This window comes from Sciurus carolinensis, chromosome 16, assembly GCF_902686445.1.
Source record: "Sciurus carolinensis chromosome 16, mSciCar1.2, whole genome shotgun sequence".
NCBI classification, from domain to species: domain Eukaryota; kingdom Metazoa; phylum Chordata; class Mammalia; order Rodentia; family Sciuridae; genus Sciurus; species Sciurus carolinensis.
The window spans coordinates 17,257,560-17,377,046 of NC_062228.1; the positions used below are offsets into that span (position 1 = coordinate 17,257,560).

At 45.1% G+C, this 119,487-nt stretch overlaps 4 protein-coding genes and 3 pseudogenes across 6 annotated transcripts; 6 read left to right on the forward strand and 1 right to left on the reverse strand.

Moving 5' to 3' along the window:
• Nucleotides 1-8,024: 8,024 nt before the first annotated feature.
• On the forward strand, nucleotides 8,025-11,734 carry LOC124966550 (probable ATP-dependent RNA helicase DDX28; annotated as a pseudogene).
• A 4,242-nt stretch (nucleotides 11,735-15,976) lies between these two features.
• LOC124966561 (DPEP2 neighbor protein-like) lies at nucleotides 15,977-17,758 on the forward strand. The gene is made up of 2 exons (XM_047527918.1): nucleotides 15,977-16,043; nucleotides 17,427-17,758. The coding sequence occupies exons 1-2, from the start codon at nucleotides 15,977-15,979 to the stop codon at nucleotides 17,756-17,758; spliced, it is 399 nt and encodes a 132-aa protein (XP_047383874.1).
• Nucleotides 17,759-28,666: 10,908 nt separating this feature from the next.
• On the forward strand, nucleotides 28,667-30,356 carry LOC124967054 (DPEP2 neighbor protein-like). The gene is made up of 2 exons (XM_047529004.1): nucleotides 28,667-28,733; nucleotides 30,121-30,356. The coding sequence occupies exons 1-2, from the start codon at nucleotides 28,667-28,669 to the stop codon at nucleotides 30,354-30,356; spliced, it is 303 nt and encodes a 100-aa protein (XP_047384960.1).
• Nucleotides 30,357-32,063: 1,707 nt separating this feature from the next.
• On the forward strand, nucleotides 32,064-42,866 carry LOC124967055 (DPEP2 neighbor protein-like; annotated as a pseudogene).
• A 6,013-nt stretch (nucleotides 42,867-48,879) lies between these two features.
• On the reverse strand, nucleotides 48,880-89,468 carry LOC124966559 (zinc finger protein 835-like). Of its 3 annotated transcripts, none has more exons than XR_007105366.1 (2): nucleotides 89,344-89,462; nucleotides 48,880-49,010 (listed from the first exon to the last, which is right to left on the reverse strand). XR_007105366.1 is itself a non-coding variant. In XM_047527917.1 (2 exons), the coding sequence occupies exon 2, from the start codon at nucleotides 63,846-63,848 to the stop codon at nucleotides 63,429-63,431; it is 420 nt and encodes a 139-aa protein (XP_047383873.1). In that variant the 5' UTR covers nucleotides 63,849-64,207; nucleotides 89,344-89,468; the 3' UTR covers nucleotides 63,015-63,428. The 3 variants fall into 3 exon arrangements, 1 of the variants encoding a protein (XP_047383873.1); XM_047527917.1 differs by lacking the exon at nucleotides 48,880-49,010 and adding an exon at nucleotides 63,015-64,207 and having other exon boundaries at nucleotides 89,344-89,468; XR_007105367.1 differs by lacking the exon at nucleotides 48,880-49,010 and adding an exon at nucleotides 64,600-64,727 and having other exon boundaries at nucleotides 89,344-89,466.
• LOC124966555 (probable ATP-dependent RNA helicase DDX28) lies at nucleotides 53,315-55,191 on the forward strand (annotated as a pseudogene).
• Nucleotides 89,469-93,841: 4,373 nt separating the features above from the next.
• On the forward strand, nucleotides 93,842-95,691 carry LOC124966814 (probable ATP-dependent RNA helicase DDX28). The gene is given in 5 exon segments (XM_047528536.1): nucleotides 93,842-94,025; nucleotides 94,028-94,170; nucleotides 94,173-94,474; nucleotides 94,476-95,362; nucleotides 95,365-95,691. Coding segments are annotated over 5 exon segments (1,602 nt in total). The 5' UTR covers nucleotides 93,842-93,859; the 3' UTR covers nucleotides 95,469-95,691.
• Nucleotides 95,692-119,487: the final 23,796 nt, after the last annotated feature.

Sequence of the window (119,487 nt, forward strand, 5' to 3'; positions counted from 1 at the left end):
TGCTACAGAGATACAGCCACATCAATGTTCATTGCTGCTCAATTTACCATAGCCAGATTGTGGAACCAACCGAGATGCCCTTCAGTTGATGAATGGATAAAGAAACTGTGGCATATATATACAATGGAATATCCTCAGTCATAAAGAATGATAAAATTATGGCATTTGCAGGCAAATGGATGAAATTGGAGAATATCATGCTAAGTGAGATAAGCCAATCTCAAAAAACCAAAGGAAGAATGATCTCACGGATAAGTGGATGATGATACATAAAGGGACATGGGAGGGGTTAGTTTTAGGGTTAGAGTGAGGGTTAGGGAGTGGGGCAAGAATGGGGGAAGGAAGGACTGTATAGAGGGAAAAGAAGGATAGGAGGGGTGGGGGGAAGGGAAAAATAACAGAATGAATCAACCAACATCACCCTATGTAAATTTATGATTACAAAAATGGTATGCCTTTACTCTATGTACAAACAGAGAAGCAACAAGTATCCCATTTGTTTATACTAAAAAAAAAAAAAGAGATCACAGACGTTTGTGCTTCTGACGTGCTGATGATGGTCCATCTCACCACCCAGGTAATGGTTTGTTCACTTTATCATTCTTTCTTACACTGCATGTTTGGGTTTTATGCAGTTTCTCTGAGTGATTACAAGCATTTTACAATTTTTTGAAATATTGGAAAAAACGTACATACACTGAACTTTGTGTTTCAATACTGGTCAAAATTGTCCTGGAACATGGCACTTTGAGGTGCAAGTGACCATTTCTTAATTACTAAGAGTGTGTCAGGAAACTGGAGTGGACGAGTACTCTTTCAATCTTCACTATTATTTGCAGTTGCCTATTTTCAAATGCCTCTATTCACTAAAATTGAATTATACACCTAATCAATACATGTGGTGTTTCCACTCATTCATGGACAGTCACTAAGTGACAACAAACTGCAGTCACCTGACATACACATCTCCAGCAGATCAAACAAGGTGCTATGCGTCTCCTTATTTTTAGCTCTGATAAGAAATTTGTCCTTTTAACAGTATATGCAGTCCTTCTTTTTTGTACGTTTGTCAATGATCTCACTGTAGAAAAAGGCGCCAAGCATGGTGCTGAAGTCCTCTTGAATGAAAGGTTTTTTTTTCTTTTTCTTTCTTTTTTTTGTTTTTGAAAGTTGGTTATCAGGTATTGAACTCAGGGCACTGGACCTCTCAGCAACATCCCCAGAGGAATTTGTGTTTCATTTAGAGACAGGGTCTCACTGAGTTGCTTAGTTCCTCACTTTTGCTGAGGCTGGCTTTGAACTTGCGATCCCTCTGCCTGTTAAATGCTCTTAAGCACAAGAAGGCTGTCATGAACATTACTGACAAAACACGTGTGTTCCATAAGCCTTCTTAGGCATGACAGTATAATGCTATTGGTTCCTGAGTTCAAGGATAATGAATCAATGGTATATTAGCTGGAGCTGCCAGTAGAGCTTCATGGTACAGCACAGGCTGAGAATGCACAAGGCACTGAGTTTGATCCCTAGCGCCTAAATAAATAAACAGCAGAGCTTTGAACAGATACACACATAAAATCAGTGTAGGTGCTAATCCAGAGATAAAAATGTGACCAGAGGCTAGCAAAACCCTAATCCTGTATTTCCCCTACCAAAACCCTAATCCTGTATTTCTTGTATTTCACTCGGTTCAGGATTCACATCAGATTTTCCTTTCCTCAACAAATTCATAGAACTTAACTTCTACAAATAACAAAAATCAACTATATCTCAGGTATCCTTCTTAATGCAGCTCAAAACTTGCTACTAACATCATTAACTTTCAAAGATGACTACTATGAGAAGAAGATACGGACTGCAATGGTAGCTTAGTGGGAGAGCACTTGCCTGGCATGTATGAGGCCCTGTCTTCAATATTCAGCCCCACATATACAAAATGAAACAAGATATATTAACAGCTAAATATATATTTTACAAAAAGAGTAAATGTTCCCCTTTCTTTAGAAACAGCAGATTTTTTCAATTTTTGCTTTTTGTTTGTTTGTTTGGGGTCCTTTACCAAAACACCCCATCCTGTTTGTTTCATATAATCATTTTTTAGTGGGAAATGGACACAATGCCTTTAATTTCCTTATTCATTTATTTATTTATTTATTTATTTTGCAGTGCTGGAGATCGAACCCAGGCCTTTGGGCTTGCAAGACAAGCACGCTACCGACTGAGCTATCTCCCCAGCCCGCTTATTTATTTTAATGTGGTGCTCTCCATCAGAAACCAAGTAACTCGCACCTGCTAGGAAAGTATTCTACTACTGATGTAAAACCCCAGTTGTCCCCCTTTCTTTTTGTGACAAGGTCTCCCTAAGGTGCTGAGACTGATCCCAAACGTGAGATCCAGAGGTGTGGAGTAAAGTGGGGAGCCCAGGACCTCTCACCACCATCACCACCTCCCAGCTCCACTGTGTCATTCCTCATGTCACACAAACATTTCTGAGGCTGAAGGGAGCAGCAGTGGCGGCACAACTGGTGCAGATCCTCAAGCAGCGAGACAAAGAAGATAAGCCTGCGCCCTCAGGAACTGTCCTGGTGTTCTGTAACAGTCCCAGCACTGTCAGCTGGCTGGGACATGTTCTGGATGGCCACAAAATCAAATCCTAAGGCTTCAGGGACAAATGCCAGCCTCAGTGAGGGCAGCTATCGTCCAGTGCTTCCACAAGGGATCCCAAGACATACTGCTCTGCACAGACATAGCCTCTCAGAGCCTACACAGCACCCATGTGGAGCTGGTTGTCCATTATGATTTTCCCCTCCCCCTGCAAGATTACATCCACAGAGCAGGGGGTGAGCCGGCCTGGGAGCCAGGTGCCAGGTGCACTTGTCAGCTTTGTGACCCATTCCTTGGATGTGAGCCCGGTACAGGAGATTAAACTTGCAGCTTGCAGAAGGAGAAGCCTTCCAGGACTGGCATCCTCTGGGAAAGAGCCTTTGCCTCAGCAATTGATTTCAGCTCACTCAAATGTAATTCTAGATTAGGGATCTTTCCTGGTGTCCTGAATGGGTGAACACACTTGTCACCTAGGCTGCGCTTAATACCTCTCAGGGCCTGGTGAGCTGCTAGTGGCTTCAAAGATGAGCTACTGGCCAGTATTGCAGTAGTGGAGCATTGGACCAAAGTAGCATAGTCTTTCACATATATTGTGGAGAATAAAACTGATTTGTATTTTCTGACATGACATCTGGCAATAAATAATGTTTTCACGGCCAGCTTTAATAAAAATTACCATTAGGCCAGACTTCATTATATTTCACGATTCACACTCCAAATTCCCTCATGTAGTTGAGTTTATTTTTTTTCTTTGCCGTGTATGGAGAGCAAGCTCTCTACCACTGAGCTACATCCCCAGCTCTATTCTTTCTCCTCACTCCCTTCCTCACTTCCTTCCTTCCTTCCTTCCATTCTCTCTCTTTCTGTTTTTCTACCTCCCTACCTTCCTTCCCTCCCTCCTTTCTTCCTTCATTCCTTCCCTCTTTTTCTTTCTTTATTTCTTTCTATCTTCCTCTTCCTTCCTTCCATGCATCCTTCCTTCCTTTCTCTTACTTTCTGTTTCTTTACTTTCTTTCTTTCTCTCACTCTTTCTATTGCCTTTCTCTCTCTTTCCCACTCGCTCCCTCCCTTCCTTCCTTCCCTCCTTTTCTTTCTTTCTTTCCATATGTCTCCAAGTAAAAAGGATTAAACCCAGGGGAACTCAACCTCTGATCTACATCCCAGCTCTCTCCCTCTTTAAATTACTTAAGGCAGTACTGGGAATGGAACCCACAGGAGATTTAACACTGACCTACATCCTCACCCCGTTTTATTTTATCCAGAATCTCGCTAAGTAGCTGAGACTGGTCTCACATTGTGGTCCTACTGCCTAAGACTCCTACAAAGCTGGGATTGCAGGCCTACACACCCACACAGAGATGGTTTGCCTTTTGTAAAGAAAGGACACTGAAATGATGATGTGCTCATTTTGTAATGTCATCTTGTCATAAACACATCTCAAATTAGGTTAAAATTGGACTGTCATTCCTCCTTTGTAAAGAAGTCACTGGAGAATTCCTTTGGCCTTGGAGCACCTTTAACAGCCTTGCCACTGTGCACCACCTTGAAATGTGACGTTTGTCCTATCACTTATAAATCTGGAGCCCCAACATGAACAAGAAACCCCACTGTTGAGCAGAACACCTCTGTCTTACCTGTGTAATCCTGGGTAGGCCCGTAGGCCTCGTTTTCAGACCTCACTTGTAAAAAGGTGAAAGTGCAATTCTTTTCTTGTTTTCTTGGGGGTTCCCAGGTCAAAACCAATGACTCACATCTACAACCCATCAAAGTATTCATCTCTGGGGCAGAAGAACGTCAACATGAGCCCACCTTTGCAGTTCTTCCTGACTGGAGTGCTTTTATGAATCTCCAATTTTTTGGTTCTTTGATTTCCTACACTGCGGATTGAACTCAGGGTACTAAACAAACTGGGGCACATCCCCAGGAATTTTTTAATTTTAAAAAGAGGGAGACTCTCACTAACTTGCTTAGGGTCTCACTAACTTGATGAGGCCGGCTTTATCTAGAAAAATCTCCTGCATAGGGCTCCTGAGTCAACAGATCAAAACATACCAAGGCCATATAATAACCTATATTCAGACCCAAGACTAAGGACAGTTTCCTGACCCCCAAATTCACTCACATCACTGCCCCTCCAACAGTTTAATGCAACCTAGCTGTCTCTGTGTTGATTCATGACGCTCAGGTCAGTCTCAGAATTTGGGTTTCTCTTGCTCCCCTGGGGTCATGGGCTGTCCCAACCCCCAGCTGAGCTCCACTGACAGTGGCTATATGTCAAGTATATGGGTCTACAGGCCAGAAGGGAAGGCCCAGGCAGAATTATCTACTTTTACCATGCTTTCCATAAAACACCAAGGGTCTGACGCCTACCCCTCAAGTCACCCATTCTTTTCCTGATCTCAGTGGGTAGTGACGACATCACAAGCAACAGTTTCCATGGCAGGGTAGCTAGGAAACTTCCCTACCAGTTCTCTACAAGACACCAGCGAGTCTGGCTGCTCCAGAGAGAATGTCTGACCGGATCATTTATATCCAGTCTAACTTGTCTTCCATGTCATGGGAGACCAGTGCAGCAGGTAGGCCTAGGCCAGGCATCTGTAATGGAGCCCTTGGTAAATACACAACCTCACTGGACGGCCACAGGTTCCATTTGGGCTGGCACATCACTCCTCAGGACTTCCCCGGCCATGAGTGAGACCAAAGATCTGCTGCTCCCTCAAGGTCCCACAGTGCTTGTGCTCACTGCTCAGGGCAAGTCTTCACAAAGGTCCTGATCTCTGTCATTCCAGCCTTCCCCTTCAGACTCCCCAGTTGCTTCCACAGAGCCCAGTACACTGCTACTCATCTACGGTCCCAGCTACTTGAGGCTGAGGTGGGAGGATCACCTGAGCCCAGGAGATGGGTTCAAGGATCTGGGTGGGGAACAGAGTGAAACCTCAGCCAAAAGGTGAGATTCCCTTCACCAAATCAGAAAGGAGGCTCAGGGCATTCCTGTGTTGCTAAGGCTGGTCTTGAACTTGTGATCCTCCTACATCCACCCAAAGCTGATGGGATTACAGTTGTTCACCATCACACCCAGAAGAAAATACTTCTAAAATGAATACATGAATGAATGACTGAGATTCAAGGCCATACCAAGCTCTTGCTCCTAGGATTTCACTAATTTTTAAAATAAGTGAAACTTTCATATTTCTGAAGCACTCATTAGATGCTACTCAATGTCTGCTGTGTACTCCAGGAAAAGAGAGGAACTTTAGGCATTGTCTGAGGATGTGACAAGAAATTAGGGACAATGGGCAGGCAAAGACTTAGACAAAATCCAACCCCTATGAGATTTTGAGGTAATTATAAAGGCTCCAGCATAATGAGAAGGCACATGCATACCTAATCAGCTAACACTACTCTGAATAGTTGAACACAATTTAAATAAACAAACACACATAGGTACCGCTCTTTTCTGATATTCCTTCAATTAACTCATCTGGTTTGGTGCAAAGCAATTCTTTGTTTTATATCTGAGGAACAATGGTACATGGAAATGGATGAAACTCGTCAGGCCAGATCCAAGGAGCGATTCAGATAAGAAACAGTGAGCTCTGAGTTTTTAGAATCATAATAGTAGTATAGAAGCTGAGCAGGGAGTCACACACCTATAATTCCAGCTATTTGGGATGCTGAGATAGAAGGATTGCAAGTTCAAGGCAAGTCTGGGCAAAGATGTAAAACCCTGTCAGACCATGAAATTTAAAAAGGGTGGAGGATGTTTATTGGTAGTACTAGAGTGCTTGCCTATCATGTGTGAGGTTCTTAGTTCAAGGTTTCCAGACCAAAACATAAGATCTCTTAATGTACAATACTGACAAATTACTCTTCTTTTGATGTTTTTTGTTTTGTTTTGTTTTGTTTTTACTGAACCCAAGGCATCCTCGTATGCAAGAGCTCTCCCAACTGAGATATCTTCCTAGTCCCACGTACAATTTTCTCCAGAATATTTTGTGTAAGGAATCCCGCCTCCCAACCACTTGTCAATCTGCGATTCTCCCGTTGGAGGAATTTCCGGCTTATGTTGCCGTAATCTTCCTGCCTCCCACATTAACTTCTAATATGTCATTGGTCCATCAGTCAGTCTGTAATAATTCTCCTCCGCCATCGGTTCCTCCCAGCCCTCAAAATTCCAATTTGAGGAGAAACCATGCGCCATGTTTCTTTTCCTTCTTCCCTTCCCAGAGGACGTGAATCGCTGCATAAAATAAAGTTCCTCTTGAGACCTGTTTCTGTGGAGCGTTTTTCTGGGAGTTATCCATGAACCACAACTGCCCCTAACATTTTGAATCCATACTTGATTGAATCTTCAGAAATGCATCCTGAGGTTAGGAAGAGCCACCTGTATTGGTGGCACTAAATCACATTTTCCAGTTGTTAAGAACCTACAATGTAATCAATCCACAAACCTTATCTCCCACCCCAGAACTTCAGACTACTAAAAATCTGACACCCAGTTTCAGAAATTTTCAGGAAGTATGACTAGTGTCGTTTTTTTTTTTTTACAACTTCAATATCTAAATCTCAGCCAAATATTCTTCCTGACCAGGCCTATGTACCATAAGCCACAAATATGATGACTTCCGAAGTGTAACTGCATCTTTACCACTACACTCTGAGAATTTAAGGTATCTGAGAGTGAAGGTGAGTCGGAAGGTGAGAGTGACTTCAGGATGAGAACTTGGGAAGGGCGACAAGGAATCACAGAGTGCAATTTGGCTTTAATATATTCTGTTTTTTCTTTTTTTTTTTTTTTTTTTTTTTCCAAGGTGGAGATGTCACCCCTTGAAACGGGGACTGAAGACCTAACTTCCCATTTCAGAGAATTAATAAGCGTAAGGACACCATTTTGTACAGCGATTCTGAGTCAGAGTGGGGCGGGAATTGAGCCTAGATTTACAACTCCACACCCTTGTCTCAGCCCCCTGGCGGACCATTCATTCAACGCTGGCAAAACACTTATTACCAATATTTCCCCAGGCTCCACAAGTCTGAAAAGGACGCCGCATCCCTCACCCTCACAGTTTACAAGGGGAGCCTGGCACTGAACAAGCCCTCAAGAGAGGCAATGAGGACTACAAACCAGAACCTCAAGGAATGGGCACAATCCAGGAGACACCAGCATATCTGGTCCATAGGACGAGGGCCCCACTCCCGCCTGGTCCCCGCTCCTGCCTACAGCGCTCTCCCCACCCCAAGGTTGGTCTCGTTCTGGATGTCTCCATTCCTGTTCACACCTGCACACCTAGCGGTCACTGAATTGCAGACACCTGGCCAATTCCTGATGACCGCCAGCTCCGCATGCCGAACTGAACTGCGCCAGCCACCGTACGCCAGGGAGCGGCGCATACGTGACGTCACTGAAGTGCGCCTCTCCAGCCGCAAGGGCAACATGTCTCTGGCACGGACGAAGTTGCTGTTGTTGCTAACCGATCGGTGGCTGCAGGCGCCCCGCGGAATCTTGTCGGGCCGCGGTCCCGAGGAACCACTTCCAGTGGTCCGAATTCCGCGGGCTTTACATCGGCGGCAGGCACAGCCACAGAGCGGGCGTCAAGTGCTAAGCGGCCAGTGTTAGTGAAACCGGGAACACTGCTCGTCTCCGCCTGGCGAACCGAGTTGAATCAGCCAGCGCGTCTCACGCTGGGACATTGGGAGTGCTCAACGCTCGCCTCGCGTGGCTGGAGACATCCCCGCGTGCATGGGGACTATTTCTCCGTCGCGCGCGCACAACTGGACGTGCCACCGCTGCGACACCTCTCGTCCCAGGGCAGCTTCGCGGACCTGGGTCCGAAGCCCCGGGTGCTGCGGGCACTGCACAATGCTGCTCCCGAAGTCTTTTGACCCACCACTGTGCAGTCACGCACCATACGCCCGCTGCTTCGAGGCAACCACCTTTTTGCGCCGCGGAAACTGGCATTGGCAAGACTCTAAACTATCTACTTCCACTGCTGCAACGGATCCTTCATCGTCTGGTTCTGGACATCCACCGTGTACCTGCTCCCAAGGGTCTGGTCCTTGGGCCTTCCTCAGAATTAGCGGATCAGGTACAGGCTGTGGCCCAATTGCTGGGCAGCTCCTTGGACCTTCAGGTGCAGGAGCTAGGGGGAGGCCATGGCATGTGTAAAATTAGGCTGAAACTGTCCAAACACCCTTCAGCACATGTTCTAGTTGCCATTCCGGGGGCTTTCTGGAAGGCCCTGAAGAGTCAACTGATGACCCTGGAGCAACTCTCTTTCATGGTGTTGGATGAGGCGGACATGCTGCTGGAGGAAAGCTTCCTAGACCTGGTGGACTACATCTTGGAAAAGAGCCAAAGCCCAAGACCCAACTCACTTAGAAGACCCCTTTAATCCCAAGGCTCAGTTAGTGCTGGTGGGAGCCACATTTCCTGAAGGGGTGAGCCAGTTGCTGAATAAAGTGGGGACCCCAGGATCTCTCACCACCATCACCACCTCCCAGCTCCACTGCATCATGCCTCATGTCACACAAACATTTCTGAGGCTGAAGGGAGCAGAGAAGGTGGCAGAGTTGCTGCAGATCCTCAAGCAGCGTGACAAAGAAGAGAAGCCTGCAGCCTCAGGAACTGTCCTGGTGTTCTGTAACACCTCCAGTACTGTTAACTGGCTGGGATATATTCTGGATGACCCCAAAATCAAATCCTAAGGCTTCAGGGACAAATGCCAGCCTCAATGAGGGCAGGCATCTTCCAGTGCTTCCAGAAGGGATCCCAAGACATACTGCTCTGCACAGACATAGCCTCTTGGGGCCTACACAGCACCCATGTGGAGCTGGTTGTCAATTATGATTTTCCCCTCACCCTGCAAGATTACATCCACAGAGCAGGGAGGGTGGGCTGGCTTGGTAGTCAGGTGCCAGGTGCACTTGTCAGCTTTGTGACCCACCCCTGGGATGTGAGCCTAGTGCAGAATATTGAACTGGCAGCTTGTAGAAGGAGAAGCCTTCCAGGACTGGAAATCTCTGGGAGACAGCCATTGCCTCGAATCTTGATTCTGGCTCAGTCAAATGTGATTCTGGATTAGGGATCTTTCCTGGTGTCCTGGGAGTGTGAACACACTTGTCGCCTAGGCTGCCCTTAATACCTCTCAGGGCCTGGTGAGCTGCTAGTGGCTTTGAAAGATGGCCTACTGGCCAGTATTGGAATAATGGAGCATTGGACCAAAGTAGCATACTCTTTCACATAAAATGTGAAAAATAAAATAGATTTTGGTTTTAGTCATATTGTCATTTCTAGCAATAAATAAAGTTTTCATGGTCTGCCATAACAATAATCATCATTGCGGCAGACCTCATTGTGTTCTGATAATGCATACTCCCAACTGCCAGTAGTAGGACAAAGATCCTGTTGAGTTTCTTTTCTTTTTCTGCAGTAATGTGAATGGCAAGCTGTCTACCACTATGCTAAGACCCAGGCCACTCTATCAAAAAATGAGAGCCGCAGGCTGAGAGCGTAGCTCTTGGAAAGCATGTGCTTTAGCGTGCATGAGGCTAATGGGGCTCCATTCCCAGAACCAAAATGAACATCTGATGAGTGCTTCCATGTGTAAGTGGTGTACATGTGTGTGAGAAGAGGGGCCAGAATGAGAAGATGACACTGGCCCATCTACAGTCCACCCTTCCAGCTATCCATTTATTCAACAACCTTTTATTGAGCACCTCTTACATCCCAAGTACTGTGCTAGGTGTTTAGAAGATATTATTGAGGGAGATGAGCCCAGCTCCTCTTATCAAGCACCACCAACAAAGGGTGAGACAAGGAAATGGTACAATGAAAGGGGGCTGGGTTGTAGCTCGGTGATAGAGTGCTTGCCTAGTGTGTGCAAGTTCCTGTGTTTCACCCCCAGCAATAAACAAAAATTTTTAAAAATTCAAGTAATCATAATAGGCATAAAAAAAATAAAAAGAGGCCTGGTTTGTGGCTCAGTGGTACAGCACTTGTCTAGCATGTGTGGGACACTGAGTTTGATTTTCACCGGGGCATATAAATACAATAAATGCCCATCAACATCTAAATAATATTTTTTGAAGTTCCATTGTCTAAGAAAAGGAAAATAACACTACGGAGTGCTGAATACTACATGAAAACAGATAATCAGAGAAGGATTCTTTAAAGAGAGAGCATTTCTTCAGAGATGCAAGTGAGAGAGTCAGGGAAGGAGCTGAAGAGGGAGCATTCCTGGACCAAAGAGCACAAGTAAAGACCCTGAGGTAGAAATGAGACTGACCGACTGCAGGAGCAGGAGAAAGGCTTAGTGTGGCCAGGAAGGAAAGCTTGAGAAGCAGGAAAGTTGTGGTTGGAGAACTGGGTGTGAGTGGGACCCCAGAGGGCCATGTCAGCAATAGTGAGGAGTGTGGATCTTGTTTTAGGTGTGAGGGGAAATTAGAGGACAGATTTGCACAGGGTGGTGAAGAAATCTGATGAAGATATTAGAAAGATCACTCTGCCTGCTGTGAGCCTTGGCAGTAAGGTGCTGGCAGTTACCAGTGGAATGTCTATCTCAGCAGTTAAGGGGACAGTTGTTCCTGGAGAATCGGGTGGGGGCAGTCCACAGAGAAGGAATAGCACAAGGTTAGGCCTGTGTCCCAAACCTGCCCACAGAGCAGCCCATAATTTGGAGGCCAGCATGAGCAACACTATCTCTAAATAAATAAAGTCTTCCAACAGACACCAGTTTATAGGAAAAACAAGGGGTAGAGGAACGTGTTCAATGACACCATAGGATGCAATCAGGAAAGTGAGAAACTGAAAAAAACTCAGGGGCTAGGAGTGTGGCTCAGTCACAGTGCTAGACTAGCATTGGGAGGCACTGGGTTCAATTCTCAGCACCACATATAAACAAATAACGGTCCAAATACAACTGAAAATAATTTTTTGAAAATTATGCCAAGGACATGATTTTTTCCAAAAAGAATTATGAGAAAGATAAAAGAGGAAAGAGGAACCTAGAGATTGAACCATAACATACCTATTAAAATTCTAATTCAAATAAATCTATTATTTAAATATGGGACAAGAGGGAATATTTGAACTTCATGATTTATGAAAATAAACGTATTGTTCCTTTCTTTAGAGTCATAAATGTATGATAGTTGGGTTTTTTGTTGTTGTTGCTGGGTTTTCTTTTTCTTTTTCTTTCTTTTTTTTTTTTTTTTTGTGCAGTTTTCGGTATTCAACCCAGGACCTGCGCATGCTAGACTCGCACTCCACCTCTTCTACTACTGAGTTACACTCCAAGCCTTTCTCTCTACTTTTATAATACATGTTTGCCATTTTCTCTTAAAAAAAAAAAAAAAAAAAAAAAAGGGCTTCTCAAGTACAGCTGGTTGTTCAGTCCCACTTGAATCGGTGAGGGCTCAGATGGTCCCTACACAGGGTAAGCCAGCTTGTGGCAGCCATGGAAGGGAAGGAGGCAGGATTCCTATGGGGGTGGTCTGTGCTAGCCGACTACGTACTATTACAAAAGCACCTCTGACAACCTCACACCTGAGGTGGCCACACTGAGCCAAAGAGATGGCAAGTCTGAACTTGAGGATAAATGTCAGATCATACATGCTGTGCAGATGTTTCCTTGGTCAGAATGGCTCCCAGGACTGGTGCCCCTGCAACCCATGTTTGCTTATGCCAGCACATGTGACTGCACACTTCTCCCGTCAGCTATCGAATGCCCCAGCATATGAACAGCACCAGTGCTGACCAGCAGAGGATGTCTGAACAAACAGATGGATGCAAGGAAACAGGATTTCCTGCTGAAAGGAGCAGAAGTGGAGGGACTTAAGGGAACCCACCTTTCCTGGCCAGGAGGGCATCACTTGTTTCTCTGCCTGCCCACAGCTCACCTTTCCCACCTAGACAATGAGGCTGCTAAAACACTACCTTACTGTTCGTAGCGGTGCATGCCTGTAGTCCCAGCCACATGGAAGGCTGAGGCAGATGAACTGCAAGTTTGAGGTCACCCTAAACAACTTAGCAAAGCCTGTCTTCAAATAAAAAAATAAAAAGGGTTGGGCATGGTGGGGCCAAACTTGTAGTGGCCCAAACCTGTAGGACCAGAAGACTGGCAAGTTGAGGCAAGGACTATTCAAGGCCAGTCTCAGCAATATTGAAGTGCTAAGCAACACAGTGAGTCCCTGTCTCTAACTGATGTATCCTTCTTAATGCAGCTCAACAATAGATACTCCCATCATTAACGTTCGAAGATGACTATTATAAGAAGAAGATACGGACTTCAATGGTAGCTCAGTAGGGGATCCCTAGCCTGGCATGTATGAGGCCCTGGATTCAATACTAAGCACCACATATACAAAATAAAACAAGACACATTAACAGATAAGAATATATTTTACAAAAAGAGTAAATATTCCCTTTCCTTTAGAAACAAGAGATTTTTCAATTTATACTTTTATTTCTTGTGTTTTGAGGTCCTTCACCAAAACCCCCCATTCTTTTTTGTTTAATATAATCATTTTTTTAGTGTTAAATGGACACAATACCTTTATTTTGCTTTTTTAATTGGATTTTATTTTATTTATTTATTTATTTATTTATTTGTTTGTTTGTTTATGTTTTGCTTTTTTAGTTCAATGTGGTGCTCAGGATCAAACCAAGTAACTCACACCGGGTAGGAAAGTGTTCTACTACTGATCTACAACCCCAGTTTTCCCCATTCTTTTTGAGACAAGATCTCCCCCTAAAGTGCTGAGACTGGTACCCAACATGAGATTCAGAAACTGTGGAGTAAAGTGGGGAGCCCAGGATCTCTCAACACCATCACCACTTCTCACCTCCACTGTGTCATGTGTCATGTCACACAAACATTTATGAGGTTGAAGGGAGAAGTGGTGGCAGTAGAATTGGTGCAGATCCTCAAGCAGCATGACAAAGAAGATAAGTCTGCGCCCTCAGGAACTGTCCGGGTGTTCTGTAACAGTCCAGCACTGTCAGCTGGCTGGGACATGTTCTAGATGACCACAAAATCAAACCCCAAGGCTTCAGGGACAAATGCCAGCCTCAGTGAGGGCAGCTATCGTCCAATGCTTCCACAAGCGATCCCAAGACATACTGCTCTGCACAGACATAGCCTCTGGTTTGAAGTGATTTTACCCTCACCCTGCAAAACTACATCCACAGAGCAGACAGGTGGGCCGGCTTGGGAGCCAGGTGACAGGGGCGCTTCTCGGCTTGTGACCCATCCCTGGGATGTGAGCCTGGTGCAGAAGATTGAACTGGCAGCTTGCAGAAGGAAAAGCCTTCCAGGACTGGCATCCTGTGGGACACAGTCTTTGCCTCAGCAAGCTTGATTTCGGCTCACTCAAATGTGATTCTGGATAAGGGATCTTTCCTGGTGTCCTGCATGGGTGAACAAACTTGTCACCTAGGCTGTTCTTAATGCCTCTCAGGGCCTGGTGAGCTGCTTGTGGCTTGAAAGAGCTACTGGCCAGTATTGTAATAATGGAGCATTGGACCAAAGTAGCATAGTCTTTCACATATACCGTTGAGAATAAAACATTTTTATTTTCTGCCATTTCATTTCTAGCAATAAATAATGTTTTAATGGGTTGCCTTAACAAGTATTACCATTGGACCAGACTTCATTTTATTTGATGATTCATACCCCAAATTGCCACATGTAGGACAAAGAGTCATTTGAGTTTATTTTCTTTTGTTGCAGTGTATGGACGGCTAGCTCTATACCCCTTAACTACATCCCCAGTCCTATTGTTCGCCTTCTCTTTCTTTCTTTCTTTCTTCCCCCTCAGACCATTCTTTCTCCTTCATTTTTACTTTCTTTCTTCCTTCCTTCCTTTCATTCTTTCCTTTCTCTCTCCTTCCCTCCTTTTCTCCCTCCCTCCATCCTTTCCTTCCTTCCTTCCCTTCTTTTATTTCCTTCTTTCCAATTTTCTTTCAGTAATAAGGATTAAACCCAGGGGCACTCCACCTCTGAGCTACATCCCACCTCTCTCCCTCTTTAAATTACTTACTTGTCGTACTGGGAATGGAACCCACAGGAGCAATACCATTGACCTATATCCTCACCGCGTTTTATTTTTATCTAGGGTCTCGCTAAGTTGCTGAAACTGGCCTCACATTGTGGCCCTCCTGCCTAAGACTTCTGCAAAGCTGGGAAGGCAGGCCTACATACCCACACAGAGCCTCTTAGCCTTTTGTGAAGAAAGGGGACTGAAAAGATAATGTGCTCATTTTGTAATGTCATATTGTCATGAACACAACTCAAACTTTAGGTTAAAATGGACCTGTCATTCCTACTTTGTACAGCCACTGGAGAATTCCTTTGGCCTTGGAGCACCTTTAACAGCCTTGCCACTGTCCACCACCTTGAAATGTGACAAGTTTGTCCTACAGTTATAAATCTGGAGCCCCAACATGAACAAGAAACCCCACTGTTGAGCAGAACACCTCTGTCCTACCTGTGCAACCCTGGGTAGGCCCGTAAGTCTCCTTTTCAGAGCTCACTTGTAAAATGAGGGTGCTATTCTTTTCTTGTTTTCTTGGTGGTTCCCAGGATGAAACCCAATGCCTCACATCTCTAACCCATCAAAGTATTACTCTCTGGGGCAGGAGGAGGTCAAGATGAGCGTATCTTTGCATTTGTGCCCAATAGAAATATTTTTCCTAATGACCAAATTTTTGTTCTTTTCTTTTGTACACTAGGGATTGAAATCAGGGATACTAAAACAACTGAAGCACAACCTCGGTGTTTTTGGCTTTTTAAAGAGGCAGGCTCTCACAGACTTGCTTAGGGTCTCACTAAGTTGATGAGGCTGGCTTTAAACTAGAAAAATGTCCCGTATATGGCTCCTGAGTCAAGAGATCACACCACACCAAGCCCGAATACTAACCTATGTTCAGGCTCACGATTAAGGAGAGTTCCCTGACCCCCAATTCACTTACATCACTGCCCCTCCAACAGATTAATGCTTAGGCTCAGGGTCATGCAAACTAGCTATGTGTGTGTTGATTCATGACGCTCAGGTCAGTCTCAGAATTTGGTTTTCTCTTGGTCCACTGGGGTCATGGGCTGTCCCAGCCACCAGCTGTGCTCCACAGACAGTGGTTATATGTCTAGGATATGGGTGGGGAGGCCAGAAGGAAAGGCCCAGGCAGAGTTCTCTACTTTCACCATGCTTTCCATAAAACACCAAGGGTCTGATGCCTAACCCTCAGGTCACCCATTCCTTCCGTGACCTCAGTGGGTTGTGATGACATCACAAGCAACAGTTTCTATGACAGGGTAGCTAGGAAACTTCCCTACCAGTTCTCTACAACACACCAGTGAGTCTGGCTGCTCAAAAGAGAATGTCTGACTGGATATATTATATCCAGTCTAACTTGTCTTCCGTGTCATGGGGGAGCAGTGCGGCAGGTAGGCCTAGGCCAGGCATCTGAAATGGAGCCCTGGTAAATACACAACCTCACTGGACGGCCACACGTTCCTTCTGGGCTGGCCCAACACTCCTCAGGACTTCCCCGGCCATGAGTGAGACCAAAGGTCTGCTGCTCCCTCAAGGACCCACAGTGCTTGTGCTCACTGCTCAGGACAAGTCTTCACAAAGGTCCTGATCTCTGTCAATCCAGCCCTCCCCTTCAGACTCCCCAGATGCTTCCTTCAGAGCCCAGTACACTGCTACTCATCTATGGTCCCAGCTACTTGGGGCTGAGGTGGGAGGATCACCTGACCCCGGAGTTGGGCTCAAGGATCTGGGTGGGGAACAGAGTGAAACCTCAGCCAAAAGGTGAGACTCCCATCACCAAATCAGAAAGGAGGCTTTCTCCACATTCTTCCTTCATAAGACGCTTACAAAAGCGTGCTGTGCTTTCATTATCAAATGATGGAGCACTTTGAGGAAGAGCTCTTGGCCTCTCATCAACCTCACCTTCAGACACAGACACCTTTTCCACACTGTCAGGGATACACACACTCGGGCCCCTCCCACAGGTCCCAGTCTGATCTGCTGAGGGACAGGGTGGTGCCATGCAGCTGGGAAGAACAGAAGAGCCAGAGGGACAGAGCAAGCAGTAGTCAGACTGGAGGTCTGAGGAAATGATGTCTCGGGAAGTGGAGGGTAGAAGGCTATTGGGCCTGACCTTGGCACCCAGAATCTGGACCTGGACCTCTGGATACCTCTGTCCCAGAATATGGCCTGCAGAAAGTGGTAGGGCTGGACACACTGGTGTGCAACCACAGTGCCAGCTACTGAGGAGGCTGAGGCAGGAGGATGGCTTCACTCAAGAGTTCCAGGTCAGTCTGAGGAAACATAGCAAAACACCATCTCAAAACAAGAAAGGCCTTAGAAAACTCCATAAAAACCATACTAGAATTTGGTGCGGTTCAAACAGGCTCTATCAATGGATCCCAACAGAAGCCACCAACATCACAAGGGTTTTAAACAATTTATATTAGACCCTGTATTCCAAAATTGAAAATTATTCCTTTACAGTCTCAGAAATGACAGGTCTTAAAATTTGTATTCGTTGTAGAATGGTAGATGAGGCAGTGCTGTTAGTGACCATTTTGTGGTCTGACTGTGCACTACCTGATTCCATTGGCTCCAGGAACTCACGTACTTTACAGAAAGCATCTCTTGAAGAGACAGATAACATCCAGGGAGGTGACAGGCAAAGGCTGTATTTGTATGCTAAGCAGATAAGAGGGCTTCAGTCAGAACAGGAAGAAACTGGAGAGGGAGGTGCTGGTGGCAAAGCGCATAAGGCGGAAGTGACTGATGGGTTCTGGGTTTCCTTCCAGCAGCGGTGCCTCCCGCGTCTCCTACACCTGCATACTACCATGTCCTCTACCAAGGATGTGCAGAAACCCAGGTGGGCTGGCATGGGGAGACATACTGCCTGGTTGGTGGCTACCGGCTCTATGGGGACGCTCCGTTGGCCACTCCAGCCAAAGACAAAATAGAGAGGCCAGCAGAGAAGCCAGCAGAGAAGCCCAATCAGAGAGCTAGAGGGGCTCCCAAGAAACGCCGAGCACCATCAGAGGCAGAAAAAACCTTGGGTTGCCGTGGCCCCAAAATTCGACGCTTGGTCCACACTGAAAAGAGACAAAGGCCACGGAAGCTTGCTGGCTGAGCCTCTCTGAGGAAAGAACAAACTTCTGATGCATCCTCACTTTTTCATAGTTATATTTACTGTATTTAGTTGGGAGAAATAAAAATGTTTAGTGTTGCTGTGTATTGACTGTGATGTCATTCAAACTTACAAAAATTTGAGGGATGCGCTGGAGGATGTTTCACGGGATATTCGACAGTGTTGCACCCAGGGCCTTGCTTATGCATGCTGTGAGGAACTGCTAGACCTTATAATAGTGTCTGCAGAGCTTGGTAGAGACTGGGTCTCTATTAAAGTCATCCTCTATACTCCTCTTCAGTCTTTGTAAAGGTAATCTTTCTGTTGAAAGAAAATTATCAACAATTTCCCCATCCTTTTCTTTTTCTCTCCGCAGTACCGGAAACTGATTCCAGGGTTGCTCTACCTTGGAGCTAGGTGCCCAGTCCTTTCTGTTTTTTTATTTGGAGACAGGGTCTGGAACGTTACAGAGGCTGACCTCAAACTTCAGATCCTCCTGCCTCAGCCTCCCAAGGATCTGGAATTATTGGTGTTTGCCATCACACCTTGGTTCTCCTTACAATTTTACCACAATTATTTTTATGTTTTTAGTTCTCAATGAACCTTCATTTCATTTTTTTTTATTTCTACGTCATGCTGAGAATCAAACTCAGTGCCCTATACACACCTACAGGCAAGTGCCCCACCACTGAGCCACAACTCCAGCCTACTTCTCATTTTCTACATTTCTTGTGTTCTACACACTGCAATGAATTACTTTAATAATTAGTATATCAGAAAAACATACCAGTGGAGAGAATCCTTAAAATCCTGAAAGAAAGTGAAAAAGCAAATCAAAAAAATGCAGTATACACACCGTACTAATGAATGCTCATGACATGTGCTCAGAAGGTTTACAGTTGTTACAGTTTAATCTCATGTTCAGTGATGACAGATTAAATCTGAACATTAAATCACACAGACTGCCAGCACCTCCAGAATGGGAGGCAGGGACATCACAAGTACAAATCCAGCCTCAGCAACTTGGTCAGACTCGATCTCAAAATAAAACTAAAAAGGTTGGGGATATGACTCAGTGGATAAACCTCCTTGGATTCAATTCCTGCTACCAAATAACAACAACAACAAAAACACTCTCCACACACTGGCCATGCTGGGCCTCACTTTGAGAACTGGTAGGAGGAGGAGGCACTAGCTCTGCATTAGACACACGAACCTTCCAGGCCTCAGGGAAGCACAGGCACTCACCCAGCTCCATCTGCCCTTCACCTCACACACACACACGCCAGCCCTTCCTCAGCAATCTCAGGACCTCAAATTCAGCTCACTGCCCCTTCGCCAGTAGTCTCACACAATGGAATTTCCTTCTTTCCTTCCTCATTTTTTTCTTTTATGCCAGAGATTATACGGTCAAACTATAAGAAGAAGAAAACTTAAAAGACTAAAGATTCCCCCTGCTTAAGGAATGGGAGACCTTTCAATCTACATTCTTTTTTCTCGCCTTTCTACTGCAGTCCTTTCCATAACGCTCAGTACTGTTTCAGAGAAGGTCCACATGAGTTGCTGAGATTGGACTAAACCTTGAGACCGTCCTGCCGTAGCTTCCACAATGGCTGGAATTACACGTGTGTACCACTGGGCACAGCTCAGTCTATACTTTTTAACTGCCTTCAATTTTTGCACCATGAGGACAGAGAACATAGTTAGCTGGCATGTGCCAGTACGGCATACTGCTTGGTATCTGCTCTGAATGGCTAGTGCCAGTCCCTAATTATATTAACAGGACCCCAGGACTGTAAATTTCCTACCTATAGAAAACCAAATAAATTTACAGTTTCCTTCCCAGAAGAGACCATAGCCCCTACTTTCTTTTTGTCTTTCCAAATATAATCTATAAGTAAAACATAAACATACATAAATATTCACTCCCCAGTTTCCTGAAATAAACAGTAGTATATTATAAGAAATTCTGCTCATTGCTGTTTTTCACTACATCATGGAGATCATTCCAAATCATTTCCACAATGCTCCTTACATAACTCAGGAACACACTGACATAATCAGAGAAAACACAGTCATAAGTTTTCAACTCCTCACAGACAGTTTCAAATTGCTGAAATTTCTTGAAGCTGCAGTCTATGAGGCCTTCTGGTTTCCAAGGTGGCAGGCAGGTATGATGCAGCCTCCTGACCTCAAGCATTGCTGTCAACCCGGGTGACTCCTCAGAGCAAAGTGACTGACTCCAGACAGTGAGCCAGGGGGACATCTCTGATGTCTGCACTGCCTATCTTCTGCTCACCCTGCCACAACGCTCCCAAGGACAGCACAGTAATTGTCCCTATGATGCCTTACACTCAGCAACCTCACATCCCTTCATCATCGGATCCAAACCTCTTCTTTCCTCAGCTCCTGATCACAGCTCAAAACCAAGAATCCTGCTTCCTGGCCACCAGTCTTTCCGCCCCAATTCCAAACACTCTTCCCAACATCCCACAACCAATCATTTCAGAGCCTAGACGTAGCTTCCCCATCTCTACCCTACTGCCAGTCTAATCTACCAGACACTTGGCTTCTGTGTTGAAGAGAGAGGTGAACCATACTTAAAGTCCAAATCCAGCTCAAATGATTCCAACCAAAGTTTGACATCTTTCACTCCTTGGATTCCTCTTCCTCTCCCACTTCCCAATCCTCAGGTCAAAATGAGCTATTCGAAGCTGTCTCCACCTCCTGGTGGCCTCAATACTACTCTCATCATCGAGTCCTATATGTCTTCCTCAAGGACCACATTTCCTCTGAAGAAACAAGTTGAAGGGCAGCCTTTCCATTCTGTTCTCAGGCTTACCATGACCCTCTGCTCTGACTTCATTTGAGATGACATTTATACTGCATCATCTATTATTCTAAATGTATGCCTCACTTTTTTCTTTTCGTAATGTTTCATTTATTCATAAAAAAGTTTTTATGTACAAAACAAGATGATATTTGTTTCCCAGAATTAAAAGGACTCTTTAAATAGTAAAACTCAGAACAAGGATTAAATGGTGCTGTTTTTCACATAAGCACTTAAGTGAACAAATTCTTCACAAGGAAGCTATCAGACATACACTGAGATGCTCAGGACCACAGCTATGCCCACCAGACTCCCCCTGTGGGCACAGATCTGCAATAGGACAGAGAGCAGCTTGATGAACCTTTACGTTCCTCATTTAGTTATATGTGGTGCTGAGAAATGAACCCAGCACCTCATGCATGCTAGGTACACAATCCACCACTGAGTCACAACTCAGCCTATATGTTTCCACTTTATTCATGAAAAGAAAAACACCTGTTCATAGTATTTTTCTTTGCTTTTTTTTTCATCAGTGCTTAGCAACACTGCGGTTGAATCCAGGGCCTTGTACATTGCCGGAAAGTGCTATACCACTGAGCTATTTCCACAGGCTTTCATTATTTTATTTGGAGACAGGGTTCTCCTACGGTGCCTAGGATGGCTTCATATTTGCAATTCTCCTGCATCAGTCTCCGAGATAACTGGGATTACAGGCATGGGCCACCAGGCCTGGTCCTGTTCCAGTTTTGCCCATTGATCCACTAACATCCTTTCCAGCATTTTCTCCATCCACAACAGGATCTAGCCCAGACTAGACACTGTACCTCACCCTCACATCTCCTGACCTTCCATTTTTAATCTCCATACTATATTTGTGAGGAACATAAAGAAATCCTTCACCTTGGTGGAATAGTCTTTTCTATAGCCCATGATGACATCAATACCAGCTACATCGTTTTCTCTGGGAAATCATGAAAGAAAAGAGGTAATAAACATAAAACTTGATGAAGAAGCGTCAAAAGCATGAACAGGTCTGTGCTAAAGAACCTCTGGCTGTGTCTCTCACTCTATGGAACACACCACCCTCAATGACAGACATCATCTGAGCAGAGTTCCAGACAAAACACAAATGTGTGTACACATCTGAAAAGAGCTAGGAATTGAGGACTTTCCCATACTGCAGTTGTGTCAGAGAACTCAAATACCCAGTAACAGTCATGCTAAATCAATTCCAAAGTATCATGTCTCACTGAAGAAATGAAAACCATTGTCAATGCAGAGAAGTGACATCAGAAGAAGAGCCCTTTGCCAGAACAACTCTTCTGGCACAAGTTACATGATGACCTTCATTTGCTGAGCTGTGCGGATGACTTACTCCAAAACTCTCAAATGCAGAAGGACCCTGACCTCATTCTCTGGTTTGTATAGTTAACAGTCTGTGATCAACTACAATTATTGTCTGAGTCCCTTCTTGCTATCACTGTCATCAAAACAAAAGCTAACACGAACGAAGCACTCCCAATGTGTGACATGCTCCAAATAACATGCCTGATTTCCTTTACCCTTCCCTGTAACAGAGGTGGGTAGTACTAATGGTATAGTTTCACAGAGTAAGGAACCAACTTATCAGCAAGGCTAAGTAACTTCCCAAGCTCACACAGTTAACCAGTAGGAAACCCAGAATTGCAATCCAGCTGTATCTAAACTCTAAAACTCACTCTTTGATCATGGTACTCTTCTGCCTTTCTTAACTCAGGAAGCAAGAGGAATTACCAATTAAAGCTTCAGGACTCACAGTCAGGAAAATCCCCAGAAAGGGAATCCCAGGAATAAACATTCGATATGGGCCCTCACACGAGGGTCTCTGGGAACTGGGAACAGGGGGTACATGTGACTCCCGGGACAGACTTGAGATGTCATTAGAGAAAAGGAAATCAGGCTCAGCTCAAAACAGAAAGTAATCGGCTACAAGGCACAAGGGTGGATCACCTCCATGGTCATCAGTGACACTAAGACCTCTTCTCTCACAGGAAAAACAAAGGGAGCTCAGGAGGGAGAAACTTACACAAGCCTGGCCACAGCCAGGGCTCCCTCTGCATCTGAGGTCCCCTGGGAACACGAAAGCCTTCATCAACCAATCAGTGCCCTGATAAAGGCAGATGTGCACACACATACATGCCCATCTCCCCACCAACATGTCCCACAAACACAAACACATACACATTCATGCCCATAGGTAGTGTGAACCATTTGTCTCCCAGTAAGCCAGCCCAATGGATGAGCTCACTGGGAAAGGAAAAAAATGGACTTGGAAGACCTAAACAATGTCCTTAATGCTATTCTTACGTTCAATCATACAAAATCATGAACAAAAGAATCTTCTAGAAAACATGCAGATACCTACAACTTAGGATTCCATAATTATATGTCTACATATTGCCATCATTATTAAAATCCTATACATTGGGAGGTGGAAGGAGGGCTAGAATGGAGGAAGGAGGGACTGCATAGAGGGAAAAGAGGGGTGGGAGGGGTGGGGGGAAGGAAGATATAACAGAACGAATCAAACACTATTACCCTATGTAAATATATGATTACATAAATGGTATGCCTTTACTTCATGTACAAACAGAGAAACAACAGGTATCCCATTTGTTTAGGATAAAAATAAATTTAAAAAACATAAAAAAATATAAAATACAAAAATTAAAAAAAATAACCTGAACATCTTTTGGGAGCTATTTCTAAGAGAGCACCAAGGAATGTCCAGAGCAAGAGAACAGGTCAATGGAGTCTTTGGAACCCTAACGTAAAAGCATAACCACCCACAAGCAGGAGAACACACTTGCAATCCCAGCAGCTTGGGAGGCCAACACAGGAAGACTGCAAGTTTGAAGCCAGCCTCAGCCATTTAGAGGAGCTCTAAGCAACTCCGTCAGATCCTGTCTCAAAAGAAAGAATACAAAGGGCTGAATATGGCTCAGGGGTTCAGTGTCCTTGATTTCAATCCCTTCTAACAAAAAGCAGAAACAAACAGAGAGTTTAACTACTCTGGAGGAAATCTAATTCGTCCGAGAGGAAATAAATACAGACTACACAAAAAGAAACACCAAAACCTGAATATAATCAATGCTAGGGATTCAAAAATTAATATACAAGTCATGTTGCCAAGCAAAAGATTCCTGTAATTAAGTAAATTAAATCTGAGACTGGAGGCATGGAACTGACTGTGGCAGCCTGATGTCCACACACTGACTCCCATAGTGTAAGCACTCACGAACGACACTTCCAAAAATGCTCAAGTCAAGTCTTCACGAAGCCACTGCTGAGTGAGGAAACTCAGGCATTTGATGCTGGCCGGCACAGGACCTAACTTATGACAACCCAACACACAGGAAGCCTCAGGAAGACACTTGACATTGGGGTCTCCTGTCATCTGGAAGACCACTCTGCTCTGTTCTCTTTCACAGGTGCGCAAGACTACTCGGTCATCAGGGGCCACGAAATCCACTGTTCTGAGCACCTCTACAAGAAAACACAAACACATGGGGTACAAGTTCAGCATAGCCTAAGCCCTGCAGGTGAACACAGCAAAGCATAACCTGGAATGGAAAAAAAGGATCACAGACGTTTGTGCTTCTGACGTGCTGATGATGGTCCATCTCACCACCCAGGTAATGGTTTGTTCACTTTATCATTCTTTCTTAAACTGCATGTTTGGGTTGTATGCACTGTCTGAGTGATTACAAACATTTTACAATTTTTTGAAATATTGGAAAAAACGTACATACACTGAACTTTGTGTTTCAATACTGGTTAAAATTGTCCTGCAAGATGGCACTTTGAGGTGCAAGTGACCATTTCTTAATTACAAAGAGTGTGTCAGGAAATTGGAGTGGACGAGTACCCTTTCAGTCAATCTTCACTACTATTTGCAGTTGCCTATTTTCAAATGCATCTATTCACTAAAATTGAATTATACACCTAATCAATACATGTGGTGTTTCCACTCATTCATGGACAGTCACTAAGTGACAACAAACTGCAGTCACCTGACATACACATCTCCAGAAGATCAAACAAGGTGCCACTCTTGACTCCTTATTTTTAGCTCTGATATGAAATTTGTCCTTTTGACAGTATATGCAGCCCTTCAATTTTTGTACTTTTCTTAATGATGTCACTGTAGAAAATGGCTTCAATCATGGTGCTGAAATCCTCTTGAGTGACCGGTATTATTTTATATTTCATTCTTTCTTGTTTTTCTTTTTTTTTATTTTTTTTATTTTCTTGTTTGGGTACTAAGGCACTGGACCTGTCAGGCACATCCGCAGGGGAATTTGTATTTCATGTAGAGACAGGGTCTCACTGAGATGCTTAGCTGTTCACTTTCGCTGAGGTTGGCATTGAACTTGCGATCCCTCTGCCTCTTTTATGCTCTTAAGCACAAGAAGGCTGTTATGAACCGTACTGTGTGTTCCATAAGCCAGGGTCAGGTATGACAATGTAGTGCTATTGGTTCCTGAGTTCAAGGTTAATGAATCAATGGTGTATTGGCTGGAGCTGCCAGTAGAGCTTTGTGGTACAGCACAGGCTTAGAATGCACAAAGCACTGAGTTTGATCCCTAGCACCTAAATAAATAAACAGCAGAGCTTTGAACACATACACACATAAAATCAGTTTAGGTGCCACTCAGGAGATAAAAATGTGACCAGAGGCTAGCAAAACCCTAATCCTGTATTTCCCCTAGGATCACTCAGTTCACTATTCACAAACCAATTTTCCTTTGCTCAGCAACTTCATAGAACATAACTTCTAGGAATAAGAAAAATCAACTATATTTCATGTATCCTTCTTAATGCAGCTCGACACTTGCTACTAACATCATTAACTTTCAAAGATGACTACTATAAGAAGAAGATGCGGACTGCTATTGTGACTCAGTGGGAGAGTACTTGCCTGGTATGTATGAGGCCCTGTTTTCAATACTCAGCACCACATATACAAAATAAAACAAGATATATTAACAGCTAAAAATATAATTTACACAAAGAGTAAATGTTCCCCTTTCTTTAGAAACAAGAGAATTTTTCAATTTTCGCTTTTTCTTTGTTTGGGGTCCTTTACCAAAACACCCTATCCTGTTTTGTTTAATATAATCATTTTTTCAAGGTAAATGGACACAATACCTTTATTTTGCTTATTTATTTTAATGTGGTGCTTTCCATCAAAATCCAAGTAACTCACACCTGCTAGGAAAGTACTCTACTTCTGATCTACAACCCCAGTTGTCCCCTTTTCTTTTTGAGACAAGGTCACCTTAAGGTGCTGAGACTGATCCCAAACGTGAGATCCAGAAGGTGTGGAGTAAAGTGGGGAGCCCAGGACCTCTCACCACCATCACCACCTCCCAGCTCCATTGTGTCATGCCTCATGTCACACAAACATTTCTGAGGCTGAAGGGAGCAGCAGTGGTGGCAAACTGTGCAGATCCTCAAGCAGCGTGACAAAGAAGAGAAGCCTGCGCCCTCAGGAACTGTCCTGGTGTTCTGTAACAGCCCAGCACTGTCAACTGTCTGGGATATGTTCTGGATGGCCACAAAATCAAATCCTAAGGCTTCAGGGACAAATGCCAGCCTCAGTGAGGGCAGGCATCTTCCAGTGCTTCCACAAGGGATCCCAAGACATACTGCTCTGCACAGACATAGCCTCTCGGGGCCTACACAGCACCCATGTGGAGCTGTTTGTCAATTATGATTTTCCCCTCACCCTGCAAGATACATCCACAGAGCAGAGAGGGTGGGCCGGCTTGGGAGTCAGGTCCCAGGTGCACTTGTCAGATTTGTGACCCATTCCTTGGATGTGAGCCCGGTACAGGAGATTAAACTTGCAGCTTGCAGAAGGAGAAGCCTTCCAGGACTCGCATCCTCTGGGAAAGAGCCTTTGCCTCAGCAATTGATTTCAGCACATTCAAATGTAATTCTAGATTAGGGATCTTTCCTGGTGTCCTGAAGGGGTGAACACACTTGTCACCTAGGCTGCCCTTAATACCTCTCAGGGCCTGGTGAGCTGCTAGTGGCTTCAAAGATGAGCTACTGGCCAGTATTGGAATAGTAGAGCATTGGACCAAAGTAGCATAGTCTTTCACATATATTGTGGAGAATAAAACTGGTTTTATTTTCTGACATGACATTTATGGCATAAATAATGTTTTCATAAACTACCTTAACAAGAATTACCGTTAGGCCAGACTTCATTATATTTGACGATTCACACTCCAAATTGACTCATGTAGGACAGAGACTTAGTTGAGTTTATTTTTTTTCTTTGCCGTGTATGGAGGGCAAGCTCTCTACCTCTGAGCTACATCCCCGGCTCTATTCTTTCACCTCCCTCCCTCACTCACTTCCTATGCTCCTTCCTTCCCTTTCTTCTTTCTGTTTTTCCCCCTCCCTCCATTCCTTCCTATCCTCCCTCCTTCCTTCAATCCTTCCCTCTCTTTCATTCTTTCTTTCTTTCTTCCTCTTCCTTCCTTCCATTCTTCCTTCCTTTCTTTCGTTTTCTTTCTTTTCTTTCTTTCTCTCTCTCTTTCCTTCTATTGCCTTTCTCTCTCACTCTGACTTGCTCCCTTCCTTCCCCCCATTCCTTTCTTTGTTTCCATATTTCTCCCAGTGAAAAGGATTAAACCCAGAAAAACTCAACCTCTGGGCTACATCCCAGCTCTCTCCCTCTTTAAATTACTTAATGCGGTACTAGGAATGGAACCCACAGGAGATTTAACACTGACCTACATCCTCACACCGTTTTATTTTTCTACGGTCTCGCTAAATAGCTGACACTGGCCTCACATTGTGGTCCTCCTGCCTAAGACTCCTACAAAGCTGAGATTGCAGGCCTACATACCCACACAGAGTTGGTTAGCCTTTTGTGAGAAAGGAAACTGAAATGATAATGTTCTCATTTTGTAATATCATATTGTCATAAACACATCTCAAATTAGGTTAAAATGGGCCTGTCATTCCTACTTTGTAAAGTCAATAGACAATTCCCTAGGTCTTGGAGCACCTTGAACAGCCTTGCCACTGTCCACCACCTTGAAATGAGACAAGTTTGTCCTATCGGTTATAAATCTGGAGCCCCAACATGAACAACAAGAAACCCCACTGTTGAGCAGAACACCTCTGTCCTACATGTGCAACACTGTAGGCCCGTAACCTCCTTTTCAGACCTTACTTGTAAAAAGGTGAGAGTGCAATTCTTTAATTGTTTTCTTTGTGGTTCCCAGGATCAAACCCAATGCCTCACATCTCCGAACCATCAAAGTATTAATCTCTGGGGCAGAAGGAGATCAACATGAGCCCATCTTTGCAGTTCTTCCCAATTTGAGTGCTTTAGAATCTCCAATTTTTTGGTTCTTTGATTTCATACACAGGGGATTGAACTCAGGGTATTAAACCAACTGGGGAACATCCCCAGAACTTTTTTAATTTTAAAAAGAGGCAGCCTCTCACTGACTTTCTGAGGGTCTCACTAAGTTGATGACGTTGGCTTTAAACTAGAAAAATCTCCTGCATAGGGCTCCTGAGCCAACAGATCACAAAACACCAAGCCCAAATATTAACCTATGTTCAGGTCCACAACTAAGAAGAGTTCCTTGACCCCTTAATCCACTCACATCACTGCCCCTCCAACAGTTTAATGCTTAGGATGAGGGACATGCAACCTACCTGGCTCTGTGTTGATTCATGACGCTCAAGTCAGTCTCAGAATTTGGTTTTCTCTTGCTCCCCTGGGGTCATGGGCTGTCCCAACCCCCAGCTGTGCTCCACTGACAGTTGTTATATGTCTAGCATATGGGTGGGGAGGCTAGAAGGGTAGGCCCAGGCAAAATTCTCTACTTTCACCATGCTTTCCATAAATGCCAGGGGTATGATGCCTAACCCTTCAAGTCACCCATTCGTTCCGTGACCTCAGTGGGTCGTGATGACATCACAAGCAACAGTTTCCATGGCAGTGTAGCTAGGAAACTTCCCTACCAGTTCTCTACAAGACACCAGTAAGTCTGGCTGCTACTGACAGAATGTCTGACCCGATATTTTATATTCAGTCTAACTTGTCTTCCGAGCCCTGGGAGAGCACTGCGGCAGGTAGGCCTAGGCCAGGCATCTGAAATGGAGCCCTTGGTAAATACACAACCTCACTGGACGGCCACAGGTTCCTTTTGGGCTGGCCCAACACTCCTCAGGACTTCCCCGGCCATGAGTGAGACCAAAGGTCTGCTGCTCCCTCAAGGACCCACAGTGCTTGTGCTCACTGCTCAGGACAAGTGTTCACAAGGGTCCTGATCTCTGTCAATCCAGCCCTCCCCTTCAGACTCCCCAGATGCTTCCTTCAGAGCCCAGTACACTGCTACTCATCTACGGTCCCAGCTACTTGGGGCTGAGGTGGGAGGATCACCTAAGCACAGGAGATGGGCTCAAGGATCTGGGTGGGGAACAGAGTGAAACCTCAGAAAAAAGGTGAGACTCCCATCACCAAATCAGAAAGGAGGCTTTCTCCACATCCTTCCTTCATAAGACGCTTACAAAAGCGTGCTGTGCTTTCATTATCAAATGATGGAGCACTTTGAGGTGAGATCTTGGCCTCTCATCAACCTCACCTTCAGACACAGACACCTTTACCACACTGTCAGGGATACACACACTCGGGCCCCTCCCACAGGTCCCAGTCTGATCTGCTGAGGGAAAGGGTGGTGCCATGCAGCTGGGAAGAACAGAAGAGCCAGGGGGACAGAGCAAGTGGTAGTCAGACTAGAGGTCTGAGGAAATGATGTCTCAGGAAGTGGAGGGGAGAAGGCTATTGGGCCTGACCTTGGCACTCAGAATCTGGACCTGGACCTCTGGATCTCTCTGCCCCAGAATACGGCCTGCAGAAAGTGGTAGGTATGGACACACTGGTGTGCAACCATAGTGCCAGCTACTGAGGAGGCTGAGGCAGGAGGATGGCTTCACTCAAGAGTTCCAGGACAGTCTGAGGAAACATAGCAAAACACCATCTCAAAACAAGAAAGGCCTTAGAAAAATCCATAAAAACCAGGCTAGAATTCAGTGTGGTTCAAACAGGCTCTATCAATGGGTCCCAACAGAAGCTGCCAACGTCACAGGGGTTCTAAAACAATTTATATTAGACCCTGTATTCCAAACCTTGAAATTTATTTCCATTATTCTCAGAAATACAGACCTACAGAAATTTGCCTCAGTTGTAGAAGGGGAGATTAAGGAAGTGCTGTTTGTGATCATTTTGAGGTCTGACTGTTCTCTTGTTGCTTCCATTGGTTCCAAGAACTCAAGTACTTTACAGAAAGCACTCTTGAGGAGACAGAAAACATCCAGGGAGGTGACAGGCAAAGGCTGTGTTTGGGATGCCAAGCAGATAAGAGGGATTCAGTCAGAACAGGAAGAAACAGGAGAGGGAGGTGCTGGCAGAAAAGTGTATAAGGCGGAAGTGACTGATGGGTTCTGGGTTTCCTTGCAGCAGCGGTGCCTCCCACGTCTCCTCCTACACCTGCATACTACCATGTTCTGTACCAAGGATGTGGAGAAACCCAGGTGGGCTGGCATGGGGAGACATACTGCCTGGTTGGTGGCTACCGGCTCTATGGGGACGCTCCCTTGGCCACTTCAGCCAAGGACAAAATAGACAAGTCAGCAGAGAAACCAGCAGAGAAGCCAGCTGAAAAGTCAACAGAGAAGCCCAATCAGAGAGCCTGAGGGGCTCCCAAGAAACGCCTGGCACCATCAGAGGTGGAAAATTCCTTGGGTTGCCCTGGCCCCAAAATTTGAGGCTTCAACCACACTGGAAAGAGACAAAGGCCACGGAAGCTTGCTGGCTCACCCTCTCTGTGGAGAGAAAAATCTTCTGATGCATCTTCTCTTTTTCACACTTCAAATTTCTATATTTATGAGAAATAAAAATGTTTATTATTGCTGTATATTGACTGTGATGTCATTCAAACACACAAAAATTTGAGGAACACACTAGAGGAAGTTTCAAACAGTGTTCAATGTGTCGTACCCAGAGCCTGGGTTAAGCATGCCGTGAGGAACTGCTAGACCTTATAGTAGTGTCTGCAGAGCTTGGCAGAGACTGGGTCTCTATTAAAAGCCATGCTTTATTTTCCTCCTCCTTCTTTCTAAAGGTAATCTTTGTGTTCAAAGGAAATTATCAACAATTTCCCTACCCTTTCTTCTTCTCTCCACAGTACTGGAAAACGATTCCAGGGTTGCTCTACCATGAAGCTATGTACCCAGTCCTTTCTGGTTTTTTATTTGGGACAGCATCTTCAAAGTTGCTGAGGCTGACCTCAAACTTGTGATTTTCCTGCCTCAGCCTCCCATAAATCTGGGATTATTGGTGTTTGCCATCACACCTTTGTTCTCCTTACAATTTTTACCACAAATTTTTTTTATACTTTTAGTTCTCAATGAACCTTTTCTTCATTTATTGTATAGGATCCTGATAATCGAACCCAATGCCCCATACACACTAACAGGCAAGTGGCCCACCACTGAGCCACAACCCTAGACCCCTTCTCAATTTTCTACATGTCTTGTGTTCTACACAAGGCAATGAATTACTTTCATAATCAGTATACCAGGGGAGTGTAGCAGAGGAGAGAATCCTTGAAAGCCTGAAAGAAAGTGAAAAAGCAATTCCAAGAAATACAGTATGCACACTGTACTAATGAATGCTCACCACATGGGCTCAGAAGGATGACAGTTGTTACAGTTTAATCTCATGTTCAGTGGTGACAGATTAAATCACACAGAGTGCAGCCCACCGGGAAGTGGAGCCAGGGACATCACAAGTACAAATCCAGCCTCAGCTACTTGGTCAGACTCGATCTCAAAATAAAATTAAAAAGGTTGGGGATATGACTCAGTGGATAAACCTCCTTGGATTCAATCCCTGCTACCAAATAACAACAACAACAAAAACACTCTCCACACACTGGCCATGCTGGGCCTCACTTTGAGAACTGGTAGGAGGAGGAGGCACTAGCTCTGCATTAGACACACGAACCTTCCAGGCCTCGGGGAAGCACAGGCACTCACCCAGCTCCATCTGCCCTTCACCTCACACACACACGCGCCAGCCCTTCCTCAGCAATCTCAGGACCTCAAATTCAGGCTCACTGCCCCTTCCCCAGCAGTCTGACACAATGGAATTTCCTTCTTTCCTTCCTCATTTTTTTCTTTTATGCCAGAGATTATACGGTCAAACTATAAGAAGTTGAAAACTTAAAAGACTAAAGATTCCCCCTGCTTAAGTAATGGGAGACCTTTCAATCTACATTCTTTTTTTCTCTCCTTGCTACTGCAGTCCTTTCCATAACGCTCAGTCCTTTTTCAGAGAGGGTCCACATGAGTTGCTGAGATTGGACTAAACCTTGAGACCGTCCTGCCGAAGCTTCCACAATGGCTGGAATTACAGGTGTGTACACTGGGCACAGCTCAGTCTGTACTTTTATCTGCCTTCAATTTTTGAACCATGAGAATAGAGCACATAGTTGGCTGGCATGTGCCAGTACGGCATACCGGTTGGTATCTCTTCTAAATGGCTAGTGCCAGTCACTATTTTAACGCTACCCCAGGACTGTAAATTTCCTACTTAGAGAAAAACAAATAAAATCCATGCTTCCTTCCCCAGAGGAGGCCAATGCCCCTACTTTCTTCTTTGTCTTCCCAAATATATTCTGTAGATAAAAAGTCAACATATATAAATATTCATTCCCCATTTTCCTGAAGTAAACAGTAGTACACTGGAAGAAATTCTGCTCATTGTTCTTTTTCACTACATCAGGTACATCATTCCAAATGATTTCATCTCTGCTCCTTACATAACTGAGGAACACACTGACATAATCAGAGAAAGCACAGCCGTAAGTTTTCAACTCCTCATAGACAGTTTCAAATTTCTGAAATTCTTGGAAGCTACCGTCCACGAGGTCCTCTGGTTTTTTAAGCAGGCAGGCAGGTATGATGCAGCCTCCTGACCTCAAGTATTGCTGTCAACCCAGGTGACTCCTCAGAGCAAAGTGGCTGACTCTGGTAGTGAGCCAGGGGGACATCTACGATGTCTACACTGCCGACCTTCTGCTCACCCTGCCACAGGCTCCCAAGGGCAGCACAGTAGGAGTCCCTCTGATGCCTTACACTCAGCAACCTCAATTTCCTTCATCATCGGAGTCAAACCTCTTCTTTCATCAGCTCCTGATCACAGCAAAAAACCAAGAATCCTGCTTCCTGGCCACCAGTCTTTCCTCCCCAACCCCATCCACTCTTCCCAACATCCCACATCCAATCATTTCAGAGCCAAGACCTAGCTTCCCCACCTCTACCCTACTGCCAATCTAATCCACTAGACACTTGGCTTCTCTGATCAAAAGAAAAGCCAACCATACCTAAAGTATACGTCCAGCTCATCTGCTGCCAACCAATGTTTGCCATCTTTTGCTCCTTGGCTTCCTCTTTCTCACCTCCCCAGTCTTTCGGTCAAAATGAGCTATTCACAGTTGTCTCCATCTCTTGGTGGCGTCCATACTCCTCTCATCGTGGAGTCCTCCATGTCTTCCTCCAGGACCACATTTCCTCTGAAGAAACAAGTTGAAGGGTGGCCTTTCCACTCTGTTCTCAGGCTTACCATAGCCCTTGGCTCTGATCTCTTCTGAGATGACATTTAGGCTGCATCCTCTACTATTGTAAATGTATGCCTCACTTTTCCTTTTTTGGGGGGATGCTTGATTTATTCATAAAAAAAGTTCTTATGTACAAAACAAGATCCTCTTTGTTTCCAAGAATTAAAAGGACTCTTTAAAATATTTAAAAAGTCAGAACAAGGATTACATGGAGCTGTTTTTCTCATAAGCAATTAAGTGAACAAATTCTCCACAAGAAAGCTATCAAACACACATTGAGATGCTCAGGACCATAGCTTTGCCCACCAGACTCCCGCCGTGGGCAGGGATCTGCACTCGTGTAGAGAAGCAGGTTGATAGACCTGTACTTTCCTCATTTAGTAATATGTGGTGCTGAGAAATGAACCCAGTACCTCAAGCATGCTAGGCACACACTCCACCACTGAGCCACAACCCAGCCCATATGTTTGGATTTTATTCATGAAAAGACAAAGACCTGTTCATGGTATTTTTCTTTGCTTTTTTTTCCCTATGCTTAGCAACACTTGTACATTGCCTTGTACAGGTCCTTGTACATTGCCAGGAAAGTGCTATACCAGTGAGCTAATTCCACAGGCCTTTCATATTTTATTTGGAGACAGGGTTCTCCTAAGGTGCCTAGGATGGCTTCATATTTGCAATCCTCCTTCACCAGTCTCCAGGATAACAGGGATTACAGGTATGGGCCACCAGGCCTAGCCCTGTTCCAGTTTTGCCCATTGACCCACTAACATCCTTTCTAGCATTTTCCCCATCCACAACAGGATCCAGTCAAGAAGGAGACACTGTACCTCGTTGTCACATCTGATTACCTTCCTTTAATCTCCATACTATACTTGTGAGGAACATAAAGAAATCCTTTACCTTGGTGGAATTCTTTTGTACAGCCCATGTTGACATCAATGCCAGCTATATCGCTTTCTCCGGGAAATCATAAAGAAAAAGGTAACAAACATTCAACTTGAGGAAGAAGATAGAGTCAAAATCATGAACAGGTCTGGGCTCATGAACCTCATGCTGTGTCTCTCACTCTATGAAACACACCACCCTCAATGACAGACCTCATCTGAGCAGAGTTCCAGACAAAAGACATAATGTGTATACACATCTGAAAAGAGCTAGGGATTGAGAACTTTGCCATACTGCAGTTGTGTCAGATTACTCGAATACCCAGTAACAATCATGCTAAATCAATTCCAGGGCAGGATTTCCCACTGGGGTAATGAAAACCATTTATCAATGCAGAGAAGTGACATAAGCACAAAAGCCCTTTTCCAGAACAACTCTTCTGGCAGAAGTTACACGACTACCTTCGTAAGTTGAGCTGCATGGTTGACTTACTCCAAAAACTCTCAAATGCAGAAGAGACAATGACCTCATTCTCTGCTTTCTACAGTTAACAGTCTATGATCAAGAGCAATTACTGCCCGAGTCCCTTCTTGCTATCACTGTCATCAACAACAAAAGCTAACATGTACCAAGCGTTCCCAATGTGTGACATGCTCCAAATAACATGCCTGATTTCCTTTGCCCTGCCCTGTGACAGAGGTGGATAGTACCAATGGTATCATTTCACACAGTGAGGAACTAACTTATCAGCAAGGCTAAATAACATCCCAACGTCACACACTTAGCCAGTAGGAAATCCAAATTCCTACGCAGGTGTATCTTAACTCTAAAACCCACTCTTTGATCATGGTACTCTGCTGACTTTCTTAACTCAGGAAGCAAGAGGACTTACCAACACTGAGAATTAAAGCCTCAGGACTTACAGTCCAGAGAATCCCCACAAAGGGAATTCCAGGAATAAACATTCAAATTGAGCCCTCAGAGGAGGGTCTCTAGCAGCTGGCAACAGGGAGTACCCATGAGTTCCAGGATAGCCTTCAGATGTCATAGAGAGGAAAGAAAATAACTCTCAGCTCAAAAGAGAAAGTAATGGGCCAAAAGGCAAAAGGGTGGGTCACCTCCAAGGTCATTAGTGATACTAAGACCTCTTCTCTCACAGGAAAGACAAAAGGAGCTGGAGAGGGAGAATCTTAGCCAAGCCTGGCCACAGCCAGGACTCCCTCTGCATCTGAGGTCCCTGGGAACACAAAAGGCTTCATCATCCAATCAATGCTCTGATGAAGGCAGATGTGCACACACATACATGCCCATCTCCCCGCCATGTGCCCCGCACACACAAACACATACACATTCATGCTCACAAGCAGTGTGGACCATTTGTCTCCCAATAAGCCAGCCCAATGGATGAGCTCACTGAGAAAGGAAAAAAAATGGAATTGGAAGACCTAAACAATGTCTTTAATGCTATTATTACGTTCAATCATACAAAATCATGAACGAAAGAATCTTCTAGAAAACATGCAGATACCCACAAAATAAGATTCTATCATTATATGTCGATCCATTCTCATCAACGTATTCAAGAACTGAACATCTTTTGGGAGTTATTTCTAAGAAAGCACCAAGGAATGTCCAGAGCAAGAGAACAGATCAATGGAGTCTTTGCAACTCTAAAGTAAAAGCTTAACTGCCCATGTGCAGTACCACCCACTGGCAATCCCAGCAGCTCAGGAGGCCAACACAGGAAGATCCCAAGTTTGAAGTCACGCTCAGCAATTTAGAGGAGCTCTAAGCAACTCCGTAAGACCCTGTCTCAAAAGAAAAAATACAAAGGGCTGGGGATGTGGCTTAGGAATTCAGTGCCTTTGATTTCAATCCTTGGAACCAAAAAGCAGACACAAACAAACAGAGAGTTTAACCACTCTGGAGGAAATCTAATTCGTCTGAGAGGAAATAAATACAGACTACACAAAATGAAACACCACAACCTGAATAATCAATGCTAGGGATTTGAAAAATTAATATACAAGTCATGTTGCCAAGCAAAAGATTCCTGTAATTAAGTAAATTAAATCTGAGACTGGAGGCATGGAACAGACTGTGACAGCCTGATGTCCACACACTGACTCCCATAGTGTAAGCACTCACGAACGACCCTTCCAAAAATGCTCAAGTCAATTCTTCTGGAAACCACTGCTGAGCGAGGAAGCTCAGGCATTCGATGCTGGCAGGCACAGGACCTAACTTATGACATCCCGACACACAGGAAGCCTCAGGAGGACACACATTGGGGTCTCCTGTCATCTGGAAGACCACTCTGCTCTGTTCTCTTTCACAGGTGCGCAAGACTACTCGGTCATCAGGGACCACAAAACCCACTGTTCTGAGCACCTCTACAAGAAAACACAAACACATGGGGTACAAGTTCAGCATAGCCTAAGCCCTGCAGGTAAACACAGCAAAGCATAACCTTAAACGGAAAAAAGGGATCACAGACGTTTGCGCTTCTGACGTGCTGATGATGGTCCATCTCACTACACAGGTAACAATTTATTCACTTTATCATTCTTTCTTAAACTGCATGTTTGGGTTGTATGCACTTTCTCTGAGTGATTACAAGAATTTTACAATTTTTTGAAATACTGGAAAAAACGTACATACACTGAACTTTGTGTTTCAATACTGGTCAAAATTGTCCTGCAAGATGGCACTTTGAGGTGCAAGTGACCATTTCTTAATTACAAAGAGTGTGTCAGGAAATTGGAGTGGACGATTACTCTTTCAGTCAATCTTCACTATTATTGGCCATTGCCTATTTTCAAATGCATCTATTCACTAAAATTGAATTATACACCTAATCAATACATGTGGTGTTTCCACTCATTCATGGACAGTCACTAAGTGACAACAAACTGCAGTCACCTGACATACACATCTCCAGAAGATCAAACAAGGTGCCACTCTTGTCTCCTTATTTTAGCTCTGATACTAAATTTATCCTTTTGATAGTATATTTAGCCCTTCAATTTTTGTACTTTTCTTAACGATGTCACTGTAGAAAATGGCTTCAATCATGGTGCTGAAGTCCTCTTGAGTGACCGGTATTATTTTGTATTTCATTCTTTCTTGTTTTTCTTTTTTTTTTTTTTTTTCATGGTTGGGTACCAAGGCACTGGACCGGTGAGGCACATCCCCAGGGGAATTTGTATTTCATGTAGAGACAGGGTCTCACTGAGATGCTTAGCTGTTCACTTTCGCTGAGGTTGGCATTGAACTTGCGATCCCTCTGCCTCTTTTATGCTCTTAAGCACAAGAAGGCTGTCATGAACCTTACTGACAAAACATGTGTGTTCCATAAGCCAGGGTTAGGCATGACAATATAGTGCTATTGGTTCCTGAGTTGAAGGTTAATGAATCAACGGTATATTGGCTGGAGCTGCCAGTAGAGCTTCATGGTACAGCACAGACTGAGAATGCACAAGGCACTGAGTTTGATCCCTAGCGCCTAAATAAATAAACAGCAGAGCTTTGAACACATACACACATAAAATCAGTTTAGGTGCTAATCAGGAGATTAAAAAATGACTAGAAGCTAGCAAAACCCTAATCCTGTATTTCCCCTAGGGTCACTCAGTTCACTATTCACAAACCAATTTTCCTTTGCTCAGCAACTTCATAGAACATAACTTCTACGAAAAACAAAAATCAACTATATCTCATGTATCCTTCTTAATGAAGCTCGACCCTTCCTACTACCATCATTAACTTTCAAAGATGACTACTATAAGAAGAAGATACGTACTGCAATTGTGGCTCAGTGGGAGAGCACTTGCCTGGCATGTATGAGGCCCTGGATTCAATACTTAGCACCACATCTACAAAATAAAATGAGGCACATTAACAGCTAAAAATATATTTTACAAAAAGAGTAAATGTTCCCCAACCTTTAGAAACAAAAGATTATTCAATTTGTACTTTTTGTTTGTTTGTTTTGTCGTACTTTACCAAAATCCCTCAAACTTTTTGTTTAATATTAGCATTTTTTTAGGGTAAATGGACACAATACCTCTGTTTTGCTTTTTTATTTTAATGTGGTGCTCTCCATCAAACCAAGTAACTCACACCTGCTAGGAAAGTACTCTACTACTGATGTAAAACCCCAGTTTTCCCCCTTTCGTTTTGTGACAAGGTCTCCCTAAGGTGCTGAGACTGATCCCAAACATGAGATCTGGAAGGTGTAGAATAAAGTGGGGAGCCCAGGATCTCTCCCCTCCATCACCACTCACAGCTCCACTCCATCATGCCTCATGTCACACAAACATTTCTGAGGCTGAAGGAAGCAGAGAATGTGGCACAGATACTGCAGATCCTGAAGCAGTGTGACAAAGAAGAGAAGCCTGCACCCTCAGGAACTGTCCGGGTGTTCTAACAGCTCCAGCACTGTCAACTGGCTCGGATATATTCTGGATGACCCCAAATTCAAACACCTAAGTCTTCAAGGGACAAATGCCAGCCTCAGTCAGGGCAGATATCTTCCAATGCTTCACAAAGGATCCCAAGACATACTGCTCTGCACAGACATAGCCTCTCAGAGCCTACACAGCACCCATGTGGAGCTGCTTGTCAATTATGATTTTCCCCTCACCCTGCAAAATTACATCCACAGAGCAGGGAGGGTGGGTAGGCTAGGGAGCCAGGGGTCAGGTGCACTTGTCAGCTTTGTGACCCACCCCTGGGATGTGAGCCTGATACTGGAGATTGAACTGGCAGCTTGCAGAAGGAGAAGCCTTCCAGGACTGGCATCCTCTGGGAGACGGCCGTTGCCTCAGCAAGCTTGATTTCTGCTCACTCAAATGTGATTCTGGATTAGGGATCTATCCTGGTGTCCTGCATGGGTGAACACACTTGTCACCTAGGCTGTCCAAATGCCTCTCAGGGCCTGGTGAGCTGCTAGTGGCTTGAAAGGTGAGCTACTAGCCAGTATTGGAGTAGTGGAGCATTGGACCAAAGTAGCATAGTCTTTCACATATAATGTGCAGAATAAAACAGAATTGCATTTTCTGCCATTTCATTTCTAGCAATAAATAATGTTTTCATAGACTGACTTAACAAGAATTACCATTGGGCCAGACTTCATTTTATCTGATGACTCACAATCCAGATTGCCACATGGAGGACAGAGACTCAGTTGAGTTTATTTTCTTTCTTTGCAGTGAATGGATGGCAAGCTCTCTGCCACTGAGTCACATCCCCAGCCCTATTCTTTGACTTTTCCTTCTTTCTTTCTTTCTTTCTTTCTTTCTTTCTTTCTTTCTTTCCTTCCTTCCTTTCTTCCTTCGTTCCTTCTTTCTTTGCTTCTTTCTTTCTTACTTCCTGTCTTTCTCTCTCTCTTTCTCTCCCTCTCCTTCTTTCTTTCCTTTCTCTGTCTCTCCGTTTTTTCCTTCCTTCCCTCCTTTTCTTTCTTTCTTTCCAATTTTCTTTCAGTAAAAATCCCAGGGGCACTCAACCTCTGAGCTAAATCCCAGCTCTCTCTCTCTTTAAATCACTTACTTGTGGTACTGGGAATGCAAACCACAGGAGCAATACTACTGACCTACATCCTCAGCCTGTTTTATTTTTATCTAGGGTCTCACTAAGGTGCTGAGACTGGCCTCACATTGTTGTCCTCCTGCCTAAGTCTCCAGCAAAGCTGGGATTGTGGGCCTACATACCCACACAGAACCCCTTAGCCTCTTGTGAAGAAAGGGGACTGAAATGATAATGTGCTCATTTTGTAATGTCATAGTGTCATAAACACATCTCAAATTTTAGGTTAAAATGGGCCTGTATGCCTATTTTGTAAAGTCACTGGAGAATTCCTTTGGCCTTGGAGCACCTTTAACAGCCTTGCCACTGTCCACCACCTTGAAATGTGACAGTTTGTCCTATCAGTTATAAATCTGGAGCCCCAACATGAACAAGAAACCCCACTGTTGAGTAGAACACCTCTGTACTACCTGGGTTACCCTGGCTAGGCCCCTTAGCCTCCATTTCAGACCTCACTTGTGAAAACGTGAGGGTGTAATTCTTTTCTTGTTTTATCTCTGTTGCCCAGGATCAAACCCAATGCCTCACATCTCCATTCCATCAAAGTATTAATCTCTGGAGCAGAAGGAGGTCAACATGAGCCCATCTTTGCATTTCATCCCAACTGGAATGCTTTCAAACATCTCCAACTTTTTGGTTCTTTTCTTTCATACACTGGGGATTGAACTGAGGGGTACTAAACCAACTAGGGCACATCCCCAGGACTTGATTTTAAAAAAAAGAGGCAGGCTCTCACTGACTTGCTTAGGGTCTCACTAAGTTGAAGAGGCTGGCTTTAAACTAAAAAAATCTCCCTCATAGAGCTCCTGAGTCAAGAGATCACAACATGCCAAGCTCGAATATTAACCTATGTTCAGGCCCACAACTAAGAAGAGTTCCCTGACCCCCTAATCCACTCACATCACTGTCCCTCCAACAGTTTAATGCTCAGGGACAGGGCAATGCAACCTAGCTGTCTCTGTGTTGATTCATGACTCTCAGGTCAGTCTCAGAATTTGGGTTTCTATTAATCCCCTGGGGTCATGGGCTGTCCCTACCCCCAGCTGGACTCCACAGACAGTGGATATTTGTCGAGGATATGAGTGGAGAGGCCAGAAGGGAAGGTTCAGGCAGAATTTTCTAGTTTCAACCATATTTTCCATAAAACACCAAGGGTCTGACACCACTCCTCAAGAAACCCATTCCTTCCGTGACCTCAGTGGGTCGTGATGACATCACAAGCCGCAGTTTCCACATGAGGGTAGCTAGGAAACTTCCCTACCAGTTCTCTACAAGACACCAGCAAGTCTGGCTGCTACAGACAGAATATCTGACCGGATCATTTATATTCAGTCTAACTTGTCTTCCATCCCTTGGGAGAGAAGTGCGGCAGGTAGGCCTAGGCCAGGCATCTGTAATGGAGCCCTTGGTAAATACACAACCTCACTGGACTGCCACACGTTCCTTCTGGGCTGGCCCATCACACCTCAGGACTTCCCCGGTCATGAGTGAGACCAAAGGTCTGCTGCTCCTCAAGGACCCACAGTGCTTGTGCTCACTGCTCAGGGCAAGTGTTCACAAAGGTCCTGATCTCTGTCAACCCAGCCCTCCCCTTCAGACTCCCCAGATGCTTCCTTCAGAGCCCAGTACACTGCTACTCATCTACAGTCCCAGCTACTTGGGGCTGAGGTGGGAGGATCACCTGAGCACAGGAAATGGGCTCAAGGATCTGGGTGGGGAACAGAGTGAAACCTCAGCCAAAAGGTGAGACTCCCATCACCAAATCAGAAAGGAGGCTTTCTCCACATCCTTCCTTCATAAGACGCTTACAAAAGCGTGCTGCGCTTTCCTTATCAAATGATGGAGCACTTTGAGGAAGAGCTCGTGGCCTCTCATCAACCTCACCTTCAGACACAGACACCTTTACCACACTGTCAGGGATACACACACTCGGGCCCCTCCCACAGGTCCCAGTCTGATCTGCTGAGGGAAAGGGTGGTGCCATGCAGCTGGGAAGAACAGAAGAGCCGGGGGACAGAGTAAGTGGTAGTCAGACTGGAGGTCTGAGGAAATGATGTCTCAGGAAGTGGAGGGGAGAAGGATATTGGGCCTGAGATTGGCACCCAGAATCCGGATCTGGATCTCTGGATTCCTCTGTCCCAGAATATGGACTACAGACACCCTATGGTAGGGCTGGACACACTGGTGTGCAACATAGTGCCAGCTACTGAGGAGGCTGAGGCAGGAGGATGGCTTCAGCTCAAGAGTTCCAGGACAATCTGAGGAAACATAGCAAAACACCATCTAAAAAAAGAAAGGCCTTAGAAAAATCCATAAAAACCAGGCTAGAATTCAGTGTGGTTCAAACAGGCTCTATCAATGGGTCCCAACAGAAGCTGCCAACGTCACAGGGGTTCTAAAACAACTTGTATTAGACCCTGTATTCCAAAATTGAAAATTATTTCAATTAAACCTCAGAAATGAAAGATCTACACAAATTTGTCTCAGTTGTAGAAGGGGAGATTGAGGGAGTGCTGTTTATGAACATTTTGAGAACTGACTATTCTCTTGCTGCTTCCATTGGCTCCAGGAACTCACGTACTTTAAAGAAAGCATCTCTTTAGGAGACAGAAAACATCCACGGAGGTGACAGGCAAAGGCTGTGTTTGGATGCCAAGCAGATAAGAGGGATTCAGTCAGAACAGGAAGGAACAGGAGAGGGTGGGGCTGGTGGCAAAGTGCATAAGGCAGAAGTGACTGATGGGTTCTGGGTTTCCTTCCAGCAGCGCTGCCTCCCGCATCTCCTCCTACACCTGTATACTACCATGCCCTCTACCAAGGATGTGCAGAAACCCAGAGGGGTTGGCATGGGGAGACATACAGTCTGGTTGGTGGCTACCGGCTCTATGGGGACGCTTCCTTCACCACTCCAGACAAAAAGAAAATAGAGAGGCCAGTAGAAAAGCCAGAAGAAAAGCAAGCAGAGAAGCCCATTCAGAGATCTCGTTGACCTCCCAAGAAACGCCGAGCACCATCAGAGGCAGAAAAGACCTTGGGTTGCTGTGGCCCCAAAATTCGAGGCTTGATCCACACTGGAAAGAGACAAAGGCCACGGAAGCTTGCTGGCTGAGCCTCTCTGGGGAAAGAACAACTTCTGATGCACCTTCTGTTTTCCACAGTTATATTTACTGTATTTAGTTGAGAGAAATAAAAATGTTTATTGTTGCCGTGTATTGACTGTGATGTCATTCAAACATACAAAAATTTGAGGGACACATGAGGAGGTTTCACAGGATGTCCGATGGTGTCGCACCCAGGGCCGTGGTTATGCATGCCGTGAGGAACTGCTAGACATTATAGTAGTGACTGCAGAGCTCGGCAGAGACTGGGTCTCTATTAAAATCCATGCTTTATACTCCTCCTACTTCTTTGTAAAGGTAATCTTTCTGTTGAAAGTAAATAATCAAAAATTTCCCCATTCTTTTCTTTTTCTCTCCGCAGTACTGGAAACTGATTCCACGGTTGTTCTACATTTCAGCTACGTGCCCACTCCTTTCTGCTTTTTTATTTGGAGACAGGGTCTGGAAAGTTGCTGAGGTTGACCCCAAACTTGTTATCCTCATGCCTCAGCCTCCCAAGGACCTGGGATTATTGGTGTTTGCCATCACAAATTTGTTCTCCTTACAATTTTACCACAAATTTTTTAAATATTTTTAGTCTCAATGAACCTCCTTTTCATTTATTGTATGGGATCCTGAGAATCGAACCCAGTGCCCCATACAAACCTACAGGCAAGTGCCCCACCACTGAGTCACAACCCCAGACCTCTTCTCAATTTTCTACCCTTCTTGTGTTCTACGCAATGTAATGAATTACTTTAATAATCAGTATATCAGGGGATCTGTTAAAAACACATTACCTTCTCTCCTGATCCCACTTATTAAAAGGTTTAACTCTAACATCTGTCTCCTCAGGTGGGACATTGGAGTCCCTCTGTTAATATAAAAAGGAATAGAAATGAGACCTCTGGGGCACTCCTAAAATATTTAAAGGGTAAACCTAGGGAAGAAGGACTGCTGCTCTTTCAACTCTTCTGACAAGATTCATCTTCCAGGTGTTTAGGGCTCAGTGGGCTAAGGAAGAGCCTGCAGCCTGCTCTGCCCCAGGTCCTGTACCAGGTACGTGGCTAATTTCGTTACCTAATCCTACAGCTGGCTCTCTATCTGGGTTCATGAGAACTCACCCACAAAGAACAGGCAAGCAGGAGTTAGCCTTCTTGCAGAGCAACTCTTGCAACCACCAGGAGGCACCAGCACCACATTATGCCAAGCCCAGGTCTCAAGGCCCCAGTTTCCAGCCAAATATCCAAGCAAGAACATAAATGCCTATTTTCTTCTGTCCCTCGAAGGTAAGACTGCATGGAAGGACTAGGTCATTTTTTGTTGTTGTTGATTTTTGATACCAAAAATTAAACGCAAGGGCCCTTTAACACTGAGCCACTTCCCCACCTCTTTATTATATTTTATTTAGAGACAGGGTCTCCATGAATTGCTTAGGAGTCTTGCTAATTTTTTGAGGCCCACCTTCAACCTCAATCCTCCTGTCTCAGCCTCCCAAGCCACACCGATTACAGGCATGCGCCACGGTGCCTGGCAAGAGTAGGTCTTCTGTAGCAGAAACCCCTGTTGGTCTACAGGCTATCCCAACTCTCTCACAGAGAAGTAATCAAAAAATACTGAAGTGTTTAAATTACATTTCCTCTTCTCCAAACTTGAGTAGAACCCTGGAATAAACACCTAGGCACATTCATTAGGAGAACCAAGTTTCCTCAATTAGAAAGGCCACATATTGAAGTTATCACATAAATCCTAAGTGCTTAACTTCTAAAGGGCTTGAAAACAAACCTAAGAATTCCTAAGGAATTAGCTGATGGAGGATCTGGATCCTCATGACACAGTTCTGTTTCAAGAGGCAGCTCTACGATTACTGCCCAGCTTCCCTTCCATGGCCACCACTAGCACAAACTGATGGTCTACGGCTGTCAATGAAGCATGGCTGCCTACAGGCCCTGTGCTCTGACAGACATGGCTCCCTTCCATCCTCGTATTATACTGTACCTCTCTCCCAGAGAAAACAAGTCCCCTTTCTGGGAGCTCAAAAAAACTAAAAGACAAGGGGGATGAATATATTAACGCAGGCTCCACTGCCTTTTCCTCGTTTTATCAACCCTAGAACTTTGCCATGGGACATGCTTAGGCCTCTGTCATCCTGAACTCAGAAACCTTCCTTTCTGCCTCCCACTTGAAACCTCCAGAGAACATGTACTCCATTCCTCCTACCCTCCCTCCCACCTCACTTTGCCAGCACCCTAGAAAGCTCAGCCCCTGCCCTGCTGCAGGTACCAGCATCCCAATCCCCACCAGGCTTCTCAGGTTTCCTTCCCATAAGGCTGCAAGTTAGCACTGCATAGCAAGCATAGCTGCCAGGCAAAGGTCCAGTTTTTAGTGACTATGGAACAAGACCACAGCTTCTCACTTTCCTCAAGTCCCTACTCCCAAACCCTTCTCGCCACCCTCATTTCCAACAAAAGACTGGCTTCCTACAAGTCTCTCAGCACATAACCCCTCAGCTTCCCTCACGACCATCACTCCCCCCTCTCCTCCTGGGCCCATCTCACACAAGGGCAGGTCCCACCTCCTTATCAAGAAATCTGTGCCCCAAAATCAGACATCAAGACCATGGGATAGAAGACACGTTGACACACCCTCATGTACACAGTAACCTCTGAGGAGGCAAAGGCACCATACACATACGCTGCAGAAAAGATAGCCTCTTCAACAAACGGTGTTGGCATAATGGGAAATCCATATGTAGCAGAATGAAATTGAATCCTTATCTCTCACGGTGCACAAAACCATCTCAAAATGGATCAAGGACCTAGGAATTAGACCAGAGACCCTGTACTACTAGAACAAAAACTAGGCCAACCCCCATCATGATCACTTAGGAACCAACTTCCTAAACAAGACTCCTAAAGTGCAGGAAGTACATGCAAGAATCAAGAAACTGTATGCTATCAAACTAAAAAGCTTCTTCACTGCAAAGGAAATGATGAAGAACGTGAACAGAGAGCCTTTGCAATGGGAGAAAATCTTTACCCCCTGCACCACAGATAGACATTAACCCCAGGTTATACAAAGAGCTCAAAAACCTTGAAACCAAAAAAACAAATAACACAATCAGTAAATGGGCAAAGGATCTGAAAAGGCACTTGAGAAAAGAAGAAATACAAAAGATCAAAAATTATATGAAAAAATGTTCAACATGTCTAGCAAAATCGAGAAATGTAAATTAAAACTACACTTCCAGTTCTATGTCACTCCAGTCAGAATGGCAACTTGAATACAGGTAACAATGAATGTTGCCCAGGATGTGGGGAGAAAGGTACTCACATATATTGTTTGTGGGACTACAAATTAATGCAAACACTATGGAAAGTAGTATGGAGATTGCTTACAACACTTAGAATCTAACCACCATTTGACCTAGTTATCCCATTCCTCGGTCTATACCAAAAGGACTTAAAATCAGCATACTACGGTGCTGAAGCTACATCACTATTTACAGCAGCTCAATTCACAATAGTTTAGCTATAGAAGTAACCTAGGTGCCCTTCAAGAAATCAATGGATAAAGAAAATGTGGTATATGTACACAATGGAATATTACTCAGCCATAAAGAAGAATGAAATTATGGCATTTGCTAGGTAATGGACAGAACTGGAGATGATCATCCTAAGTAAAATAAGATAAGCCCAACACCTAAAGCCAAATGTTCTTTCTGATATGTGGATGTTAACCCACAACAATATTGGGTGGGGCAGGGAAGATACAAAACCAGTGGATTCGACAAAGGAAATCAAATGAAAGGCAGGGGGAGGCAATGGGAAGGACAGTAGAATGAATCAGACATACCTTTTCTAGGCTCGTATTTTAAATACAGATCTGGGTAACTCCTCATCATGTACAACCACAAGAATGGGATCCTTGCCAGGTGTGGTGGCACATGCCTGTAAGCCCTGCAGGTTGGGAGGCTGAGGCCAGAGAACCGTGAGTTCAAAGCCAGTCTCAGCAACTGTAGGCACTAAGCAACTCAGTGAGACCCTGTCTCTAAATAAAATATAAAATAGGGCTGGAGATGGAGATCAGTGGTCCAGTGACCCTGAATCCAATCACCAGTATCCACAACTTGCCTCCTAAAAGAAGAATAGGATCCTAATTAGAATAAGTTATACTCCATGGATGTATGTTATGCCAAAATATATTCTACTGTCCTGTATAAAGAAAAAGAACAAAATTTAAAAAAAAAAAAGTACCTTGGCCCTAGGCTGAGGCTACAGTTCAGTCACAGGGCAACTATCCAGTATATGCAAGGTCCTGGATTCTATCCTCAGCACTGCCACAAAGTATATATACAAACCCCTAACCCTCCAAAAGAAAAGAAAACAACAAACCGACTCCACTGCACTGCTGGCCTGGCCCATCGCCCCTACAGCCCCTCACTTCTACCTCCTTCTCCCTCTATTCCTCAAACACGCAAGTCTTTTCTAAATAACTCCCTTCACCCTACTTCCTTTAACTCAAGCCACCTGCCTGTACTTGTTCCCCAATTAACCTCTTAAATCCCTGAAGTGGTGGCCGGCAGTCCTTCTTCTCCCTCCTTGTTTGCTGTTCATCCTTAAGCCTTAACTCCGCAGCTGTCCCCACTCACCTTATTCTCACAAATACCACCAACAGCCTTCTTACAATTGATCTCTCTGCCGTCTCACGTAGTTCACACACATGACTGTGGCATCCCTGACAGTAGACTCTTTAATTTGCATATTTTCTCACATTTTTCTTCTCACATTGACACCTATCCTCCAACAATCACACCTAGAAATTAGGGTGTTTTCCCCAAGTACACTCACAGGCCCTCCCTTCTCTCTACACGGTAGGTTCCTCTCCAATTACACACTTTATCTTAGGGTAACTGGGCTTCGCATGCAGTTGTGGAAGGTGAGAGACCCTAGACCTAGGAGGTACCTTCACCCAGCTTCCCCAATGGCCACATCTTAACTGTAACACAATATCACTATCAGGATATTGACACTGACACAGGTAAGACACAGAAGGATCCCGTCAATAAAGACTCCTCCTATTGCCTTTTACAGTCACAGTTATCCCATCCCTATCCCCACCCCCAATGGTTTTCTAAAATATTTTCTTAGTTGTTGATGGACCTTCATTGTTATTAGTTTACATGTGGTGCTGAGAATTGAACCCAGTGCCTCACACATGCCAGGCAAGTGCTCTGCCACTGAGCCACAACCCCACCCCCAATGGGTTTTAAATGAAAGAATGGGAGATGAGAAATAGCTCAGCAGTGGAGCCCTAGTGTGCACAGAGCTCTGGGTTCCATCTACAGTACAGGAAAAAAAAATGGTGGTAAGATCAGAATAACTGAATGGCATCTGAAACTTTTCACACTCAGTAGGACAACATATCAGGACTAAGGGAAGCTCTCCAGGTTGACTCTGAAACATGCTCAATGAGAAGCACTGCCTGCTCACATTCCCTCATCATCCAACATCAGCTACTCCTTTAATTCTGTTTTTCTCACAGATCTTTCTGAACCTGGGTCTGAACCCCAGTATTCTCCAGAGGGCTCAGCAAGTGTATCTACTGCCCCACCAGCTAACACCACCAGAAAATCCGATGGCAACCAAAACCCAACCTCGTCCAGGTTCCTCAGCCTGCTTCTGGTCCTTCCTCTCCTCTTCCTAACCTCTGAGTCCATTCACTGATGAACTGAACATATGCTCCTGTGGGGCTCCTGTGGGAGCCAGGGCAGTGCCCAACTTGATGCTCATCTACCCATCTCAGTAACCCAGACACCCCTGCGCTCCCCGGGCTGCTGGCCTCCACTAGGGCCCACAGAGCTCAATGGTGTTGCCGGTTCATCCCCTGCCACCTTCAGTAAACACCTGTGCGGGGAGTTTCCATTCTGCCTCCCCCACTCCTGAACACTCCCGCATCCAAATGAGGAGGCTCCACTGTGGGAAAGCCCTCCCAGGAAACCAGGAGCATTTACCTCACAGTAAACGATGTCAGCTCCATAATCCAGGGCCAGCAGCCGCATTGGGAGAGTGCCCACCCGAACCATAGGGGCTAAGATGAGTTTGTTGTGGAAGCACAGAGAGACGCTATTCACGATCATTCCTCCTCTGCTGCACCTGAAGAAAGGAAAAGAAGGTCACAAATTCAACTGGAAACAGTCCCTTCTGTTATCCAGGGAAACGTTTCTTTCTTCCTTCCAATCCAGAGTCATTTGCTGTCCTTTTGTCTGATCATGCAAAGTATGCATACTCAGTCATGCCTCTAACCACTAGTCATTAAGGACGTAATCTGTGCCAGCCACTGTCCTAGTCTCTTGGGATACATTAGACCACAAAACAACAAAAAATGTCTGCTCAGCACAATTTTCTCACTGCTGGAAGAAAGCAGGCAAAAGTCATCACACATAAGAACAAAACAAAAGTCACCATACAAAAGAACACAGTATATTGGAAAACTGGTAGGGCCTGGAAGAGAAAAAAGCAAAAATCTTATTTTTACTTCTTTAGTTTGTTTCTATATCTTTTTGGAGACAGGGTCTCATTATGTTGCCCAGGCTGGTCTCCAAATCCTACCTGAAGTAGGCCTCCCAAGCAGCAGGGACTGCAAGTACTTGCCACCACTCTTGGCTGGGTTGTGGTTTTATTTCTTTTTATTTATTTTTAGTTTCTGTACTGAGGTTTGCACCCAGAGATACCTAACACCTTTTAATTTTTCATTTTGAGACAGGGTCTCACTCCTTAAGTTGTTTGGGGCATCATTAAGTTGCTGATGCTGGCTTTGAACTATCGGACCTCCTGCCTACACTCAAAACCAGCTGGGACTGGGTTGCAATTTTAATAGAGAAATCGACACAAGCATGGTGGGGAATGTTGGGGATTGAAACCTGTGCCTCACACATGCAAAGTATGTACTCTACCACTGAGTGACCACCCCCAGCCCCAGTAGACAAGAAGAAAAGAAAGATTCAAGTTAGCTAAGATGGACGCTAAGGGAACAATGCATAGCAGAGGCAAATGTCTATGCTTCTCTAAGGCAAGACCTTATCTGATATGTTCGAGGTATGGCAAGGAAGATGACATGACTGGGCCACAGAAAAGACAAGGGATAGTAAGGGAAGTAAGATGCACGATGTAACCACAGTAAGAAGATAAGAGCGAGTAGGTGAGCCAGTGAAGGGCTCTAAGAGGAGGAGAGGCATCAGCTGACATGTTCTTGCCAATAATGCTGACTGCTCTGATAACAGCAAACTGTGGGGGACAAGAGTGATCACAGGGAGTCCAGTTAGAAGGCAATTCAGTAGTCAGTGTGAGAGATGATGGAAGTTCGGACCAGGGAGCTGCAGAGAAGGTGGTGAGAAGGGCTCACATTCTAGGAATTCTCTGAAGAGCCAACAAGAACAACAAGAAAACCAAAATCCTACATCTAAGTGGTAACTACTGTTGATACTTCATTCTAACAATCATGGCCTCCTTAAAAAGTCACAAAGCTTGCCTAGTGTGCTCTGCTCACTTACTGATATGGTTCCACTTGCTTTCTAATCCTTGGGCCCTTCAGACCAGCTTCCACCTCTGCCACTCTCCCTCACCATGCTAAAAAAACACACCAATGACCTGAAAGTTACTCAATCTACTAGATACTTACCTGACTACATCTTTTTTAATCATAGCAAGTGACACAGTGGAGTCCTCCCTCTTCCTTGAATTTCTTCCCCTTTTTGGCTTCCCTGACCTAGCACTCCTGGTTTCCCTCAGCCTCTCTGTCCACCGCTGAGAAGTCAACTTCACTTATGAGGGTTTCTACTTAGTCTTGGGTCCTCTTCCCTTCTTATTCCCATGTAAACTTATTGATTCACATGGCTTACAGTATCAGCTAACTACTGGTGATCTGCAAAAGTACCTCATCTCTACCTGAACTAGGAGAGTGTCTCAGGGGCACAACACTTGCCTAGAATTTACCAGGCACAATAACTCGGGTTGGTGCCTCAGCACCGAAAGTGGGTAGGTAGGTAGGTAGGTAGATAAATAAAACAAGTTTTCTCCAAAATAATAATGCAATCATTACTTTATTAGGCAAGAAGATAAACAAGAACAGGAATGTTGTTGACAACTCACTCTTCTAACAGTGCCTGACACATGCACAGCACTCAGAAAATCATTTTTTTTCTTATTTATTTATCTATTTATTTATTTATTTTGGTACTGGGAACTGAACCTTGAACCCAGGGGCACTTAACCACTGACACACATCCCCAGTCCTTTTTATATTTTATTTGAGACAGGGTCTTTCTGAGTTGCTCAGGGCCTTCCTGTGTTGCTAAGGCTGGTCTTGAACTTGTGATCCTCCTACATGCACCCAAAGCTGATGGGATTACAGATGTGCACCATGACACCCAGGAGAAAATATTTCTAAAATGAATACACAAATAAATGACTGAGATCCAAGGACACACCAAGCTCCTGCTCCTAGGAGTTCACTATTTTTTAAAATAAGTGAAACTTTCATATATCTGAAGCACTAATTAGATGCTACTCAATGTCTGCTGTGTACTCCAGAAAAAGAGAGGGACTTTAGGCATTGTCTGAGGATGTGACAAGAAATTAGGGACAATGGGCAGGCAAAGACTTAGACAAAATCCAACCCCTATGAGATTTTGAGGTAATTATAAAGACTCCAGCATAATGAGAAAGCACATGCATACCTAATCAGCTAACCCTACCCTGAATAGTTGAACACAATTTAAATACACATACAAACATACATAAGTACCACTCTTTTCTGATATTCCTTCAATTATCTCATCTGGTTTGGTGCAAACCAATTCTTTGTTTTATATCTGAGAAACAATGGTAAATGGAAATGGATGAAACTCCTCAGGTCAGACATCCAAGGAGCGATTCAGATAAGAAACAGTGAGCTCTGAGTTTTTAGAATCATAATAGTAGTATAGAAGCTGAGCAGGGAGTCACACACCTATAATTCCAGCTATTTGGGAGGCTGAGATAGAAGGATTGCAAGTTCAAGGCAAGTCTGGGAAACATAGTAAGACCCTGTCAGACCATGAAATTTAAAAAGGGTAGAGGATGTAGATTGGTAGTACTAGAGTGCTTGCCTATCATGTGTGAGGTTCTTGGTTCAAGGTTTCCAGACCAAAACAAAAGGTCTCTTAATGTGCAATACTGACAGATTATCTCTTCTTTTGGTGTTTTTTTGTTTTGTTTTGTTTTTTACTGAACCCAGTACCTGGTATGCAAGAGCTCTCCCAACTGACATATCTCCCTAGTCCCAGATACATTTTTCTCCAGAATATTTTGAATCCATACTTGATTGAATCTTCAGAAATGCATCCTGAGGTTGGAAGAGCCACCTGTATTGGTGGCACTAAATCACATTTTCCAGCTATTCAGAACCTCCCATGTAATCAATCCACAAACATTTACCTTATCTCCCACCCCAGAACTTCAGACTACAAAAATCTGACACCCATTTTCAGAACTTTTCAGGAAGTATGACCAGTGTAGTTCTTTTTTTTACAACTTCAATATCTAAATCTCAGCCAAATATTCTTCCTGACCAGGCCTATGTACCATAAGCCACAAATATGATGACTTCCGAAGTGTAACTGCATCTTTACCACTACACTCTGAGAATTTAAGGTATCTGAGAGTGAAGGTGAGTCGGATCCAAGAGTGAAATCAGGATGAGAATTTGGGAAGGGCGACAAAGAATCACAGAGTGCAATTTGGCTGTAACGATATACTTTGTTTTTTTTGTTTTGTTTTGTTTCGTTTTTTGTTTTTTTAAGGTGGAGATGTCACCGCTTGAAACGGGGACTGAAGACCTTACTTACCATTTCAGAGAATTAATAAGCATAAGGACACCATATTGTACGGCTATTAGGAGTCAGAGTGGAGCGAAAATTGAGCCTAGATTCACAACTCCACACCCTTGTCTCAGCCCCCAGGCGGACCATTCATTCAACGCTCGCAAAACACTTATTACTAGTATTTCCGCAGGCTCCACATGTCTGAAAAGGACGCCGCATCCCTCACCTTCACAGTTTACAAGGGGTTCCTGGCACTGAACAAGCCCTCAAAAGGGGCAATGAGGACTATAAACCAGAACCTCAAGGAATGGGCACACACTCTCCAGGAGACACCAGCACAACTGGTCCATAGGACCAGGGCCCCACTGCCGCCTGGTCCCCGCTTCTGCCTACAGCGCTCTCCCCACCCCAAGGTTGGTCTCGTTCTGGATGTCTCCATTCCTGTTCACACCTGCACACCTAGCGGTCACTGAATTGCAGGGACCTTGCCCACTTTCTGACGACCGCCAGCTCCGCAGGCTGAACTGATCTGCGCCAGCCACCGTATGCCAGGGAGCGGCGCATACGTGACGTCACTGAAGTGCGCCTCTCCAGCCGCAAGGGCAACATGGCTCTGGCACGGCCGACGTTGCTGTTGTTGCTTACCGATCGCTTGCTGCAGGCGCCCCGCCGGATCCTGTTGGTCCGCGGTCCCGAGGAACCCCTGCCAGTGGTCCGAATTCCGCGGGCTTTACAGCGGCGGCAGGCACAGCCACGGAGCGGGCGTCAAGTGCTAAGCGGCCAGTGTTAGTGAGACCGGGACCACTGCTCGTCTCCGCCCATCGGCCAGAGTTGAACCGCCAGCGCGCCTCACGCTGGGACTTTGGGAGTGCTCAACGCTCGCCTCGCGTGGCTGGAGATATCGGCGTGCGAATGGGGACTATTTCTCCATCGAGCACGCACCACTGGACGTGCCAGCGCTGCGACACCTCTCGTCCCAGGACAGCTTCGCGAACCTGGGTCTGGAGCCCCGGGTGCTGCGCGCACTGCACGATGCTGCTCCTAAAGTCGTTCGACCCAAAACCGTGCAGTCACGCACTACACCCGCGCTGCTTCGCGGCCACCACCTCCTTTGCGCCGCGGAAACTGGCAGTGGCAAGACTCTAAGCTATCTACTTCCATTGCTGCAACGGATCCTTGATCGTCTGGCTCTTGACATCCATCGTGTACCTGCTCCCAGGGGTCTGGTCTTTGTGCCTTCCCGAGAATTAGCGGAACAGGTACAGGCTGTGGCCCAATCGCTGGGCAGCTCCTTGGGCCTGCAGGTGCAGGAGCTATGGGGAGGCCATGGCATGTGTAAAATTAGGCTAAAACTGACCAAACAACCTTCAGCACATGTTCTAGTTGCCACTCCGGGGGCTCTGTGGAAGGCCCTGAAGAGTCAACTGATGAGCCTGGAGCAACTCTCTTTCGTGGTGTTGGATGCGGCAGACACGCTGCTGGAAGAAAGCTTCCTAGACCTGGTGGACTACATCTTGTAAAAGAGCCAAATGGCCCAAGTTCCAGCTGACTTAGAGGACCCCTTTAATCCCGAGGCTGAGTTAGTGCTGGTTGGAGCCACATTTCCTGAAGGTGTGAGCCACTAGTCCAGGATCTCTCACCACCATCACATTTCACAGCGCCACTGCATCATGCCTCATGTCACACAAACATTTCTGAGGCTGAAGGGAGCAGAGAAGGTGGCAGCGTTGCTGCAGATCCTCAAGCAGCGTGACAAAGAAGAGAAGCCTGCAGCCTCAGGAACTGTCCTGGTATTCTGTAACAGCTCCAGCACTGTTAACTGGCTGGGATATATTTTGGATGACCACAAAATCAAACACCTAAGGCTTCAGGGACAAATGCCAGCTTCGATGAGGGCAGGCATCTTCCAGTGCTTCCAGAAGGGATCCCAAGACATACTGCTCTGCACAGACATAGCCTCTCGGGGCCTACACAGCACCCATGTGGAGCTGCTTGTCAATTATGATTTTCCCCTCACCCTGCAAGATTACATCCACAGAGCAGGGAGGGTGGGCCGATTGGGAGTCAGGTGCCAGGTGCGGTTGTCAGCTTTGTGACCCACCCCAGGGTGTGAGCCTGGTGCAGAAGATTGAACTGGCAGCTCGTAGAAGGAGAAGACTTCCAGGATTTGCACCCTCCTTGACAGAGCCTTTGCCTCAGGAATCTTGATTCTGGCTCACTCAAATGTGATTCTGGATTAGGGATCTTTCCTGGTTTCCTGCGTGGGTGAACACACTTGTCACCTAGGCTGCCCTTAATACCTCTCAGGGCCTACTGAGCTGCTAGTGATTTAAAAGATGAGGTACTGGCCAGTATTGGAGTAATGGAGCATTGGACCAAAGCAGCATACTCTTTCACATAAAATGTGAAAAATAAAATAGATTTTGGTTTTAGTCATGTTGTCATTTCTAGCAATAAATAAAGCTTTCATGGGCTCCCATCACAATAATCATCATTGTGGCAGACCTCATTGTGTTCTGATAATGCATACTCCAAACTGCCAGGAGTAGGACAAAGATCCCGTTGAGTTTCTTTTCTTTTTCTGCAGTAACGTGAATGGCAAGCTTTCTACCACTATGCTACATCCCAGACCTATTGTTTCTTGTTGTTTTGTTTTATTCTGTTTTGCTTTGTTTTACAGTTCCAAAGTTTGAACCCAGGGGCACTCTACATTGGGCTACATCCCTACCCTCTTTTTTTTTTTTTTTTTTTTTTTTTTTATTGCCAGCACCACAAAAAAAATTTTAATCTTTATTGTAATATTTTTTCTTTTTTTTTTTTAATTTTATTTATTTATTTATTTTTATTATTGTACACAAATGGGATACATGTTGTTTCTCTGTTTGTACATGGTGTAAAGGCATACCATTTGTGTAATCATAAATTTACATAGGGTAATGTTTGATTCATTCTGTTATTTTTTTCCCTTCCCCCCACCCCTCCCACTCCTCTTTTCCCTCTATACAGTCCTTCCTTCCTCCATTCTTGCCCCCCTCCCTAAACCTAACTCTAGCCCTAACACTAACTCTCCTACCCTCTTTTTTTTATAACTTATTTCTGGTACTGTGGATTGAACCCAGGGGTGTATCACCACTGAGCTGCATCCTCAGCCTTTTTATTTTTATTTTGAAACAGGGTCTTGCTGGGACAATGACACTGGCCTCAAACTTGTGGTATTCCTTCCTACACATCCTGAAAGGTTGGGATTACAGGCCTGCATGACTACACATGCTTGGTTTGCCTTTTTTGATGAAATGGTAATGAAAGGATAATATAATTTTGTATTATGTTAGTAGTTCATAAACATGTTTAAATTTTATGCTAAAATATGCCTATCATTTTTACTTTGTAAAGTCACTGGAGACAAGCATTCTTCTTTAGAGAACCTCTCACAGCCGGAAGGCTGTCCATCACCTAGAAATGTGAAAACTTCATCCTCTCAGCTATACATCTGGACCTCCAACAATCTGAAACCCTACTGTTGACAGAACACCTCTGAATATCTTCGGTAGGTCCTTTAGTCTCCTTTTGAGACCTCAGTTGTAAAAACTGAAGGTGCAAAGAATTTTTTTTCTTGTGTGTGTATGTATGTGTGTTTTGACCAGAATCAAACCGAGAACTTCATGTATATTAGGCAAAAGCTTCTCGTTGAGCCACATCTCCATCTCATCAAAGGATTTATCTTTGGGGCAGAAAGAGATCAAGAATGGCCTGTCTTTGCTTTTATTCTGTGCACAAGTTCAAATCTAAACTTCAGACCCACTTGCAAGAAGCATTCCTGACCTAATACATTCAGATCTTTTCCTCTCTAATAGTTACATGCTTAGGGTCAGGGCCATGCAAACTAGCTGTCTCTGTGTTTAATCATGACTGTGTGATCAGATTCAGAATTTCAGTTTCTCACAATCTTGGTCCCCTGTGGTCATGGACTGTCCCAACCCTCAGCTGTGCTCCAGAGTCGTTATTTGTCTAGGATATGGGTGGAGAGGCCAGAAGGGAAGGCCCAGGTAGAGTTCTCTACTTTCACCCTGCTTTCCATAAAACATTAAGGGTCTGATGCCTATCCCTCAAATCACCCATTCCTTCCATGACCTCAGTGGGTCATGATGACATCACAAGCCACTGATCCACATGAGGGTAGCTAGGAAACTTGCATACCGGTCCTCTACAAGTCACAAGCGAGTCTGGCTGCTCGAGTGAGAATGTCTGACTGGACATTTTATATCCAGTCTAACTTGTCTTCTGTGTCCTGGGGGAGCAGCACGGCATATAGGCCTAGGCCAGGCCTCTGTAATGCAGCCCTTGGTAAATACACAACCTCACTGGACTGCCACACGTTCCTTTTGTGCTGGCCCATCACACCTCAGGACTTCCCCGGCATTAATGAATCCAAACATCTGCTGCTCCCTCAGGGACCCACAGTGCTTGTGCTCACTGCTCAGGGCAAGTGTTCACAAAGGTCCTGATCTCTGTCAATCCAGCCCTCCCCTTCAGACTCCCCAGATGCTTCCTTCAGAGCCCAGTACACTGCTACTCATCTAAGGTCCCAGCTACTTGGGGACTGAGGTGGGAGGATCACCTGAGTCCAGGAGTTGGGCTCAAGGATCTGGGTGGGGAACAGAGTGAAACCTCAGCCAAAAGGTGAGACTCCCATCACCAAATCAGAAAGGAGGCTTTCTCCACATCCTTCCTTCATAAGACGCTTACAAAAGCGTGCTGCGCTTTCCTTCTCAAATGATGGAGCACTTTGAGGAGGAGCTCTTGGCCTCTCATCAACCTCACCTTCAGACACAGACACCTTTACCACACTGTCAGGGATACACACATGGACCCCCCTCACACATATCCCAGCCTGATCCACTGATGAAAAGGTGTCATGCCGTTGAGAAGAATACAAAGGCCAGGTGGAGAGACGAAATGTTAAGTGAGTCTTGAGGTATGAGGAAATGGTATCTCAGGAAGAGAATGTGAAAAGGCTATTGGGCTTCAAATTGGTACCCAGAATCTGGATCTGGATCTCTGGATCCCTCTGCCCCATAATATGGCCTGCGTAAAGTGGTAGGGTTGGACAGTGTGGATGCAACCATAGTACCAGCTACTGAGGAGGCGTAGGCAGGAGGATTGCTTCAGCTCAAGAGTTCCAGGACAGTCTGGCGCAACATACCAAACACCATTTCAAAGAAAAAAAAAAAAAAAGGCATTAGAAAACCTGTATAAACACAGGGCTAGAATTCAGTGTGGTTGACACATGCTGTATCAGTGGATCCAAACAGGATCTGCTAAGGTCAGAGGGGCTTTATACCAATTCATATTAGACCATTTATTTCAAATCATGAAAATTATTTCCATTAATGCCTCAGAAATAACAGACCTTAAGAAATTTGTCTCGTGGTAGAAGGGAGAGACTGAGGGAGTGATCTTTGTGATCATTTTGGGGTTTGATTGTTCTCTCTGGATGGGGAACAAATCCTGTTCTCCTGCTGCTTCCATGGGCTCCACAGAATTCAAGTACTTTTACAGAAAGCATGCCTTGAGGAGACAGCAAAGCATTTTTAGAGGTGACAGGCAAAGGCTGTGTTTCAGATGCCAAGATGATAACAGGGCTTCAGTCAGAACAGCAAGCAACAGGAGAGGGAAGTGCTGGTGGCAGATTGTATAAAGCAGAAGTTACTGTTCGGTTCTGGTTTTCCTTCGGCAGCACTACCTCTCACGTCTCCTCCTACACCTGCATACTACCATGTCCTCTACCAAGGATGTGAAGAAACCCAGGTGGGCTGGCATGGGAGACATACTGCCTGGTTGGTGGTTAACAGTACCATAGGGGGACGCTCCCTTGGCCACTCCAGCCAAGGCCAAAACAGACAAGCCAGCAGAGAAGCCAAAGGAGACAGTCAGAAGGGCTTCCAAGAAACACCATGCTCCATCAGAGGTGGAAAAGGTCTTGGGTTGCCTAGCCCCAAAATTCGTGTCTTAAACCAGAATGACAAGAGACCAATGACACAGAAGCTTGCTGGCTGAGCCTCTCTGTGCAGAGGACAAACATTCAACTATCTGGGACAACTAATGCATCTTTTTTTTCCATTTAAAATTCCTATATTTATTATACAGATATAAAATTTGTATTGTTGCTGTTGTGTTAACTATAAAGTCATTCAAACATAACAGAAATTTGAGGGAATCACTGAAGGTGGTTTCAAATGGCTTTCAGTGCTGTCACAGCTGGGACCTTGCTTTAGCTTGCCATGAGCAAATACTGCAGCTTTTACTGGTGTCTTCAGAGCTTGGTGGAGACTGGATCCGAATTTAAAAGCCATCCTTTATACTCCTCCTTCTCACTGGCTTCACTCTGATTTCTTTGTAAAAGTCGTCTTCCCATTCGAAGGGGCTTTTCTTCATCCATTCACTCATGGTTGCCAGTTGGTGCTTAACATTTAAGCCTCACAAAGGAGGGAAATAGCAGTTGAAATGCCTCCCAGCCCTCCCAGAACCCTGCAGGAAGCAGAGCACGCTGGAGCTAGGCAAGCCTCATACTGGAACCTAAATTCCCTCTGTCACAATACAGTTGCTCAAATCTATCTTCCCTTATGCATACTAAGTATATCAATCTAGGATTCTGTATGTAATAAATGAATTTTTTAAACTAGTCTTCACTAAATGTGTTCAGCTAATCCATCTTCTGAAGTGATCCCCACTGCCCTACTGGAGACAGAACCTGAGTAAATCTGCAAGAGCCTTTCTCAGCCAGGAGGCCCCTCCTAATCAATAGGACACAGGCAAGGAAGCTCAGAAAACTAGAGTCTGAAAAGAGAGACTCATTGGAACATGCCATGGCTGAAGCTGGCCTTCAAGAAGACCTGGCATTCCCCTGTTCAATCCTCTGCAGTCCCACCTTGCACAGAAAAGAACTGCGCTCTGTAGCACGTGAAGAGGCAAGTGAAAAGAGAGGGAAAGTGACCTAGCAGGGACCTGATCCACCCATAAGATCCACCCTGAGTCACTGACAGAAACATCAGCACAATCCAGGAGGGGAAGGCTTCCTGAAACTCAAAGCAGTGTTTATCCAGTGAGCCTCCTGCCTGTGGTCTCTGCAGGCACAGTAGCTACCTGCAGCAGGAATGGTGTGGGGAAAGGCAGCAATGCCTCCCTGAGCCCCACATGCTCCTTTACTCCCAGCCCCTTAGGGCCCCAAGACACCCCACACTCCTCAACAAATTCCTCTGTAACAGTGTTTGACTTGAATTTCAGCTTGTCCAAGGTCAACCTTCAAGCCCCCCATTTCCCTTCAAGTGCATTCCTAAATGGAGGAGCTGGTCTTCTAAGTCCTTCTGCCTTCAAAAGGGACTCTCGGGTACAGTTTCTAACTGATAACTTCTTCAGTGATGCCTAGCTGAACTAGGTCAAGACCCAGGTCACTTCATCAACAAATGAGAGCTGCAGGCTGAGGGTGTAGCTCTTGGGAAGCATGTGCTTTAGTGTGCATGAGGCTAATGGGGCTCCATTCCCAGAACCAAAATGAACATCTGATGAGTTCTTCCATGTGTAAGTGGAGTACGTGTGTGTGAGAAAAGAGGGGCCAGAATGAGAAGATGACACTGGTCCATCTACGGTCCACCCATCCAGCTATCCATTTATTCAACAATCTTTTATTGAGCACCTCTTACATCCTAAGTACTGTGCTAGGTGTTTAAAAGATATTATTGAGGGAGATGAACCCAGCTCCTCTTATCAAGCACCACCAACAATGGGTGAGACAAGGATATGGTACAATGTCAGGGGCCTGGGTTGTAGCTCAGTGATAGAGTACTTGCCTAGTGTGTGCAAGTTCCTGTGTTTCACCCCCAGCAATAAACAAAAATTTTAAAAATTCAAGTAATCATAGTTGGCATTAAAAAAAAATAAAAGAGGCCTGGTTTGTGGCTCAGTGGTGCAGCGCTTTCCTAGCATGTGTGGGACACTGGGTTTGATTTTCAGCAGGGCATATAAATACAATAAATGCCCATCAACATCTAAATAATATTTTTTGAAGTTCCATTGTCTAAGAAAGGAAAATAACAGCATGGAGTGATGAAAAATACATGAAAACATAATAAGAGGAAGCTTCTTTAAGGAGAGAGCATTTCTGCAGAGATGCAAGTGAGAGAGTCAGGGGAGGAGCTAAAGAGAGAGCTTTCCTGGACCAAAGAGCACAGGTAAAGACCCTGAGGTAGAACAGAGACTGACCGACTGCAGGAGCAGGAGAAAGGCTAGTGTGGCCAGGAAGGAAAGCTTGAGAAGCAGGAAAGTTGTGGTTGGAGAAGTGGGTGTGAGTGGGACCCCAGTAGGCCACATCAGCAATAGTGAGGAGTGTGGCTCTTGTTTTAGGTGTGAGGGGAAATTAGAGGATAGATTTGCACAGGGTGGTGAAGAAATCTGATGAAGATACTAGAAAAATCACTCTGCCTGATGTGAGCTTTGGCAGTAAGGTGCTGGCGGTTACCAGCAGAATGTCTATCTCAGCAGTTAAGGGGACAGTTGTTCCTGGAGAAGCGGGGTGGGGGCAGTCCACAGAGAAGGAATAGCACAAGGTTAGGCCTGTGTCCCAGGCCTGTCCACAGAGCAGCCCATAATTTGGAGGCCAGCCTGAGCAACATAACAAGACCCTATCTCTAAATAAATAAAATCTTCTAACAGATACCAGTTTATAGGAAAAACAAGGGGTAGAGGAACATGTTCAATGACACCATGGGATACAATCAGGAAAGTGAGAAACTGAAAAAAAAATTCAGGGGCTAGGAGTGTGGCTCAATCACACAGTGCTAGACTAGCATTGTGAGGCACTGGGTTCGATTCTCAGCACCACATGTAAACAAATAATGGTACAAATACAACTAAAAATATTTTTTGAAAAATATGCTAAGGACATGATTTTTTTCAAAAAATAAATTATGAGAAAGATAAAAGAGGAAAGAGGAACCTAGAGATTGAACCATAACATACCTATTAAAAATTCTAATTGAAATAAATCTATTATTTAAATATTGGACAAGCGGGGATATTTGAACTTGATGATTTATGAAAATAAACGTATTGTTCCTTTTTTTAGAGTCATAAATGTATGGTAGTTGGGTTTTTTGTTGTCATTGTTGTTGAGTTTTCTTTTTTTTTCCCCCTACGGTTTTCAGTATTCAACCCAAGACCTCTGCATGCTAGATACACACTCCACCTCTTCTACTACTGAGCTACACTCCAAGTCCTTCTCTCTACTTTCATATTATATGTCTGCCATTTTTTCTCTTTTTTTTTAAGCTTCCCGAAATTAAAAACACTGCTTTCAAAATAATGTTTCCAATAATAACCTTCACAATTTCAATTAAATATGTTATACACAAAGATGTCATTTGGCTTGAATCAAGAGAAAAACAGTGAAAGAGAAGTGTTTCAAAGTCTCCAAGTTTTTCACAATCTAATATGCAATGTCAGTGCAAGTTTACAATTAAGTTTTACTATGGTATAAAAAAACTAAGGTACAAACTACAAACAACTGAGGTAAATCCTTATAAATAAACACTCTCAGGTAACTCAGTTAGGTTAAAAAAAAACTGGACACATCAAAGGTCTCTTCTGTTCACTCCCTTCTGAGCTGTAGGCGGTGACCCTTGGAATGAACTTGATTCTCAGTAGGGGACATCTCACTAAGCAAGGTCTGACGGTCAGGAGTGGCAGGGCCCCTGGGCAGCATTTCTTAAGCTTCGGTCGGTATGGTGCCTTCATGGAGCAAGCCCAATGCTGCTGCTGGCTGTGAGCACTTAGCTGAGCTGTTGTCTCCATCAGCACTCACAGGGCGCTCTCCCCAGTTCTTTCCATCTCCCTCCTTTGTATCCTTAGCTAAAGGCTGAAGGACAACCTTTGTTCCTCCATCATCCTTACCCTGGAGGATGAATTCATTGTAAATCCCCATCTCTAATTTCTACCCCTGCAACTTACCACTGATCTCTGTAAGACTCTATCCCCTTAGCATGATGAGATGCCCCTTCCCCGCCCCCACCCTGGTACACCCTAGTTCTCTCTCGAGCTGGTAGTTTACATACACATTAGACATAGACATCCCCTTTCCCCAGGGGAAGTCACACGCCCTCCATTAGGACATCTTAAACCACATAAACCCCCTTTAGCAGTCTGGTGAGCTATGTCCACATAAATGATGACTTTTTTTTTTTTTTTTTTAATGATGACCTTTTTAACAGTCACTTTCTCTGTGGTCCTCACGGCATGTCCAGGAAACGCCATGAGTCCACCCTGACATGCATTCACCCAGTGTGAACCCTCTTCTGTTGGCCAAGTGCTGGGTGCTGACTGAGGGCCGCTGTGTGTTCCTTCCTTCCCCCTCCAGCATGTGTTTTCTGCTGCTGAGAAAGGGAGGAGCTCTGGCTGAAGGCCCTCCCGCAGGCCTGGCACTCATAGGGTTTCTCTCCAGTGTGTGTCCTCTGATGACGGATGAGCACCAAGCGATCACTGAAGGCTTTGGCGCAGTGAGTGCACTTATAGGGCTTCTCCCCGGTGTGACTCCCCTGGTGCTGGATCAGGGCGGAACAGTAGCCAAAGGCCTTGCCACACTGGCCACACTCGTAGGGCCTCTCGCCAGGTGAGTCCTCTGGTGCTGGATCAGGCCCGAGCGGTCACCGAACGCCTTGCCTCACTCATTGCACTTGTAGGGCTTCTCCCCAGTGTGGATGACCTGGTGCTGGGTCAGGAAGGTGCTCTGGCTGAAGGCCTTGCTGTGCTGGTGCTGGGTGAGGTAGGAGCTCTGGTTGAAGGCCTTGCCGCACTGGCCGCACTCGTAGGGCCTCTCGCCGGTGTGGACGATGTGATGGCGGAAGAGGGTTGAGCGCTGGCTGAAGGCCTTGCCGCACTCATGGCAGCTGTAGGGCTTCTCCCTGGTGTGGACTCTCTGGTGCAGGGTGAGGTGGATGCTCTGGCTGAAGGCCTTGCCGCACTCCTGACACTTGTAGGGCTTTTCTCCCATGTGGATCCTCTGATGCAGGACAAAAGCCGAGTAGTAACTGAAGGCTTTGTCACACTCATCGCACTTCCAAGGTTTCTTCCCTGCACACATCCTCTCATGTCTAAGTATATCTGAATTTCATTTCAAGTTCTTTTTAAATGAATCAAAGTTATGAAGTCTCTCTTCTTGTTGTTGGACCAGCAATGACCGCCGACTCAGATTCTTTCTAAATTCATCACACTGGTAGCTTCTCTCTTCAGAAAGTTTCTTCTAAGTGACGACTTCTTGAATCAAACGTTTCTCATGGTTTTCCTGCTGACTCTCTAAAGAGTCTTCATGCCCACTGGAACCTTCCTTTGGAAATCTTTCTATCAACACCCCAGGCGCTGATTCCCCTTCAGCAAAGTCCTTCTCTGGAGTTAGCTCCTTGCTTTCTGGAATGGTCTCCCAGTCATGCTATGCTGCCTCTGCTGCATAACAGAAAGGCAAGGTATCAATTTAGAGTCACCGGCCTAAGACTGGAAAAACGCAGTACCATCTGGGACTGGCTGCTTTGGAGGCTTCTCTCTACAGCTCCTCCCTACGCTCCAGCTGAGAGATAACAGCAGGCTTGGAAATCAGAAGTCCCAGCAGGACCAGACTGCGATGCTTCTCAGGTCTATCTCCTGGAGCAGCAGTCAGTTGCCCCCACTGGGTGAGAGCCTCAGCCACATCCCTGATCCTCAACGATTCCTGTGACCCAGGAGTCAGCAGCATGTCAGTCACACCATTTTCTTTTGGCTCTGCAGCACTGGGAAGGTTTGGGACCTCAGAAAAGGACCCTCGGTCTCCGGGATCCATGGCAACTGCTTCCCGGGCCCGCCCCGGCCCCGCCGTCTTTCTTCCGGGCACACAGACTCTGAGGGACTAGCTCTTAGCCCTCCTCCAAGCTCGGGTCGGGCCTCTCGCTCGACCCGGAGGAAGCGGGGATCCGGGAACGTGGCATTTTCTCTTAAAAAAAAAAAAAAAAAAAAAAAAAAAAAACAAGGGTTTCTCAAGTACAGCTGGATGTTCAGTCCCACTTGGAATCGGTGAGGGTTCAGATGGTCCCTTCACAGGGTAAGCCAGCTTGTGGCAGTCATGGAAAGGAAGGAGGCAGGACTTCTGGGTGGGGGATGTGCCAGTCAACTACGTACTATTACAAAAGCACCTCTGACAACCTCACACCTGAGGTGGCCACACTGAGCCAAAGAGATGGCAAGTCTGAACTTGAGGATAAATGTCAGATCATACACACTGTGCAGATGTTTCCTTGGTCAGAATGTCCCCCAGGACTGGTGCCCCTGCAACCTATGTTTGCTTATGCCAGCACATGTGACTGCACACTTCTCCCGTCAGCTATCGAATGCCCCAGCATATGAACAGCACCAGTGCTGACCAGCAGAGGATGTCTGAACAAACAGATGGATGTGAGGAAACTGAGGCTTTCCTGCTGAAAGGAGCAGAAGTGGAGGGACTTAAGGGAACCCACCTTTCCTGGCCAGGAGGGCATCACTTGTTTCTCTGCCTGCCCACAGCTCACCTTTCCCACCTAGACAATGAGGCTGCTAAAACTCTACCTTACTGTTCGTGGCGGTGCATGCCTGTAGTCCCAGCCACATGGAAGGCTGAGGCAGATGAACAGCAAGTTTGAGGTCACCCAAACAACTTAGCAAGTCCTGTCTTCAAATAAAAAAATAAAAGGGGTTGGGGATGGTGGGGCACAGTGGCCCAAACCTGTAGGACCAGAAGACTGGCAAGTTGAGGCAAGGATTATTCAAGGTTCAAAGCCAGCCTCAGCAATATTGAAGTGCTAAGCAACACAGTGAGTCCCTGTCTCTATCTGATGTATTCCTTCTTAATGCAGCTTGACACTAGCTACTCCCATCATTAACGTTCAAAGATGACTATTACTAGAAGATACAGACTTCAATGGTAGCTCAGTGGGGGATCACTAGCCTGGCATATATGAGGCCCTGTTTTCAATACTCAGCATCACATATACAAAATAAAACAAGACACATTAACAGATAAGAATATATTTTACAAAAAGAGTAAATATTCCCGTTCCTTTAGAAACAAGAGATTTTTCAATTTATACTTTTATTTTTTATGTTTTGGGGTCCTTTACCAAAACCCCCCATTCTTTTTTGTTTAATATAATCATTTTTTTACTGTTAAATGGACACAATACCTTTATTTTGCTTTTTTAATTGTATTTTATTTTTATTTCATTTATTTATTTATTTATTTATTTTTGTTTTTTTATTTCAATGTGTTTCTCAGGATCAAACCAAGTAACTCACACTGGCTAGGAAAGTATTCTACTACTGATCTACAACCCCAGTTTTCCCCCATTCTTCCTGAGACAAGGTCTCCCTAAAGTGCTGAGACTGGTACCCAACATGAGATTCAGAAATTGTGGAGTAAAGTGGGGAGCCCAGGATCTCTCACCACCATCACCACTTCTCACCTCCACTGTGTCATGGGTCATGTCACACAAACATTTATGAGGTTGAAGGGAGACGCGGTGGCAGTAGAATTGGTGAAGATCCTCAAGCAGCGTGATAAAGAAGAGAAGCCTGCACCCTCAGGAATTGTCCTGGTGTTCTGTAACAGTCCCAGCACTGTCAACTGGCTGGGATATATTCTGGATGACCACAAAATCAAACCCTAAGGCTTCAGGGACAAATGCCAGCCTCAGTGAGGGCAGCTATCATCCAATGCTCCCACAAGGGATCCCAAGATATACTACTCTGCAAAGACATAGCCTCTGGATGTGAAGTATGATTTTACCCTCACCCTGCAAGATTACATCCACAGAGCAGGGAGGTGGGCCGGCTTGGGAGCCAGGTGCCAGGTGCACTTGTCAGCTTTGTAACCCATCCCTGGGATGTGAGCCTGGTGCAGAAGATTGAACTGGCAGCTTGCAGAAGGAAAAGCCTTCCAGGACTGGCATCCTCTGGGAGACAGTCTTTGCTTCAGCAAGCTTGATTTCTGCTCACTCAAATGTGATTCTGGATTAGGGATCTTTCCTGGTGTCCTGCATGGGTGAACAAACTTGTCACCTAGGCTGTCCTTAATGCCTCTCAGGGCCTGGTGAGCTGCTTGTGGCTTGAAAGTTGAGCTACTGGCCAGTATTGGAATAATGGAGCATTGGACCAAAGTAGCATAGTCTTTCACATATAATGTGCAGAATAAAACAGAATTTTATTTTCTGCCATTTCATTTCTAGCAATAAATAATGTTTTCATAAACTGACTTAACAAGAATTACCATTGGGCCAGACTTCATTTTATTTGATGATTCACACCCCAAAATGCCTCCTGTAGGACAAAGACTCAGTTGAGTTTATTTTCTTTTGTTGCAGTGTGTGGACGGCTAGCTCTATACCCTTTATCTACATCCCCAGCCCTATTGTTTGCCTTCTCTTTCTCTTTCTTTCTTTCTTTCTCTTCAGACCATTCTTTCTTCCTTCATTCTTTCCTTTCTTCCTTCCTTCCTTCCTTTCCCTCTCTCTTTCTCATTCTTTCCTGTCTCTCTCCCTCCCTCCCTCTCTCCCTCCCTCCATCCTTTCCTTCCTTCCTTCCCTTCTTTTATTTCCTTCTTCCCAATTTTCTTTCAGTAATAAGGATTAAACCCAGGGGCTCTCCACCTCTGACCTACATTCCACCTCTCTCCCTCTTTAAATTACTTACTTGTGGTACTGGGAATGGAACCCACAGGAGCATTCCCATTGACCTACATCCTCACCCCGTTTTATTTTTATCTAGGGTCTCGCTAAGTTGCTGAGACTGGCCTCACATTGTGGTCCTCCTGCCTAAGACTTCTGCAAAGCTGGGAAGGCAGGCCTACATACCCACACAGAGCCTCTTAGCCTTTTGTGAAGAAAGGGGACTGAAATGATAATGTGCTCATTTTGTAATGCCATATTGACATAAACACATCTCAAATTTTAGGTTAAAATGGACCTGTCATTCCTACTTTGTACAGCCACTGGAGAATTCCTTTGGCCTTGGAGCACCTTTAACAGCCTTGCTACTGTCCACCACGTTGAAATGAGACAAGTTTGTCCTATCAGTTATAAATCTGGAGCCCCAACATGAACAAGAAACTCCATTGTTGAGCAGAACACCTCTGTCCTACCTGTGCAACCCTGGGTACGCCCGTAAGCCTCCTTTTCAGACCCCACTTGTGAAAACATGAGGGTGCTATTCTTTTCTTGTTTTCTTGGTGGTTCCCAGGATGAAACCCAATGCCTCACATCTCTAACCCATCAAAGTATTACTCTCTGGGGCAGGAGGGGTTCAAGATGAGCCTATCTTTCTATTTGTGCTAAATTGAAATATTTTTCCCAATGCCCAAATTTTTGTTCTTTTCTTTTGTACACTAGGGATTGAAATCAGAGGTACTAAAACAACTGAAGCACATCCTCGGTGCTTTTTTGTATTTTTAAAGAGGCAGGATCTCACTGACTTGCTTAGGGTCTCACTAAGTTGATGAGGCTGGCTTTAAACAAGAAAAATATCCCGCATATGACTCCTGAGTCAAGAGATCACACCACGCCAAGCCCAAATATTAACCTATGTTCAGGCCCACGACTAAGGAGAGTTCCCTGACCCCCAATCTACTCACATCACTGCCCCTCCAACAGTTTAAGGCTTAGGGTCAGGGTCATGCAAACTAGCTGTCTGTGTGTTGATTCATGACTCTCAAGTCAGTCTCATAATTTGGGTTTCTCTTGGTCCACTGAGGTCATAGGCTGTCCCAACCCATAGCTGTGCTCCACTGACAGTGGTTATATGTCTAGCATATGGGTGGCGAGGCCAGAAGGGAAGGCCCAGGCAGAGTTCTCTACTTTCACCCTGCTTTCCATAAAACACCAAGGGTCTGACGCCTAACCCTCAGGTCACCCATTCCTTCCATGACCTCAGTGGGTTGTGATGACATCACAAGCAACAGTTTCTATGACAGGGTAGCTAGGAAACTTCCCTACCAGTTCTCTACAAGACACCAGCGAGTCTGGCTGCTCAAGAGAGAATGTCTGACCGGATATTTTATACCCAGTCTACTTGTCTTCCGTGTCCTGGGGGAGCAGTGCGGCAGTTAGACCTAGGCCAGGCATCTGTAATGGAGCCCTTAGTAAATACACAACCTCACTGGACGGCCACACGTTCCTTTTGGGCTGGCCCATCACTCCTCAGGACTTCCCTGGCCATCAGTGAGACCAAAGGTCTGCTGCTCCCTCAAGGACCCACAGTGCTTGTGCTCACTGCTCAGGGCAAGTGTTCACAAAGGTCCTGATCTCTGTCAATCCAGCCCTCCCCTTCAGACTCCCCAGATGCTTCCTTCAGAGCCCAGTACACTGCTACTCATCTACGGTCCCAGCTACTTGGGGGCTAACGTGGGAGGATCACCTGAGCACAGGAGATGGGCTCAATGATCTGGGTGGGGAACAGAGTGAAACCTCAGCCAAAAGGTGACACCTCCATCACCAAATCAGAAAGGAGGCTTTCTCCACATCCTTCCTTCATAAGACGTATGCTGTGCTTTCATTATCAAATGATGGAGCCCTTTGAGGAAGAGCTCGTGGCCTCTCATCAACCTCACCTTCAGACACAGACACCTTTTCCACACTGTCAGGGATATACACACACTCGGGCCCCTCCACACGGCCCATTCTGATCTGCTGAGGGAAAGGGTGGTGCCATACAGCTGGGAAGAACAGAAGAGCCAGGGGGACAGAGCAAGCAGTAGTCAGACTGGAGGTCTGAGGAAATGATGTCTCGGGACGTGGAGGGGAGAAGGCTATTGGGCCTGACCTTGGCACCCAGAATCTGGATCCCTCTGCCCCAGAATATGGCCTGCAGAAAGTGGTAGGGCTGGACACACTGGTGTGCAACCATAGTGCCAGCTACTGAGGAGGCTGAGGCAGGAGGATGGCTTCACTCAAGACTTCCAGGCCAGTCTGAGGAAACATAGCAAAACACCATCTCAAAACAAGAAAGGCCTTAGAAAAATCCATAAAAACCAGGTTAGAATTCAGTGCAGTTCAAACAGCCTCTATCAATGGATACCAACAGAAGCTGCCAACATCACAGGGGTTTTAAAACAGTGTATATTAGACCCTGTTTTACAAACCTTGACAATTATTTCCATTAAAGCTGCAGAAATGACAGGTCTTAAGAAATTTGTCTCCGTTGTAGAATGGTAGATTGAGGGAGTGCTGTTTGTGATCATTTTGAAGTCTGACTGTTCTCTTGCTACTTCCATTGGCTCCAAGAACTCACGTACTTTACAGAAAGCATCTCTTGAGGAGACAGAAAACATCCAGGAAGGTGACAGGCAAAGGCTGTGTTTGGGATCCCAAGCAAATAAGAGGGCTTCACTCAGAACAGGAAGGAACAGGAGAGGGAGATGCTGGTTGCAAAGTGCATAAGGCGGAAGTGACTGATGGGTTCTGGGTTTCCTTCCAGCAGCGCTGCCTCCCGAGTCTCCTCCTACACCTGCTTGCTACCATGTCCTCTACCAAGGATGTGGAGAAACCAAGGTGGGCTGGCATGGGGGACATACTGCCTGGTTGGTGGCTATCGGCTCTATGGGGACGCTCCCTTGGCCACTCCAGCCAAGGACAAAATAGAGAGGCCAGCAGAGAAGCCAGCAGAGAAGCCCAATCAGAGAGCTAGAGGGGCTCCCAAGAAACGCCGAGCACCATCAGAGGCAGAAAAGACCTTGGGTTGCCGTGGCCCCAAAATTCGAGGCTTGATCCACACTGGAAAGAGACAAAGGCCACGGAAGCTTGCTGGCTGAGCCTCTCTGAGGAAAGAACAAACTTCTGATGCATCCTCACTTTTTCACAGTTATATTTACTGTATTTAGCTGAGAGAAATAAAAATGTTGTTGTTGCTGTGTATTGACTGTGATGTCATTCAAACGTACAAAAATTTGAGAGACGCACTGGAGGATGTTTCACAGGATGTCCGATGGTGTCACACCCAGGACCTTGGTTAAGGATGCCATGAGGAACTGCTAGACCTTATAGTAGTGTCTGCAGAGCTTGATAGAGACTGCGTCTCTATTCAAAGCCATGCTTTATACTCCTCCTACTTCTTTCTAAAGGTAATCTTTCTGTTGAAAGGAAATTATCAACAATTTCCCCATTCTTTTCTTTTTCTCTCCGCAGTACCGGAAACTGATTCCAGGGTTGCTCTACTTGGAGCTAGGTGCCCAGTCCTTTCTGTTTTTTTATTTGGAGACAGGGTCTGGAACGTTACAGAAGCTGACCTCGAACTTCAGATCCTCCTGCCTCAGCCTCCCAAGGATCTGGAATTATTGGTGTTTGCCATCACACCTTGGTTCTCCTTACAATTTTACCACAGTTATTTTTATAGTTTTAGTTCTCAATGGACCTTCATTTCATTTATTTCTACGTCATTCTGAGAATCATACCCAGTGCCCTATACACACCTACAGGCAAGTGCCCCACCACTGAATCACAACTCCAACCTACTTCTCACTTTCTAGATTTCTTGTGTTCTACACAATGCAATGAATTACTTTAATAATCAATATATCAGGGAAACATACCACAGGAGAGAATCCTTAAAATCCTATAAGAAAGTGAAAAAGCAAATCCAAGAAATGTGCACACCATACTAATGAATGCTCATGACATGTGCTCAGAAGGTTTACAGTTGTTACAGTTTAATCTCATGTTCACAATGACAAGACTGAATCAGATAATTAATTCACACAGACTGCCAGCTCCTCTGGAAGGGTAGCAAGAGACATCACAAGTACAAATCTAGCCTCAGCAACTTGGTCAGATTCGATCTCAAAATAAAATTAAAAAGGTTGGGGACTGGGGAGATAGCTCAGTCGGTAGAGTGCTTGCATTGCAAGCACAAGGCCCTGGGTTCGATTCCCAAGACCACAAAAAAAAAAAAAAAAAAAAAAAAAAAAAGGTTGGGGACATTACTCAGTGGTTAAACCTCCTTGGGTTCAATCCCTGCTACCAAATGACAACAACAACAAAAATAGTCTCCACACACCGGCCATGCTGGGCCTCATTTTGAGAACTGGTAGGAGGAGGAGGCACTAGCTCTGCATTAGACACACGAACCTTCCAGGCCTCAGGGAAGCACAGGCACTCACCCAGCTCCATCTGCCCTTCACCTCACACACACACACGCCAGCCCTTCCTCAGCAATCTCAGGACCTCAAATTCAAGCTCCCTGCCCCTTCCCCAGTAGTCTCACACAATGGAATTTCCTTCTTTCCTTCCTCATTTTTTTCTTTTATGCCAGAGATTATACACTCAAAATGTAAGAAGTTGAAAACTTAAAAGACTAAAGATTCCCCCTGCTTAAAGAATGGGAGACCTTTCAATCTACATTCTTTTATCTCGCCTTTCTACTGCAGTCCTTTCCATAACGCTCAGTCCTTTTTCAGAGAGGGTCCACATGAGTTGCTGAGATTGGACTAAACCTTGAGACCGTCCTGCCGTAGCTTCCACAATGGCTGGAATTACACGTGTGTACCACTGGGCACAGCTCAGTCTATACTTTTTAACTGCCTTCAATTTTTGAACCATGAGGACAGAGAACATAGTTAGCTGGCATGTGCCAGTATGGCATACTGCTTGGTATCTGCTCTGAATGGCTAGTGCCAGTCCCTAATTATATTAACAGGACCCCAGGACTGTAAATTTCCTACCTATAGAAAACCAAATAAATTTAAAATTTCCTTCCCAGAAGAGACCATAGCCCCTACTTTCTTTTTGTCTTTCCAAATATAATCTATAAGTAAAAAGTAAACATAGATGAATATTCATTCCCCAGTTTCCTGAAATAAACAGTAGTATATTATAAGAAATTCTGCTCATTGCTGTTTTTCACTACATCATGGAGATCATTCCAAATCATTTCCACAATGCTCCTTACATAACTCAGGAACACACTGACATAATCAGAGAAAACACAGCCATAAGTTTTCAACTCCTCACAGACAGTTTCAAATTGCTGAAATTTCTTGAAGCTGCAGTCTATGAGGCCTTCTGGTTTCCAAGGTGGCAGGCAGGTATGATGCAGCCTCCTGACCTCAAGCATTGCTGTCAACCCGGGTGACTCCTCAGAGCAAAGTGACTGACTCCAGACAGTGAGTCAGGGGGACATCTCTGATGTCTGCACTGCCTACCTTCTGCTCACCCTGCCACAGCGCTCCCAAGGACAGCACAGTAATTGTCCCTACGATGCCTTACACTCAGCAACCTCATGTCCCTTCATCATCAGATCCAAACCTGTTCTTCCATCAGCTCCTGATCACAGTTCAAAACCAAGAATCCTGCTTCCTGGCCACCAGTCTTTCCGTCCCAATTCCAAACACTCTGCCCAATATCCCACAACCAATCATTTCAGAGCCAAGACCTAGCTTCCCCATCTCTACCCTACTGCCAGTCTAATCCACCAGACACTTAGCTTGTGTGTTGAAGAGAAAGGTGAACCATACTTAAAGTCCACGTCCAGCTCAACTGATTCCAACCAAAGTTTGACATCTTTCGCTCCTTTGATTCCTCTTCCTCTCCCATTTCCCAATCCTCTGGTCAAAATGAGCTATTCGAAGCTGTCTCCACCTCCTGGTGGCCTCAATACTCCTCTCATCGTGGAGTCCTATATGTCTTCCTCAAAAAACACATTTCCTCTGAAGAAACAAGGTGAAGGGCAGCCTTTCCATTCTGTTCTCAGGCTTACCATGACCCTCTGCTCTGACTTCTTTTGAGATGACATTTATACTGCATCATCTATTATTCTAAATGTATGCCTCGCTTTTCTCTTTTCGTGATGCTTCATTTATTCATAAAAAAGTTCTTATGTACAAAACAAGATGATATTTGTTTCCCAGAATTAAAAGGACTCTTTAAATAGTAAAAGTCACAACAAGGATTACATGGAGCTGTTTTTCACATAAGCACTTATGTGAACAAATTCATCACAAGGAAGCTATCAGACATACACTGAGATGCTCAGGACCACAGCTATGCCCACCAGACTCCCCCTGTGGGCACGGATCTGCAATAGGACAGAGAGCAGCTTGATGAACCTATACGTTCCTCATTTAGTTATATGTGGTACTGAGAAATGAACCCAGCACCTCATGCATGCTAGGTACACAATCCACCACTGAGCCACAACTCAGCCTATATGTTTTCACTTTATTCATGAAAAGAAAAAGACCTGTTCATAGTATTTTTCTTTGCTTTTCTTTCCCCCAGTGCTTAGCAACACTACGGTTGAATCCAGGGCCTTGTACATTGCCAGGAAAGTGCTATACCACTGAGCTAATTCCACAGGCTTTCATTATTTTATTTGGAGACAGGGTTCTCCTACGGTGCCTAGGATGGCTTCATATTTGCAATTCTCCTGCATCAGTCTCCAAGATAACTGGGATTACAGGCATGGGCCACCAGGCCTGGCCCTGTTCCAGTTTTGCCCATTGATCCACTAACATCCTTTCCAGCATTTTCCCCATCCACAACAGGATCTAGCCCAGACTAGACACTGTACCTCACCCTCACATCTCCTGACCTTCCATTTTTAATCTCCATACTATATTTGTGAGGAACATAAAGAAATCCTTTACCTTGGTGGAATAGTATTTTCTGTAGCCCATGTTGACATCAATACCAGCTACAGCGTTTTCTCTGGGAAATCATGAAAGAAAAGAGGTAATAAACATAAAACTTGATGAAGAAGAGTCAAAAGCATGAACGGGTCTGTGCTAAAGAACCTCTGGCTGTGTCTCTCACTCTATGAAACACACCACCCTCAATGACAGACCTCATCTGAGCAGAGTTCCAGACAAAACACATAATGTGGGTATATATCTGAAAAGAGCTAGGAATTGAGGACTTTCCGATACTGCAGTTGTGTCAGAAAACTAGAATACCCAGTAACAGTCATGCTAAATCAATTCCAAAGTAGCATGTCTCACTGAAGAAATGAAAACCATTTGTCAATGCAGAGAAGTGAAATCAGAAGAAGAGCCCTTTGCCAGAGCAACTCTTCTGGCACAAGTTACATGATGACCTTTAATTGCTGAGCTGCGCAGTTGACTTACTCCAAAAACTCTCAAATGCAGAAGGACCCTGACCTGGTTTGTACAGTGAACAGTTTGTGGTCAACAACAATTATTGCCCGAGTCCCTTCTTGCTATCACTGTCATAAACAACAAAAGCCAATACGTACCAAGCACTCCCAATGTGTGACATGCTCCAAATAACATGCCTGATTTCCTTTACCCTGCCCTGTAACAGAGGTGGGTAGTATTAATGGTATAGTTTCACAGAGTTAAGAAACCAACTTATCAGCAAGGTAAGTAACTTCCCAAGGTCAGAGAGTTAGCCAGTAGGAAACCCAGAATTGCAACCCAGCTGTATCTTAACTCTAAAACTCACTCTTTGATCACGGACTCTGCTGCCTTTCTTAAATCAGGAAGCAAGAGGACTAACCAACACTGACAATTAAAGCCTCAGGACTCACAAGTCAGGAGAATCCCAACAAAGGGAATGCCAGGAATACACATTCAAATTGGGCCCTCACACGAGGGTCTCTGGGAACTGGGAACAGGGGGTACATGTGACTCCCGGGACAGACTTGAGATGTCATTAGAGAAAAGGAAATCAGGCTCAGCTCAAAACAGAAAGTAATGGCCACAAGGCACAAGGGTGGATCACCTCCAAGGTAATCAGTGATACTACGACCTCTTCTCTCACAGGAAAGACAAAGGGAGCTCAGGAGGGAGAAACTTTCCCAAGCCTGGCCACAGCCAAGGCTCCCTCTGCATCTGAGGTCCCCTGGGAACACAAAAGCCTTCATCAACCAATCAGTGCCCTGATAAAGGCAGATGTGCACACACATACATGCCCATCTCCCCACCAACATGTCCCACAAACACAAACACATACACATTCATGCCCATAGGTAGTGTGAACCATTTGTCTCCCAATAAGCCAGCCGAATGGATGAGCTCACTGAGAAGGGAAAAAAATGGACTTGGAAGACCTTAACAATGTCCTTAATGCTATTCTTACATTCAATCTTACAAAAACATGAAGGAAAGAATCTTCTAGAAAACATGCAGATACCTACAACTTAGGATTCCATAATTATATGTCTACATATTGCCATCAACGTATTAAAATCCTATACATTGGGAGGTGGAAGGGGAGCAAGAATGGAGGAAGGAGGGACTGCATAGAGGGAAAAGAGGGGTGGGAGGAAGGAAGATATAACAGAATGAATCAAACACTATTACCCTATGTAAATATATGATTACATAAATGGTATGCCTTTACTTCATGTACAGAGAAACAACAGGTATCCCATTTGTTTAGAATAAAAATAAACTTTAAAAACATAAAAAAATATAAAATACAAAAATTTAAAAAAATAACCTGAACATCTTTTGGGAGCTATTTCTAAGAGAGCACCAAGGAATGTCCAGAGCAAGAGAACAGATCAATGGAGTCTTTGGAACCCTAACGTGAAAGCATAACCCCCCGAGCAGCAGAACACACTTGCAATCTCAGCAGCTTGGGAGGCCAACACAGGAAGATCGCAAGTTTGAAGCCAGCCTAAGCCGTTTAGAGAAGCTCTAAGCAATTCGGTGAGACTCTGTCTCAAAAGAAAAAATACAAAGGGCTGGAATGGCTCAGGGGTTCAGTGCCCTTGATTTCAATCCCTGCTAACAAAAAGCAGAAACAAACAAACAGAGAGTTTAACTACTCTGGAGGAAATCTCATTCGTCCGAGAGGAAATAAATACAGACTACACAAAAAGAAACACCACAACCTGAATATAATCAATGTTAGGGATTCAAAAATTAATATACAAGGCATGTTGCCAAGCAAAAGATTCCTGTAATTAAGTAAATTAAATCTGAGACTGGAGGCATGGAACAGACTGTGCCAGCCTGATGTCCACACACTGGCTCCCATAGTGTAAGCACTCAGGAACGACCCTTCCAAAAATGCTCAAGTCAAGTCTTCCGGAAGCCACTGCTGAGTGAGGAAGCTCAGGCATTCTATGCTGGCAGGCACAGGACCTAACTTATGACATCCCAACACACAGGAAGCCTCAGGAGGACACTTGACATTGGGGTCTCCTGCCATCTGGAAGACCACTCTGCTCTGTTCTCTTTCACAGGTGTGCAAGACTACTCGGTCATCAGGGACCACGAAATCCACTGTTCTGAGCACCTCTACAACAAAACACAAACACACGGGGTACAAGTTCAGCGTAGCCTAAGCCCTGCAAGTGAACACAGCAAAGCATAACCTTAAATGGAAAACAGGGATCACAAACATTTGTGCTTCTGACATGCTGATGATGGTCCATCTCACCACCCAGGTAATGGTTTGTTCACTTTATCATTCTTTCTTAAACTGCATGTTTGGGTTGTATGCACTGTCTGAGTGATTACAAACATTTTACAATTTTTTGAAATATTGGAAGAAATTTACATACACTGAACTTTGTGTTTCAATACTGGTCCCAATTGTCCTGCAAGATGGCACTTTGAGGTGCAAGTGACCATTTCTCAATTACTAAGAGTGTGTCAGGAAACTGGAGTGGACGAGTACTCTTACAGTCAATCTTCACTATTATTTGCAGTTGCCTATTTTCAAATACCTCTATTCACTAAAATTGAATTATACACCTAACAAACACATGTGGTGTTTCCACTCATTCATGGACAGTCACTAAGTGACAACAAACTGCAGTCACGTGACATAAACATCTCCAGCAGATCAAACAAGGTGCCACTCTTGTCTCATTTTTAGCTCTGATACGAAATTTGTCCTTTTGACAGTATATGCAGCCCTTCTTTTTTGTACTTTTGTTAATGATCTCACTGTAGAACATGACTCCAAGCATGGTGCTGAAGTCCTCTTGAATGACAGGTTTATTTTTCTTTTTCTTTCTTTCTTTTTTTTTCTTTTTTTTTTTTTTGGGGTGCTGGGGTTTGAACCCAGGGTCTTGTGCTTACAAGGCAAGCACTCTACCGACTGAGCTATCTCCCCAGCCTTTTTTTTTTTTTTTTTTTTTTTTTTTTTAATGTTGGGTATCAGGTATTGAACTCAGGGCGCTGGACCTCTCAGTCACATCCCTAGTAGAATTTGTGTTTCATTTAGAGACAGGGTCTCACTGAGTTGCTTAGTTCCTCACTTTTGCTGAGGCTGGCTTTGAACTTGCAATCCCTCTGACTGTTAAGTGCTCTTAAGCACAAGAAGGCTGTCATGAACCTTACTGACAAAACACGTGTGTTCCATAAGCCTTCTTAGGCATGACAGTATAATGCTATTGATTCCTGAGTTCAAGGTTAATGAATCAATGGTATATTAGCTGGAGCTGCCAGTAGAGCTTCGTGGTACAGAACAGGCTGAGAATGCACAAGGCACTGAGTTTAATCCCTAGCGCCTAAATAAATAAACAGCAGAGCTTTGAACAGATACACACATAAAATCAGTTTAGGTGCTAATCAGGAGATAAAAATGTGACCAAAGGCTAACAAAACCCTAATCCTGTATTTCCTGTATTTCACTCAGTTCAGTATTCACATCAGATTTTCCTTTCCTCAGCAAATTCATAGAACTTAACTTCTACAAATAACAAAAATCAACTATATCTCAGGTATCCTTCTTAATGCACTTGCTACTAACATCATTAACATTCAAAGATGACTACTATAAGAAAACATACGGACTGCAATTGTGGCTCAGTGGGAGAGCACTTGCCTGGCATGAAGGCCCTGTTTTCAATACTCAGCACCACATATACAAAATAAAACAAGATACATTAACATCTAAAAATATAATTTACACAAAGAGTAAATGTTCCCCTTTCTTTAGAAATGAGAGAGTTTTTCAATTTTTGCTTTTTGTTTGTTTGTTTGGGGTCCTTTACCAAAACACCCCATCCTGTTTTGTTTAATATAATCATTTCTTAGTGGTAAATGGACACAATACCTTTATTTTGCTTATTTATTTTAATGTGGTGCTCTCCATCAATATCCAAGTAACTCACACCTGCTAGGAAAGTACTCTACTTCTGATCTACAACCCCAGTTGTCCCCCTTTCTTTTTGAGACAAGGTCTCCTTAAGGTGCTGAGACTGATCCCAATCATGAGATCCAGAAGGTGTGGAGTAAAGTGGGGAGCCCAGGACCTCTCACCACCATCACCACCTCCCAGCTCCACTGTGTCATGCCTCATGTCACACAAACATTTATGAGGCTGAAGAGAGCAGCAGTGGCGGCACAACTGGTGCAGATCCTCAAACAGCAAGACAAAGAAGATAAGCCTGCGACCTCAGGAACTGTCCTGGTGTTCTGTAACAGCCCAGCACTGTCAACTGTCTGGGACATATTCTGGATGGCCACAAAATCAAACCCTAAGGCTTCAGGGACAAATGCCAGCCTAAGTGAGGGCAGCTATCGTCCAATGCTTCCACAAGGGATCCCAAGACATACTGCTCTGCACAGACATAGCCTCTGGTTTGAAGTATGATTTTCTCCTCACCCTGCAAGATACATCCACAGAACAGGGAGGTGGGCCGGCTTGGGAGCCAGGTGCCAGGTGCACTTGTCGGCTTGTGACCCATCCCTTGGATGTGAGCCTGGTGCAGAAGATTCAATTGGCAGCTTGCAGAAGGAAAAGTCTTCCAGGACTGGCATCCTCTGGGAGAGAGCCTTTGCATCAGCAAGCTTGATTTCTGCTCACTCAAATGTGATTCTGGATAAGGGATCTTTCCTGGTGTCCTGCATGAGTGAACACACTTGTCACGTAGGCTGCCCTTAATACCTCTCAGGGCCTGGTGACCTGCTAGTGGCTTCAAAGATGAGCTACTGGCCAGTATTGCAGTAGTGGAGCATTGGACCAAAGTAGCATAGTCTTTCACATATATTGTGGAGAATAAAACTGATTTTTATTTTCTGACATGACATTTATGGCAATAAATAATGTTTTCATGGACTACCTTAACAAGAATTACCATTAGGCCAGACTTCATTATATTTGACATTTCACACTCCAAACTGCCTCATGTAGGAGAGAGACTTAGTTGAGTTTATTGTTTTCTTTGCCCAGTATGGAGGGCAAGCTCTCTACCACTGAGCTACATCCCCAGCTTTATTCTTTCTCCTCCTTCCCTCCCTCTTCCTTCCTTCCTTTCTCTTTCTTTCTGTTTTTCTCCCTCCATTCCTTCCTTTCCTCCCTCCTTCCTTCATTCCTTCCCTCTTTTTCTTTCTTTCTTTCATTTTACCTTTCTTTCTTTCTTTCTTCCACTTCCTTCCTTCCATTCATCCTTCCTTCCTTTCTCTTACTTTCTTTTTCTTTTCTTTCTTTCTTTCTCTCTTTCCTTCTATTGCCTTTCTCTCTCTCTCTCTGGCTCACTCCCTTCCTTCCTTCCTTCCCTCCTTTTCCTTCTTTCTTTCCATATTTCTCCCAACTTAAAGGATTAAACCCAGGGGAACTCAACTTCTGAGCCACATCCCAGTTCTCTCCCTCTTTAAATTACTTAATGCGGTAGGAGGAATGGAACCCAAAGGAGATTTAACACTGACCTACATCCTCACACCATTTTATTTTTATCTAGGGTCTCGCTAAGTAGCTGACACTGGCCTCACATTGTGGTCCTCCTGCCTAAGACTCCTAACAAAGCTGGGATTGCAGACACACACCCACACAGAGCCTCTTAACCTTTTGTGAAGAAAGGGGACTGAAATGATAATGAGCTCATTTTGTAATGTCATATTGTCATAAACACATCTCAAATTAGGTTAAAATGGGCCTGTCATTCCTACTTTGTAAAGTCAATGGACAATTTCGTTGGCCTTGGAGCACCTTGAACAGCCTTGCCACTGTCCACCACCTTGAAATGTGACAAGTTTGTCCTATCAGTTATAAATCTGGAGCCCCAAGAGGAACAACAAGAAACCCCATTGTTGAGCAGAACACCTCTGTCCTACATGTGCAACCCTGTAGGCCCCTAAGCTTCCTTTCAGAACTCACTTGTAAAAAGGTGAGAGTGCAATTCTTTTCTTCTTTTCTTGGTGCTTCCCAGGATCAAACCCAATGCCTCACATCTCCAAACCATCTAAGTATTAATCTCTGGGGCAGAAGGAGGTCAACATGAGCCCATCTTTGCAGTTCTTCCCGATGGATGGCTTTTATGAATCTCCAATTTTTTGGTTCTTTGATTTTGTACACTGGGGATTGAACTCAGAGTACTAAACCAAATGGGGCACATCCCCAGAACTTTTTTAATTTTAAAAAGAGGCAGCCTCTCACTGACTTTCTTAAGGTCTCACTAAGTTGATGAGGTTGGCTTTAAACTAGAAAAATCTCCTGTATAGAGCTCCTGAATCAACAGATCACAGCATGCCAAGCCCAAATATTAACCTTAATTAATATTAAGCCCAAATATGTTCAGGCCCACGACTAAGAAGAGTTCCCTGACCCCCTAATCCACTCACATCACTGCCCCTCCAACAGTTTAATGCTTAGGGTCATGCAACCTAGCTGGCTCTGTGTTGATTTTTGACGCATAGGTCAGTCTCAGAATTTGGGTTTTTCTTGGTCCACTGTGGTCATGGGCTGTCCCAACAACAACCTGTGCTCCACAGACAGTGGTTATATGTCTAGGATATGGGTGTACAGGCCAGAAGGGAAGGCCCAGGCAGAATTCTCTACTTTCACCATGCTTTCAATGAAACACCAAGGATCTGACGCCTACCCCTCAAGTCACCCATACCTTCCATGACCTCAGTGGGTCGTGATGACATCACAAGCAACAGTTTCCATGGCAGTGTAGCTAGGAAACTTCCCTACCAGTTCTCTACAAGACACCAGCGAGTCTGGCTGCTCAAGAGAGAATGTCTGACCGGATATTTTATACCCAGTCCAACTTGTCTTCCGTGTCATGGGGGAGCAGTGCGGCAGGTAGGCCTAGGCCAGGCATCTGAAATGGAGCCCTTGGTAAATACACAACCTCACTGGACGGCCACAGGTTCCTTTTGGGCTGGCCCATCACTCCTCAGGACTTCCCCCGCCATGAGTGAGACCAAAGGTCTGCTGCTCCCTCAAGGACCCAGAGTGCTTGTGCTCACTGCTCAGGGCAAGTGTTCACAAAGGTCCTGATCTCTGTCAATCCAGCCCTCCCCTTCAGACTCCCCAGTTGCTTCCTCAGAGCCCAGTACACTGCTACTCATCTACGGTCCCAGCTACTTGGGGGGCTGAGGTGGGAGGAGATGGGCTCAAGGATCTGGGTGGGGAACAGAGTGAAACCTCAGAAAAAAGGTGAGACTCCCATCACCAAATCAGAGAGGAGGCTTTCTCCACATCCTTCCTTCATGAGACGCTTACAAAAGCGTGCTGCGCATTCATTATCAAATGATGGAGCCCTTTGAGGAAGAGCTATTGGCCTCTCATCAACCTCACCTTCAGACACAGACACCTTTACCACACTGTCAGGGATACACACACTCGGGCCCCTCCCACAGGTCCCAGTCTGATCTGCTGAGGGACAGGGTGGTGCCATGCAGCTGGGAAGAACAGAAGAGCCAGGGGGACAGAGCAAGCAGTAGTCAGACTAGAGGTCTGAGGAAATGATGTCTCGGGAAGTGGAGGGGAGAAGGCTATTGGGCCTGAGCTTGGCACCCAGAATCTGGACCTGGACCTCTGGATCCCTCTGCCCCAGAATATGGCCTGCAGAAAGTGGTAGGGCTGGACACACTGGTGTGCAACATAGTGCCAGCTACTGAGGAGGCTGAGGCATGAGGAGGGCTTCAGCTCAAGAGTTCCAGGCCAGTCTGAGGAAACATAGCAAAACACCATCTCTAACAAGAAAGGCCTTAGAAAAATCCATAAAAATCAGGCTAGAATTCAGGGTTGTTCAAACAGGCTGTATCAATGGTTGCAACAAAAGCTGCCAATGACATAGGGGTACTAAAACAATTTATATTAGACCCTGTTTTCCAAACCTTGACAATTATTTCCATTAAAGCTTCAGAAATGACAGACTTACAAAAATTTCTCTCAGTCGTAGAAGGGGAAATTGAGGGAGTGCTTTTTGTGAACATTTTGAGGTCTTACTATTCTCTTGCTGCTTCCATTGACTACAAGAACTCACGAACTTTACAGAAAGCATCTTTTGAGGAGACAGAATCATCCAGGGAGGTGACAGGCAAAGGCTGTATTTGGGATGCCAAGCAGATAAGAGGGATTCAGTCAGAACAGGAAAAGGAGGTGCTGGTGGCAAAGTGCATAAGGCGGAAGTGACTGATGGGTTCTGGGTTTCCTTCCAGCAGCGCTGCCTCCCGAGTCTCCTCCTACTCCTACATACTACCATGTCCTCTACCAAGGATGTGGAGAAACCCAGGTGTGCTGGCATGGGGAGACATACTGCCTGGTTGGTGGCTATCGGCTCTATGGGGACGCTCCCAAGGCCACGACAGCCAAGGACAAAATAGAGAGGCCAGCAGAGAAGCCAACAGAGAATCCCAATAAGAGAGCTAGAGGGGCTCCCAAGAAATGCCATGCACCATCAGAGGCAGAAAAGACCTTGGGTTGCCCTGGGCCCAAAATTCGAGGCTTCAACCACACTGGAAAGAGATAAAGGCCATGGAAGCTTGCTGGCTGAGCATCTCTGTGGAGATAACAAACTTCTGACTCATCTTCTATTTTTCACGCTTATAATTACTGTATTTAATTTAGAGAATTAAAAATATTTATTGTTGCTGTGTACTGACTGTGATGTCATTCAAACATACAAAAATTTGAGGGACGCACTGGACGAAGGTTCAAACAGTGTTCAATGTTGTCGCACCCAGGACCTTGGTTAAGGATGCCATGAGGAACTGCTAGACATTATAGTAGTGTCTGCAGTGCTTGGCAGAGACTGGATCTCTATTCAAAGTCATGCTTTGTACTCCTCCTCCTTCTTTCTAAAGGTAATCTTTCTGTTCAAAGGAAATTATGAAAATTTCCCCATTCTTTTCTTTTTCTCTCCGCAGTACCGGAAACTGATTCCACGGTTGTTCTACATTTCAGCTACGTGCCCACTCCTTTCTGCTTTTTTATTTGGAGACAGGGTCTGGAAAGTTGCTGAGGTTGACCCCAAACTTGTTATCCTCATGCCTCAGCCTCCCAAGGACCTGGGATTATTGGTGTTTGCCATCACAAATTTGTTCTCCTTACAATTTTACCACAAATTTTTTAAATATTTTTAGTCTCAATGAACCTCCTTTTCATTTATTGTGTGGGATCCTGAGAATCGAACCCAGTGCCCCATACACACCTACAGGCAAGTGCCCCACCACTGAGTCACAACCCCAGACCTCTTCTCAATTTTCTACCCTTCTTGTGTTCTACGCAATGTAATGAATTACTTTAATAATCAGTATATCAGGGGATCTGTTAAAAACACATTGCCTTCTCTCCTGATCCCACTTATTAAAAGGTTTAACTCTAACATCTGTCTCCTCAGGTGGGACATTGGAGTCCCTCTGTTAATATAAAAAGGAATAGAAATGAGACCTCTGGGGCACTCCTAAAATATTTAAAGGGTAAACCTAGGGAAGAAGGACTGCTGCTCTTTCAACTCTTCTGACAAGATTCATCTTCCAGGTGTTTAGGGCTCAGTGGGCTAAGGAAGAGCCTGCAGCCTGCTCTGCCCCAGGTCCTGTACCAGGTACGTGGCTAATTTCGTTACCTAATCCTACAGCTGGCTCTCTATCTGGGTTCATGAGAACTCACCCACAAAGAACAGGCAAGCAGGAGTTAGCCTTCTTGCAGAGCAACTCTTGCAACCACCAGGAGGCACCAGCACCACATTATGCCAAGCCCAGGTCTCAAGGCCCCAGTTTCCAGCCAAATATCCAAGCAAGAACATAACTGCCTATTTTCTTCTGTCCCTCGAAGGTAAGACTGCATGGAAGGACTAGGTCATTTTTTGTTGTTGTTGATTTTTGATACCAAAAATTAAACGCACAGGTCCTTTAACACTGAGCCACTTCCCCACCTCTTTATTATATTTTATTTAGAGACAGGGTCTCCATGAATTGCTTAGGAGCCTTGCTAAGTTTCTGAGGCTCGCATTGAACCTCGACCCTCCTGTCTCAGCCTCCCGAGCCACACCGATTACAGGCATGCGCCACGGTGCCTGGCAAGAGTAGGTCTTCTCTAGCAGAAACCCCTTGTTCGTTCAGAGGCTATCCCGACTCTCTCACAGAGAAGTACATCAAAAAATACTGAAGTGTTTAAATCATATTTCCTCTGCTCCAAACTTGACTAGAAACCTGGAATGAACACCTAGGCACATTTATTAGGAGAACCAAGCTTTGCCCGATTAGAAAGGCCACATATTGAAGTCATCACATAAATCCTAAGTGCTTAACTTCTAAAGGGCTTGAAAACAAACCTAAGAATTCCTAAGGAATTAGCTGATGGAGGATCTGGATCCTCATGACACAGTTCTATTTCCAGAGGAAGCTCTGCTTTCACTGCCCAGCTTCCCTTCCATGGCCACCACTAGCACAAACTGATGGTCCACGGCTGTCAATGAAGCATGGCTGCCCACAGGCCCTGTGCTCTGACAGACATGGCTCCCTTCCATCCTCGTATTATACTGTACCTCTCTCCCAGAGAAAACAAGTCCCCTTTCTGGGAGCTCAAAAAAACTAAAAGACAAGAGGATGAATACATTAACGCAGGCTCCACTGCCTTTTCCTCTATTTTATCAACCCTAGAACTTTGCCATGGAACATGCTTAGGCCTCTGTCATCCTGAACTCAGAAACCTTCCTTTCTGCCTCCCACTTGAAACCTCCAGAGAACATGTACTCCATTCCTCCTACCCTCCGTCCCACCTCACTTTGCCAGCACCCTAGAAAGCTCAGCCCCTGCCCTGCTGCAGGTACCAGCATCCCAATCCCCACAGGCTTCTCAGGTTTCCTTCCCATAAGGCTGCAAGTTAGCACTGCATAGCAAGCATAGCTGCCAGGCAAAGGTTCAGTTTTTAGTGACCATGGAACAAGACCACAGCTTCTCACTTTCCTCAAGTCCCTACTCCCAAACCCTTCTCGCCACCCTCATTTCCAACAAAAGACTGGCTTCCTACAAGTCTCTCAGCACATAACCCCTCAGCTTCCCTCACGACCCATCACTCCCCCCAAGCCTCCTTGGCCCACCTCACACAAGGGCAGGTCGCACCTCCTTATCAAGAAATCTGTTCCCCAAAATCAGACATCAAGACCAATGGGATAGAAGACATGTTGACACACCCTCGTACACACAGTAACCTCTGAGGAGGCAAAGGCACCATACACATACGCAGCAGAAAAGATAGCCTCTTCAAAAAATGGTGCTGGCATAATGGGAAACTAGAACAAAAACTCGGCCAACCCCCATCATGATCACTTAGGAACTAACTTCCTAAACAAGACTCCTAAAGTGCAGGAAGTGCATGCAAGAATCAAGAAACTGTATGCTATCAAACTAAAAACTTCCTCACTGCAAAGGAAACGATGAAGAACGTGAACAGAAAGCCTTTGCAATGGGAGAAAATCTTTACCCCCTGCACCACAGATAGACCATTAATCCCCAGGTTATATAAAGAACTCAAACAACTTGAAACCAAAAAAACAAATAACCCAATCAGTAAATGGGCAAAGGATCTGAAAATGCACTTGAGTAAAGAAGAAATACAAAAGGTCAAAAATTATATGAAAAAATGTTCAACATGTCTAGCAAGATTGAGAAATGCAAATTAAAACTACACTTCCAGTTCTATGTCACTCCAGTCAGAATGGCAACTTGAATACAGGTAACAATCAATGTTGCCCAGGATGTGGGGAGAAAGGCACTCACATATATTGTTGGTGGGACTACAAATTAGTGTAACCACTATGGAAAGTAGTATGGAGATTGCTTACAACACTTAGAATCTAACCACCACTTGACCTAGTTATTCCACTCCTCGGTCCATACCAAAAGGACTTAAAATCAGCATACTACGGTGCTGAAGCTACATCACTGTTTACAGCAGCTCAATTCACAATAGTTAAGCTAGGTGCACTTCAACAAATTAATGGATAAAGAAAATGTGGTATATGTACACAAATGGAATATTGCTCAGCCATAAAGAAGAATGAAATTATGGCATATTCTAGGCAATGGATAGAACTGGAGATTATCATGCTAAGTGAAATAAGATAACCCAAAACACCTAGGGCCAAATGTTGTTTCTGATATGTGGATGCTAACCCACAACAACATTGGGTGGGGCTGGGAAGATATAAAACCACTGAATCAGACAAAGGAAATCAAAAGAAAGGCAGGGGAAGGAGAATAGGAAGGACAGTAGAAGGAATCAGACATACCATTCCTCGCCTCTCATTTGAATATAGAGATCAGGGTAACTCCTCATCATGTACAACCACAAGAATACGATCCTTACCAGATGTGAAGGCACAAGCCTGTAGGCCTGCACCTTGGGAGGCTGAGGCAGGAGAACCCTGAGTTCAAAGCCAGTCTCAGCAATGGTGAGGCACTAAGCAACTCAGTGAGACCCTGTATCTAAATAAAATATAAAATAGGGCTGGGGATGTGGCTCAGTGGTCCAATGCCCCTGAATGCAATCACCAGTATCCACACCTTGCCCCCCAAACAAGAATAGGATCCTAATTAGAATAAGTTATACTCCATGGATGTATGTTATGCCAAAATATATTCTACTGTCCTGTATAAAGAAAAAGAACAAAATTTAAAAAAAAAAGTACCTGGGCCCTAGGCCGAGGCTACAGTTCAGTCACAGGGTGCCTGCCCAGCATATGCAAGGTCCTGGGTTCTATCCTCAGCACTGCCACAAAATAAATATACAAACCCCTATCCCCTCCAAGAGAAAAGGAAAACAACAAACCGACTCCACTGCACTGCGGCCTGGCCCATCGCCCCTACAGCCCCTCACTTCTACCTCCTTCCTCCCTCTATTCCTCAAACACGCAAGTCTTTTCTAAATAACTCCCTTCACCCTACTTCCTTTAACTCAAGCCACCTGCCTGTACTTGTTCCCCAATTAACCTCTTAAATCCCTGCTGTGGTGGCCGGCAGTCCTTCTTCTCCCTCCTTGTTTGCTGTTCATCCTTAAGCCTTTAACTCCGCAGCTGTCCCCACTCACCTTATTCTCACAAATACCACCAACAGCCTTCTTTCACTTGATCTCTCTGCCGTCTCAGGTAGTTCACACACATGACTGTGGCATCCCTGACAGTAGACTCTTTAATTTGCATATTTTCTCACATTTTTCTTCTCACATTGACACCTATCCTCCAACAATCACACCTAGGAATTAGGGTGTTTTCCCCAAGTACACTCACAGGCCCTCCCTTCTCTCTACACGGTGGGTTCCTCTCCAATTACACACTTTATCTTAGGGGAACTGGAAGTTGTGGAAGATGAGAGGCCCTAGACCTAGGAGGTACCTTCACCCAGCTTCCCCAATGGCCACATCTTAACTGTAACACAATATCACTATCAGGATATTGACACTGACACAGGTAAGACACAGAAGGATCCCGTCACTAAAGACTCCTCCTATTGCCAGTTACAGCCACAGTTATCCCATCCCTATCCCCACCCCCAATGGTTTTCTAAAATATTTTCCTAGTTGTTGATGGACCTTTATTGTTATTACTGTATATGTGGTGCTGAGAATTGAACCCAGTGCCTCACACATGCCAGGCAAGTGCTCTGCCACTGAGCCACAACCCCACCCCCAATGGGTTTTAAATAAAAGGATGGGAGATGAGAAGTAGCTCAGCAGTGGAGCCCTAGCGTGCACAGAGCTCTGGGTTCCATCTGCAGGACAGGAAAAAAAAAAAAAAGATGGTAAGATCAGAATACCTGAATAGCATCTGAAACTTTTCACACTCAGTAGGACAACATATCAGGACTAAGGAAAGCTCTCCAGGTTGACTCTGAAACATGCTCAATGAGAAGCACTGCCTGCTCACATTCCCTCATCATCCAACATCAGCTACTCCTTTAATTCTGTTTTTCTCACAGATCTTTCTGAACCTGGGTCTGAACCCCAGTATTCTCCAGAGGGCTCAGCAAGTGTATCTACTGCCCCACCAGCTAACACCACCAGAAAATCCGATGGCAACCAAAACCCAACCTCGTCCGGGTTCCTCAGCCTGCTTCTGGTCCTTCCTCTCCTCTTCCTAACCTCTGAGTCCATTCACTGATGAACTGAACATATGCTCCTGTGGGGCTCCTGTGGGGGCCAGGGCAGTGCCCAACTTGATGCTCATCTACCCATCTCAGTAACCCAGACCCCTCTGTGCTCCCCGGACTGCTGGCCTCCACTAGGGCCCACAGAGCTCATTGGTGTTGCCGGTTCATCCCCTGCCACCTTCAGTAAACACCTGTGCGGGGAGTTTCCATTCTGCCTCCCCCACTCCTGAACACTCCCGCATCCAAATGAGGAGACTCCACTGTGGGAAAGCCCTCCCAGGAAACCAGGAGCACTTACCTCACAGTAAACGATGTCAGCTCCATAATCCAGGGCCAGCAGCTGCACTGGGAGAGTGCCCACCCAAACCATAGGGGCTAAGATGAGTTTGTGATGGAAGCACAGAGAGACGCTATTCACGATCATTCCTCCTCTGCTACACCTGAAGAAAAGGAAAGGAAGGTCACAATTCAAGTGGAAACAATCCCTTCTGTTATCCAGGGAAACGTTTCTTTCTTTCTTCCTATCCAGAGTCATTTGCTTTCCTTTTGTCTGATCACTCAAAGTATGCATACTCAGTCATGCCTCTAACCACTATTCATTAAGGGCGTAATCTGTGCCAGTCACTGTCCTAGTCTCTTGGGATACATTAGACCACAAAACAACAAAAAATGTCTGCTCAGCACAACTTTCTCACTGCTGGAAGAAAGCAGGCAAAAGTCACCACACATAAGAACAAAACAAAAGTCACCACACATAACAAGAAAACAAATAATTACACAGCATATTGGAAAACTGGTAGGGCCTGGAAGAGAAAAAAGCAAACATCTTATTTTTACTTGTTTACTTTGTTTCTATATCTCTTTGGAGACAGGGTCTCATGATGTTGCCCAGGCTGGTCTCCAAATCCTAACTCAAGTGACCCTCATGCCTTAGGCTCCCAAGCAGCAGGGACTGCAAGTAGTTGCCACCACTCTTGACTGGGTTGTGGTTTTATTTCTTTTTATTTATTTTTAATTTCTGTACTGAGGTTTGCACCCAGAGATACCTAACACCTTTTAATTTTTCATTTTGAGACAGGGCCTCACTCCTTAAGTTGTTTGGGGCATCATTAAGTTGCTGATGCTGGCTTTGAACTATCGGACCTCCTGCCTACACTCAAAACCAGCTGGGACTGGGTTGCAATTTTAATAGAGAAATCGACACAAGGATGGTGGGGAATGTTGGGGATTGAAACCTGTGCCTCACACATGCAAAGTATGTACTCTACCACTGAATGACCACCCCTGCCCCAGTAGACAAGAAGGAAAGAAAGATTCGAGTTAGCTAAGTTGGACGCTAAGGAAACAATGCATAGCAGAAGTAACAGTGTGTGATTCTCCTAAGGGAGGACCTTATCTGATATGTTGGAGGAATGGCAAGGAAGAGGACATGACTGGGCCACAGAAAAGACAAGGGATAGTAAGGAAAGTAAGATGCACGCTATAACCGCAGTAAGAAGATAAGAGCGAGTAGGTGAGCCAGTGAAGGGCTCTAAGTGGAGGAGAGGCATCAGCTGACATGTTCTTACCTATCATGCTGACTGCTCTGATAACAGCAAACTGTGGGGGACAAGGGTGATCACAGGGAGTCCAGTTAGAAGGCAATTCAGTAGTCAGTGTGAGAGATGATGGAAGTTCAGACCAGGGAGCGGCAGTGAAGGTGGTGAGAAGGGCTCACATTCTAGGAATTCTCTGAAGAGCCAACAAGAACAACAAGAAAACCAAAATCCTACATCTAAGTGGTAACTACTGTTGATACTTCATTCTAACAATCATGGCCTCCTCTAAAAACTCACAAAGCTTTCCTAGTATGCTCTGCTCACTTACTGATATGGTTCCACTTGCTTTCTACTCCTTGGGCCCCTTCAGTCCAGCTTCCACCTCTGCCACTCTGCCTCACTATGCTGACAAAAGACACCAATGACCTGAAAGTTACTCAATCTACTAGATACTTACCTGACTACATCTTTTTTAATCATAGCAAGTGACACAGTGGAGTCCTCCCTCTTCCTTGAATTTCTTCCCCTCTTTGGCTTCCCTGACCTAGCACTCCTGGTTTCCCTCAGCCACTCTGTCCACTGTTGAGAAGTCAACTTCACTTATGAGGGTTTCTACTTAGTCTTGGGCCCCTTTCTTCTTATTCCCATGTAAACTTATTGACTCACATGGCTTACAATATCAGCTAACTACTGGTGATCTGCAAAAGTACCTCATCTCTACCTGAACTAGGAGAGTGACTCAGGGGTACAGTACTGGCCTAGAATTTAGCATGCACAATGCCTCGGGTTGTATCCTCAGCACCGAAAGTTGGTAGGTAGGTAGGTACGTAGGTAGATAGATAGATAAAACAAGTTTTCTCCAAAATAATAATGTAATCATTACTTTATTAGGCAAGAAGATAAACAAGAACAGGAATTTTGTTGACAACTCACTCTTCTAACAGTGCCTGACACATGCATAGTGCTCAGAAAATCTTTTTTTTTTCTTTTACTTATTTATTTATCTATTTATTTATTTTGGTACTGGGAACTGAACCTTGAACCCAGGGGCACTTAACCACTGACACACATCCCCAGTCCTTTTTATATTTTATTTGAGATGGGGTCTTTCTGAGTTGCTCAGGGCCTTCCTGTGTTGCTAAGTTTGGTCTTGAACTTGTGATCCTCCTACATGCACCCAAAGCTGATGGGATTACAGATGTGCACCATCACACCCAGGAGAAAATATTTCTAAAATGAATACATGAATGAATGACTGAGATCCAAGGAACATACCAAGCTCCTGCTCCTAGGAGTTCACTATTTTTTAAAATAAGTGAAACTTTTGTATTTCTGCAGCACTAAGTAAGTATAAAACATGTATTTCAATGACAATTACAGGCTACTCAATGTCTGCTGTGTACTCCAGAAAAAGAGAGGGACTTTAGGCATTGTCTAAGAATGTGACAAGAAATTAGGGACAATGGGCAGGCAAAGACTTAGACAAAATCCAACCCCTATGAGATTTTGAGGTAATTATAAAGACTCCAGCATAATGAGAAAGCACATGCATACCTAATCAGCTAACCCTACCCTGAAGAGTTGAACACAATTTAAATACACATACAAACATACATAGGTACCGCTCTTTTCTGATATTCCTTCAATTTTCTCATCTGGTTTGGTGCAAACCAATTCTTTGTTTTATATCTGAGAAACAATGGTACATAGAAATGGATGAAACTCATCAGGTCAGACATCCAAGGAGCGATTCAGATAAGAAACAGTGAGCTCTGAGTTTTTAGAATCATAATAGTAGTATAGAAGCTGAGCAGGGAGTCACACACCTATAATTCCAGCTATTTGGGAGGCTGAGATAGAAGGATTGCAAGTTCAAGGCAAGTCTGGGAAACATAGTAAGACCCTGTCAGACCATGAAATTTAAAAAGGGTAGAGGATGTAGATTGGTAGTACTAGAGTGCTTGCCTATCATGTGTGAGGTTCTTGGTTCAAGGTTTCCAGACCAAAACAAAAGGTCTCTTAATGTGCAATACTGACAGATTATCTCTTCTTTTGGTGTTTTTTTGTTTTGTTTTGTTTTTTACTGAACCCAGTACCTGGTATGCAAGAGCTCTCCCAACTGACATATCTCCCTAGTCCCAGATACATTTTTCTCCAGAATATTTTGAATCCACAGTTGATTGAATCTTCAGAAATGCATCCTGAGGTCGGAAGAGCCACCTGTATTGGTGGCACTAAATCACATTTTCCAGTTGTTATGAACCTCCCATGTAATCAATCCACAAACATTTACCTTGTCTCCCACCCAAGAACTTCAGACTACAAAAATCTGACACCCATTTTCAGAACTTTTCAGGAAGCATGACCAGTGTAGTTCTTTTTTTTACAACTTCAATATCTAAATCTCAGCTAAATATTCTTCCTGACCAGGCATATATTACGTAAGTCACATAGCTGATGACTTCCGTAGTGTAAATCCATCTTTACCACTACACTCTGAGAATTTAAGGTATCTGAGAGTGAAGTTGAGTGGGCTGAAAGAGTGGTAAGTTCAGGATGAGAACTTGGGAAGAACGACAAGGAATCACAGAGCGCAATTTGGCTTTACTATTTTCTTTTCTTTTCTTTTCTTTTCTTTTTCTTTTTTAAGGTGGAGATGTCACCGCTTGAAAGAGGGACTGAAGACCTTACTTCCCATTTCTGAGAAAAAATAAGATTAAGGACACCATCGTACTGCGGGTTCTGAGCCAGAGTGCGGCGGGAATTCAGCCTAGATTTACAACTCCACACCCTTGTCTCAGCCCCCAGGCGGACCATTCATTCAACGCTCGCAAAACACTTATTACCAGTATTTCCCCAGGCTCCACATGTCTGAAAACGACGCCGCATCCCTCACCTTCACAGTTTACAAGAGGAGCCTGGCACTGAACAAGCCGTCAAGAGGGGCAATGAGGACTACAAACCAGAACCTCAAGGAATGGGCACACGCTCTCCAGGAGACACCAGCATATCTGGTCCATAGGACCAGGGCCCCACTGCCGCCTGGTCCCCGCTCCTGCCTACAGCGCTCTCCCCACCCCAAGGTTGGTCTGGTTCTGGATGTCTCCATTCCTGTTCACACCTGCACACCTAGCGGTCATTGAATTGCAGGGACCTTGCCCAATTCCTGACGACCGCCAGCTCCGCAGCCGAACTGAACTGCGCCAGCCACCGTACGCCACCGAGCGGTGCAAACGTGACGTCACTGAAGTGCGCCTCTCCAGCCGCAAGGGCAACATGGCCCTGGCACGGCCGACGTTGCTGTTGTTGCTTACCGATCGCTTGCTGCAGGCGCCCCGCCGGATCCTGTCGGTCCGCGGTCCCAAGGAACCCCTGCCAGTGCTCCGAATTCCGCGGGCTGTACAGCGGAGGCAGGCACAGCCACGGAGCGGGCGTCAAGTGCTAAGCGGCCAGTGTTAGTGAGACCGGGAACACTGCTCGTCTCCGCCCGGCGGCCGGAGTTGAACCAGCCAGCGCGCCTCATGCTGGGACTTTGGGAGTGCGCAACGCTCGCCTCGGGTGGCTGGACACATCGACGCCCGCGCATGGGGACTATTTCTCCATCGAGCGCGCACAACTGGACGTGCCACCGCTGCGACACTTCTCGTCCCAGGACAGCTTCGCGGACCTGGGTCCTGTGCCGGGGGTGCTGCGCGAACTGCACGATGCTGCTCCTGAAGTCGTTCGACCCACCACTGTGCAGTCACGCACCATACCCCCGCTGCTTCGCGACCACCACCTCCTTTGCGCCGCGGAAACTGGCAGTGGCAAGACTCTAAGCTATCTACTTCCACTGCTGCAACGGATCCTTGATCGACTGGTTCTGGACATCCACCGTGTACCTGCTCCCAGGCCTTGTGCCTTCCCGAGAATTAGCGGAACAGGTACAGGCTGTGGCCCAATCGCTGGGCAGCTCCTTGGGCCTGCAGGTGCAGGAGCTAGGGGGAGGCCATGGCATGCGTAAAATTAGGCTGAAACTGTCCAAACAACCTTCGGCATATGTTCTAGTTGCCACTCCGGGGGCTCTCTGGAAGACCCTGAAGAGTCAACTGATTGGCCTGGAGCAACAAATGGTGTTGGACGAGGCACACACACTGCTGGAAGAAAGCTTCCTAGACCTGGTGGACTACATCTTGGAAAAGAGCCATATAGCCCAAGACCCAGCTGACTTAGAAGACCCCTTTAATCCCGAAGATCAGTTAGTGCTGGTAGGAGCCACATTTCGTGAAGGTGTGAGCCAGTTGCTGAGTAAGCGGGGGAGCCCAGGATCTCTCACCACCATCACCACTTCACAGCTCCACTGCGTCATGCCTCATGTCAGACAAACATTTCTGAGGCTGAAGGGAGAAGAGAAGGTGGCACAGTTGCTGCAGATCCTCAAGCAGCGTGACAAAGAAGAGAAGCCTGCAGCCACAGGAACTGTCCTGGTGTTCTGTAACAGCTCCAGCACTGTTAACTGGCTGGGATATATTCTGGATGACCACAAAATCAAACACCTAAGGCTTCAGGGACAAATGCCAGCTTCGATGAGGGCAGGCATCTTCCAGTGCTTCCAGAAGGGATCCCAAGACATACTGCTCTGCACAGACATAGCTTCTCGGGGCCTAGACAGCACCCATGTGGAGCTGGTTGTCAATTATGATTTTCCCCTCACCCTGCAAGATTACATCCACAGAGCAGGGAGTGTGGGCTGGCTTGGGAGTCAGGTGCCAGGTGCGGTTGTCAGCTTTGTGACCCACCCCGGGGTGTGAGCCTGGTGCAGAAGATTGAACTGGCAGCTCGTAGAAGGAGAAGCCTTCCAGGACTGGCATCCTCTGTGAGAGAGCCTTTGCCTCAGGAAGCTTGATTCTGCCTCAGTCAAATGTGATTCTGGATTAGGGATCTCTCCTGGTTTCCTCCGTGGGTGAACACACTTATCACCTAGGCTGCCCTTAATACCTCTCAGTGCCTAGTGAGCTTCTAGTGGCTTTCAAAGACGAGCTACTAGCCAGTATAGGAGTAATGGAGCATTGGACCAAAGAAGCATACTCTTTCACATAAAATGTGAAAAATAAATAGATTTTGGTTTTAGTCATGTTGTCATTTCTAGCAATAAATAAAGTTTTCATGGGCTGCCATCACAATAATCATCATTGTGGCAGACCTCATTGTGTTCCGATAATGCATACTCCCAACTGCCACCAGTAGGACAAAGATCCCGTTGACTTTATTTTCCTTTTTTGCAGTAATGTGGATAGCAAGCTCCCTACCACTGCCCTACATCCCAAACCTATTGTTTTTTGTTGTTTTGTTTTATTCTGTTTTGTTTTGTTTTACAGTTCCAAAGTTTGAACCCAGGGGCACTCTACATTGGGCTACATCCCTACCCTCTTTTTTTTATAACTTATTTCTGATATTGGGGATTGAACCCAGGGGTGCTTCACCACTGAGCTACATCCTCAGCCCTTTTTTATTTTGACACAGGGTCTTGCTGCGATGATGAGACTGGCCTCAAACTTGTGGTCCTCCTTCCTAGGCCTCCTGAATGGTTGGGATTACAGGCCTGCATGACCACACATGCTTGGTTTGCCTTTTTTGATGAAAGGGTAATGAAAGGATAATGTAATTTTGTATTATGTTAGTAGGTCATAAACATGTTTTAAATTTTATGCTAAAATATGCCTATCATTTTTACTTTGTAAAGTCACTGGAGACCCACATTCTGCTTTGGAGAATCCCTAACAGCCAAAAGGCTGTCCATCACCTAGAAATGTGACAAATTCATCCTCTCAGCTATACATCTGGACCTCCAACAATATGAAACCCTGGTGTTCAGCAGAACACCTCTTCGTATCTTAGGTAGGTCCCTTAGCTTCCTTTTGAGACCACATTCGTAAAAAGGGGAGAGTGCAAAGAATTTTTTTTCTGTGTGTGTGTGTGTGTGTGTGTGTGTGTGTGTGTTTTGACCAGAATCAAATCCAGAACTTCATGTATATTTGGCAAAAACTTATCATTGAGCCACATCTCCATCCCATTAAAGGATTTATCTTTAGGGCAGAAAGAGGTCAAGAATGGCCTGTCTTTGCTTTTATTCTGTGCACAAGTTCAAATCTAAACTTCAGATCCACTTGCAAGAGGCATTCCCTGACCTAATACATTCAGATCTCTTCCTCTCTAACAGTTAAATGTTTAGGGTCAGGGCCATGCAAACTAGCTGTCTCTGTGTTTAATCATGACTCTGTGATCTGTTTCAGAATTTGGGTTTCTCAGAATCTTGGTCCTCTGTAGTCATGGGCTGTCCCAACCCCCAGCTCTGCTCCACAGACAGTGGTTATTTATCTAGGAAATGGGTGGGAGGCGAGAAGGGAAGGCCCAGGTAGAGTTCTCTACTTTCACCCTGCTTTCCATAAAACGCTAAGGGTCTGACGCCTACCTCTCAAGTCACCCATTTCTTCCGTGACCTCAGTCAGTCGTGAGGACATCACAAGCCACAGTTTCCATGGCAGGGTAGCTCTAGGAAATTTCTGTACCACTTCTCTACAAGACAGGAGTGAGTCTGGCTGCTAGAGACAGAATGTCTGACCGGATCTTTTATATCCAGTCTAACTTGTCTTCCGTGCCCTGGGAGAGTAGTGAGGCAGGTAGACCTACGCCAGGCATCTGTAATGGAGCCCTTGGTAAATACACAACCTCATTGGACTTCTACTATGTTCCTTTTGGGCTGGCCCATCACTCCTCAGGACTTCCCTGGCCATGAGTGAGACCAAAGGTCTGCTGCTCCCTCAAGGACCCACAGTGCTTATGCTCACTGCTCAGAGCAAGTGTTAACAAAGGTTCTGATCTCTGTCAATCCAGCCTTCCCCTTCAGACTCCCTAGTTGCTTCCTTCAGAGCCCAGTACACTGCTACTCAACTACGATCCCAGCTACTTGGGGACTGAGGTGGGAGGATCACCTGAGCACAGGAGATGGGCTCAAGGATCTGGGTGGGGAACAGAGTGAAACCTCAGCCAAAAGGTAAGACTCCCATCACCAAATCAGAAAGGAGACTTTCTCCACATCCTTCCTTCATAAGACGCTTACAAAAGCATGCTGTGCTTTCATTATCAAATAATGGAGCACTTTGAGGAATAGCTGTTGACCTCTCATCAACCTCACCTTCAGACACAGAAACCTTTACCACACTGTCAGGGATACACACATGGGACCCCTCACACATATCCCAGCCTGATCCACTGATAAAAAGGTGTCATGCCGTTGAGAAGAAAAGAAAGGCCAGGTGGAGAGACAAAATGCTGAGACCTGAGGTATGAAGAAATGTTATCTCAGGAAGTAAATGTGAAAAGGTTATTGGGTCTCAAATTGGTACCCAGAATATGGATCTGGATCTCTGGATCCCTCTGCCCCAGAATATGGCCTGCATAAAGTGATAGGGTTGGACACAGTGGTATGCAGCAAGTGCCAGCTACTGAGGAGGCGTAGGCAGGAGGTTTGCTTCAGCTCAAGAGTTCCAGGCCAGTCTGTGGCAACATAGCAAAACACCATTTCAAAGAAAGAAAGAAAGAAAAAAAAAAGAAAGGGCATTAGAAAAAAATGTAAAAATATAGAGCTAGAATTCAGTGTGGTTAAAACACGCTGTATTACTGGGTCCCAACAGGACCTTCCAAGGTCATAGGGGCTTTATACCAATTCATATGACACCATTTATTCCAAACCTTGAAAATATTTCCATTAAAGCCTCAGATATGACAGACCTTAGAAATTTGGGGGCTAGGGAGATAGCTCAGTCGGTAGTGCTTGCCTTGTAAGCACAAGGCCCTGGGTTCGATCCCCAGCACCAAAAAAAAAAAAAGAAAAAAAGAAATTTGTCTCATAGTAGAAGGGAGAGACTGAGAGAGTATTGTTTGTGATCATTTTGGGGTTTGATTGTTCTTTCTGGAATGGAGAACAAATCCTGTTCTGCTGCTTCCATGGGCTCCACAGAACTCAAGTACTTTTACAGAAAGCACCACTTGAGGAGACAGTAAAGCATTTGTAGAGGTGACAGGCAAAGGCTGTGTTTCAGATGCCAAGTTGATAAGAGGGCTTGTCAGAACAGGAAGCAACAGGAAAGGGAAGTGCTGGTGGCAGATTGTATAAGCAGAAGTGACTGTTCGGTTCTGGTTTTCCTTCCAGGAGTAGTGCCTCCCGCGTCTCCTCCTATACCTGCATACTACCATGTCCTCCACCAAGGATGTGGAGAACCCAGGTGGGCTGGCATGGAGAGACATACTGCCTGGTTGGTGGCTACCGGCTCTATGGGGACGCTCCCTTGGCCACTCCAGCCAAGGCCAAAACAGACAAGCCAGCAGACAAGCCAGCAGAGAAGCCAAAGGAGAGAGTCAGAAGGGCTCTCAAGAAACACCATGCTCCATCAGCGGTGGAAAAGGCCCTGGGTTGCCCTAGCCCCAAAATTCGTGTCTTAAACCAGAATGACAAGAGACCAATGACACAGAAGCTTTCTGACTGAGCCTCTCTGTGCAGAGGACAAACATTCAACTATCTGGGTCAACTAATGCATTTTTTTTTCACTTAAAATTCCTATATTTATTTTATAGACATAAAAATTGTATTGTTGCTGTTGTGTTAACTACAAAGTCATTCAAACATAACAGAAATTTGAGGGAATCACTGAAGGTGGTTTCAAATGACTTTCAGTGCTGTCACAGCTGGGACCTTGCTTTAGCTTGCCATGAGCAAATACTGCAGCTTTTACTGGTGTCTTCAGAGCTTGGTGGAGACTGGATCTGAATTTAAAAGCCATCCTTTATACTCCTCCTTCTCACTGGCTTCACTCTGATTTCTTTGTAAAAGTCGTCTTCCCATTCGAAGGGGCTTTTCTTCATCCATTCACTCATGGTTGCCAGTTGGTGCTTAACATTTAAGCCTCACAAAGGAGGGAAATAGCAGTTGAAATGCCTCCCAGCCCTCCCAGAACCCTGCAGGAAGCAGAGCACGCTGGAGCTAGGCAAGCCTCATACTGGAACCTAAAATTCCCTCTGTCACAATACAGTTGCTCAAATCTATCTTCCCTTATGCATACTAAGTATATCAATCTAGGATTCTGTATGTAATAAATGAATTTTTTAAACTAGTCTTCACTAAATGTGTTCAGCTAATCCATCTTCTGAAGTGATCCCCACTGCCCTACTGGAGACAGAACCTGAGTAAATCTGCAAGAGCCTTTCTCAGCCAGGAGGCCCCCTCCTAATCAATAGGACACAGGCAAGGAAGCTCAGAAAACTAGAGTCTGAAAAGAGAGACTCATTGGAACATGCCATGGCTGAAGCTGGCCTTCAAGAAGACCTGGCATTCCCCCTGTTCAATCCTCTGCAGTCCCACCTTGCACAGAAAAGAACTGCGCTCTGTAGCACGTGAAGAGGCAAGTGAAAAGAGAGGGAAAGTGACCTAGCAGGGACCTGATCCACCCATAAGATCCACCCTGAGTCACTGACAGAAACATCAGCACAATCCAGGAGGGGACGGCTTCCTGAAACTCAAAGCAGTGTTTATCCAGTGAGCCTCCTGCCTGTGGTCTCTGCAGGCACAGTAGCTACCTGCAGCAGGAATGGTGTGGGGAAAGGCAGCAATGCCTCCCTGAGCCCCACATGCTCCTTTACTCCCAGCCCCTTAGGGCCCAAGACACCCCACACTCCTCAACAAATTCCTCTGTAACAGTGTTTGACTTGAATTTTAGCTTGTCCAAGGTCAACCTTCAAGTCCCCCATTTCCCTTCAAGTGCATTCCTAAATGGAGGAGCTGGTCTTCTAAGTCCTTCTGCCTTCAAAAGGGACTCTCGGGTACAGTTTCTAACTGATAACTTCTTCAGTGATGCCTAGCTGAACTAGGTCAAGACCCAGGCCACTTCATCAACAAATGAGAGCTGCAGGCTGAGGGTGTAGCTCTTGGAAAGCATGTGCTTTAGCGTGCATGAGGCTAATGGGGCTCCATTCCCAGAACCAAAATGAACATCTGATGAGTTCTTCCATGTGTAAGTGGAGTACGTGTGTGTGAGAGAAGAAGGGCCAGAATGAGAAGATGACACTGGCCCATCTACGGTCCACCCATCCAGCTATCCATTTATTCAACAGCTCTTTATTGAGCACCTCTTACATCCCAAGTACTGTGCTAGGTGTTTAGAAGATATTATTGAGTAAGATGAGCCCAGCTCCTCTTATCAAGCACCACCAACAAAGGGTGAGACAAGGATATGATACAATGTCAGAGGCCTGGGTTGTAGCTCAGTGATAGAGTGCTTGCCTAGTGTGTGCAAGTTCCTGTGTTTCACCCCCAGCAATAAACAAAAATTTTTAAAAATTCAAGTCATCCATGATTGATATAAATGAAAATAAAAAGAGGCCTGGTTTGTGGCTCAGTGGTACAGCGCTTGCCTAGCATGTGTGGGACACTGGGTTTGATTTTCAGCAGGGCATATAAATACAATAAATGCCCATCAACATCTAAATAATATTTTTTGAAGTTCCATTGTCTAAGAAAAGGAAAATAACACTATGGAGTGATGAATACTACATGAAACCAGATAATCAGAGAAGGCTTCTTTAAAGAGAGAGCATTTCTGCAGAGATGCAAGTGAGAGAGTCAGGGGAGGAGCTGAAGAGAGAGCATTCCTGGACCAAAGAGCACAGGTAAAGACCCTGAGGTAGAAATGAGACTGACCGACTGCAGGAGCAGGAGAAAGGCTAGTGTGGCCAGGAAGGAAAGCTTGAGAAGCAGGAAAGTTGTGGTTGGAGAACTGGGTGTGAGTGGGACCCCAGTGGGCCACATCAGCAATAGTGAGGAGTGTGGCTCTTGTTTTAGGTGTGAGGGGAAATTAGAGGATAGATTTGCACAGGTGGTGAAGAAATCTGATGAAGATACTAGAAAGATCACTCTGCCTGCTGTGAGCTTTGGCAGTAAGGTGCTGGCGGTTACCAGCGGAATGTCTATCTCAGCAGTTAAGGGACAGTTGTTCCTGGAGAAGGGGGGTTGGGGCAGTCCACAGAGAAGGAATAGCACAAGGTTAGGCCTGTGTCCAGACCTGCCCCAGATCAGCCCATAATTTGGAGGCCAGCCTGAGCAACATAACAAGACCCCTATCTCTAAAGAAATAAGTAAAATCTTCTAACAGATACCAGTTTATAGGAAAAACAAGGGGTAGAGGAACGTGTTCAATGACACCATGGGATGCAACCAGCAAACTCAGAAAAGGAAAAAACTCAGGGGAGGAGGTGTGGCTCAGTCACACAGTGCTAGACTAACATTGTGAGGCACTGGGTTGGATTCTCAGCACTACATATAAACAAATAAAGGTCCAAATAGAACTAAAAAATATTTTTTTAAAAATATGCTAAGGACATGATGTTTTCTTCTAAAAATAAATTATGAGAAAGATAAAAGAGGAAAAAGGAACCTAGAGATTGATCCATAACAAAGCTATTAAATTCTAATTCAATAAATCTATACTTAAATATTGGGACAAGTGGGAATATTTGAACTTGATGATTTATGAAAATAATAGTATTGTTCCCTTTTTTAGAGTCATAAATGTATGGTAGTTGGTTTTTTGTTTTCGTTGTTGTTGGGTTTTTTTTTTCCCCCTGCGGTTTTTTGGTATTCAACCCAGGACCTGTGCGCATGCTACACACACCTCCACCTCTTCCACTACTGAGCTACACTCCAAGCCCTTCTCTCTACTTTCGTTTTATATGTTTGCTATTTCCTCTTAAAAAAATAAACAAGTTCTTCTCAAGTACAGCTGGATGTTCAGTCCCACTTGGAATCGGTGAGGGCTCAGATGGTCCCTTCACAGGGTAAGCCAGCTTGTGGCAGTCATGGAACGGAAGGAGGCAGGCCTTCTGGGTGGGGGGATGTGCCAGCCAACCACGTACTATTACAAAAGCACCTCTGACAACCTCACACCTGAGGTGGCCACTCTGAGCCAAAGAGATGGCAAGTCTGAACTTGAGGATAAATGTCAGATCATACATGCTGTGCAGATGTTTCCTTGGTCAGAATGGCTCCCAGGACTGGTGCCCTGCAACCCATGTTTGCTTATGCCAGCACATGTGACTGCACACTTCTCCGTCAGCTATCGAATGCCCAGCATATGAACAGCACCAGTGCTGACCAGCAGAGGATGTCTGAACAAACAGATGGATGTGAGGAAACTGAGGCTTTCCTGCTGAAAGGAGCAGAAGTGGAGGGACTTAAGGGAACCCACCTCTCCTGGCCAGGAGGGCATCACTTATTTTCTGCCTGCCCACAACTCACCTTCCCACCTAGACAATGAGGCTGCTAAAACTCTACCTTACTGTTCGTAGCGGTGCATGCCTGTAGTCCCAGCCACATGGAAGGCTGAGGCAGATGAACTGCAAGTCTGAGGTCACTCTAAAAAACTTAGGAAGTCTTGTCTTCAAATAAAAAAAAAAAAGGGGTTGGGATGGTGGGGCACAGTGGCCCAAACCTGTAGGACCCGAGACCGGGAAGCAGAGGCAAGGATTATTCAAGGTTCAAAGCCAGTCTCAGCAATATTGAAGTGCTAAGCAACACAGTGAGTCCCTGTCTCTAAATGAAATACAAAATAGGGCTGGGGATGTGGCTCATTCATCAAGTGCCCCTGAGTTCAATTCCAGGTACCCAACAACAACAAAAAAAAATTGGGTGGATACAGCTCACAGGTAAAGCATCTGTGGGTACAAGAAAAGAAAAAGAAACAAACAAAACCAACCACCTTGTAGGCAATTGTTAGGGTCATGGGGGCTAAACAGGTTAAACTGGTAGCACAGCTGTGGGAGACAGTCATGTCAGCTGCTCTCATCATAACCATTATCTTTGTCCTTGTTCCATGAAGGAAGGGGAGGCAGCAGCTTCCTGAGTGCCAAGTGCAACAAAGTGGTTGGCACACTTGCTGGGGACGCGTGGTGAAGGGATGCTGCCAGCGTAGAGTGGTGCTGGTCACAGAGTTCACCTAACAGATCCTAGTAGCAAACACCCACTGGTAGACTGTTGTGAGGAGGAGGAGGAGGAGAAAAGCAGGGAGCAGGAGGAAGGCCATGAAGAGGAAGGAGAGTTCCCACCAAACCCTCAGCAGAGAGTGGAGAGCCTTTCCCATGTCCCTATTTGTTCAGAAGGCAGGTCACCACAAAGGGTTTGGATTTGGCAGAACTATGCAAGATGCAGGCAATTGATGATCTTATATACTTCAGGGGTGCCATCTGAAATCCAGGACACCCCTTGATGATGTTGCTGGAAGCAGCTCTTGCACCCTGGAAGCCACACTGCCTGTTGACAGTGAACGGTCAAGAATGCAGAACAGTATGTAAACCAATCTGAGGACACAGGCTCCATGCCTGTGTGTTGCACACATCTGGTCTCCAGAAGCAGCCCAGTCGCATGCTTCAAGTCTATCAGTCACCACATGTAACTCTGCCTGGGAACCCTGTATTCAGATCCTCAGTATAGTCTGAAATCGGGTTGTGCCTATCCGTAATGGGAGCTTGGTGCTACAGAGTGCATTTAAGTCAATAGTTAGCTCCCCCAGAAAGCAGCCTAGGACTCTTGGACAGAGAGGCTGGTTAGGGTACAGGATAGAAAGATGGGGCTGAGGAGAAGGTTGGAGAGAAGGTTGGATGGAACCAGGAAATGAAGATGTGTTCGTGGTTACTGTACTTCTGCTAGCAAGATAAACATTGACTTGTGAGAAAGAAAAATGTGCTATCACTTCAGGAAGGATGGCCTCAGCGTGTGATTGGGGGATGTATGTCTGCAATGGCCAATCTGTCTTCTGGTTTGGAAGACTGTTATTTCTTGGGAATCTGACTGTCAATAATGGGAGCTGATCAAGAGGAATACCAAGGAAGAGGCAGGGGCAGCATGAGACTCCAGGACCAGGACCATCATCTGGGCAACACTAGATAAAGGAAAGCCCCCATTTCCAGACTCACTTGCACCTCAGTGTGTCAGTGCCTGTGCACCTATAATTCCGCCTCAGTTTAACTTCCCAGAATATCATTTTATATTCCATTTATTTATTTATTTATTTATTTGGGATTGAACCCAGGACACTTCACCACCAACTTACACACACAACCCTTTTTATTTTTATTTATTTGTTTATTCATTTGTACCACGGATTTTTCCTAAAGGGACTTTACACTGAACCATATCCTCAGTCTGTTTTATTTGTTATTTTTGAGATTCAGTCTCACTAAACTGCCTAGACCCTGCTTATTTGTTGAGGCTCACCTAGAATCTGCAATACTCCTACCCAAAACCGCTCTCCACCCCTAGTCAGCGGGATTACAGGTGTGCTACCACCACGCCTGTCCTTCTCAGCATACTCTTGCAATATAATGGAAATCAGGAGGGGTGGTTAGCTCTGCTACAAAAAGAAGCTGAAGAAGAAACCGATTTCAACCACTGCCTTGTCTGCAGGCATGGTTTATTTTATTTTAATGCAGCATAGGTGAGCAATTAGAGAGAGGAATATGCACACTTATCCCTTCTCAGTGACAAATTTCCTCTCTGGGCCTGCCTCAATAGCTCCACCAGTTAAAGACTAGAGTATGGTGTGTGCCTAGGCCTCTGGGCGGGAGGTGGTATGACTGACACAGTCAGAGTTGAGCAGACAAGAGTTTGTGCTATTTGCTGAGTTTGGAAAGGTCGGTGGGATTTGAAAGCAAAAGAAAATATTTCGGTATGTTCTAAGAGCAATGGAAAACTGCACAGAACTCTAGACAAGAGGATTACCCTTTTTTGCTTTGCTTGTTTCTTTGGTATTGGTGCTGGGGATGGGAAATGCTCTATTACTGAGCTACACTCCCATCCCTTAAATTACACTGTCAAAAACAGGATAGGTAGCAGATAAAGTGGCCAAGGCCTCTAATACAGCAGCTGAGGAGGAGGAAGCAGGAGGACTGCAAGTTCAAAGTCAGGTTCAGCAACTAGTCAGGCCCTAAGCACCTTACTGAGACACTGTCTCAAATAAAAAAATAAGTGAAATTAAATTAAAAGGGCTGGGATGCGGATTCATATTAAGCACCCCTGGTTCAATCCTGGTATGAAAAAAAAAATCTTTTTTCCCCAGGACTTTCCATTCCTGCTCAGGTCTCAGTGTCATAATCGACTAACCCCACCATCTTCCAAACCTTAAAAAACAATGAATCCTCCCTAAGGAATGAGATTACATACTCCTTCTTCCTCTCATACCCAATACTTGCTTGGTACCAAAAACAGCAAATCATTCAGGGGCATAAACCTTGTCCAGGGCCCCTTTGCTTTGGCCAGCAACCATGTCCCATTCCTGAGGATCCAGATACATGCCAAACTTGAGCAAAAACACCAGCAAACAGAAACCACCAACTCAGAGCCACTTAAAACTCAACCCTAACAATACTGCTTGTCTCATGATAATAGGATTATCGCCAACAATTCTCCTGCCCTTTTCTTCTTTCCCTCTGCAGTACTGGGAATTGAATCCAGGATGGCTCTACCATTGAGCTCAGGCTCCCAAGGAGCTGTGATCATTGGCACATGGCATCATACCTAGCTCTTTTTACAATTTGAATTAATTACTTTAACAATCCATGTGTCCAGGGAGAGTAGTAGAGGAGGGATCTTTAAAACGCTGAAAGAAGGGGAGGAAAAACAAACCCAATAAATACAGTATACGCATTGCAAACTCATGGATGCTCACAGCGTGTGCTCAGAAGGTTTGAGTTCAGTTGTTACAGTTTAATTTCACCTTTAAGGATGATGACTGAGTCAGAGAGCACATGAAATCACTACACACTGCCAGGCGCAGTGACACCTGCCTGTAATTCCACCAGCTCAGAGGGTAATCAGGAGGAACACAAGTTCAAAGCCAGCCTCAGCAACTTGGTGAGACCTTGTCTCTAAATAAAGTAGAAAAAGGGTTGGAGATGTGGCTCAGTGGTTAACCCTCCCTCGATTTAATCATTGGTACCAAACAAACAAACAAAAAGACACCACAGACTAGGCCAGGCTTGCATGTGAGAATTGGCAGGGACCCTCCTAGCTCTGCATTGGAGGGTCACAGATATAAACCTTAGAAGGCTCAAGGAAGCCGGGAACTCACCCAGCTCGGTCTGTCCTTTGCCTCACACACACACAATCCAGTCCTTCCTTATGGACTCACAGGATCTGAAATTCAAGTTCACTGCCCATTCCACAACAATTATTCACAATAGAATTTCCTTCCATACTTGCTTTCTTCTTTCTTTTTTTAAATACATGACACATTCAAAATATAAGAGGTTCAAAAGATAAAAGTAAAATTTTGGGGCTTGAATTGTGACTCAGTGGTAGAGCACATGCCTAGCATTATGAGGCTGTGATTCAATATTCAGCACCACATATACAAAATAAAACAAACGACACTTTAACAGCTAAAAATATGTTTTACAAAACAGTAAATGTTCCCCTTTATTTAGAAACAAGAGATTTTTCAATTTATGTATTTTTTTGTTTGGGGGTCCTTTACCAAATCCCCCATCCTTTTTCTTTAATATAATCATTTTTCTAGTTGTAAATGGACACAATACCTTTATTTTGCTTTTTTTTATTTTAATGTGTTTGCTCAGGATTAAACCAAGTAACTCACACCTGCTAGGAAAGTACTCTACTTCTGATCTACAACCCAGTTGTCCCCCTTCTTTTTGAGACAAGGTCTCCCTAAGGTGCTCAGACTGATCCGAATCATGAGATCCAGAAGGTGTGGAGTAAGTGGGGAGCCCAGGACCTCTCACCACCATCACCACCTCCCAGCTCCACTGTGTCATGCCTCATGTCACACAAACATTTATGAGGCTGAAGAGAGCAGCAGTGGCGGCACAACTGGTGCAGATCCTCAAGCAGCGAGACAAAGAAGATAAGCCTGCGCCCTCAGGAACTGTCCTGGTGTTCTGAAACAGCCCAGCACTGTCAACTGTCTGGGACATGTTCTGATGGCCACAAAATCAAATCCTAAGGCTTCAGGGACAAATGCCAGCCTCAGTGAGGGCAGCTATCGTCCAATGCTTCCACAAGGGATCCCAAGACATACTGCTCTGCACAGACATAGCCTCTCGGGGCCTATAGACTACCCATGTAGAGATGGCTGTCAATTATGATTTTCCCCTCACCCTGCAAGATACACAGACCAGGGAGGGTGGGCTGGCTTGGGAGCCAGGGGCCATGTGCACTTGTCAGATTTGTGACCCATCCCTGGGATGTGAGCCTGCTGCAGAAGATTCAATTGGCAGCTTGCTGAAGGAAAAGCCTTCCAGGACTGACATCCTCTGGGAGAGAGGCCTTGCCTCAGCAAGCTTGATTTCAGCCACTCAAATGTGATTCTGGATTAGGGATCTTCACTGGTGTCCTGCATGAGTGAACACAGTTGTCACCTAGGCTGCCCTTAATGCCTCTCAGGGCCTGGTGAGCTGCTATGTGCTTGAAAGATGAGCTACTGGCCAGTATTGCAGTAGTGGAGCATTGGACCAAAGTAGCATAGTCTTTCACATATAATGTGCAGAAAAAACACTTTTATTTTCTGCCATGTCATTTCTAGCAATAAGTAATCTTTTCAATGGACTGCCTAAAAACAATTACCATTGGGCCAGACTTCATTATATTTGACGATTCACATTCCAAATTTCCCCAAGTAGGACAAAGACTCAGTTGAGTTTATTTTCGTTCTTTGCAGTGTATGGAGGGCAAGCTCAATACCAATGAGCAACATCCCCAGCACTATTGTTTCCCCTCCCTCCCTCCTACCTTCTTTCCTTCCTTCCTTCCTTCCTTCCTTCCTCTGTTTTTCTCCCTCCCTCCCTTCCTTTCCTCCTTCCTTCCTTCATTCCTTTTCTCTCATTCTGTTTTTCTCCTCCCTCCCTTCCTTTCCTCCTTCCTTCCTTCCTTTCTCTCTTTCTGTTTTACTCCCTCCCTCCCTTTCTTCCTTCATTCCTTTCTTTCTTCTTCTTTCCATTTTCTTCAGTAAAAAGGATTAAACCCATGGGCACTCAACCTCTCAGCTACATCCCAGCTCTCTCCTTCTTAAATTACTTATTTGCGGTACTGGGAATGCAACCCACCAGGACCTTACACTGACCTACATCCTCAGTCCTTTTTATTTTTATCGAGGGTCTCACTAAGTTTGCTGAGACTGGCCTCACATTGTGGTCCTCCTGCCTAAGACCTGCAAAGCTGGGATTGCAGGCCTACACACCCATACAGAGCCTCTTAGCCTTTTGTGAGAAAGGAAACTGAAATGATAATGTGCTCATTTTGTAATGTCATATTGTCATAAACACATCTCAAATTTTAGGTTAAAATGTGCCTGTCATTCCTACTTCGTACAGTCAGTGGAGAATTCCTTTGGCTTTGGAGCAAGCACCTTACAGCCTTGTCACTGTCCACCACCTTGAAATGTGACAAGTTTGTCCTATAAGTATAAATCTAGAGCCCCAACATGAACAACAAGAACCCCACTGTTAAGCAGAACACCTGTGTCTACTTGTGTAACTGGCTAGGCCCATTAGCCTCATTTTCAGACTCACTTCTAAAACATGAAGGTGAAATTCTTTTCTTATTTTCTTTCTGCTGCCACGGCTCAAACCCCATGCCTCACATCTCCAACCCATCAAGTATTATTCTCTGGGGCAGAATGAGCTCAAGATGAGCCTATCATAGTATTTATTCCCAACTGGAATGCTTTTCCAAATATCCAAATTTTTGTTCTTTTCTTTCGTACACTGGGGATTGAACTCAGGGGTACTAAACCAACTGGGGCACATTCCCGGGATGTTTTTGTATTTTAAAAATGGGCAGACTCTCACTTATATGCTTAGGGTCTCACTAAGTTGATGGGGATTGCTTTAAACTAGAAAAATCTCCTGCATTGGGCTCCTGAGTCAACAGATCACACCACGCCAAGCCCAAATATTAACCTATGTTCAGGCCCACGACTAAGGAGAGTTCCCTGATCCCCTAATCCACTCACATCACTGCCCCTCCAACAGTTTAATGCTTAGGGTCAGGGACATGCAACCTAGCTCTCTCTGTGTTTATTAATGACTATCCAGTCAGTCTCAGAATTTGGATTTCTCTTGCTATCCTGTGGTCATGGGCTGTCCCAACCCCCAGCTGTACTTCACAGACAGTGGTTATATGTCTAGTATATGAGTGGGGAGGCCAGAAGGGAGGGCCCAGGTAGACTTCTCTACTTTCACCCTGCTTTCCATAAAACACCAAGGGTCTGACACCTACCCCTCAAGTCACCCATTCCTTCCGTGACCTCAGTGGGTTGTGATGACATCACAAGCAACTGTTTCCATGGCAGGGTAGCTAGGAAACTTCCCTACCAGTTCTCTACAAGACACCAGCGAGTCTAGCTGTTGGAGAGAGAATGTCTGACCGGATCATTTATATTCAGTCTAACTTGCCTTCCGTCCCCTGGGAGAGCAGTGAGGCAGGTAGGCCTACGCCAGGCATCTGTAATGGAGCCCTTGGTAAATACACAACCTCACTGGACTGCCACAGGTTCCTTTTTGGCTGGCCCATCACACCTCAGGACTTCCCCCGCCATGAGTGAGACCACAGGTCCGCTGCTCCCTCAAGGACCCACAGTGCTTGTGCTCACTGCTCAGGGCAAGTGTTCACAAAGGTCCTGATCTGTCAACCCAGCCCTCCCCTTCAGACTCCCCAGATGCTTCCTTCAGAGCCCAGTACACTGCTACTCATCTACGGTCCCAGCTACTTGGGGCTGAGGTGGGAGGATCACCTGAGCACAGGAGTTGGGCTCAAGGATCTGGGTGGGGAACAGAGTGAAACCTCAGAAAAAAGGTGAGACTCCCATCACCAAATCAGAAAGGAGGCTTTCTCCACATCCTTCCTTCATAAGACGCTTACAAAAGCGTGCTGCCCTTTCATTATCAAATGATGGAGCCCTTTGAGGAAGAGCTATTGGCCTCTCATAAACCTCACCTTCAGACACAGACACCTTTACCACACTGTCAGGGATACACACACTCGGGCCCCTCCCACACGGCCTAGTCTGATCTGCTGAGGGAAAGGGTGGTGCCATGCAGCTGGGAAGAACAGAAGAGCCAGGGGGACAGAGCAAGCAGTAGTCAGACTAGAGGTCTGAGGAAATGATGTCTCGGGACGTGGAGGGGAGAAGGCTATTGGGCCTGAGCTTGGCACCCAGAATCTGGACCTGGATATCTGGATCCCTCTGCCCCAGAATATGGCCTGCAGAAAGTGGTAGGGCTGGAGACACTGGTGTGCAACCATAGTGCCAGCTACTGAGGAGGCTGAGGCAGGAGTTTTGCTTCAACTCAAGAGTTCCAGGTCAGTCTGAGGAAACATAGCAAAACACGATCTCAAAATAAGAAAGGTCTTAGAAAAATCCATAAAAACCAGGCTAGAATTCAGTGTGGTTCAAACAGGCTCTATCAATGGATCCCAACAGAAGCTGCCAATGTCACAGGGGTTCTAAAACAATTTATATTAGACCCTGTATTCCAAACCTTGAAAATTATTTCCATTAAAGCCTCAGAAATGACTACAGAAATTTGTCTCAGTTGTAGAAGGGGAGATTGAGGGAGTACTGTTTGTGATCATTTTGAGGGCTGACTGTGCTCTACCTGATTCCATTGACTCCAAGAACTCACGTACTTTACAGAAAGCATCTCTTGAGGAGACAGAAAACATCCAGGGAGGTGACAGGCAAAGGCTGTGTTTGGGATGCCAAGCAGATAAGAGGGCTTCAGGCAGACCAGGGAGGAGGAGGAGAGGGAGGTGCTGGCGGCAAAGTGCATAAGGCAGAAGTGACTGATGGGTTCTGGGTTTCCTTCCAGCAGCGGTGCCTCTCAGGTCTCCTCCTACACCTACATACTACCATGTCCTCTACCAAGGATGTGGAGAAACCCAGGTGGGCTGGCATGGGGAGACATACTGCCTGGTTGGTGGCTATCGGCTCTATGGGGACGCTCCCAAGGCCACTCCAGCCAAGGCCAAAATAGACAAGCCAGCAGACAAGCCAGCTGAAAAGTCAACAGAGAAGCCCAATCAGAGAGCTAGAGGGGCTCCCAAAAAACGCCATACACCATCAGAGGCGGAAAAGACCTTTGGTTGCCCTGGCCTGAAAATTCGAGGCTCCAACCACACGGGAAAGAGACAAAGGCCACGGAAGCTTGCTGGCTGAGCCTCTCTGTGGAGAGAACAAACTTCTCATGCATCTTTTCTTTTTCATGCTTGTAATTACTATATTTAGTTTAGAGAAATAAAATTGTTTATTGTTGCTGTGTACTGACTGTGAGGTCATTCAAACATACAAAAATTTGAGGGACGCACTGGAGGAAGTTTCAAACAGTGTTCAATGGTGTCGCACCCAGGGCCTTCGTTAAGCATGCCGTGAGGAACTGCTAGACCTTACAGTAGTGTCTGCAGAGCTTGGCAGAGACTGGGTCTCTATTAAATGCCATGCTTTATACTCCTCCTCCTTCTTTCTAAAGGTAATCTTTCTGTTCAAAGGAAATGATCAACAATTTCCCCATCCTTTTCTTTTTCTCTCCGCAGTACCAGAAATCGATTCCAGGGTTGCTCTACCTTTGAGCTTCGTGCCCAGTCCTTTCTGTTTTTTTATTTGGAGACAGGGTCTGGAAAGTTGCTGAGGCTGACCTCAAATTTGTGATCCTCCTGCCTCAGCCTCCTAAGGATCTGGGATTATTGGTGTGTGCCATCACACCTTTGTTTTCCTTACAATTTTTAGCACAATTTGTTTTACATTTTTAGTTCTCAATGAAACTTTTTTTCATTTATTGTGATTCTGAGAATCGAACCCAGTGCCCCCAACACACCTACAGGCAAGTGCCCTACCACTAAGACACAACCCTAGACTCCTTCTAAATTTTCTACATTTCTTGTGTTCTATACAATGCAATGAATTACTTTAATAATCAGTATATCAGTGGAGCTATCAGAGGAGAGAATCCTTAAAAGCCTAGAAAAAAGTGAAAAGAAAATCCAAGAAATACAGTATGCACACTGTACTAATGAATGCTCACCACATGGACTCAGAAGCTTTACATTTCTTACAGTATAATTTCATGTTCATGATGACAGATTAAATAACACAGACTGCAGCACCTCCAGAAGGGGAGCCAGGGACATCACAAGTACAAATCTACCTCAGCAACTTGGTCAGACTCGATCTCCAAAAATAATTAAAAGGTTGGGGATATGACTCAGTGGATAAACCTCCATGGGTTCAATCCCTGCTACCAATAACAACACAACAAAAACACTCTCACACACCGGCCATGCTGGGCCTCAGTTTGAGAACTGGTAGGAGGAGGAGGCACTAGCTCTGCATTAGACCACGAACCTTCCAGGCCTCAGGGAAGCACAGGCACTCCCCCAGCTCCATCTGCCCTTCACCTCACACACTCACCCGCCAGCCCTTCCTCAGGCAATCTCAGACCTCAAATTCAGTCACTGCCCCTTCGCCAGCAGTCTCACACAATGGAATTTCCTTCATTCCTTCCTCATTTTTTCTTTTATTGAAGAGATTATACACTCAAAATGTAAGAAGTTGAAAACTTAAAAGAGTAAAGATTCCCCCTGCATAAGGAATGGGAGACCTTTCAATCTACATTCTTTTTTTCTCTCCTTGCTACTGCAGTCCTTTCCATAACGCTCAGTCCTTTTTCAGAGAGGGTCCACATGAGTTGCTGAGATTGGACTAAACCTTGAGACCGTCCTGCCGTAGCTTCCACAATGGCTGGAATTACACGTGTGTATCACTGGGCACAGCTCAGTCTATACTTTTTAACTGCCTTCAATTTTGAACCATGAGGACAGAGAACATAGTTAGCTGGCATGTGCCAGTACGGCATACTGCTTGGTATCTGCTCTGAATGGCGAGTGCAAGTCACTAATTATTTTAACACTATCCCAGGAGTATAAATTTCCTACTTAGAGAAAACCAAATAAAACCTATGTTTCCTTCCCCAGAGGAGGCCAATGCCCCTATTTCTTCTTTGTCTTTCCAAATATATCCTGTAGGTAAAAAGTCCACATATATAAATATTCATTCCCCATTTTCCTGAAGTAAACAGTAGTACACTGTAAGAAATTCTGCTCATTGTTCTTTTTCACTATATCAGGTGAAATCATTTACACTCTGCTCCTTACATAACTGAGGGAAACACATAGACATAATCACAGAAAATATAGCCAATGTTTTCAACTCTTCATAGACACTTTCAAATTTCTGAAATTCTTGGAAGCTACCGTCCACGAGGTCCTCTGGTTTTTTAAGCAGGCAGGCAGGTATGCGGCAGCCTCCTGACCTCAAGCATTGCTATCAACCTGGGTGACTCCTCAGAGTAAAGTGGCTGCCTCTGGAAGTGAGCCAGGGGGACATCTATGATGTCTACACTGCCGACCTTCTGCTCACCCTGCCACAGGCTCCCAAGGGCAGCACAGTAGGAGTCCCTCTGATGCCTTACACTCAGCAACCTCAAGTTCCTTCATCATCAGATCCAAACCTCTTTCTTTCATCAGCTCCTGATCACAGCTCAAAACCAAGAATCCTGATTCCAGGCCACCAGTCTTTCCTCCCCAAATACCCAAGCACTCTTCCCAAATTTCCACAACCAATCATTTCAGAGCCAAGACCTAACAACCCCACCTCTACACTACTGCAGGTCTAATCCACCAGACACTTGGCTTCTCTGATCAAAAGAAAGGCCAACCATACCTAAAGTCCAAGTCCAGCTCATCTGATTACAACCAAAGTTTGCCATCTTTTGCTCCCTGGCTCCTTCTTCCTCTCCCCTCCCCAGTCCTCGGATCAAAATGAGCTACTCACAGCTGTCTCCACCTCCTGGTGGCCTCCATACTCCTCTCATCATCAAGTGCTCTATGTCTTCCTCAAGGACCACATTTCCTCTGAAGAAACAAGTTGAAGGGCTGCCTTTCCACTCTGTTCTCAGGCTTACCATAGCCCTCTGCTCTGATCTCTTCTGAGATGACATTTACACTGCATCCTCTATTATTGTAAACGTATACCTCACTTTTTCTTTCTTTTGGTGATACTTGATATATTCATGAAAAAGTTCTTATGTACAAAACAACATGATTTTTATTTACAAGAATTAAAAGCACTCTTGAAAAAATTTAATGTCAGAACATGGATTACATGGAGCTGTTTTTCACATAAGCACTTAAGTGAACAAATACGCCACAAGGAAGCTATCACACACACATTGAGATGCTCAGGACCACATCTTTACCCACTGGACACTCCCTGTGGGCAGGAATCTGCACTTGGGCACAGAAGCAGGTTGATGGACCTTTACTTTCCTCATTTAGTTATATGTGGTGCTGAGAAATGAACCCAGCACCTCATCCATGCAAGGCACACTCTCCACCACTGATCCACAATCCCAGCCCATATGTCTCTGTTTTATTCATGAAAAGACTAAGCCCTGTTCATAGTATTCTTCTTTTTAAATTTTTTTCGCAGCACTTGGCGTTGAACCTGGAGCCTTGTACATTGCTAGCCAAGTGTTATACCACTGAGCTAATTCCACAGGCCTTTCATTATTTTATTTGGAGGCAGGGTCCTCCTACGGTGCCTGGGATGGCTTCACATTTGCAGTCCTCCTGCATCAGTTTCCAAGATAACTGGGATTACAGGCATGGGCCACCAGGCCTGGCCCTGTTCCAGTTTTGCCCATTGATCCACTAACATCCTTTCCAGCATTTTCTCCATCCACAACAGGATCTAGCCCAGACTAGACACTGTACCTCACCCTCACATCTCCTTACCTTCCATTTTTAATCTCCATACTATATTTGTGAGGAACATAAAGAAATCCTTCACCTTGGTGGAATAGTCTTTTCTGTAGCCCATGTTGACATCAATAACAGCTACATCATTTTCTCTGGGAAATCATGAAAGAAAAGAGGTAATAATCATTCAGCTTGATGAACAAGAGTCAAAAATATGAACGGGTCTGTGCTAATAAACCTTTGCTATGTCTCTCACTCTATGAAACACACCACCCTCAATGACAGACCTCATCTGAGCAGAGTTTCAAACAAAACACATAATGTGGGTATACATCTGAAAAGAGGTAGGAATTGAGAACTTTCCCATACTGCAGTTGTATCAGATAACTCGAATACCCAGTAAAAGTTATGCTAAGACAATTCCAAGGTAGCGTGTCTCACTGGGAAACGAAAACCATTTGTCAATGCAGAGAAGTGACATAAGAACAAGAGCCCTTTGCCAGAGCAACTCTTCTGGCACAAGTTACACGGCGACGTTCATTTGCTGAGCTGCACAGTTGACTTACTCCAAAAACTTGCAAATGCAGAAGGGACCCTGACCTCATTCTCTGGTTAGTACAGTTAACAGTCTGTGATCAACAGCAATTACCGCCCGAGTCCCTTCTTGCTATCACTGTCATCAACAACAAAAGCTAACACGTACCAAGCACTCCCAATGTGTGACATGCTCCAAATAACATGCCTGATTTCCTTTACCCTGCCCTGTAACAGAGGTGGGTAGTACTAATGGTATAGTTTCACAGAGTAAGGAACCAACTTATCAGCAAGGCTAAGAAACTTCCCAAGCTCACACAGTTAGCCAGTAGGAAACCCAGAATTGGAATCCAGCTGTATCTTAACTCTAAAACTCACTCTTGGATCACGGTACTCTGCTGCCTTTCTTAACTCAGGAAGTAAGAGGACTTACCAACGCTAAGACTTAAAGCCTCAGGACTCACAGTCAGGAGAATCCCCACAAAGGGAATGCCAGGAATAAACATTCAAATTGGGCCCTCACATGAGGGTCTCTGGGAACTGGGAACAGGGGGTACATGTGAGTCCCAGGACAGACTTAAGATATCACAAAGAGGAAGGGAAATCACGCTCAGCTCAAAACAGAAAGTAATGGGCCACAAGGCACAAGGGTGGATCACCTCCATGGTCATCAGTGATACTAGGACATCTTCATTCACAGGAAAGACAAAGGGAGCTCAGGAGGGAGAAACTTTCCCAAGCCCGGCCACAGCCAGGGTTCCCTCTGCATCTGAGGTACCCTGGGAACACAAAAGCCTTCATCAACCAATCAGTGCCCTGATAAAGGCAGATGTGCACGCACATACATACCCATCTCCCCACCAACATGTCCCACAAACACAAACACATACACATTCATGCTCACAAGTAGTGTGGACCATTTGTCTCCCAATAAGCCAGACGAATGGAGGAGCTCACTGGGAAAGGAAAAAAATGGAGTGGAAGACCTAAATAATGTCCTTAATGCTATTCTCACGTTCAATCTTACAAAAACATGAAGGAAAGAATCTTCTAGAAAACATACAGATACCTACAACTTAGGATTCCATAATTATATGTCTACACATTGCCATAAATGCTTTAAAAACCTATACATTGGGAGGTGGAAGGAGGGCAAGAATGGAGGAAGGAGGGACTGTATAGAGGGAAAAGAGGGGTGGGAGGGTTGGGGGGAAGGAAGAAATAACAGAATGAATCAAACACTATTACCCTATGTAAATGTATGATTACACAAATGGTATGCCTTTACTTCATGTACAAACAGAGAAACAACATGTATCCCATTTGTTTAGAACAAAAATAAATTTAAAAAACATAAAAAAATATAAAATACAAAAATTTTAAAAAATAACCTCAACATCTTTTGGGAGTTATTTCTAAGAGAGCACCAAAGAATGTCCAGAGCAATGGAGTCTTTGCAAACCTAAAGTAAACGTATAACCACCCACGAGCAGCAGAACACACTTGCAATCCCAGCAGCTCGAGAGGCCAACACAGAAAGATGGCAAGTTTGAAACCAGCCTCAGCCATTTAGAGAAGCTCTAAGCAACTCGGTGAAACCCTGTCTCAAAAGAAAAAATACAAAGGGCTGGATGTGAATCACGGGGTTCAGTGCCCTGGATTTCAATCCCTTCTAACAAAAAGCAGAAACAAGCAAACAAACAGAGTTTAACTACTCTTCAGGAAATCTAATTCCTCTGCGAGGAAATAAATACAGACTACACAAAAAGAAACACCACGACCTGAATATAATCAATGCTAGGATTCAAAAATTAATATACAAGTCATGTTGCCAAGCAAAAGATTCCTGTAATTAAGTAAATTAAATCTGAGACTGGAGGCATGGAACAGACTGTGACAGCCTGATGTCCACACACTGGCTCCCATAGTGTAAGCACTCAGGAACGACCCTTCCAAAAATGCTCAAGTCAAGTCTTCCGGAAGCCACTGCTGTGCGAGGAAGCTCAGGCATTCGATGCTGGCAGGCACAGGACCTAACTTATGACATCCCAACACACAGGAAGCCTCAGGAGGACACTTGACATTGGGGTCTCCTACCATCTGGAAGACCACTCTGCTCTGTTCTCTTTCACAAATGCACAAGACTACTCGGTCATCAGGGGCCACGAAATCCACTGTTCTGAGTACCTCTACAACAAAACACAAACACACGGGGTACAAGTTCAGCCTAGCCTAAGCCCTGCAAGTGAACACAGCAAAGCATAACCCTGAACAGAAAAAAGGGACCACAGACGTTTGTGCTTCTGACGTGCTGATGATGGTCCATCTCACCACCCAGGTAATGGTTTGTTCACTTTATCATTCTTTCTTAAACTGCATGTTTGAGTTGTATGCAGTTTCTCTGAGTGATTGCAAGCATTTTACAATTTTCTGAAATATTGGAAAAAACGTACATACACTGAACTTTGTGTTTCAATACTGGTCCCAATTGTCCTGGAACATGGCACTTAGAGGTGCAAGTGACCATTCCTTAATTACTAAGAGTGTGTCAGGAAACTGGAGTGGACGAGTACTCTTACAGTCAATCTTCACTATTATTTGCAGTTGCCTATTTTCAAATGCATCTATTCACTAAAATTGAATTATACACCTAATCAATACATGTGGTATTTCCACTCATTCATGGACAGTCACTAAGTGACAACAAACTGCAGTCACCTGACATAAACATCTCCAGCAGATCAACAAGGTGCCACTCTTGTCTCCTTATTTTAGCTCTGATATGAAATTTGTCCTTTTGACAGTATATGCAGCCCTTCTCCTTTGTACTTTTGCTAATGATCTCACTGTAGAAAATGGCTCCAAGCATGGTGCTGAAGGCCTCTTGAGTGACAGGTTTTTTTCTTTTTCTTTTTCTTTTCTGAATGTTGGTTATCAGGTATTGAACTCAGGGCACTGGACCTCTCAGCCACATCCCCAGTGGAATTTGTGTTTCATTTAGAGACAGGGTCTCACTGAGTTGCTTAGTTCCTCACTTTGCTGAGGCTGACTTTGAACTTGTGATCCCTCTGCCTGTTAAATACTCTTAAGCACAAGAAGGCTGTCATGAACCTTACTGACAAAACACGTGTGTTTCATAAGCCTTCTTAGGCATGACAGTATAATGCTATTGGTTTCTGAGTTCAAGGTTAATGAATCAATGGTATATTGGCTGGAGCTGCCAGTAGAGCTTCGTGGTACAGCACAGGCTTAGAATGCACTGCACTGAGTTTGATCCCTAACGCCTAAATAAATAAACAGCAGAGTTTTGAACAGACACACACATAAAATCAGTTTAGGTGCTAATCAGGAGATAAAAATGTGACCAAAGGCTAGCAAAATCCTAATTCTGTATTCCCCCTAGGGTCACTCGGTTCAGTATTCACATCCGATTTTCCTTTGCTCAGCAACTTCATAGAACATAACTTCTACGAATAACAAAAATCAACTATATCTCATGTATCCTTCTTAGTGCAGCTCG

Coding starts and splice junctions, on each gene's coding strand:
- LOC124966561 (XM_047527918.1), top strand. CDS start 15,977: ATGTCTGACTGGATATATTATATCCAGTCTAACTTGTCTTCCGTGTCA. Junction 16,044..17,426: donor ATGGGGGAGCAGTGCGGCAG/GTAGGCCTAGGC, acceptor GTTTCCTTCCAG/CAGCGGTGCCTCCCGCGTCT.
- LOC124967054 (XM_047529004.1), top strand. CDS start 28,667: ATGTCTGACCCGATATTTTATATTCAGTCTAACTTGTCTTCCGAGCCC. Junction 28,734..30,120: donor CTGGGAGAGCACTGCGGCAG/GTAGGCCTAGGC, acceptor GTTTCCTTGCAG/CAGCGGTGCCTCCCACGTCT.
- LOC124966559 (XM_047527917.1), bottom strand. CDS start 63,848: ATGTGTGCAGGGAAGAAACCTTGGAAGTGCGATGAGTGTGACAAAGCC.